Source organism: Oxyura jamaicensis, chromosome 4 (genome assembly GCF_011077185.1).
Source record: "Oxyura jamaicensis isolate SHBP4307 breed ruddy duck chromosome 4, BPBGC_Ojam_1.0, whole genome shotgun sequence".
NCBI lineage: Eukaryota > Metazoa > Chordata > Aves > Anseriformes > Anatidae > Oxyura > Oxyura jamaicensis.
In genome coordinates, this window is record NC_048896.1 from 73,256,652 (window position 1) to 73,400,830 (window position 144,179).

The following is a 144,179-nucleotide window of genomic DNA, read 5'->3' on the forward strand; positions in this document are numbered from 1 at the left end:
GGGCCAAAGCAGCGCAAACAGAAGTAGCCTACTTGGTAACACTTTGGAAATGTTCTGCTAAATCCTCTGTTTGTCTGTGGTTATGTGAGGCTACGGCAGTGGTTATATGAAGTTTGGCTGCTGTACTGGTAGGTGTGCTGTTCTCACCCCAAATAAGTGTGGACTTAGGGCTGCCCCTCCTGCCAGGCGGCGCTTGGAAATGTGCTGGAGTCCTGCTTGCCTTCCTCATGCAAAGTATGCTCCTAAAATCCCGCTTTGTCTGTGAGCAGGGATTGCCTTGTGTTTCCCCTCCTATGCCCCGCAGTGAGCTGAATGTGAGTGTTTGCCAAACTCCTCTCCGGAGCAGGATGGGATCCTCAGGCCCATGCCGGGGCAGCAGGAGCACTGACTGCACCTCCCAGCCCCGCGTGGAGCCAGGTGCGGGCAACAAATGCATAAAGGCTGCTCTGGGTACGCTCGTTTTAAGCAGAGCTGTGCGAGAACATAAAGCCAAACAGCATCCACAGGCTGGGCGTTAGTGAGCTCCAGCAAAGCTCTGCAGCAGCTCTTTGGGGGATTTTTTTTTTTTTTTTTTTTTTTTTTTTTTTTTTGACATTCTTGTTTGAGATAGCCATCTACCTAGAAAAATGACAGCCCAAGAGGTTAACTTTGTAAGTTCAGATACCATCAGCAAGTCTATCTTACAGTGGGAAGTGCTGGGCACTTTCCAAACAGGCAGTAGAATAATGGAGACAAACAGCAGCAAACCATCCTATTGCTTTTGGGATCTTCTGCTTTCATCTGTGCTACAGGGTGCCTGGATTTTTGTTTCATCCCTCACCTTGTGAGTGTTATGTATTTCACTTAAGTCTGTTGACTAAAACCCAAAATGCACGTGGGATCAGAGCGGTGGCATGAAAACAGGGAGATGACTTATTTATCTCTGTTGCATACTTCTGTAAAAGTAAGAGCTGCGTTGGTGTGGTGGTGCTGTGTGGTGAAGGCTGTGCTGGCAGGAACACGTGGACGTGTATATTCCTTTGTATATTCCTTTGTATGTTCCCTGCTCGGGCTGGCGATGGGACCACTGCACTGCCACAAGGGCAGGCACTGTAGGTGGGGGCTGTGCCATGGCTGGGCGTAATTTGGGGACTTTGCAAATGGGACAGGAGCATCCCCACCCAGGCAAGCAGGAGCAGTGTGGGCCTGGGACAACAGGGCAGTGGAGGCAGGGAGAAGAGCTTGCTAGGAGCAGATTGTAACAGTTGGCTTGGGAACCACTTGTGATTTTAAGAGGATATTCTGCTGGAGTGGATGTCCTGGGAGAAGGTTCTCTCACACTCTTCTAGTTATTGCCCTATGTTGTCAAGTAAGTTTACTGTTGCCAAGATGAAAATTTAGTGTTTCATAGTGAAAGTCTCTTTTTCCAGAGAGGGCTGGTGGTGCAAACTGCCCCTCCTGGAGAAGCATCTGGTAAATGCCTCATCCTGCCCTGGGAAAGATCATAGAGTCACAGAATATCCTGAGTTGGAGGGGACCCACAAGGGTCATGGAGTCCAACTCCTGGCTCCACACATGACCACCCACAGATCAGACCATGTGTCTGAGAGCACTGTCCAAACACTTCTTGAACTCCAACAGGCTCAGTGCCATGACCACTGCCCTGGGCAGCCTGTCCCAGTGCCCGACCACCCTCTGGGTGCAGAACCTTTCCCTAACCCCCAGCCTGACCCTCCCCTGTCCCAGCTCCATGCTGTTCCCTCGGGTCCTGTCGCTGTCCCCAGAGAGCAGAGCTCAGCGCCTGCCCCTCCGCTCCCCTCGTGAGGGAGCTGCAGGCCGCCATGAGGCCTCCCCTCAGCCTGCTCTGCTCTGGGCTGAGCAAACCAAGGGACCTCCTCGTATCACTTCCCATTCAGGCCCTTCACCTTCTTTGTTGTCCTCTCTCACCCTTTGACCTCTCTGTAGAAACTGAGAACTGAGATTGTGATTTAGACCCATGCTGAGACCATCAGTGGCTTTGTTATAGTCACAAGACTACCTCCAAAATGCAAAGAATGGTGTTCAGTGACCAGGCTGGGAAGGTAAACCGAGGGAAAAAATGCAGCTCTGTTGCTTTCCCTGCAGCCAGGTGGTGCTCCAAAAAGGAGTGTTGAGTAACATCCTTAACAGGGTGTAACAACTTCAAAGTAGGTCATATTTGTAGCATAAATATGTGATAATGATTCTTAATAACATGTCCTTGATAACCCAAACTATCTAGAGGCCATAATCCAGATTATGATCATTACATGATCATTTTTGTGAAAACAACAATAATGTGTGAAAAAGCAAGATGCCTTAATGTACAAAAATACTTTTCCAAATTCTGTCCTTTTACATTCTTAATATTTTTGTTAAAATGTTGTATTAGGTTTATGTGACAAGGTTTTGGTATTGGGGGGCTGCAGGTGTGGCCCCTGTGAGAAGATGCCAGGAGCTGCCCCATGCTAGGTAAGAGCTGTTTCCAGCCTGGGTGGATTTGGTGTGTATTTTTTTAATTCTTAATTAACAAAATAAAACAATGTAGATTGTTGCTCCTGGCCTAATGGTATTGACCCAAAGGACCAATTTTATGACATATCACACAGACACATATGAAGCGTCACATCATTTGACTTGCCCTGAACTTTCAGTAATTTTTATAGAGTCAGGGTGAAATCTTGGGATTTTAAGCTGATGTGGGGCTGAAATAGTGCACACACACACACAGAGTAAGACTGCTCTTATAGTGATGGTTATTTGTTGGATACTTGTTTTAAGATCCCTTTGCCAAATGGCTAAAATTTCTGTTACCAGAGGGTTCTGTATTGAACTCGCATATGCAGCATGAAGAAATGAGGGCTGAGGAACTGCTGGAACCTGAATGCCTCCTGAATGCCTCCTGAATGCCTTTTCCAGGCTACCTGTTAACTCACATTTTGATGTTATCTGACAGTAACGTGAAAAAAGCTAAATGGCCACAGGCCGTATGAAATGAAGTCACGGGCCGTGCATTCCCCAGCTGTGGTGCAAAGGAAATGACTGATAAAAATATTTTTTCTAGCTGACCTCCGGCTTACCTTTGTCTGCCAAAGAATTTCCGGCTAATTCTCCACTAAAGCTTTCTTGCAGCTACAGCCTATTCCTAGTCTTGCGTGTCAGAAATATGGACCCCATCTGAGCCCGTTTATTGAGGCACTTTAGATAAAGAATGAATGAAAGCTTTGTTCTAGATATGCAAATATTGCTCCGTAAGAGAAAGTAAGTAAATTGCTCTGTTCCTATGAAGCAATAGAACAGCACATAGTGTTTGGGTCGCTCACTCTTAGGGAAATTATTTTCTCTGTGTGCAACAGCATGGAGGTACTGGAGTCTAATTTAGACTAAGGTCTAATTTAGGGAAGAACTAGGAAAAGCACTATAAAAATAAGCAGGTTAAGAATTCCCTTTGTATTCCCTCCATGGATTTGCAAGGGGACTGTGGGGAACTCGGTCTTGCAGCAGCAAGTATTTGGCTACCAAGCAGGTGAACGGCATTCAGAAACCCATCTGCTGCTGATGCTCAGTGCATGTGAGGAGTCTGACACCTGAGAGGGAGGTTCAGAAAGCTGGAAAACTGAGTGAGGTACAGATGTACACAGATAAATTATAAAGCAGTATATGTATGAGAAAACAGCATTCTCAATGAGATTACGAACCCAATCCTGGGCAAAAGGGTTTAACTGGAGTAGGAGTCACATTAATCTTTCTCACTGGTTTACAACAAAGAGAAATAGTGGTGTTGCCCCGCGCCTGCTGTCCTTGCTCAGAACATGTGAGACTAAGGTTCAAAACCTGACGAGAGCACCTGTGCCTTCTTATATATAGCATTAACACTTTCTTGTGGAGCCTATTGTTTTGACAGAGGCCTAAAATCTATTTGCTCTTTGGCCCGAGATGAAGGGAAGACTGCTCTCACTGGTGGGGACCACTGCTCTCTTCTTTGCTGGGGACTCCTGCCCCAAGAAGCCGTCCCACTGGCAGTGAGGGAGAAAACAGAGGAACAAATCTGTGTTCTCCAGCAATAAACCACTCAGCTGAAGTGGGCTGGGCAGGGTTCTGGTACTGATTCCCAACCAGGAAGACTGTTTCTCTCTGTCTGTGTTTTGCTCTGTTTCTGAGCAACTTTTCTCAGTTGCTACCCAGTGTTAGCCACAGTCCTGGAAGGTAGGAGACCATGTATTTTAACTCCTTCAAGATTGACATGAGTGCATTATACCTGGTTTTCGAAAGAAGTTGGAAGTTGCTTACCTTCAGGACAGAATCCTGGGAGGAGCAGATCCCTGAGCCACTTCTTTGCATCTCTATGGCTCCGCAGGGGAGCGGGATTTCAGGTGCCCCCCTCTCTTCTGTGCTTTCTAACGGACAGGTTACACAAGTTTTGTCTGTTGACTTGCACACTGCCAGTGTGCAATCTAGTCATAAGCAGTATTAGTATTTTTTTTTGTGTGTGTGTGAATTTCAGTGGCTTTTGAATGTTTGATTTAGTTAACTGTAGAGTGAAAAATACTGGAATTTTCCTTACAAACATAGCCCTTAAAAACGCTTAAATACAGGCTAATGGGAGCTGCAAATGTGTGCAGCTGTGTCTCTCTGACAGCATGAAATGTGCTGTTGTGGAGATAGCCAATATAAATTCTACACACCATTCATTTAAAGTCTCAAGAAGAGCAGAAAAAGCCACACTAAAACGCAGTCTCCTACTGGGCTGGCCCTAAAATTAAAACTCTGCAAACGCACGCAGGGGTCTGTTTCCTTAGTTTATTAGTACAAACAATGCATACACAAGACTGTATATTGTTTGAAGACTGCAATAGATTTCTAATTTAACAACTCTGTAACAAAATTTAACTAAATTTGACATTTATGAAAATATAAATCTCTGATTGGGTAGGTTTTCCCAACATTACAAAGTTTACATAAAAACATTCAATATGATCTATTAGTTGCAAACAAGTTAGGAAAAGTCATTAAAGTCACTTAATATACTATATTGGCTTGTACATAGAACATTCACACACTACATTAAGTTCTAGCTTAGCATTCATTTCTTGGAAATTTGTGGCATGGAGTTCTCATTTGAAAAATAAAATTGGTTTGTTTACATCGTTTGAAAAATTTTCCACAGATATGCCATCGTTAAGGTATGCAAGGAGAGAAAAAAATTATCCTTTCAGATGTTGTCCAGCATTTCTTTTACTTGGGCAAATTAGATTTTTTTTTTTAAGCATTTGTCATTATTTCATGTAATTATTTCACAATTTCTGCCTTCAAACTGACAAAACTGTACAAAAGGCTCAGAACAGTTCTAAAGCAGAAAGTGAAGGTAGTAAGTAAGAAAAACCCATTACAAATTGGAACAATAAAGAACCTTTGGACAGCCTTTGCATTTAGTGGAGAATTTTAGCACATATACAAGCAGTCCCAGAGTGTTTGGTCATCTGCATCTGCATTTATCATGGGAAAGAACAGAAATGATAGTAAGGCAAATGTTATCAAGATTAAAACATGGCATGTCTGAAAGCTTTCTATTAAGATTACTTTGGGGACATAGTTTAGACTTCTTTACAAGAAAGTGGATAGCCACCTTTTAGCATTAAGAAATTCATATGTTTATCTGCAATGCCCTTTCTCTTTGAAAAAGTTTTCTTTACGACCTGTACTAATAAACACTGCGAAGACAAAAAAAAATCCCCAAACCAAAAAACAAAAACCCAAGCCATATATTCCTTTTATGACCTAGTATTTTTTAAATCATTTTTTATCACAATACAGAAACCTGAAATCCCTGCATGCAATTAAAAAAAATAATCTTTCAGTCCTTTCACTGAGGTGAAGAATTATCACCTCACATGCTGACATGTTTGCAGCTGACTGATGCCTACTCCTTGCAACCCAATGATTAATCCCAATTAAAAAAAAAAAAAAAAAAAAAAAAAAAAAGGTATATTTTAAATGATGATGGAATGTATCAAGTGTTCCAGGTTGGCAGGTGACATCTTGTCATTGCACCATCAAGCAAGAAAAACGCATTTTTGCAAGTGGGTATAAAGTTGGCTGTTAGCTATAGACCCAGCCCTGACCACCTCTAGGCGACTTGGTTTATAAAACAGTGGTCTGCCTTTCTCACCTCTCAGGCAGAGCTTCAGCTCTAGTTGAAACAGTTTGTCAATTCCACGTAAGATCACCTAACTTCTGCAATAGCATAACAATTTTGATAGTATTGCTAGAAATTTTTAATCAAGGCCCTGGTGAAATCTTGGACTGAACCTTGTATCCCGAAATTTAAAAAAAAACCCTGCAGCCGATTGCTGATATATTTGCTTTTTGTGTGTGTGTGTACGTAAATCTTAGAATATTTGTCGAGGAAAAAACAGCTGGTCTGCCCTCTGCTGTTTCTGTCTGTCTTCCAAGAAATGCACTGATTTTTACTTGAATTCAGAAGACAAATCTATGCTTTTATACTATTACTCAGGTAAACTAGTCCAGACGGGTACTCAGTTGTCAGCAGCAAAACTGTGTCCTCTGCAGTCTATGGCTGAGCACACTTTCTCGTAGCAATAGTTGTGTTTTTTGGTTGGTGTTGCTTCACTCACCTCCGGCTCTGTAACTGTAATGGGGCTATCCCTTGCAAATACTTCAGTTGATTCCCTCCAAATGCAGTCTGCAGTCACTTTGAAGCTATAATTGTGACATTTTGGCCTAATCACTTGTGTTGTGTTGTTGAAAATCTGACGGCTATTTGAAGTAGCAATTTTAATTTTCAGTGCAGCGTCAACTCGATCCACTACCGTGTAAGTGCCTATACTTCCGTCATCAAATCCAATAATAATATTTAAATGTCTCTGTGAGAGTGCGAGGAAAGTGGGAGTTTTATAAAGAGAACAGGCACCGATGTTTTTGCCATCCGCCAGCCTCATTACAATTAAACTGGAGATCGCACCGTTGTCATCATCTTCCTCGCCGCGAAAACAAATGTACACGAGATAGCGGCCATCACGAGACAGCCTTTGCCTCCAGATGATACCGGGAGCGTGAACCACACGAAGTTTTCCGCTGTGTAGATCAAGCACATTGATGTTCTCATCACCACGAGTTATAATTCCTAGCTTGCCGTTTGGGGACATTTCAAAGTCTTCCAGATTTTTTAAGAAATTGTTAGGCAGTTGTACACGCCTGCAGATGACTTCCTCTGTTAGGCTCCAGACGTTCACCGTTTCAGTAGATGTTATAAATACTATAATATCTGGGCAATCTGGTATCAGTTTGATGTCCACAATGCTCGCACCATCATCGCAGCAAAACTTCTTGGTTATACTGCCTGTCCAGAGGCTCACTGCCAACACTTTGTTCTTCGCCATTCCGACTACAAAAGTGTTTGCGGTTGTTATAAATGCGTTCTGTAAGGCAACTAAAATATTGCAAACCCGATGTCCTGTGGCCAGTCGCCAAACTCTGGATGCATTTTGCTCACAGAGGGAGACTACAAACTGGTCATTATGAGTGATCATTAGCTCTGAGATTTTTTGCCCGTTGATTCGAAAGATGTTTTCGCCGCTAACAGTGTGCCATACATACTGGCTGCATTTATCATCCGATGTAACCATTATCTCTCCAGAAGAGGTCAGCACACAGTTTTCAACAATTCCTTCGTGCTTGAACACAGCTTCAATAAATCCAGTGCTGAAGTTCCACTTGTGGACAGAATCCGATCCGTCCAATGTGTATATTAATTCCCCTCTGGCCGGCAGCACCAGTCTTTGGATAGGTTTGCCGGATTTGTCGATGTTGGACATAGCAGTTATGATGTCTATATCCCAGATAGAAAGGACACCACTGGTGGATAAGGATAGCAGCATGTTATGATGATTTGATTTAATTAGCCTGACTATAGTTCCTGAGATTTCCTGTAAGCTTGCCATGCACTGTCCTGTATCTCTTCTCCAAACAAAAATGGCTGAGGTATTTTCCATTGAAGCAATTATGCAGTTGCCATTTTTGGACAATACGGCAGATATAAAGCGCTCATTGTGTTTAGCTCTAAACTTTTCGGCCACCTTCCACACACGAGTGTCAAGAAGCTCAATGCTGAGAGCCTTACAAATTAAAATTGCACTTTGGTCTTCAGAAAGCTCTATGCTGACAACCTCGCTGTCTTCTCTCCTGCAGTCAAAGTCATCCGTAAGCTGGGGATTTGCGATCTCCTCTGTATTCCAAACAGAGAGGCTACCCTCACTGTCCACCATCACCATTTCTTGGGCTGTGTCCAGAATGAGAAGGAATTTCACAAATCCACCAGAAAATTCGGAGGTCACGGTGGCCAGCTTCTCTCCGCTGCCTAAGTGAAAAATGGTTGTGGTGTTCAAATACTGCCCGCAGAAGGCATAAATTCCGTCCGGAGAGCACTGCACGCAGGTCACTTCGTACCAGCAGTGGAAGTGATAGAGAGGCCAGCCGTAAAGCAGGTCTATGACGGTGACATCTTTGCTGGCCTCCAGCCATGCGAGTGCGTGGTTGACCGATAACGTAAATCCATTTATAAAACTGGAGCCCCCCCCTATTCCACAATGTTTTGACCCCTTGATTTCCATTTCAGACAAAAGACAGGAATTTATGTTATCGTATATCAAAAGGGTGTTTTTTGTTGTAGCCACTACAAGGTACTTTTCGTCACTAGTAAGTTTCATCCCTAAGATGACAGATGGAGCGGTTGTAATCTGCCTCAGGAGCTGGCGAGTCTCTACGTCCCAGGTGCTGATGGAGCCGTTTTCCAAAGCAGCGATGATTGTGCTGGGATTAAAAGTGGGCAGGATTTCCGTGACGTGCATGCAGCTGGATGACAGCGGCAGGCGCTCGGGGCTGTAAGTCACGTCCATGGATGAATGCAAAGGGACGATAGAGCAGTACTTGGGCCCGTCCTTGTCACATTCTAAGAGGAGATGTCTGAGTTTGGGCAATGAGCTTACTACTGGCAGGAGCCTTTGCTGCAGCTCAGCGGAGAGTGACCCTGGGTATTTTACTACTTTGAACTTTATACTGCGGAGGGTACTGGCCAGAAACTTCAGCTCCTTTTCTTGCGAGCAGGTGTATGCTAGTTCTATGTCGGAGAGCGCTTTATCAAACTGCCCTATCCTAATCATGGTGTACAGCCAGCTGAAGTTCATAATGACTCCGTACAGAAGATCATCTGTTCTTCCACATCTCGTCAAGTGATGAATAAGCTCCGTCATTTTTCTGTGATTGATAAAAAAGATATCGGGCTCTAAGGGATTACACTGAAAAACCCACGGCTGATCAGGTGCCTGCCTGTCAAAAGCAATCTGATCCATGCAGTGCTTTTCGTCTTCATTCAGGCCTCTGCTGTCATGGTCGGGACAGCCATTCAGATACTGGTCGTTGCTGTAAAAAGGTTTTCTTCGTCCACCTGACCAAACACCAAGGAAATACTCTGCCATGACTGTGTGCATCTCCTGCAAATCTTCTTCGTTGTTCAGGTACAGCTTCTGGGCAATTAGTTGCAGGTGCCTATTTGCCCAAAGCAGCAGCGTTACATTTTTCACTTGTCGCTCTATTAAGTATCCCTGTAAACCCTCCTTAAGCCTTGCAATGTATATGTAGGGAATTCTCAATGGGTTACTTTCTCGGATGCTCTCGCTGAGTTCATACATAACGCTGTTGTCAAGGGCTAAAATATCTTCCAGTTCCATTTCACTCAGGCCAGACTTGGACATAGTGATGTAGCCAAGTGCTCTTGACAGTAGTCGTGATCCACACTTACTTTCCAGCGACCAAAACAACTGTTCTATGCTTTCATGTACAGTGACACAGAGGGAGGACTCATCCACATCTTTGTGAGATCTCCAGTTCCTGACCTCCCTGAAGGTTAAGTTCACAAACATAGGCAGTGTGCACTTGGAGAATGCTTCATTGACGTAGATTTGTTGCCCTGATGTTACTTTTCGTTTAACTCGCAGCAGCTGATGTTTCAGCACTTGGCTACACATCTTTCTGTCCCTGGCAGTCAGTTCAATGTAGTTGTCTTCTTCATGAATAAGGCACCTCAGTTTTTGCAGGATCCCATGCTTGTTTGGCAGTGTTGACAAAATTATCCGCACTGAGCGGGGGAGGTGAATGGGAAGCCACCAAAGCTTCCTAGCATCATCGCTATCTGTTAGCTGTTCTAGGGCATCAAAAATTATCACCAGTGGCCTATGGAATGAAGATTCATTCAAGAGATTTATGAACAAGTCCCGCAGGTCATGAATCTTTTTTGGGTAACTTTGTACGAGGCAACGGTAGTTGACTGCTAATTGCTCACAAACGCTTTGAAGTATGTTCTTCAGATCGGTACTTGTCTCGGTGGATCCCAAAAATCTTATAACTACCACAGGGTCAGAATCAGGTCCCATCTCTTCCTGCAGCCAGGAATAGGCCTAGAATGTAGAGCATGATTTAGTTAGTATCTAAATGAAGCACAGTAACAGAGTTATAAATAGTAATTGCCTATATATATATATAAAACTTTTTTAAATGTTACCAGTTGAGTGGAAGTGCTCTCACTAGCAGTTTGAGGTTGCTTTGATTTAGTGCACTGGGTGAAATTTAAATTATATGTCATCTTTGTTTAGCCCAGGTTGTATCCCAAAACACTAAGACACAGATCCACAAAGAGGATCTTACGTCTATGGGGACCTGAGCAGAATTTAGTCTGTAAATCCCAGGGTACTCTTTGCAAAATCTGTGTCTCACTTCTGAAAGTCAGTAAGGCAGATGCTCTTATTAATAACCTTCCTTAGACACTGAGCAATCATCCTTGGCCAGGCAGACCTGCTTGGCACCGAAGCTTGCTTAATATTAATTTGCAACAGAGTTATAAATACATGCCCTGATGATTTTGGTGGACAGGGATGGGAATATAGGATTGCCCACTGCTAACTGGTTATGTTAATTCCTGGACCACTGAAGTATGTTTTCTCTTGGTGCGCTTGCACTGCCATAATGGGTAAAATGTATTTTTTGCCCTTTTTTTTTTTTTGGTTAGCATACCCTAAGCAAGTGAGGAATGTGGCTCTAAATCCTCTCAGTCTGTGCAGGCTAACTCACTCAGTTCTCTCACGTGCTAAGTCTTTTTCCCTCACTTAAGACATTACGGAATATTTTAAAAGAAAAATATAACCAGAGCCTCAAGGTTAACTTATGTACTGGGAGCTGAAATGAGATTTTGAACTGTAAATCCCAATTTCATGTAGGCAACCGATGTGAATCTAGGAAGTCACGTTTGGAAAGAGAGAGGATTTTAAACATTATTGTCCCCTTCTCTATTTCCTTCTGGCTGATATGGCTGATATTTCCCAGCCTACTACTGTGCCAAATTCTCTGAGCACACTGCAGGGAACTCGAAGTTGTGACTTCCAGCTAGAGAATTAGGCTTTTTTTTTTTTTTTTTTTCCCCCACATCTGGTCCTGCGTTGCACAGTGGTTCCCTCATGTCCCTGTAGTACTCAGCCCAGTGGCCGAAGCAGCATATGTCAGCTAAACACAGGTATTTTTGCTGGTTATTGCAGATAGATTTCTGGCAAGCGTATTTGTAGCAAGTGTATCAGTCTAATTCTGGAGTAATTTCTGATGAGAACATAAAACAAGATAGCATGACTTGGAAAGACATGCTGTATTTGTGAATAAGACTAAAAACAGCATATGATGTTTAAATGGTTCCAGATTCATAGGACCTCTGTGGAACAAAAAGGAAAAAGATCACTCTGAAATACAGGTTGATAATTCAAAAATATGTTGATCCCTACTAGTTTTTTGAAAGCTCTATAAGCTTTTCTTTCAGTTGGGCATTATGTATACATGTTGCTAGTCAAAGGAAGAATCTTTTTCTCAACATGTATAAAACAATAAACAGTATGTCAGTTTTATAATCTTTATTTAATGTATTAAAGTCTGATATATTGTCAAGAGGAAGAATGAAAAGGAAGCCTATATGCACAAATGCTCTTGGCATCACCAAACTATGTAAGGTATTTATTTACCTTCTTTGCCACTTCGGCTAATAGAAGAGTTTTCCCTGTGCATGGTCCTCCGTATATGATAAGAGGGTTAATGTGTCCTATTTTGCTAGGTAGAACGTATTTGTGAACTATATGCAATGCCTCACATCTGTATTCATAAAAAGTGGAGTATGTTTTACATAGTGATGAATGCTGAAGAACTTCATCATACAACAAGTCTGTCTCTGTGTCAAAATTCTGCTGCACTGTTGCCTGGATAATATCGATCATGTCTTCATAGAATTGTTTACCGAGTCCTTCAATGTAATGATTCTCCACTTCTTGGGAGTAGCCCAGTTTCATGTCACAGTGAGTGACGGACGTGTACACTCTCAGATTGGAGGATGCGACGATGGTAGGAATGAATTCATCCCTGAGCTTGATCAGCTTCTCATGGGCTTCAGGATCTCGTAGAAACTTCCCAGCTGTATGTACCACATCCATGTATTTTCCCATCTCTGGGATTTTAACAAAACGCTCGATATTGGCAATTTTCCGAATGTAGCAAACACACTTCTTTAGGAAAGCTGGTGTTTGTTTACCCAAGGCAAAATCAAGTTCATCTTCAATAGCTGAGGATGAAAAGAGAAAGCAGAATCTGTTATCTTTTCTTTATAGACAGTTCAAGACCCCACCCCCCAAAACATGCAGACTCTTAAATGATTGCATCTGTTTTCTGTGAAAAGAAGAAAAAGCACAGAAAAATTGCTTGTCTCAAGCAAGAGCAACAAGCATGTTTTCCTCTTCGGTTAGGTGAGAAATACCAACAGAAATATATTTTCATGTTTGTGGAAAGGTTGATAGAAAAGATAGTAAGTGTACATACAGAAATAGTCTGAACTTTACCAGAGGAAAGATATCTCTTTGCTTGGCTGTGTTTCATTTTTCCTTTCTCATACAGCAATTTCACAGCAGTCTTAAAAATCTTCTTAATCTCTTCTGATATATCTTGCCATTTGTTCTCATTCACAGAGTTTGAAGAAGATTCCATCTTTTAAAAATATCCATAGTTAAACAGTAGCTGTAATACATCTACAACTTCAAAAACTGAAGGTCTAATATGTAAGGTCATAAATAACAGTAACAGAGGAACACACACAAAATAAATACGTTCAACTTCTTATACTGCAGATAATCATAATGTATTCTTTTATAGAATTATAAAGACTATCTACTTTGAATATTTTTTCAGTTCCTCCTGTAGGTAGCTGATGCAATGATGCAATATTCCTCATGAATAAGACTGAGAAAACCTTAATAGCAGAAGGGTTTTGAGAACCAGAGAACCGAGCCTGAAATAATGATAATAAAGAAGCAGTCTTATTTCTCCTCTTAAAGAGAAGTAATAACAATGATAATTAAAACTTGGATTTCCAAACTGAGGTTCCTGGTAGTGGTAAATAAGCACCTTATATTTGAAAAATACAAGTTTTCCTTAAGGCAGCTGGTAGTCACTGCTGCATGACCTACTGCAGGTGACGTGTTTAAGGGGTCTCCACTTTTCCTGGCAGTGGGAGGGTGCCATAATAAAAAGAGTGGCCTTGAGGGTTACGTTCCTTAGCAACTCTTTCTCGCCGTGTTCAGAGCGGTATGTCTTTTATTATTTCCAGTGAGTTTATAAGATGTAACTGTGTTAGCTTTAAGTTATGAATATCCTTTTGACTACTCCTGTTGTGTCAGTAGCTTGAGGAAAGGTACAAAGTTTTAATAACAAAAAAAAAGTCAAGCTTTATTCATAGGACATTGTGGACATATTAGCAAAATAACGCATAAAGTTTCAAAACTTGCTTCCTGCCTAGAGGTAAGTAAGTCAGAATTAGCCACATTATTACTGCATTCAGCTCATTAAACATTTCTGTGTCAACGTGTTGCATGTTTTCAATGTATTTTCATGCAACAAATACTACATTCTGCTACATGATGGGTGAATGCAGTATAACAGTTTAATTTCATTTTCTTCTACACTGCAGTAAGTGCTCAAAATGAATGTTTGCTCTGTTAAGGACCTCTCTTCTGTATGCTGAAATCTCTCCTTGGATATATAGGATGTGTAGGAAGGCAGAACTGAGCCCTGGGTGATACATAGTCTTTACTGTCACCAGTTAACGACAAATGCATGTTTTAAAGATGATAATTAATGGTGTTTGAAAATCTTCTGTTAGTATACGGTTAGGAAGTTAATAGTATGGGATCTGCCCAGGGATAACATTAGGCACTTCAAGACTCTTGAAGGGCTGTTTTTTAACTGATAGGATTTTTTTAGGAGGTGAATGTGACTTACCGTATTCTGGTAGCTCTTCAGCATTTCAGATTTTGGCCTGAGGTAATACGCTGGTGGCACTGCATTCTCGTCCCTGCAGTACCACTCCTCTAAAATCCTTGTTTCTAGCTTAGCCTCTACGGCAGCATCCAGGATCATTTCAAATTCGGCTGACTCGACTTCCCCTGGTATTCGGATGTTGCCATACTTCTCTCCCAGTAAGCCCTGTGTATTTGCAGGAAAGTAGGGATTACATTTTTCTTTTTACTGATGCCAAGACCCTCCTCAGGATCTGAATTTCTTAAAAACCAGTGTGGTAACTAGTTTCATGACTTTGAAATTACTAGAAAGGCAAACAGATATAGTATAAGATGAATTACTGTTGAGCTACATCCTACTATGATGACTTGGTAGAATTTCAAGTAGGTGCATTAGATTCCTTAACATTAACTGGTAATAAAAATACAAAGGCATTCAAAAGATGTAATTAAAAACACCCAACATATTTTCTTATCACAGTATTGACTCGTGTATGATTGATTCCTATTAGTTGGCATTAATCACACATGTAAAAGTGAATGTAGGAATACTTCTCTGTGGACTACAGGATAAGGATGCATCTCTGAATTCTTTACCTCTTGGTTTTATTCTTGGTTTCCACTGTAATGGAACATAAGATTTTATGTTCTGTTTGGTGAAAATTCACATGAAATTGTGTACAATTCCCATTAGTATTGTTAAAAATGTGGCTTCTAGCAGAAATGCCAAGATCGATGTTGTAGAACCACAAACTGCTTTGCTGTCTCATATTCCCTTACTGCAAACAATGTTCAATGTCTTTGCCCCAGTAGCTGTCCAGGGAACGAACAGTGAGGCAAGGGAAAAGAGTTTTGACCAAATAACAAATAGAAATGGATCAAAGCTCATTTTAGTACTTACCTGCATATATTTGGTATAAATGTAAACATCTGTGGATGTTAGACCACTTCTTTTTCTTAAGCTGTGGCAGATAAGATTTGTTACCTAAGTAACTGAAGTTTAAAATATTGGTTATGATGCTATGAATACATTTTATAACTTAGTTATGTAGTTTGCTGCCTATAAATACTAAATAAAAAAGGGTTGGGAAAAACTTTTTGGAAGATAGAGCTGTAAGACATTTCTGCATTCTTTCTACATTCTTTTTCACATTTGTGACTATCAGATTACTTCTGCATTCAGATCTTGGTCCACAGAAGTAAGTGAGAATTCTCACTTCATTTAAAATAGAATTCCATTTTTAAATTTCTTTCCTCTTTTAGATGTATTCAGTAAAGATTGAGTTAATGAGAAGTAGTACTTAATGTGGAGAGGAACCAACGGTATCAGCATCATGATTTGAACTGGAAAGATCTTTTAGCAAATTAATGCTAATGCAAATACAGTAGTACCCTAAAAATGTAAATGACCTTGTTTGTAAATAATAAAAGTCTAAATATTAATTTTTAAACCACTCATCATAATGAGAAGCTGTTTTAAACTTTTTCAGCTGTAACTAAACCCTGAAAATCAATAACTGATGGTGATGAAGCTTGCTGCATAGATTATAAAAGCGTGATGCTGCAGATACCCTTTTCTGAAGCCAGCTGTGTTGGCAGAAGGTACTCATGCGGCTCATCCTGCTAGATGCTGCAGCCCCAGAGCACAGACATCCGTGCAGTTTACATAAACACTTAACCTTTTTCAGGCAAAAGCACCTGGGTAGCTTAGACCACAGCTCACATTGTAACCTGGCTGTTTTTTGCCTGGAGCTGACTGGGGAGAGCTCACACACTACAGTGCTAGCTCTGATGGCGAGTGGTTGGCCTGACAGCCCAATAATTTTGGAATTCTAGAGCTGCAGAGGTTCAACAAAATATAATATTATTTTCTTTCTTTTTTTCAAGTGAGATTAATAACTCTATCACGCTGAACTGCAAGCCCTAGCACATTCAGAGTGATGTAGAAATCTCCTAAATTTCTCTCAGTGGAGCTTTGCTATGCAAAATTTGCAATTACCTCTTGTAGTAATTGTTATTTAAAATTCATTAGGCTACACTTTTTCTGAATTTAAGTCCAATGGATTCATTGTTGCCTGAGCAGAGATCAGTAGCTGGGCCTTTCACTAACAATATGAAAATGTCAACATTAAAATATCTTGTTTTAATGTACTGCATTTAATCAACTAAATTTGTTTTGGAATTATTCTGTGTACTTTTTGGCTTCTCTGGTACAGTTCATGCTGTTCTCTCTCCACTGAATAAGAGATAAGAAAAGCATTACTTTAAAATTGAAAGACAGTTTTTTTTTGCTCTATTTTATCTGTCATTGCAGCAGACATTATGTAAATAATCTTGCACTAGGGAACATCTTCCTGACCAGTTGAGCAAAACACATTGAAAGGGTTTTTTTAACACAAGCAGAATACTAGAATCACTGCAAATGATTTTATCATGAGCTTTTAAATGAAACTGAGGCCTACACAAAAATATTATTTGAAAGCCTTTACATTTTGTAATCAAATGGTTTCCGTAATTGTGCCCACTACATGCCAGAAAACCATTGTGGGGATTTTGGCAGAAGTGCTTCATGAGTTGAGCTGCATGAGAAGAGCTGCATGAGTTAGCCATGCTCAGAGCACACCTCTGAAACTTGGCTTTCTTTAATGAAGGAATACTGCTTCATGTGGCTGGTCTGAGCAAGGTAGGACTCCATTTTTTAACCAAAACACATGCATTTTTGTAATTAAAACAAACTTAAGGAGCAGCAGAACAGAGATTTTGAGGACACTTGGGGCACCTACTTGGTGAATGTGCATTTAGAAAGGCAAGTAAATGCATTCATAACTTGGAGGTTCTTATACTGTAAGATTAACAAGCAAATAACAAGGAATAGAAATACAAACATGATAGGAACAACAACAACAACAACAAAAACACACACACAAAAAAGAAAAAAAAACACAGAACTGGAATGAAAGGAATTGATTATGCAGGCAGAAACAGCAAACCATGAGTTGGTCTACCATTTAGAGCAGGGCAATCCAAGGCACTTCACTGCGCTGTGTTCCTCCTAGAACCCCAACAGAGGTTAGCTAAGGTTCTGGTATTAGTATCCAATTCTGTGTAATCATTCAAAAACGTCTTTGGTACAAAACTCTTCATGGAGTCATTCCTGTACTGCTTGATAACTCCAGGCTAGCCTGAATTTGTGGCCCGGTTTCATTGGCCATCTAGCTGAGGTATCGAAACACAACTTCTTTTCATTTTTCTGGAGAGGACAAAAGTAACTCACACTTTTTCTGAAGGACTCTCATACCACATCCCATGACTGCAGCAACGAATTCTGAGCCAACCCCAAACTTGTGTGGGATTTCCTGCTCCAACTAGATACATTTAAGCATATGGGACCCCATGGGTTTCATCCTGGGGTACTCAGAGAGCTGGCTGATATCATTGTGAGACTTCTCTCGATTGTTTTTCAATAGTCTTGGGGTTCTGGAGAGGTCCCAGTTGCCTGGAAGCCAGCAAATGCGTCAATTTTCAAGAAGGGCAAGAAAGAAGACCCTGGTAATTTTAGGCCGGTCAGTCTCACTTCAGTGCCTGGCAAAATTACGGGGAAGATTATTCTGGTAGTTACTGAAAAACACCTGAAGGAAAATGCAGTCATTGGTCACAACCAACATAGGTTCATGAGGGGAAAGTCTTGTTTAATGATCTTAATTTCCTTTTATGACAAGGTTACCTACCTGGCTGACTATTGGAAGCCAGAATATGCAAAATTTTTGGATTTCAGCAAAGCTTTTGATGCTGCTTCCCACAGTATCCTTCTGGACAAAATGATGAGCATACAGATAGACAAAAACATAATGCAGTGGGTTGACTGGCTGCTGGGTCAGGCTCAGAGGGTTATAGGAAATGGGATGCATCAGGCTGTTGGTCAGTCACTAGTGAGGCTCCATTTTAAGGCCCATTTTAGCAGCCATTTTTAGCTCCATTTTAGGGCTCCATTTTAGAGCCTGTTTTCTTTAATGTTTTCCTAAATGACTTGGGTGGAGGACTTGAAGGTATACTAAGTAAGTTTGCAGATTAACAGTAAATTGGGAGGACGTGTTGACTCCCCTAAGGGTAGACAGACCTTGCAGAGAGATTTTGACAAACTAAAGGGCTAGGCAATTACTAACAATATGAAGCTTAACAAGAGCAGGCGCCAAACGCTGCATCTGGGATGGGACACCCTGGCTATACCTACCGACCGGGGGATGGGAGGCTGGAGAGCAGCCCCATGGAAAGGGATCTGAGAGTTCTGGATGACAGCAAGTTGAATGTGAGTCAACCTGCCCTGGCAGCCAAAAGGGCCAACTATGTCCTGGGGTGCATGAGGCATGGCATTGCTAGCCAGTCAACTGAAGGGATTGTCCAGCTCTTGCTCTGTGCTGCTGCGGCCTCATCTCAAGAACTGCACAACATAAGAAAGGCATAAAACTATTAAAGAGCATCCAAAGGAGGGCAGCAAAGATGGTGAAGGGTCAAGAGGACAAGACGTATGAGGAGCAGCAGAGGTCCCTTGGTTTGTCCAGCCCAGAGCAGAGCAGGTTGAGGGGAGGCCTCATGGCGGCCTGCAGCTCCCTCACGAGGGGAGCGGAGGGGCAGGCGCTGAGCTCTGCTCTCTGGGGACAGCGACAGGACCCAAGGGAACGGCATGGAGCTGGGACAGGGGAGGGTCGGGCTGGGGTTAGGGAAAGGTTCTGCACCCAGAGGGTGGTCGGGCACTGGGACAGGCTCCCCAGGGCAGTGGTAACAGCACTGAGCCTGCCAGAGATCAAGGAGCAGTTGGACAGTGCTCTCAGACACATGGTCTGATTTTTGGGTGGTCCTGTGTGGAGCCAGGAGTTGGACTCAGTAGTCCTTGAGTGTCTCTTCCAGCCCCAGATATTCTATGATTTTTGATACTATGATTTGTATGTACAGGCTGTGAAAACTCTATCTTCCTGTGCTTGGACATGGTGATGAGGCATGGATGTATCTCCTTCTAGCTGTTACCAGGGACTTGCCATTTCCCCTCTACTCCTTTTGATTTTTATCTAAGTGTATCCTATTAGGATACCATAAAACCACCCAGAACTTCAGGCGCCTAAATGAGAAGCTCAGAATCACACATCTTTCTCCAGGGGCTTCTGTGTCCAAGCTGCACGTACACAGGAGGCTTGCAGCAGCCCCTGGAGATCTCTGCCCCTCTCTCTGTATTCCCTATACATTCAAGTAGGAAAAACAGAACAAACGAGTTTGAAGAAAATATAGTTTCTCACAGCCTTCATGTTACTTCATGCTAAATGCAAATAAGAATATTATCATCTACAGCTTTTATGAAAAATACCATGGTACTCTACAGTAATAACCTAAAACTTCAATTTGCGGTAACAACATTGGAACATTTTGATGATTATTACAGGAAATTATTTTTAAAGGGAACAGTAATGTTTACACTACATTCAGTATCAAGAAACATTTTTATACGCAGACTTATGAATCCAATGTCCCACCTGATGAGTCATTTTCCTTTAATAGTAAAACAACAAATTAAAGATTCATTAGATTGCAGGTGATAGAGCTGTTTAAAGCGATCAGGCTGGCAAACATGTATAAAAGCAATGAATTGTGTCTGACAAAACTTCATAGAATTAACACGGAGCAACCTCAGCAATAGTCCTGCTAGCTTTGTTGCGCCTGAGGCTGAAGTTAAAGGAAGATTATTAAAGGCAGATTAAAAAATTACAGGCAGTCACAATAATGACCAAAAGGAGGAAACTAATGAGGTTTGGATTTGATCTTGAGATATGATGGATGCATAGTGCATGCCATGTTTTAAGTTCAGACATCATTACTGAAACATTCATGAACCCTAATACCATACCTTGTATCAATAAAGAACAAATTGAAATTTTAGATATATTTAATTTTAACTAAGATATTTAATTTCTCTAGTATATTTAGTGGTAGATAAAAACAAGCCATCAAATTATCATAGAATCATAGAATTGTAAAGGTTGGAAAAGACCTCCAAGATCATCTGGTCCAACCATCTCCCTATTCCCAATGTCACCCACTAAATCATGTACCTAAGCACCAGATCAAGTTATTATAGCAAGCTGGACTCATTACTGATTGGTTTCATTCATCTTTTTTTTTTTTTTTTTTTTTTTTTTAAATAAGAAATTATGCATTAACATCTGAAAATGTCACTTTGACAGTCAGATATGCAATGATTTGTGATTTCAGATACTTTCCACCTTAGCATTTTTTTTGCCTATTTGCCAACAGAGAAAGCATTTTTTTGCCTATTTGCCAACAGAGAAAGCTACAGATTCATTGAAAACACAGTTTGGTAGCTGATGAATGATCTGATCCAATGATCTTTTGCTGGGCTTCATGGGATCTGTCCTACCACTTTTACTGCTTCATCTCTGTAAAGTTGCACTTGTAACACTAAAACATATCTATGTCCTCTCTGCCTCATCTCAGACAAGTCCTTGATTGCCAACTTTTTGATGAATAATTATTCAAGAAATCACCTTTGAAGGAATTAAACTGTAATTAATTTTTTAACCTAAGATACCTCTTTTTGTCCAGATGTAAGCACTTAAGCAATTTGTTTTGGCAACAGCCAAGAGAGATTCAGAAGCATATTGTCCCCATTTCACCTAGGAATTAGGTGCAGGGAATTAAGTCTGGGCAGGGATTCAGAGCTGTGACAGGGCTGCAGTGTTTAGTTGTAATGGGATAGCAGAAGCTATTGTTCCTAATTGTCAGCCCTGTCCTCTTCACAGGAGCTGTTCACTGCTGAAGTAGGAAATCCTTGCCCACTTGTGAGTTAGGTCCTGAGTGACTCACCTTTCAGCCTGCTAAATTCATGTAAGCTCAAACTGAGATCAATCAATCAAAGTGGAGCAGCTTGTTTAGGAGAAAGCGGTGGGGATGCAGTGAATGGATGCAGTGAATACTTCATCCTCTGGGCTGGAAATTGCCTGCAGGCACCCAGCATCAGCATTCAGGTGTCACTGAGACACACTAAGTGGTTCCTCAGGCAGATGCCAGACTTGTAGGGATTTAAGTGCTGTTAAAGTGCCTTAGGGCATTACATTGTTCATCTGTTGCTAGGGGTTTGGCTGCTCCCAGTGATGTCCCAGAGGTGTCCTTCCACTCACCTCTAAGGGAACTGTGGCTGTCAGGCTGATAGAAACTCACACCATGCCTCACCTCATGCAAGGCTGGTAATGAGGCAGCTCACTGTGGATAGAGAGGTTTGTTTCAAAATCTCTCCTGAACTGAAAGAAGGTGCAAGTTTGTGGTCAGTAGGTACGTCAGGCTTCTTGGAAGCTGGACAGCTGCCTGAGTCTGCTCTTCTAGGCTTCCTTCCCCTGGTGAATACGTCTTTCTATGAAGTAAAACTTTTTTTCCCCTTTAAAGCCACACATTTCAGTCAAATAGCCATTTTGCTCAGTGAAATGACCTTATTGCACTAATGCTTGCTGTGATGTCAATCTATTAACTGATAAAAAGCATGTTACAGCTATAGATAGAAAAGACATAACAAAAAATGTAAGTAGAAGATTAACGTTTCTATTTAACTTCAATTTAAAAAGACCTTAGACATTCTAAATGTTCTGTCTAAAAAGCATACTTATTACAATCAAATGCTGATACCCATCATTTTTGTTAAATTGGTACGTACACATCTATGTGTGTGTATGTGCAAACTGAAGATGAAATCACCAGTGTAACTACAAGAAATACTCTCATTTTCAAACCTTACTTTTTATATTTATACTGGCTACATTCTATGTCCCATCTTTCATCCTGAATTTCCACGAGATAACACAGTGCATTCCCATGTCCATCCTGCCTAGAAGACTGGTTCCAAGTCAGGAAAGGACCTCAGAATTGGTAACATACAGGCCTACTTACCCCCTTGGTCTGCAGAAATGTGGGCTTTACTGATATAAGCAAATAGGTAAATAATGACTTCAAAATCTGGAACAAAATGGCCAGTATACCTATTTATAAGGGCCTTTTATTTAACGTCCTATTGAAAGAAATTTAGTACAACTAGAGGTCTTTTTGGTTTGCTGCCAGTGTATTGTAACCCTATTGTAGCAGTACCCTATAGAAATTACATATGCAATATAAGGTGATTAAAATATCTCAGGCACAGCCAGAGATATTTTGGGAAAAAAAAATAATCAAAAAAGAACAAATATAACAGGCTTAGATGGACCTTGTTTCTGAGAAATAAATATTATTTGAATACTAATGGCTAAACAACAGTGAATCATCTGAACTGAAACAAGAAAAGTGTATTTAGTTAAATTTATTTTCACTGCACTAATGATTTCAACAATAAGAAAAATAAACATATGAATCCACTGAAAATCTCAATAGAGCATACATGTTAACTGCTTGTTAGGCTAAGCTGCAAGGAATTAAATTTAACTGAACTGAATCAAAGTGAACAACTGAAAGCAAGATGGAGAAGGCTTTAACAAGGCACTTTATCCAAACCAAGCTTTAGGAAGCTGGAATTCCAGGGTACCTGGCAGATAAAAGATGTCCTGAAAATAGTTGCCTCTACTTTTGTTCCTGCTACCTGTAATGCGGTGCAGTGTCAGTGCCTTTGGATGCTCTCACACTGCTGTGCACTGACAGAATATTCTTTAAAATCAAAAATATGAAGGAAAAAACAAAAAGACAAAAAAGTTGTAACCTGTGATTTCCAAGATGTAACTGCATTCAGAACTACTTTCTTGTTGTTGTTGTTAAGTAGAACAGTTCAGTTGGAAGGGATCTTCTAGTCCAACTGCCTTACTGCCTGCAGTTGTAAGGCCATGCAGCTTAGGAGACAGAACATCAGAGTTGGTGCAGACCTCTTAAATTTCAGTCCTTCATTCCTATTTTGCATCATTTCAGTGTTGATGCTGGTAAATTCCTAAGGCTTTTGCCACTAACTCAGATTGCCTATCTATAAAATGAGGATAATGACAGCTTGCAAAAAACAAACACCACAAAACCCACAAATAAACAAAAAACATTTTCTGTTTTGACTGCTAATAGCAAAGGATGTTGTGTATCAGCTGGGATGGGGCTGTCACTTTACATTTGTCTTGTTTGTTTTTAAGAGAAAAATGATACATTCAGATCAGTAGCAAACATTTTAATTTGGCTTTTCCCTATACCTGGTGATAATAATAGTGTCCATATCCCGATCCTTTGGTTGAAGCTTGCAAGTAAATATATTTATTTTAGAACTTCACCTGACTGCACAAAACATAAAAGAATAATTTTTTTTTTCTTATTGAAATTATGATAGTGAATGGAAAACTGAAAGTATAATAAAGATATTTGTGCACTGAGAAATAGATCTTTTTCTGCCCTGCCTAGATATGCATTTACATTCCCTGGCTTGAGAAATATTGCTGAGTGCTGGGTTGCAGAGGTATGCCTTAATTTCTCTATTTTTCTTTCCCTGGAAGCACTGCAGAAGTACATGGAGGTGGTGGTAGCAGTGGCACAGCTATAGGTACTTCAGGAAGTTCAGAAGGATATTGCCTTCAGTTCCATGAAAAACAAGAAGGGCTTGTTGAACTACCTTGTAAGAAAACCGACTGTAATTGGGGCTGGAAGTATGGGGTGCAAGTGCTTATGTCTTTTGCTGTGAGAAATGTACCTGGCATGAGGTGTGAGAATGATGGTGGAGTTACTTGATCCTTAGCCTTTCAGGAAATTAAAGAGAACAGCTGAAGCTGAGTAAACCAATTCCCTCAGCTCTGAACTTCACCCACAGTGCAGTATTTTTAAATCTCAGAGCTTCTCCCTAGCGGTAGGGAGATATGAAATAATGGTGAAAGACTTCTCAGGGTGTGGTGGGTAGGAGCTAACAGTCCATCATGCAGGGAGATGTGTTTCCTCAGAAGAAATTCATGACCTACTTCCCTGACACACTTTGCTTCATCAGAACACTCCTTTCTTCTGGATGTGAAAATATCAATGGTGCCCTTCCTCCACACTCTTCCGTCTCCTGTGTGGTCACAGAACACCAGTGTAGTTCATTTTGTAGCCTCTTCTTTCACTGTCATTGCTGGGTCTTCAGTCTCCCTGAGCGTGGGTACAGGTGAGAAAATCAGTCAAAAAGCATAAAATAATATAAGGTCTGTGAATAAAGATGGGGAAAGGACTGAAGAAGATTTTTACCTCTGGCTGTACTCTTGAGCTCGCACTCGCTCTGATTTGCCTTCAGACAAATGAATCATTTTTGCTTTGCTCTTTTTTTGAAAATGGCTGGGAATCTTCATAATGGGCATGCACATTTTTCCTCTCACATAAAGCGTGGGATCTTGCAGATGACTTCTACTGCAAGCCCATATTCCTGTAAATTCTCTGACAGGTCCCATAGCAGTTTGTAATAGTGGAGCTGGATAGAAAAACAAACTACAAGGGCTAGATCTAATAGAAGATTTCAGCAACCAGCCCCAGTCAGTAACCTTGCCTGTGGAAATCCCTACCCTTCCTGCAGTGGGTGGGAAGAGCACCTTTCCTGGAAGATCAACCCTGTATTCTAGGCGACAGCATGGCGGTGTAACTTCGCTTTGTAAAATAATCACAACACTCACCCAAGCAGGGAGGAAACAAGAAAGGGTCTGAAATCCTGCCCTGCATCTCTTAGGTGAAGACTGGCTAATGGAGAAATGCTTCTCCTGCCACTGCTGCGTGATGTGCCTCACTGGGCAGCCAGGGATACAGGCATCATGCAGCCAGAGAGGAAGAAGACACCCTGAGCCTAGGGCTGGGAGGACAGGACACCAGCCCCAAGGAATTAAAATCTAGGAGTTTTACTGCCCTCTTTGGTATGTTTCATATGAAAGAAAGGATGCTGCCTCCTGCTGAACTCATATACCTTCTAGAAGGAAGGGGCCACATTTTTATACTCTGGGAAATATGACTATGCTAATGTCCATAGGAAGGGTTGCTTAGTTTCTGAATTCCCATTCTGAGATGATATTTAAGATAAGTGATGAGCCAAAGAGCTTAGACTGAGGTGATTTTGCGCATGGCAAGACGAGATGAATTAGATACCTAAAGGATTAACACAGAGGCCTCTTGTCCGTAGTCACCTCTGAAGCTGCAGCAGCCGACGAGAAGTTTCTGGGACTGCGAAATCTACTCATGTTGGGCACATGCACTCTACTGGAAGTGGACCTCTATCTTTCTGTTCAGTAACATAATTATGCTGTCTTTCTCAGTAACATATATAGCCACTATAAAGGTATTAGAAAGTGTTAATTAATGAGCATCATCTGAGGCAGAGATCACTGATGGGATCACATTTTTAGTAACATCCCCCCCCCCAACATTAGGAAACCTAAAACTAATTTTAATATGATGTGACGTTTCACTGCAAATTTCTTTTTGCAGTGTTTTTTTTTCTTCCCTTCTTATTAGAGCTAAACAGATTGGTATTCATTGAGAGTGCAAATGAAAACCTAATTTTGTAATTAAATGTCAAGAAAATGTTTTCACAAGTTGCATAGAATAATAGAGTCCCCATGAGCCTGATACGACCCATGACCGTGTAGTGCGTTGTCAAGCAGCTAAACACCATTAATAAACATGTTTTGCAGGGATATAAAACAAATGAAGGCCCAAAGGCAAGCTTTTAGTGTAGGGGACATTAGTTCTAGCAGACAATAATGCTACCTCTCCGCAGCACCCAGAATGCAGTGTTTATCACAGTATGCAAAACAACGTAATATAGTGAAATGACCTCTCTGATAACTTGAGTTTTTTTTTTTTTTTAATGCACAATTTCCTTCTTTTTTTCAGAGAAGAAAGCTAAAGTTAAAATTAGTATTTTTCAGCTTTCTTGTCAGAGGCAAGGAGGTGTACTGTGCCCTATGATCTAAGTCAGTCAAGGACTTCTAGCAAGTGGTACTTGTTGTGTCTGCTGCATGTATGTTTTGACAGGTAACTTCAAACACCCAAGTAACATGCTGTTGTAAAACTTCTCAACACTGTGAATAGTGACTCAGTAAATAGCTTTGATAAAAATCTGCTTCTATTTTATCTTAAGTCTGATGTTTCTTACATGTGAGACTCCTAACTCTGTCCCAGCATCTCTATCTCCCTCCCAGCCAGAACCAGGACACCCATAAAGGCAAAAGCCGTGACAAGGAGTGAGACTGTTTCCAGATAGGACTGTAAAGGAAATCTTTTCCTTCTGAAGGGAAACAGAAAACAATGGTAAAAATCTAGATGTTCTTTCATGGAGGAATAGGATCACAAAGAGAAATGACTGCTCTTTTGGGACATGAGAAGACCAAACCAAAGTTTACATAAGAAATCACATGGATTTCACAAAAGCAGCTAAAATTGAAGCAGCAGGGTTAAATGATTATTTTGATGTACTTCATCCTATGCACTGCATCTTTTATGTGACTTGGCAGACACAGGAAATCATCCTCTAATTTGAATTTAGAATAGACTGAAGCAAAAAAAGAATAATGCTCTTGTCGTTTAATATTTTTTAAGAGGGAGATGATGTAACTTCAGAGAATTGATTTAACGCAGAAGAACTCTTGGGAAGACACGGAGCCTGAAACCATTTTTTTTCAAAGGGATATCATCTCAGGACATTATTCCCTGCCTCCAATAAGACCAACTGGAAATTTTATCACTGCTGTTTTGGGAATGTAAGAGGTTGTAGAACAACTGCCTGCCTCTCTTCATTGCAGATGCTACTCGTGACATGGTGGTACTTTGTTGTTCACACAAAAAGTGATTCTACCACTAAGTTAAAAAGGAAAAAAAAAAAAAAAAAGAGGAGTTAATAGAATTGCGATGCACTTTTTTTCTGAAATTGTTATATTACAGTAAATTTATCCTGCCACCCCCAATGTAATGTTTCACAGCTGTAGCGTCAGTTAGGTATGATCCCAGCAGATCCTTTCAGCAGCAGAAAAACACTCTAAATGTCTTTAGAAGTCACTGACTTTAGAACATCAAATGTCCTAAAATTTTGCTGTGAAAATCTACGACTGATGACAGAGTAAGCATTTCTTGTTATTGATTACATTATTGATATTTGAAGTAAGAAGGTGATGAATATTTGGCACGATGTTAACAACCTTGCTTAGAACTTACCTGGCCTAAGTGATTTCTTTAGATGGTTCTGCTATTGAATCTTTTAGATGGTTCTGCTATTGAATCTTTAGATTCAAAAATGGTTTGGGGATATGATTCCTCCTGATATGTAGTGTCAGCAGATGAGAAATGGGGTTCAAAGGGATAGCGTTCTATCCCTTCAGCAAAAGAGAAACAGGACTTCTTTGGGACAACTGAAGAGGAGTCCATGCAGAGAAACAGACTGGCTATCACCCAGTCCAACTGATAGCAGGGATCCAAGAGCCAAAGCTGGGCAAACCAGGAACTCTCATATGGGCAAGCCTTAGCCAAGCCTCTTTAGTTATTGAGGATGGTACAGTATAATCACTATTTGATCAGTCTTTCTGAGCATGAGCCTTGCTATGTATACCAGGCCTGAGACACATCCTGGGTAGGGGGCCACTCTTATTTCTGTGGGTTTTTATGAACTGATGTAACACCAAATCTAATTTGCAAGTACATGTGGAATGGCCTAGATTATTAATTTTGACTAGTTTCTGGATTTTGATGACTTTTATTTATGATTTTTTTTTAAATCCTTATTTGCCATTTGTAATGAAACATTCTCTTTTCCAAGCCAGCTGGCAGTGGCCTTGTTTGGACAGTTGGTGGCTGGTACTCTCTGAACAGATACTTCATCAGTCGTCTTCAAAGATGAAAAGAAACGATTAGATAATTCCTTGCACAAGAAGAGGTGTATATAGAAAGACTATAATTTTCCTTCCACAAGAATGATAGTATGGTGGCCCAGTAAACACAAGACTGATATAGAAGTATCAGTCAGTTCTGCATGGTCTTACATGACTTGCATCTGTGTTCCCTAACTTTCACATGCCTGGAGGGGAAGAACTGTTTTTCTGGTTTATTAAAATGCAATATATTTGAAGGAGGCTAGACAGGACATTAGCATAGCTGCAGGGTCTATGGAAGGAGCTAACAATTTAAACTGCAGTAATAATTAAGGAGAAACAGTAAAAATATGGAAGGGTTCTCCAAAGAAACTGACCTGAAGCAAAAAGAGGATAAAAGGCTCTATCATTTCATGGCTGGAGGAACAAAACTGGGTAATGACAGCAAGTGTGATGAGTGGGAAATTGCTGGAGAACTATAGGAGCTGGCAGTTCATGTAAGTGCATTGGCTCAAGTTCTGACACCCAAAGGCCTCTACCATTCTCTGCGCAGACTAACAAAGAGCACTCAGGTCTAGTTTGAGAGCACCAGTCAGGGACCAATAAAAATAATAGTGTGATACTCTTTGAAAATGCCTGCCCACATACATGCATCTCATCTGTGTCTGCACAGAGCTAGCATGTTTCCTCTGGCACGGTATGGTCTTCAGATATTCCTCCTCAGTTCATGCTCACTAATCATGTTTAAATTGGACCCTGAACAACCCACTGGAAGTGCCTGGAAGGCTGGATTTCCAGTCACCTGGGTATTGCATCACTGGCCATCTGACAACATTTTTTGTTGTTGTTCTGAAGATTTATTTACTTTTTTAATCGCAAAAATTAAAATCTTTTTAATTTTAAAAGATTTTTTTTAATTTTAATTTTTAATTAAAATCTTTTTAAAAGACAGCAAATATTTTCTCAATAATCTAAAATCACCAATGGTCACAGACTAACCACAGAAATTGTTAGTTACTTGGAATGTTACTTATTGCATGAAAACATTTTAGTTGCATGAAAACTTTTAGTTGAAGTGTCTTACAACTTCTGTTGTGACTGCCGTCATGACTTGGAAAAATCATGGATCAATGATGTAATTAGGGATTTTGGATGATAAAACAATTTCATCCCATTTGAACAATCTAAAACAGCATCTAAGGAAAACAGAAATACACACATCTTATTTTGTAGCTTAAAAAAAGCCACATCAAATAGACAAGCATCTTAAAATGTGTTTCCACATTATTCTTTATTTAACCATGTCTAGCAAAAGCAGACTAAAGCAAGCACTGTGAGAACAGAGATTAAAACTTTCCTTGCCTTCATAAATCACATCCTTTAGACACCTGACAAAGATTATGACTTATGAAAACAATATTATTTGAAGTATTCAGAGTGCCAGCAATCTTTAGTCAATTCATATTACCAACTATTAAGAGAATGCTAAGCCTAATAATTTAGTTTATACAAAATATAAACCCATTCTTTCATAAAGTCAGCTTCACAATTGCTACATTTCAAAATCTGCCGTTTTTCAATACTACCCAATATTAGTTTTCCAGTTACAACATAGTTTAAAAAATCACCTTTACAAATGCTCTTGCCTTGCACTTGCTATACTTCAAGAGTGAAATAGGCCAAAATAAAACTGTAGCTGTAGTAACTTTCTAGTAGGTTATCTTTATGCCTTCTCTAACACTAATTTAAAACTAAAATACACGTTGTACAAGCACTAAATGCTAATACTGAATGCAAGTAACAGATCAATTCATTAGCCAAATGTTTAAAAGTTCTGTAGCATGGAAATGAATACAAGATAGCAAAGGACTTTAGGTCATGACACTTCCCTCTGTCACAATACTACTTTGCCCATGCCATGCAATAGCATGACAGAGAGGCAGAGTACAGGTTCTGCTAAACGATGTGGGCAGGTGATGTGCTGTTGTTCCAGCCATGAGTAGCACAAGTACTCTTTTTAAATTTTTTTAAGTATTAAAATAGTTTATATACTTTGTGAAATAGTTGACAAAGAATATGTAGTTTACTCATAATAATTGTGGTCTCTGTAGCATTCTAATCAAGTGTTCTCTGCTTTATTTTTTCCAGGTTGAACAGAATAAAAATCTAGTGTTAAATTTTCCAGCTGTGAAAGAAATAAGCATATAATACTTAGCTGCTACGTGGCACACTAAGAGAATAGTAACTTCAAAATAAGCACCTTGCACTGAAAGCAGATACTTTAAGAGAAAAGAGGAAATATTGTATGGATGAATAGCAGCATCACCATGACCATCACTGATACTTTCTCTTATTTTACTTTTGTACATTATCTTTCCTCGAAGGAAAAGTATCTTTGAAGAAAAAAATATGCACTCTGATTATCTTTAAAGTAAGACCCTGCTGCTGATAACAGCATTTTAGAATATTCAGACTGAAAAGTGAACTTGTTACCTGCTGGGTAGGTGTTTGTGGGTATGTTATTGGAGAACGAAAGAATTCCTGAAGTAACCTCTGGATTTTAGACAATGGAAGGTGCTAAGTGCTAGGTGCAAGCAAGAGTAATAAGAACTCTCTTTGAACTTATCAACTACATAGTTGACAGTAGTATGCCTGCTACATACTGTAAAGTACACCGTTTCTTTACATAGAAGTGAGATTGTAAAGTTTAGGATTTTTTTCCCTCTCTCACTCGTGCGGAATAGCTGGTGTTGGCTTTCTGATATAGTTTCATTTACAGAGTAGAACATTACATCTAGTTGATTAGAATACTACCTCAGAAGATGGTTTGGTACAGCTCTTGAGGCTCCAGAGAAAAATAGATCTCATAAATCTCAGGCAGCCTATTTCTTCCTCTGCACATTATGAACAGAATGAAGCAAATTTGAGTTTATGCAAATCTCATTCTCACTAATATGGTCATTCATATTAAACATCATACTTAACCTTTCTGGAAGGCAGCACCAAAAATTCCAATTACGTCTCAAAAAAAGAAACACAGTGACTTAGTACAAATCACATACAATCTTCTGCAGGCTTAAAATGCAAGCTATTTAAAGACTACATCAAGAAACAAATGAAAAACATGCAGTTGTGATGTTGCATGCAAAAGCTGCCTGATGAATCTTGTAGCTATTTTCAATGGGTTATGGTTGAAAAATTGATAACAATTTTTAGACCCTAAAATTTAGATTTAGAGAATCAGAGATGATTCACAGGAAAATACATTCACAGACCTAAAGAAGATCATGGAACTCACTAACAATAGCTTAATCATATAACGTTATCCCTGCGCTCAGTTCCACTTTGTGTGTATATGTGTTGTTCAGAGACAAACGCCATGGAAAGGGTTATCCACTGTTGGCCTGTTAGTCTGAATGAAGACCAAGGCTTGCCAAGAGGAAAGTCACCTTCTGTGCCTTTAAAATGTAATTACTGGTTCCATTTGGAAGGGTTTTAAAAAATACAGAGCTCTCCTTTGACGTTCACGAAAAAGTCTTTCCTGTCAGTTATCCCAAAACAGGATTAGTGTCCCCAGACCTCTACTTAATGCCAACATTAATGCCAGCAAGTCAAACATAGCAGTTCCTGATATGATGTATGACTCCAAACCCACTTATATTAGTAGGAATTCTTATTTGGATGGCTTTCAAATCAGATTGTGAATGAAAAGAAAATTCATGGTTTGATATTTCTTCCTTTGAGTATACTTTACTGGGAGAAGTGGGCTGTTGTGCTTACATCTGGTTTCAGCTCATTTCTTCTCATTCATTTAAAAACTATAATCTAGATCTGCTTCCCTGAGGAAACTTAAATTCTGAAATGCACTAGGCTTTTCTAACTTCTGCTGAATTCCTTGGTGCTTAGCATTCCCCCTGACCCGGCTGTTTTAATATAGACACATTTTCCTGACTTCAGTCTTCCTAACTTTAAATACGAGGCTGTTTTCCCCAGAGAGCAAAAGCAAAATGTAAATCAAGTGTTCCAGAGCCTGTATGTATGAAGCTTTCATATCAGGAATAAATCCTAAGGTAATACCAGAACTGATTTGGAAGTGGAATATTTTCAGAAGAATTGGGAGTATAAAAATTTGGATTTTTCTCTGAGCTGGAATGCGCTTGGAATTAATTATCAAGCACTAGCACCAAGCAAAGAAAACCACATAGCAGTGTGCTTCATAGAATGATTCAAGCATGTATTATACTGTAGGAACAAAAAGATCTGGAAATGTAAAAACTATTTTGCTTCTTGATTTTGCCATATTTCATTTTCAATTTCACTTCAGGGTTATTTAAGGACATGCCAAATATTGTAAATTGCTAATATTCATTTAAAATCCTACTGGAATCTCTATTTTACAATGCTATGACTTTCTTAACAGCTCATTAATGCTGAAATTAACAACAAGCTGTCAATAATTTCAGAGGGATAATGTAAATTACAATGTCTGTTTCTACAGAGCAGGTAGAAAATTAAAAAGTAGAAGGTCTGGTTTTCTTTGGACCAGATGATCTGAATGATGGCTGGGGAGAATCTCTTACATTTGTACCTGTCAAAGCTGAAAGATCAGTCTGGATTCATTTAAGTATTTATTTGCTTCATTTCTAGACAGTTGCCAAATCGACTCAGTGTTTTCTGTTATTTGATTTAGTTATTGTGCTTAAGCAATAGCAGTCATACATCTGCTTCATAAATCTGCCCCTCATCCTTACTGCTGGTCAACTTCAAATTGTATTGAAGTTGTGATTTTGTTTTTCCAGTATAAATGTGTCCAAATGAAACACATTGGAATGAGAACCTGTCCAGAACCAACTTTATACAAATAACTTATCATGTGTCTAAGTTGCAGCCCTCCTTATGCTATTGTAAGTATGCTGACCTTAAGGGACAGAAAGTAAAGTTGAACATTTAGCATTAATATATGATAGAAGAGAAAAAAAATCTCAGGAGTAAATAATTTTTTTTTTATTATTTATTAATTTGAGATCTTGTTTTACCTACATGATTTTGCTAAACAGTAGCTGGCCTTTTATCTGACCATAAAAATGAACTGAATTTCTAAGCAAAAAGATGATATTCGTATGACACGAAAATCCTGGACACTTCTTTTGACTAAATATTTAATTGAAGAAAAAAAACCAAACACATGCTTAGGCTGGCTAAAATTTGGTATTGGTCTTTGTACAGTGTTGACTGTAATTCTACTAAGACAGAGTCCAAAGGACAAAGAGTCCTTTGCTGTATATCCTCTTACGAATAAGGAAGCAACTTTGAGTTTTTGCCATGTCTTGGGAGACTATCGTAAGTAATGCAAAACACGAATCATAAGCAAAGATTATCAAAAGCTCATTAAGTATTCACTTTAGACAATTAATGGGAACACCTGCTAAACTTTTAATCTGGCTGCTCTTTTTAACAAGCAGATTACAACCTACCCTATAACCAAAAAGCCTGTATTTTGGCCTAGGACTTCAGTGAATGCATCAGGTGAAGAGGAATAAGAAGTTAAGTGATCTCCCTTTCTACAATGTGTTCAGGTTTTAAAGACAGAGTAAGTGCCTTTATTAGTATTGCATTAGTAGTATTCTTTCAGAGCTATGATTCAGTGCTGCATTTTCCAATGACTTTTGAAATGCAAGGCTTTTGTGTCTGATATGCTACAATTCAATCTGAAAGTGCTGGTGTAACCAGCAGCTAAGCACAGATTCGAACATGTTGAGCTGAGCAAACTGTTACAGGCGACAAACTCACACTTCACTGCTATTTCTCCCTTTCATTTTACAACTGCTCAGGACGTGCTCACACAAGAAGAGGAGCTCAGGCAGAGCCTGCATGGTGCTGCACAGCTGGACAAGAGCACCCGCATGTTGCAGCTTGCAGGGTGCGTTCAAAGAGGAGGGCAGAGGAGTCCGCCAGTTCTTTCATCTGTACCAAGGCCGAACAACAGCAGGTTAGTACTGGCTACTAACTAGGCTAGGGAAACCCAGGAAAAGGGCAGTGAACTCTTTCTGCAAATATTCACTATAGATTAACAACACTCTAAATATCCAGCACTGCACAACCTTGATACCAAACACTGCACTTCTGTTCCTCAATTAGCAACTAATGTCTCTTTGTCGCCACTGGAGAATTAGGTGCACCTCAAGAAGATGACTCAGATATTACTAGAGGTAACTACACATTTCTACTGGTTGTTAAAGGTGTGTAGTCTAGATTGAGACGAGATACAAAACGGGTGAATCCTGTTCATGATCAGTACTAACAATGGGATGATAACATAACTGTTATTGTCACTCTAATGCCTTGACTGTATTGCCATCTCTTACCAATTTACTGGGAAACACGACCTAACAAAATGTAAAGGCTCCAGGGATGCACTGGAGACATATTTATTTGATCTTGGTTATCATTATGTACTGCACAGTTTAGTAGGTCACAATGTAATAAATACACTGCATTTCAAACTCCCTATCTAAAGTGCAGAGACAACCAGCATGATTTCTGTACAAAACTTATATGGAAAATATTTTTCCTATAGAAATAGTACTTTTTTCCCTCGTAAATCTTGATAACTTTGTAGTTCAAAAATAGCATGGTATGTATGTACATAGAAAACAAAACAAAACAACAAACAAACAAAAACAACAACAAATGAAAGCCCCAACAATTCCCTTCTCCCTTAACTGGATCTAGTGTTGATAGAGCTTGGGTACCAGGTAAGTTGGGGACTATACATTCCCAAAGAAAATGCCACAGGAAACAAATTACCCACTTTTTTCAGAGCTGCTTCCTCCTTTTTGTTTATGAATACATTTTTCTTTTTTTGTGTGTCTTTTGTTTTCTATCTGAAGGAGTGCTTAAGACTTCTAACTTCCGCACTTTAATTACATTTTCTCTTCATCTGATATTACATACAATACAGGTACACTTGCTATAATCATTCCATATCTGTTAGTTAATTCTGAACATTCAGATTTAATCCCAGATCTGAGTTTGAATTAAGGAAGCAGCAACTGAAAAGTAAGAAAACACCCAGCTGAATGGAAGTGGCAAGCTTTTCAGAACTTTCTCAAGAAATGGTAAGTTGCTCAAAGTCTGCATTGCCAAAGTCAGTTTTTAATTTTGTTACCATAAATTAGAACTAATTATGCTTTCTGGAATGGAATCATCTTCAATTTGTGTTGTAAATGAAATAAAACCCATCCCACAAAGGTATAGCAGAGGAACAAACAAATGTGCATAAAGAGATTTCTGTAATTTTGCCAGTCTAGACACTGGGAGAGCTATTATGCCAGTACATAGCTGGAAAAATTGGACTAAATATTGAGGTCTTTGGCTCATTGCAACCTCTTTGCTGACTGTTTTATTTTGTTTAAAATTTCTGGTTTGGCTTGATTGCTCTTCTTTCTTTAGAAACGTCATGCAGGCAGTTCTTAATAATTTCAGAATTCTGAACTGCTAAATTATTTAGCAATTTAGACACTTCTTTCACTGAGAATTCAGAACATGCATGTTTAAGAGCGTACATGGGTAATTGCAGGTGTTGCTAAAAGAAAAATGCTGTGCCTTTCTGCTCTAAGTCAGTAGTATGCTAAACTGAAGCAACATTGTTTTTTACTTTCAGACCAATCCTTGAAAGTTGGTACAAAGGTTTGTAATAACAAAATGCTTGCATTTTTAGTAAAACTTCTGCTAATGATCAGTATAATAACTGACAAAATCAGTTGAGCAGGATTAGGCATGATTACTTGAAAACATCTGGTCTGATTACAACAGTTAAAATAATGTTGGTTGTCTTCTTAGATGCAAATGAAGAGTTTTGATAGAGGACAATTTAACTGGAAACTTACCCTAATGTCTCCACAGTCCTACAACTATGCACAGAAAAAAATGTCATAACCCTCCCATGTATTTCTCTCAAAGATGGAGACTCAAGGCAGCTGATAAAGAATTAAATAAGTTTGGGAATAATAGAAATATTTATCTTTTATAGAAGTATCCCTGATCATAGCAAATCCTACTCATTGTAGTAATTTTTGTACATTCTCTGAGTCTCCCTTTCACATAGTACCTCTCATATAAAAAATAAGCCAACATTCTTCCTAAATCATCTCTCTTTTGCTTTGATACTTTAGTAGATGCTGTTACGTGTACAGTTCATACCACTGAATTGCCAAACTCATTAGAGAGACTCTCTCTCTAGAACCACCCAGAAAGTTCAAGAAAAACATCCTTACTCTTTGCAAATAATGAGGATATGCAGCTCTCCAAACAGCTGGGAAAATGCATTTATCAAAAGCCAGTATACTTCTTGTCTATGCATTGAAAATTAATACAGCCTGTATAACATGCTGTAACAAACTATTCTTAAAATATTTTTCAAGTGACCTTTGTTCATCTTAAAACATGGCACAAATCTTTCTAAGCAGAGCAGAGATAACAATTCACCCTATTCTGAATTGTATAGTTAATACAAAATCAGTGACAGCAAAATCTATTGTATATGATTCACTGGGAGGGAGAAAAGCATACCTACCAGGATTATATACAGTCTACTGTCAGTGCCTTTCAGTTATTCAGCCCTATGTGGTGTTTGGCATGACTTCATAAATTCAAATTGCTTCAGCTGAAGAAGCTGTGAGGAATAGCTGAAAACTGTCTGTTGAGCTTGATATAAAACAACAGGTTCATCTATGGAAAGATACCTCTGATATTAAAAGAGATAGGTAAGGCTTTATAATGCACTTCTGTAAAAGTGTTTTGGCTTCTCCTTTATGCCTAATAAAAACAGCCACTGAAAATATATCCTTTTTGTCAGTTTTACTGACTCTTAAGAATCTAAAAGCAGTAGTCTGGCAACAACGAAGAGAAGGCAGTGAGCAGGAAAAATCAAAGAATCAGATTCTCCTCAGGTTGTCTCTGACCTCCAGTCTTTTCACACACTAATACATGGCATCCTAACTTGTCCTGGGCTTACCACACAAAACAGCAAAACCCAGATGAGAGCAGATAGCTCTTGCCTGCTGCTGCGCTTCTACAGCTAAGTCCTTCTACACCAGCCAATAATGCATGTCTGAGAAGTGCCAAGAATTAATTAGCAGTGGCCTCCTTACACAAGCAGTCTGTCTTCTGCTGCTGTGGTGGTAGTAAAATCACATCTGGTGGTTTTTAAACACATCTTGCTATAGGGACTGCTCATGAAAGATCCTTCCCAGTTCTGTATAGGGAAACTGGTGGTTGCAGTATAGCAAATGTACAGTGAGGAATATCAAATATTCAGCAAGCAGAAAAGAATGCATTTGATACTGAATCGCGCATGTTAGGATAGCTAATAAGCTGCTATTGTTGTAAAGGAAAACATTATTTTTATACCCACAACAAAACATGGACCTGCAGAACTTTTCAGGCAATCTTCTAACAACTTCATGCGAGTCTTCTGCAGCTCAGGACTGTCCCATTCGTCTGCTTCAACTCCCCAGTATAAGTCTATGACCTGGAAAATAATAATATGTACCATTGTTAATGTATCATATGCTCTTTCTACTTAACAGATTAAAAATTAACTTAGACAGCATGTTGTGTACTGCTAGCCATTGCTCTGCAGTGCTGTGAAAGGCAATGAGATCTATATCCAGTCCTCATGTAGGCTGGCAGGGTTTCCTTAAGTAGTAACAATTTGAGACTCTATTTTCCCTCACAGATTTTTTTTCTGTTTAGATTGTAAGTACACTCTAGGACTGGGACAGGCTCTCATTTTACATTCATATTTGTGTGAAGAGATTAGCATGACAAGATCGTGATTTGATGTAGTCTCTATTTGCTACTAGATTGCATATAATGGATAGGTAAGAATAATGACAAAAGCACTGATAAAATCCTGGCTTCACGGAAATTGATGGGAGTTTTGCTGTAGATCACATTCAAGACTAGGACTTGATGCCCCATGTCACTTGTAGCCACAGGATATAAAACCATCCTGTGCGCATGGCTCAAAAGAAAGAATATGTGCAGTTCTGTAATATCGTGCTTCCTTTGTTGGCTGGTCTTTGTTACTTTGGAAGCAAAGATTGTACAGATAGGCAATGGCAGACAGCTTGCTGTTCAGCCTTTCATTTATAGCTGCAGACTCAGCTTTGTGATGGTAATGGGATGCAAACAAACTCCTGACAGAAACTGGAATAGGGATGTTAAACTTATTTAAAGGAATTAAGTGATGAAGTGTGATTTTACTACACATTTTAACTAAGAGGCTGAATTATTATTGTGGACAAATGAATTTAAAAGAATAGGGATCATAGGTATGCATTTATAAATTTTGAAATAAAACTTATGGTACATGCTACTATGCCCTAGTTTAAGCTGCTGTTGATAGTTTACATTATGTATGTACCTTGTACAAGGAAGTCCAAACTGTCAGTTTTAAAAAATAAATTCAAAATTGTACTGAGACATGAATACATCACAATATTACTTATTATAATATTATTTGTACTGTGGGAGCACCCTGCTCTTGCTGTGAGAAACACAAACACAACACTGATTGTTGGCTAAACAGATCAAAAAATCAGCCCAAAGATCTAATGTAAGAGCTAACAGTGGGTTGATGTAAAATTCACCAGTGTATAGCTGGTTAATCTCCTTGGAAAATTTCTCATAACAATAAATGACAAGGTTTAAGACCTAAATCCTAGAACTATTTATGCCCGTGTTTAATTTTACTACCAACAGCCTTGTTGGTTATTTCAGGCAGCAAAGTTTGGGACCTGTGTCAGCATTTGCTGGAGTAGGAGCTCTGTTGCCAAACACACTAGGTGATATACTACTGATCATGAGTGAAACAGCACTAAGTATAAATGCATTGTAGCTTACACTGCCAAGAAAATACACTTAGCATCTTTATTTTTTACAGACACTCTGTTCCAAAATTTTGTTGGAACAAGAGTCTTCTGCTTTATAAAATCACATCTCAAACAGCCTTCCTATCTCCCTCATTTTCACTGCTTTCTTCTCTGCGCTTTCGCTTTTAATCTGATTAGGAAAAAAAAGTGTTCTCTGCTTTCTCTCTCCTGTCTGTTATTTATCTACATGACTTCATTCCTGAACTTCATATTGTATTCAGCTGTCTGATTACTTGAATGATGTACGATAGAGCTTAAGTATTCTAGTCATAAAATTAGAGCGTCTTAGCATACAGTCAAAAACATTTGAATCAGTGGTTGAAGAAATTTATTGTGCTGCTTAAGTTCATCTGAAACATAAAGGCAATTTATATTTTAATTAACTGTTCAGAAATCTGATAACACTGTAAATGTGAAGAGGAAATTCTCCGGGATATTGTATATTGTAGGGGCTCGGCACCTGCCTTCCAAGTGTTATAAGGTTATAGATTATTTTTATTGGGTAACATTAATTTTGGTGCATAATATCTTAATGTCTTATAATTTTGTCCTGCAAAAAGAAATGTTTTAGCCATCAAACCTCTGAAGGCACCACCAATTTCAAATGAAGGAGCTTATCAGTTATTCTTTGTGCCAACTAAAATAAATAGGATTTACTAAATTATAGAAATGAAACAGGAAGACAGCTGTGTCTGATGTTGAAGTATATTTTTACTTACACTTGGAAGAACTTGACCCCACTCTTACATTCAGTAAGGCTGTCACGGTGAGATGACAACCAGTGCTCTGTGCAAAAGCCAGTGCAACAAGATGGGCTGACACTGCTCGAGGTTAGTTCCACACAAGTCACCTAATGGAGACTTCTCATTCACAATTCAGTGCTTCCCCTTGTTTGTTTTAGCTTTTGTCCTACAAATCTGATAGTTTCATAGATTTCTCTAATTAAATAGAATAATTTTATCTATCACATCTGACTGCTTACAGACACTAGAAGTTTTAATTCATGCAAAGACTACTTTCTTCACACATGCATCACACAGTGAAAACGATTTGAAACAGCCCATTGTTCCCAAGAAGAAAAGAATAATACGCTGTTAATTAACTACTGTTAGTTATCCTCAAAATGTTTCTATTACAACTACTTTCTTTAACCACTCTGTATTCCCCCATGCCCCCAAAATACCACATTCCAGGTACAAAATACCATGCATTCTGGAAGCATGTTTCTCTGCTAACTTTCTGTCTTAACCAATACCTGTTTTTCAGCAGTATTTGCTGATTCAATAGAAAAGGAAGTGCACTGAGCAATCAAATCCATAGAGGAATTTAACACATTCTGTTCTGCTTCTACACACAGGCGGCTATCTTCCCCAACAGCTCCCACCAACTTTAGGATGCCTGACAGATCTCATGCCTTGCACCACCTGCAGCACTTATCAGTGGAGCCAGATGACTCAGTGGTAGGTGGAGCAATGAACGTCTTGGAATGCATTTCACTTAGGTCATGACTTATCATGCAGAAGGTGTTTTCGGAACAGCCTATATTGTAATGCCTTTGTGGTAGTCACCCCTGAGGTTGCTCATGTTCATTCAGTACAGGATCGTGTAACAGGATGCAAAGTTATGTGTTCTGGTCTGCAAGGAGAAATATAAATGCATCTCTGTAACTGAAAAGTACTTGGTACTTTCTGGACACCACTGCACTAAAATCTGCAGTGTTTATTTTGCATGCTAACACAAGAAACGCAATCCATCAGGAATAGGAAAGGCAGAAAAACATGTTTTGATAAAGCCTACCTCAGCGCCTCCTGCAGAATACTTTGCTATTTTCCCTTGGTAATTTTGGGTTCAAGTTTTCCTACTTCGCTCCCTCAGTAATGTGATAACTTTCTAGTTGTTTCCAGATATGTGTCAGTGGAGCTGTCTCTCAGACCTCATATCACATATGGATTCTCCTGGTGTTGAAACTATATGATAAAATAATTTGCTTCCATGAATATCAACTAGAGTAAACTTAATTATTCCTCCCCTAGAGACTACATTACAATTCAGCTGAAGACAGACATGCTTTCTCCCACTAAGAATTCCTGGGATTATGATCTGTTCAGAAGAGACATTTCCCTCCTCTCCCTGACAGGTCTTCTCAAAGATGACTGAGAAATTAAGATGCTGAGAGAGTTTATATTGGCATTTTCCATGAATATCACGTGGTAGTAACAGGAGAGAAATGTTTTATTATTTCAGTATCTTTTGATATTCCTTGCATGTCCCACTGCACCTGGGGCTCCCCAATCAGCTGATGAGCTAGGACCTTCAGAGGAAGTTCTTTTATAGCCATAATCAGAAATCACTCTGGAATTTACCACCATGCAGACTCAGCAACTCCATTGTGACTCGGGGAATTAAGACCAAATATCCTAATTCAAGAACTTGTTATTTTGATTAAAAGCCAGCTGCATGTACATCAGGAATAACACACTGTGAGGAACAGGATGCTATCTAAAAGGCAATAGTCATTGTCAAGTATGCTATACTCGGGAGAGCTGAGTTTCTGGGGTCAGTGAGGTTGGATGCTAACATTAACATGTGAAGAAGGCTTGAAGATTTATAACCATATTTTTTGAAAAAAAAAACAAACTTTTTACAACATTGCATGCTGCATTTGTTTCTCTTAACAGAGAAAGTTCAAGGCACACTGATATAAATGGGTCTGACAGACCTTACTGGACTGTGAATGAGAATATACCTGACTTAAAACCATCAGTAATGTAACTGCGATGCCAAACTCGTGCATTTTAAATCAAATGTAACCGTATTTTTTTTTTTACTAATTAGCTCTTACCAAATTTGTGTATGTGTCTTCCACAGTACAAAGGAAAATTTGAATCGAATGAAGCAATGGGAATGTTATGATTGACACTAAAGAAAGCAAATTCCATAGTATATAAACACAATAGGAATTCTGTTGAAATATTCCACATTCAATTAATTTTTTAAAATTAGATTTTCAATACTCACCTGGTTAAATCATTTTCACATTAGAGTAGAAGACAAACTGGTAAGTAGCTAAAACAATTAGGGGACTATGCAGATGGTGAAATATAATGCTGATGACATGAAATTAAAAATATATTGCAGGGATGACATTAACTTTAGTATGGTTTCTAGAATCAGAGCACAGCATTTCAGCTCTGATATTATTTATCCTTAAATAGTTAAAATGAAGGTTGGTTGATTAAGTTTCTAATGTGAAAGTTGTCACTTGGTTGCTGCATTGCTTGTACCAACAGTGAGATATTATGCTGTAAAACTGTGCAGTTTTTTCAGCTGTTCTGGATTTACCTCAAATCTGCCTGTAAGATAGTTTGAGTACATCAATACAGTACAATTCATATATATGAAATACACATCTTGTAATTTTCTATTTTAACACTGATAAGACAACAATTACAATATTCAGAAATGTTATACATTCTAAACAGAGTTAATTGCAAGAAATAGTATTTATCATAATGCAAGATTCAATAAAACCTACCTGAAACTCCAGGCCATAGTTTTCCCTGCAGAATTCTCTCAGCTTAGGATACACGTGCTCTCTCAGGGCATTCCTTTCTGCTATTGTATCTGTGTTGGGAAAAAGATGTTACTAACAATATTTATATGAATTATCTTCTTTCAGTCAGAGATATTGATTTATCCACATAAAAAGAGTACTTTGTACTTTGTTCTGTTTCACATAAATGCATTTATGTGTGCAACATCAGGTTTAACACCTACCTTCATATGCAGTGTATATTTCAGTAAAGTGCAGCTGATTCATTTAATAAAAATTTATCAGTTTGAATTCAATTTAATTTTTAGGAAGTTGGATTTTACTAATTAGAAACATAAAACAAAGAGATACACCAAAGATGAAACCAACTATTGCACTTAGAAATTAGCTAATAACATTTGTTAATGGCATTGTGTAAAATGCTATCACTTTCCTCAACAACTTCAACCTGATAGTACCTTAAAAGGCAGAAGGAAATAATAGCATCTTACTTATGGTATTTTTTGTTCCAGGTGATTCCTGATAGCATACTAAATGTGCAGTTCTGACATCATGTTATTCTCAGCATGCAAAATGACGGATTTTGATAATAAAGTACAATATCGTAATAGGGTGCCAAAAATATTACTACATTCTGTCTGTCCAAGTTAGTCTGAACAGATTCTTATAAAACATGCCACTCAAGAAACAGCCAGTCGGATTTGAGGTAGATTTGTTTTGTAATTAGACATTGTATAGATAATAAATTTTATTGTCTCTCCAGATAAGATTAAGGTATGTGATGGATTTTACTAGGCCAAGCTTGTGGCCAGTGTTGCCTGCGTTAAGACACAGAGGGCTGACACTGTTGCTAAGTTATTTTCACAAATAAAACACAACTGTTGTAAACCACTAGTTCCAAGTGCTGCATGATACAAAAAAAATGGCAAACTTAAAAATGATGGAGAACATCTACTGCAGTTAAAGCAATGTTTCTATAACTACACTGAAACAAACTAATAGGTTAAAACTAATTTAACAAGTCCCATATTGTTGTAAACCAAAGACATGTTCAAGTCTAATAATGTTTTATTTATCACAGCCACAGTCGATACATTTAAAGTCACGGGTCTGTTCACAAACCCAAGGCCACAGATTTATATTCTTTTTTATTTTGACAGTTCTAGAAGATTGTGTAATATTTCAGAGGTATACTAAAATACCGAGAAGATTAAGAATTTAGTGTACTGAATTAGATTATGGATTTCACAAATGTGTGGTAAAAATACCATTGTTCTTTATAAACAGAAAATAATACAGAACACCTCCAGAGAAATTATTTCTTGTGAAATCTGCATTCATGTAAAAAGGCTATACCACAAAGGCTCAAAAGTACAACCGCAAGCTTAATCCACTCAATCTGATTTACCACAACACTTCCTCCACAAACCTTTGATGTGGAAAAAAGCCAGAGGTGTGGCAGTTTTCATAAAGCATCCTCTCTAATTACGATGTTACGTATTTATGATTTCTAGCTTTAAAATCTACTAAACATGCTAAGGTTTTCTGAAGACAAAGAATGGTCCAGAAGTATGTCATGTTGCTCCATTGCGCACCGCGCAAGGGAAGATCCTAATCTGCAGTGCAGTTTCTTTTATGTCCGAAGTGAACACTGGAAACGGGGCAGACCCTGTTCTGGGCTGCCATGAGAAGCGTGGTCTCCTTGTTTCCCCTCTCTCCTTGTTTCCCTTTTGGGAAGTTATTACCCTCTCCTTGGCACGGGAGAGGCCACACCAGGGGTGCTGCAGCCAGTTCTGGGCACCCCAAAGCAGGAGGATGTGAAGGAAATTGGAGAGGCTACTGAGGTGGTTGGGGCCAAACGCACGGCCTACAAGGGGAGACTGAGGGATCCAGCCTTGTTCAGGCAAAGGAGGAACTAGTCCCAGCCTACAGCTGCTTCTAGGGCCGCTACAAAGATGTGGAGCCAAGCTTTTTTGGCAGTGTCAGCACAACAAAAGCAACAACGATGTACTACAGCTTGGGAAGTTCAAGTGGACATTAAGAGAAGCTGCAGCTGGCTGTCCAGGAGGCTGTGACTCTCTGTCCTTGGAGCTTTTGAAAACTCAACTGGACAAGCCCATGGCTGACTGAGCTGATGCTGGCAGCACTTTTCAAGAGGGAAGTTAGCCAAGATGACCTCCTGAGCTCCTCTTGCAACCAGCAATCCAGTCTCTCAGAAAAACCCATGGGTTTGGCTTAGTCATCTGGGCTCCCTGTTTCAGGGGATTTCAACCCCATTCGAGTTTAACCCCCACAAGTACTTGGAGTACTTCAGACCTGTACGTCTTTTTCATCCAAAAAAAATGAGTTCACATGCACCAAGACTGCTCTATGATGTGAGTCGAAGTGTATTAGATGGTGATGACCTCAGAAATGTGCTCCAGATCTGGATGAACACGGATGCATCCTGCAAATGTTTAGGAAAAGAGTGCAAAAACCAACGCTTACAGCCCAGAGCTGCGTAAATGAGCACGAGGGATGGATGAGTTGCTCCCTCCTTGGCATCCACAGTCATTAATTCTCTCTCATACCCTAGTGCCTAAGTCAACCTTTTCTTACAGGATGTAGTACACAGCTAACAAGGCTAATTAGCCTGAGGGTTGCAGTGTGCCGACGCAGCAGTGCTATTTCTGCTCCAAAGCAACTTCTCTCAGTACTTGGCTGGAGTCATTGTACTGCACAGTGTTGCTTGTAACTTATCATAAAAGCTACCCGTGTACTTCTCTTCATTTCACATACTTCATGTTTTTTCTTCTTCCCCTCACAGCTACTGAGGCCCTTAGATCAACCATTGATACAAGATGATATATTCTGTGTTCTTTGCCTTAACACAGGCACTTTTTCTCACCCAAGTCTACCAAAACACAGTGCGTCATACCTTCACAAATGAGGAGAATAAACTTTGTTGAAAACCGGCTTACTACTCAGCTACTGAGCAAAACCAAAAATGATTCTTGCCCCATTGTAAGGAGAAATTAATCACAACTATAGCTTATTGTTAAGAAAGCACCAATTCACCATCACTATATGCACTTAAATGAGGAGCATGACAGAAGACAGTCTTACTAGGGAAATAATATCAGCTAAGCTGCAGGAACAAAAAAAATATGTTACTGAGAAAAGGCAGAAATTAAGAGATGTGACTGAATGATAGATGGAAAATACACTGTTATAGGTATACAACAGATAAGCCTGCATTCTGCTGCTTTCCATTTCCATCCCCAGGACCCTCCCTGCAGAACCCCACCGGCTCCAGTCTCAGAACGTGGTACTGTTCCCCGCAGCATCACTTGTAGAGGCTTGCTCGGAAAATGAAACAGCACCCTGTAAGAGCAGTGCTACATTTCTAATACCCTAAAATCACATAAAGAGAGATAAAACATTCCTTCAACTAGAAATGTCTTCTGGATAAGACACTCAGCATAGCCATCCTGTGTTTTAATCCCAACCTCCAACTCTTAATGGAATGTGCTTATTTAATTGGAGTTTTGAGTCGGGTGACTACATTAATGAAACCGAAGAATTGCTGTATTCATAATTTGTGAAACTTTAAGGAAACAGAATTGCATCTAGTTAAGAGAAGCTACAGTAATTAGTATGGATGGCAGATAAGCCGGTTTAATTAAATAAAATCTAACCTGATTTACAGTGACAGCAAATCTGTGAAGCTGGCAGTTCCCAACAACAAGAATGTCACACAGGCAAATTCCAGCTTCCAGGCTGCTGCTACAAATGAACGGATTAGCTGAATGACATCCTTCTAGCAGACAACATGAGACAGGAGCTGCGAGACAAGCTTTATGCACCTTCTAATGGTAATGCGGATGCTCTGAAATCCAAATGATAGCCCACAACAAACTGTGGTAATGAAATTGTATCTGCAAAATCGTAAACCAAGACGTAAAAATAATAACCCTAAGCTCATCTCCAGTGTTCTATCAAACACAAAAATGGCACTGTCCCAAGTAAGACAGTGTCTTGGTGAACCCACACCTTTCCTACAGGTGCTAGCTCTTGCTGACTGCTGCCTCATGAGCCAGTCCACCGCCACGCTGTCCTGCCCACCTGTCCTGCACTTTGCCTCAGCTGCAGAGTTAACCTTTTGTCAGTGCTCGTGATTAGAAAGCTGATCTGAAATCTGTTTTATTTTTTTCTTGACTATTTTTAAGTAGAAGACAGGCTCTTTCTGACATGCTATATAGGCAATGAGAAACGACAGCTGGCTCCAGTGAGTTTAGACCTACTGGAGACCCTTATAAACCAGATGCTTTGACAAAGCTGAATGCTGAGCTGAGACCACCGTCAGGGCCCTCCTGCTCTTGATGCATCCCCATTACAGTTTGGAGGACAGCAACGAATTAGCCACATACACATTTATAGCCTTTCTGCTAAATAATAGGCAATCACTGTTTAAGCAGGACTGTTTGTATGAGGTGTGATTTCTGAAGGCTTGCAGCTCAGTCAAATCACTGCCAATTTTCATTACAGTACTCCAGGGTGCTGCTTCTCAGTGTGAACTATTTCCATGCTGAAGTCTGACCTTCAAACACAAGCTGTTTTCCTATTGAAGTCACTTCACTTTTATTTTTAATAGGGAAAGTACATATTACATTCTCATGTTAGTAAACAGATGATGTGTATGTACAAACAGTTGCCGAACATTAATCTCTGGGATAAAATATGTCATGGAAAATAGCCCAGCTGAAGGAAATTCCAAAACATATATGCAAGTGAACAGGAGTTAACACTGAAGCCCTGTGAAAGTGTGTCTTTGCAAGCACCAGTTATTCTGCCCTCAGACTGCAAGCTGCCCAGCCTCTCTTCTCACTGATGGTTGTACTGGTCAGAGTCAAGCCACAGCAATGGAAAGGCTGCTTCATGTGCATGGGCTGCAGTCCCACCACGACTTCCCTCCAACCAAGGCTTGACACAGCTCCGTAGGGAGCCCCTACGTTCAGCCCCATCCTGTTCAGCCCCATCCTGTTACTGTGTGTTTGCATGGTATTGTTACACCTCTGGTCACCCAGGGAAGAGCTGCTTGCTCCTTGTATACACCCAAGAAACAATCCCCGTGTCATTTCTCTGTGCTCGGTGTCCCAGCACTTTGCAGTGCATTGGTACCAAAGCTTGCATGGAGATCCTGACCTCATTTCTTTCAAAGCCTACTTCTTTGCTAGCTTAGTTGCTGGTGTAAATGCACACAAATTTGTTTATTTTAACACAGTGTTGGGATCTGTTGTGCATCCACAGAGGTCTGAAACCCTGGATGAGCAGAGGACATCTTGTAAGCAGTCCTGAATGCATATCCACTAAGAAACCTTCTATTCTCTTCCTTGAAGCATTCTAAATGCTTAGATTTGCTGGGTGGGTAGGATGGATTCTTGCCATGGGAATTTTTAAATGCATTACACTATTAAAAATGTGTGTTTTATAACCTTTGTCTACTAACTGCAGTGAGAATTTCTGTACAAGAATTATCTAAGGATATGATGCAAATAACGTTAAAAATTACTTAGCAGCCATACCAAGCAAGGAAGTGGCTGCCAAACCTCTTAATGCTAGTGTGCTCTTGTCACATACAACTATTCAACTGAATTATTCCTTTTAAACTGCCTTTTTTTATTTTTTTATTTTTACTAATACTGCACAATAGCATTGTGTATTACCCCTGTAACTAACAGCTTTGAATAGCAATAGGTAACAAATGTCCCTAAATATTATGGAAACCTTGTCTCTGAAAATAATACCATAATAATAAGTCATTTGCATTTCTATAGTGCCTTTCATCTGAGAATCTCAGAGCACTTTGCAAACAATGAGTTTGAATCATGTAGCTGCTAAGAGAGAGAAAAATGACTTGAGTTTCCCAGCACCTTAACTTCATAGAAAATTAACTCTAAACACTGTTGACATTTGCTTCCCGTGGGATTTCTGTGTGTAGAGAACATTACAATAGGCATGCAAAGCTCCCCAGGACTCTGTTTAGGTAGACTGGGAAGGGAACAGATTGGTCTAGGTTATTTCTTCCAGCGTCCCCTTCCCAAACACCACCACCAAGCTTCAGGTCTCTACCTCCAGGTCTCCAAAGAGGGAAATGGACAGACTGAAGGCCATTCATTAACCAAACTAAAAACCACAACGGATTGCAACTCTCCAAATTCTGACTAGCGAAACACTGCAACACTACAGCAGTGTTGCACACAGCTGCTTGTCCTAACATGGCCTGATGGGGGGTGTAGAATGGGTTAGCGCTCTAGCCACCTGGCTATTGTATAATAACATTGGTGGCATCTCCCTCTCCTCAACCTTCACAGTTCTTAAAAAATAAATCGAAATACAACAGTAGGCTGAGCATTTGAGCCCAAAGGAATGGCTACTTGGTTTCACGTCAGTAGAAGTAATGGAAAACAACATTAAACTAGCAAGTAATACTGAAATGTGTCTCTCAATTGTTAAGAAATGACAGGGTTGAGCCTACAAATTTGTGATCAACATCAGATTTTATTAGCTCTTCTTTTTTAGCCCCACATCAAACAATGGCCCATTTTACTGACATCAGTTTTTAAACATATTTGTTTGAAATTTTCCTTTCTATCAGTTCTGTGAGATGACAAATTTAAAACATATATAGAACATTTATTTATTAATTTTTAAAATATGCACTTTAATAGTTGGCTACACTTCACAGTGACATCTTAGAGAATACCCTGCATCTTGACTGTTAATGTGATTAACCAGTGCCACCTATTGGCTTAGCAATAACACCCAGCTGTCAGTTAATATATATTAAAAAAGGAGGCAATTAGTAAAATAAAAGAGGTCAAGACCCATGTTAAAATACAGAATTTAGGGGAAATATCAGTATGGAACTCACATGACAGAAGGGAAAAGTTGTTCCTACATTCAAATACCAGTAGCCTTTCAACACGAGTATACTGATAATTCACACAGGATAATGTTCCAATGTAAAACAAATGTTAGTTTCAGAGAGTTCTGAGTGTAATATGCTTAAACGCAATAAATTTGGAGCCTGATCCAAAGGTCAGTGAAGTTAATGGAAAGATCTGTTAGTCTCAGTGAATCCTAAATGAGTTTCTAGACTTGTGGCACAAGTTGGAATCCTGCACCTTTTGATGTCTTACTGACTCCCGTAGAGTTTGGATTAAACCCTTTGATTCATTAAAAAAAAAAAGAAAAAAGTAAATAAACATGAAATCTAGTGGGTATGGTATTGGTGCAGACTCTGAAGCTGAATTTTAACCTTACAACCAACCTCACATTACCCCTGGGGGACAGAGCTGCCCTTCCTTGTTCTTAAAGTAAAGAAAAAAAAAAGAAAGAAGTTGCCCAGCAATCCTTTCCAGACTGTGCAAACAGTTCCTGGATTGTAGCTTGGGTGCCTTACATCCTTACATCCCTCAGAAATGACGTGTAGCAAACCGTGCAAATGCAAATATTTGCATGCAGATGCCAAAGCACAGTGGGAGCTTTAGCAGCACCATGGGCTGAAGGCAGAATCTCTCCAGGAGGGAGAATGCTGCATTCTGCAAACTGCACAAGTGGAAGAATTCAACAAAACCTCATTCTTTCATTTAATAATGCAAACTAGGAAAGGCTCTTGAAAACATGACAATTTACAAGCAATTATTGTCATACAATTAAATGATGTGACAGGAGAAACTGAAGACACAGCACATTTAGAGACACCAAAATTAAGTCTGAAAATTACCTCTGCAGAACACCAAAGCTTATTACAACTAAGCAGTGGAAAACAGCAAAGCCTGCAAGGACAGGAATTTGCAACTATAATCAAAATTAATGTCAAAGAAAAACTTCTGAAATCTAAAAGAGGAACTCTGAGTGAGCTGCGCAAAGCTGCGTAACAGAACACATCCAAAGGACCAGTGCAGTCACAAAGATATATGCAAAAATCCTACTCATTCATCATAACAAAAAAAAAGTTATGGAATTACCTACAAAACAGGAAAAAAAGACAACTGTACAATAGTGGAAAATATTTTTAACAATTAAATTGTGTGCGCAGTGATAGCTGTACTGTTTCCTTCTGCCATCACTAGACCCTAGAGAAACTGATCAGGGTATGTTACCGAAGTGCTTGAGGGAAGGATGCGGTGGCGATCGATAGGACCGCGGGATCTCACAGACATTTAGTCTCCTACCCACCCTGCAGATTTGAGTGTTGGAGGCAAACAAAATACTACTTTGCAGCGTTTGAGAAGGCATGAAACAGGAGAGCCATAAAACCAACAAAACCAAAACCAAGTGAAAGCAAGTGCCACACATATATTCATGGCACAGACCAGTACAGGCCCATTAAGCACATCTCGTTTTGAAGAAATTCCAATAAACGTTCCTGTGTGGCTTTACACCTGGCACCATAAGGCTATGGACGAGCCCTACAAGGCCTTTGGTAAAGCTGCTCCCTCTATTCTCTGAACTTGCTGTTGAAGTTCCCCAGGCTGGAGAAAATGGCCGTGCCCTGGGTCACTGCAACGTGGCTGTAGTCTGGTGGGCCGGCTGGGAAAGCCTGGCGGACAAACCTGGCCGACTGCGTGGCTTCGAGAGTGAGGGGCGCTGACATACCCACAGAAGTGAGACTCACTGCTGGGGAGCTAAGCCTACATCAGTAAAGCAGGAGTTTTTTCTCTGCAGCAGTTCTCAGAAGTACGCAGAGAGGACTATCAAGTAACATCACAGCACATCAAGAGCAGTACGTGGCTGCGGCAGAAGCAGTTACTGAAGAAGAAACTATCCCACACTGCCAGCAAGGGGGAGCAGCTGCAAGAGAACAGGCCTGGGCGAGAGGGGGGTGCCAAAATTCAGCTACGCCTTGTCTAGAAGAGAGCATCTTGGTTCGTTTCTCCTGCCCTTGTCCCATGCACACAGCCAGGTTCTGCCATGCCACAGCCACTCCTGTGCCGGTGCCGTACGACAGCACCCAGCGTTGCGGCTGAGAGCTCCAGGCAGGGCCTGCAGCAGCGGCCACCAAGACCCAGGACGGGGGGTGCAAGCCCCAGAAGGCACCCAGCGACTGATAGACACAGCAGGATGGACTGACTCCGTTCCCCCTTCCCAATTCTCATGATTCATCTAGGCATGATCTTTTGCAAAGATTATATAATCTAGCTGGAAGGGTAGTTTTTAATATTTTTCGAATGCATCTGTTTTTAGGATGCCACTATTTTTGTGACTCGATTTTGTTTTCTCCCTGATTTTATTAATTTTTCTTGCTACCCACAGTTAGTTGATGACATATTAAGATAAGAGCAAATTTGTACTTTAATAATCTTGAGTTAGCAACTGAAAAAGAACAGTACGTGTACCAATCACTTGCTCCTTTTGAGAAGAGGTAATCAAAACAACTAAGTTCAACTTCTCTCAAACACCTCCCAGAGGTATTTATTTACCTTTCACAAGTACGATTAGGAAAATAACAACTGAAGAACATCCAGAGGTGGCATACCAAGTTAATTACTCAGTGACCAAACTCCAGGCTGCCTTCCAAACTAGTGCTTTGGAATGACTTGAGCTGTCTTTCCCAGCTTTTTGTTTTTATTTTGAAAATAATGATATGAATATTAACTATTATTCTTACAGAGGGGAACGTGAAAGTACTCCGAGTGTATTTTTCACAATGATCCTGTTTGCAGTAAGTCAAGGGGACGTAAAGAAGGCACACAGATGGTTATGCCTCTGCACACAGGTTGGCGCATTCAGTCCCTCTGCTGCTATGGGGATTTTGTGCCCCTCCCCCCCCCAACATCGTAACTGCACTGCAGCAGGAATGTCATGCAGCACATTCATTGCTCCACATAACACCAATTCAAGTTTTCTACTAAGCCCCTTTGTGTCAAAATGATGTGAGCATAAATGTTATGTCTGCCATACAGAAAACAATCCCATTAACTCACAATCTGTGCAGAAGCGTAAGACAAGCGGAGGCATTGTAATCCTAAAGTTCTTTGAAACAGACAGGAAAACCATTACAAACAGAAGGAGTTCTGAAAGAAACACAGCAGTTAGCACTGAGATGCACACCGACCTATTCACACGGAATATTTTGACTGGAGAACTTTGATGGATACCACCCCATGAGCCACAATGACCTTTAAAGGAGGATAAAGATCTTTTATGATGCTATACTCTCAATAGCTGTGTGGAAGATGGTTGAAAGGATGGACTCGACTTCATTTCCATTTCTAGCACCGCCAGACACTAACAGTCTTCAATACGACCTGTGAAGGTATTTGTACCTTGGCCACAGAATAGATAAAAAGACAATGTGCAAGTCGTATTTTCCTTCTGCACCCACATATGGTTAACCACAATTGAGCCCACAACTTGGGATCTCATATATTTTATTTGAAATGATTCTGAATTTGCATAATGACTATGAGGAGCTGACTGTGGTATTAATGCTAGAATAATACACCAGCGGTGGAAGTGCTCAATGGAATTACGTAGTATTATGCACAGTTGATTATAGAAAGCATAAAACAGAATATCTATAATTAAAACAGGTGGTGTGTAGGAGATCATTTTTACCTGTTTTCTAAAGGAAGGAAGAACACATGATGATCTCTTTTCTACACACATCTTCCATTATCTTTTGAAAAAATGTTTTGAACTCACTGACTGATTACAGACCTGACAAAATGATATGAATCCCAAATATTATGAAGATCCTAGGTAAGAACAGATCATCAGCTAAATAGGAGAAATCCTGTAAATGAGTCTTCTATTCCCATTCGTAAATGAACCCATCAAAGGAAAAGCTGTAACAGGAGCTATTAGGTACTTCAAAAATGCCTCAACTGAGGGAAAGCTTCACCTGAAACATGCAGTCCACTCCAAGACATATACCTGTGGTAAAATAACCTTTATGGCAGATTACTGCTTTATATTATTATCTATATTTTGCTCGGATGCATAGACCAGCTTTCTGACACGGTAAAATAATGAACAGGCAGGAACTGGATTTGAAAAATTTATGAATAATGACATTCACTAGTGAAAGCTAATGAAATTCATTCTAAGCAAGGAAATTTTCAGGGATTTTTTTTTTAATCTTTGGTAGTTTTTACTGACTAATGAGCCTATTTTGTGCCTGTACATGTTGCTATAAGCACTACCAGTACTACTCTGGAAGAAACAGTGCAGCTGCATAGTCCATTTTCCTGTGTATTTCCTTAACTCGTGTGGAGACAGTGGAGCTGTCATGAAAAGTTAAGACCATCTTCTGTGAGAAATGGCACAGGTATATTTGAGCCTGCCGCAGGCTGGAGGAGAAATCCAAAGGCCACAAGAGGTCCCTTCCAGCCTCCTCTTCTAGGATTTGCAAAACAATAAATAGCTGCATAACAAAAGAACTGCCTGGAGTCCTCTGTCCTCTGCCTGGGGTCCTCTGTCCTCACAACTGAGATCCTTTGACCTCTGTTGTGGTGCGGTGGTCATATTTCTGGTTAAAATGTCATGTCATGTAACTCAATTGAGTTCATTTTGCTCACCACAGAATGCTTAATTCTTTATAATCCCATGCTGTAAGTAACTTGTATTTCAAAGTAAATCATCATACAGACTTTGCTACTGCCTTGATATGCCAAATACAGGATCACATAAATAGAAATGCTTCAACAACACTGCATAAATCTTCATCACTTTCAAATGTAATCCAATAAATATATAAGTAAATCAAGACCATTACCAAACAGTAACGGGATCTCATCATTCTCCTAACATTTACCAGTAACTAAAAACGAATCTGAGAACTGAAAAGAAAGCCACTGCTTACTGTTCACTGGTCTGGGTGTCTCAGCTATTGCAAATACGATGGGGTGGAAAATGAAGAAGAAAAATAGCTGTTTTCTTCAGAAAAAATAACTTAGTCTTGCCACAACAGTATAGACTATTCTTTAGGATGCTAACCACCAGAATTTTTTATCAAGGAAGAAAATATTTTTCCTCTGATTTCTAGAATTCACGCGGCCTTTATTAAAACACAGCAGGTATGAAAAAATAAAAAGATGAATCCTTCATTTTAAGGAAAGCATTTATAAAGCAGTCAACACATGATTCACGTTATGTTTGATGATCATGGTAAGGCAAGATTGTCCAGATGTCTCATGCTGGCACAGAAAGGTGAGGAAAACTGTTAGTAATAAAATAACCCTTAGACTTGATTCTTAAAGGACACAAAGGACTCCTTTAGATTAGACTCTGTACCTTAGACTCCTGACATTATTGAACACCGTCATTTCCTTGTTTATTTCTTAGTATGGCTCCATTTTCATATATGGAAATAAGAACATTCACAATTAACCTTGCTCCCTGTGTAAAGATAGACAAAAATGGATCATTTACAATGATGCTTGTGGAAAGAATTTCTCTCTTAGGGAGATTTGTTTTTAGGTACGCCTACTCCACAGATATTTCCACTTCTGTATTTTGAGATCTCTTCTTTGGCTGAATATGCACTGTCATGCTCGTACAAAATTCCCACTGCAGTGAGTAGGGTAAGGCATTTCAGTGAGCAACAGACTGTTTCGAAACTTCCAACATTTCAAAGGTTGTTGCTAACACCAAGACTATTGACTAATTAGTGAAGCAATTAGACAAACTCATGGAAGCAAAGGATCTCACGGATTATTAAACACAAAGATCTTTGTCATTTTGTCCCTGTGATCTCATTTTCTTCTGTTGTGCATCTGAAACTGTCAGGAAGAATACCAGGCTCCATTGGGCTCACTATGTCTGATCTTACTGCATTTGCTTCTTGTTTATCTTAGAATAGCTGATGTGCATAACTACAACCATGGGTAAACTGTCTCATCTATGAGTATTAAACCCACATGGTTATTTAATAGCTCTCCATCTTAAAAGTAATCTCAACCTAACAAAACCCAGTCAGTGATACCACCTGTGAATACATGTGCAAACTGAGGCAGTGTCAGGGCTTCTGTTACGTTCACCCTGAAGTGCCTCTGTTGCAGGGTCAGACATCAGCCTTGTACAACACAAACAAACAATACTAACTAGCAGATAATATATATTGGAACCACCATCCTAAAGAGGGGGTTTGGAGGGTTTGCCCAAGCCATTTAATTTGTCATTGATTTTTGAATTTGTGCTTCTTTATGCTTCCGAATGCCTATTTGGTACTTTTATAAAGTGTGTGCTGTGGCTCCTCAGAAATGCAACTGCTCTGTAATAAATAACATGACCACATCGAAGGGTCTAGGCATCAGCACTGCCTGGCCGAGAGGCAACACTGCAGCTGGGGAGTTGCTTGAAATGAAGGCTGTCCAGACAGGGCTCTCAGTCATTAATTCTCATTTCATCTTAATGTTTTGTAAAATGTTACTCATTATACACTCTAAATATTCATCTTATAAATAACACTGCTGTGCATCATACATGCACTGCACTGAGGACGTGTCTCAATACCTGCTTCAGGAAGAGTAACAGAGGGTTGGTGGACGAAGCTGGAGATTTACAATGCAGAGATGAGCCTCTGAAGGTACATAATTGCTGTTAAGAGTGAGATGGACTCTATTAATAAACATTTTTGACTATTTAACCATACCACAGGTGCATGTTACTATACTGAAGACTGCAGCTATGCGACCCAAGCAAACGCTACGAGCAGGTTGTACAATCCCATTTTCCAGTTTCTGACGATTTGAAATCTCGTCTCCAGCTATGCGATCAGTCCCAATGGCTGACACGCAACAGCATGGCTCTAGATTATTCCTGTGTGGAAGTCCTGCCATTTCTTCATCTTTCTTGCTTGCTAAATCTAGTCTGTAAAGAAGACTCTTTTTTCAAGATCTGGATTCCGCACAGAAATGGCTGTAGATGGCCAGGCACAACATCTGCACAGCACAGCATCTCGTCTTTGCGAATGGGCCTCAGGGGGTCCTCACAGAGGCAGTTTAAGAGCAGGTGGATGCGGGACAGATGATCATGGTGGTGTCGGGGTGTTAAAGAGGGGCGTGTGGCACGTCGCGTTGCCTGATACCACGGCACACACACCACAACCTGCACAGACTCAGGGCTCCCTCCACGTTACCCTGCTGCACTCCCAGCTTTCCACTGCCACTGATTTAGCCCTACTCTGCTTTTGGCTAAAGATTTTGGAAGTAAGAGCCTCTCTCTGATACAAGACCTAAATTAATAAGATTAGCATCAGGCCAGTGGAGTTATTTTAGAGTTGCACTGGTACAACCATGATTAAATTGGGTTTTCTAATTCTATCTGTTATTATCCTTCTTTAATTAAAATTCCAGTAAGGGGATAAAGCAGCTGTCTTGAACCCCACTGCCTGCATTAAAAACTGCCAGAACTTTCTGTATTCCTTACACACGACTGTCTACAACTACATTATATCTACCACATTCATTATATAAAAACCTTAAATCATTGGTGGCGAAATATTGGTAGTGAGTTATGACTGCAGCCTGAAAGGATATTCTATCTCAAAACACAGATGAAAAAGTCAAAGAAATTTCCATTGTTTCACATGAACAAACCTACTGTCATGGCTTGAGTTAGAAGCTCAGTAACTTCTTGATCTGAAGTTTTCTTTCTGTAGTATGTGTTTTAAAGTCTAGTGTAGGATTTTATCCTGTGTGTTCACACTTTGTGAACACGCATGTGCCCACGCAGACATGTATGTAGGTTTACCAACCGGAGTTATTTCAGTGCATGGCTTCAGGGAGAGGACACCAAACGCCGTACCTGTTGCAATACATTGTTCTCATCTTGGTGGGGCATAAATCCCACCACAGAATACACGTGGTCTCCTTAAAAGCCAGCTGTAGAAATCCCCGCTGGCCTGCTGCACAGCAGGCTGCTGCTCAGCTGAAGGCCACCCCTGGCCAGGCAGCAGAGGAGCTGCTCGGTGCAGACTAGGAAAGGTGGCACGATGCTGCTTGCGCATCGCTGCCTCTGATCTGCCAGGTCTTGCACCATGCTGGGGGAGAGGCTCACAGCAACAGCTCCACTCCGTACTGCTGTCGTCCCTCACCTAACCTAGTAGCTGAGGTATTAGTATCACACAGAACTTGTGCCCGTGTTTCATATTCCCTCTCTCTACTTACAAACTGTGTCAAGAATACATGGGCCTCAAGCTCTTCATCACCTGTCATGGCAAGGGTGACCATTCTGCCCAAGAGCAGAGCAGGCTCCAGTGCCCTACAGGCATCTTGACTGCGCTGCATTCTTGTTTAATAAAAGGATGTATTGTTTAATAAATACAATATATAGAACCAATCATGCAAAGATATCTGAAGAAATAAAACAGTATTAGTAAAGTTACAAAGTAAGAAAAGAAATGGTAGGTTCTGCTCTGTTTTAATATGATTTCTTCAATGGCACACAAAATGGTTATAGATCCTAAGCTGCAAATGCATACAGACCCAGAAGTTTACAAGTGTACTTCTGGATAAAATCTAAACTCCTCTGTAAGGCTCTTACTTCTACCACAGCACCGAACAAAACCCAGTCTGTTCTTCAGTATTGCTAGTATTACAGCTGGGAGTGTTGCCTTTTGAACGTAAATACCCAGTTCTCATGTGCTAGCAGCAAGTCTGAAAACTGCCCACAACAGTGAGGTTTGTGGTTTTGTACATACATTCATTCCATTTTATACAGTTTATATGATTCCATAGAAAATGAAATGTTACGCTTTTTTTTTAATGTATTTAAATAATTGTTATGCGGTTAAAAATGTTAAGTCCTGATTTTTTTTTTGCCTAAGTAGGGTAAATATGTAAACTTTTGGAGCTTACAATATCAGATGCTGCTTAGCAAGAAAATGACTGGTTTTCTGGTAGTCTTGCTCAGCAAAAGATTGTCTAGTACTGTGTCTGGCTCAGATCTACCTGCCCTGCTTCGCAAAAGGAGTTACAGCTGATGTGAGACTTGGTCCTACAACCAGAAGGCGAGTCAGACTTTGCTTTCTGCTCAACCATGCTGACAACAAAGGTGGTTCTGCGGCATAAGAGGAAAGAGACAAAGGCTTACATAGAAGTAGAAATACTGAAAATGGTCAGCTCTTTTCCAAGCTTATTGAACTTCAGGTGTCTGACCACATGGCCCCTTAAGTGAGGCATATTTCAGTCAGGGCCCGTACCAAAACCAGACACTTGAATCATGTTGCTCTCCTGAACACTGAGATATCTACTCAAGTTTGCCTTTAGAAGTGTTGATTTTTTTTTCCAAGTGTAACTTGGTTTGTAGCTCTCAAACACTGCAGTGATGTGTGTCACGTAAAACCATAAATAGGTACAAAGTTAGGTAACCAGAACTAACACTCTGCGTAAAAAAAGTCCTGGAGTTATTTGTCTCCACATCTCCGCAACACCTCCCTTGCAATTTCATACACTTGAACATCTGTGTTTTAATTTAGCTAAGGAATAAATTCCACCCAGATTATATAAAATTGTCTTTATAAAAAGATCTTCATGCAACATATCCAAGCAGGGATACCATATGGTATTTTGGGGCTGGACAAAATGGACCATCATTAATGGTATTATTCTGGCTTTGGAGTATTAACATCACCATTGCCTTAATTATATTTTTATTAAGAGAAGCACAAGATTTCAGGTAAAAATATCATAATGTGCCTGGAATATGCTAAGAATCAAAAGTTATACCTTTCTCTTATCACATATGGCAATCACATAGCAACTAAAGCACGCACAATTCTTCATCTGTTATGAGTTATCCACCCTTATGTTCATTAACAGTGAACCACAAATGCACACAACATTTTAGTTTTCCTTTCCTGTGTACATCAACATGCATAAAAATACATGTAATTCCTGCAAAGCAGCATAGGTCCAAACAAAAACACTAGTAAGACTCATTTCTGCAGGCATCAGTTATAGGAATGATCCTCGTCCAGTCAACAAAGCTATCTGCAGGTGAGAATTTTGCCTCATGTATCATGAGAAAATATGTAAATTTGTGCTTTACTCCAACTAGGTATTTTTTGAATTAATACAATGTCCTGGATTAAGTATATCACTGGAAAATAAGCCAAGTTGAACAACTCATAATAACTCAAGAAACTCAAACTCATTCAATGGTCTAACAAGGAAATCTCACTCAGACAGTCTAAGAGGAAACTGGTGAAGTTCAAGCTGTACAGGTTAGTTTTATAGTGTGTTTGTACAATGGAGCCATTAAAGAACTACAGCAATCTATTATTACCCCTCCAACTTTATAAATAGTTTTAATATTTGAAACTTTAAATAGCCATGGGAGGAACAGAACCCATGAGCATAGTCTTTCTGTATTAGAAGGGCTTATAAAACATAGTTTGTTCATGATCTCAACACAACTGCTTCTGTTGCTACAGGCGATATGTTTTGAAAAAGCAGCCTTGTCAAGACCCAGATGTTAATTTGACTCAGAAAAAAAGAAATTCTGCGCTGGGACTTAAGAAGTATTTGGAGGCCCTGCATGGAGAAGAGCACTGTGTTCAGCTGGAACAATGGATGGAAAAGTCAACATCCTTCCCACGTGAAGTGCTGGGTGTGGGTCAAGCCCTACATACACTTTCAGGTAAGGGTGGCTGACACCACCTATGTCAGGACATACTCAGGACATACATTAAGGCATTATCAATCTGTCGTCCATGAAACCACCTGTGTGTAGCATTTGGCTTTACACACATCCCTCTTTAATGTATTCATTTCTCTACTACATTACAGTCTTCCCAGACATGAAAGGCTCCTTCCCAACTAAAACATAAAGAGCTTGAAGTGAAAAATGACTGATGTCTTAACTAATTGAAGCAATAACTAGACCCTAACTAGAACTAGCAAAGGGCTAACTTCCCTGCTGCCAAAGAGCCACGAGGAGTTAAAATGGTCTGAATTTGACTGTATGTCCCAATTCACAGGACTTCATTTCCAAAAGGGAAATCCCTAACTCTGCTGAAGGTGTCAGTTTCAAACAGGATTTGCATTACCTTCTACCCTCACATTATATCTCAAAACAGCAAACTTTGCAACTTGATTTTTTGCTTCAAGTAGTAACAAGTCACTGGGATGGTCCGAATCCATATAGCACTGCTGTCACCGCTCAGTGTAAGGAGGGGGCTGTCTGGAAGTTTGCACCTGTCAGATTAAACATGAGCTGTATGTACATCAGTGGAAGGCATCGCATAGGCACTGCTGAGCAGTAAATAAGCTGACATTATCTGATTGCCGTGACAGTCCACAGATTCCGACAGGAAACAGTGAAAGCACTTATTACAATCAGACGAATGTAACTCACTTCCCCTCTCAGCTTCAAGCAAACAAAATATCTTACGACAAGCGATAGATTATTTAAAGCAAAATCTTCAATGTCTCTTAGCCCAAATATGTATTTAAAATATGCCTGATTGCTTATACCTACTGAAACAAGAAAACAGACCTATTTATATTCAAATAATAAAGGAGCCTTAATGTTTCCAAGGATCCAATCATCTTCAGTGACATGGAGAATGATTAATTAATGCCAACAATTTGAGCAAGAAAATACTGCTAATTGCTAGAGAAAAACACAGTTTGACTTATCCACAGAATTTGGTCTAGAAGACAAGAGGCTGTAAAATGAAGTAATTCTGTTCCTATTAGTCATGCTCACTGTTGCTTTTTGTTTTTAAGGATTTCTGATCTATTTTCTATGGATCTCTGTTCTATTTAACAATAACCACTTTCCTAGTTGCATTATAAAAATATATTTAAGTCATACTAAAGTCTGCCCTTAAAGAATGGACCAAGCCCTGATTCATCGGAGTTCTCCTATATCCACTTATTAAAAGGATACAATTCAAGAGAAGCATTATTGTAAGTCTGTGCAAAGTTGGAAGTCTTCCTGCGAGCGGCAGCAGTATTAGTCCCCGAGCTCCTCCGGCACCGCCGCGCACAGCTGCGGATGGAGGTGGGGGGCTGCCAGCCCCCTCCTTCTGTCCTGCCACACTCAGCGCCACGAGGAACAGGCACCAAGGCACCGAGGGCTGAAAATCAACAAGGAAGGCTTCGGAAGCGTTTGCTGTAGCTCGAGCATGTGAGATGCTTTACTGAGTAGGAAGAATTTAACCTTTTTCTTTCCCCCAGCACTCTTGCATTTTGAACTCTTCACGATTTTTTGCAAGGAGCACTTCTGCTGCCAAACAGTTTACTAGGTGATATCTAATTCCTGCTGTAGATCACTTTTGCTTGTTTATCAATACAGTCTTTTCATAAGGTCAGATGCAGTTAGTAATACTTCTGCCTCAGTGCTATCACTGATAATAAATAGTCATGGCTGCTCCTCATGCCTTGCAGCCCTAATTCCTCGCCCAAGTGTCTCACTTCGGTAATCAAAATCCGTACCCACTCTGAAATTTCTATCCCACACTATCATTTCTAAAAGCAGGAGGAATGCTGCAGATAAATTTTTGGAAATGAGGGTGTTGATTGCTGTGACCATGCAAGCTTACAAAGAAGCCGGTACAACTAATTCTGGGGCAACTGAGTTATTTCCTGCCTCTCAGGGTGTTTTCAGGTTAAAATTTGGAAATTACACCACCAGGGTAAAAACCTGCAAATTGATATACAAGGCTTCAAAACTCCACTTTCAGAACGAGTTCAATGTTTTTTTAGCTTAGCAAGGATGCAGCCAACATCCCAAGCTAACCTGATGATAAATGCCATTCACATCAAATACGGAGGCATCGGCACCGTGGAGGGAATGCTGGCAGAAATCCCACCTCCAATGAGTAACATCCCTTCTAAAAATTCACACAAATTTTCTTTCGGAGTCAATTAAACATTTTTTTTTTTTCCCTGATTATCACTAGTTACATCTTTGCTTAGCTTGCAACAATGAGCTGCAAGCATTTTAATGCCCTCCTTAAAGGAAGGGTTCTTAAAGCACGCAGGGATCTCGGATGCGAGAGCAACTCGGGAGAGCTGGAGGTGCGGGATTAACTCAAGCCAGTGCAATGCCCACTTTTTTTGCTCATTTAAGTATTCGTGCCAAGGCAATTTTCACTTTGGAAATCAAACGTTTTTGTCATTGCAGGCATGATTTTCAGATCTGCGGTGTTTGCTCCAAGGGTGACAGTGCTGTTCAATTAGAAGCGCTGGGGGGGACGGTGGTGGGTGGTGGTGTGAGAGAGAATTGTGAACACAGCCGGCTTATCTTCAGAGGCTAGAAATGTCAGAGGTGCCACCGCCTGATTTACGGTTTCCTCGCGCCGGGTGGCAATGCGCTCTGGCAACTTCATCCTTACGGGTGGGACAACACCTCCGGACCGCATGCAAACAGCCGGTACCAAGGCAAGCCTTAAAAAAAGGCTTTCAGCAGCTAATTAGTTCTAATATATGACCCTGACTTTATGGCACTGGAACTGCTCTGACCAAAAGAGCCTCCCCACCACCGCAACCAGTAGCACCACCACATCCAGTACCACCACGACCACGACCACCACCACCACCACGACCACCACAACCAGTACCAGTACCACCACCACCCCCGCGGGCCCAGGCTGGGACCCTTGATCCTCCCGGCTCCTGCGGGGACGGGATGTGAGGACCCCCCCCGGGGCCGGGGCACGGGGGCCGAGGGGCCTGCTGGCGGCAGGGGGAGCTGCGGCGGGGCCGAGCCGAGCCGTGCCGAGCCGGGCGGCCGGGTTACCTTCGGGGTTGGCGCTGATGAAGACGCGGACGCTCCTGCCGCTCGGCACCAGGTGGGCCGGCAGCGCCGCCAGGTTGCCGGCGAAGGCCGCCCGCCGCAGCGCGGCGTCCCGCGGGCAGGGCAGCCTGCCGCCCGCCCCGGCCGCCCACATGGCGCCGCGCCGCAGGGCTCACGGCAGTCCCCGGCCCGCGCTGCTGCTGCTGCTGCCGGCGGCCGGCGGCTGGGCGGCGGCGGCCATGCGGCCCCTGCGCTGCCTCCTCGGCGGCGGGGAGAAAGTTTGGCGGCCGAGCCCGGCGGCGGCGTGTCTGGTCCCGGCGGGGTGGGCTGCGGGCAGCCCCGTGGCTCCCGCCTTCCTCCGAGCGCTTCAGGGCCCCCGGGCCGGATTTTTATAGGGAAAGTGCCGGCGGCGCATCCTCCGGGCTCGCAAGAGTTCAGCGCCCTCCTTGCGTCTTTTGGAGCCGCCCGCGCAGGAGTCCCAGCTGCGGAGGTACAACGGCAGGATGCCCGTGCTGCTCCCCCCTTCCTTTTGTTCTTTGCCTTTTTAATCAGTTATTTATCGGCACGAATGCTCTGAAGAATGAAAGGGGCCGGTCGCAGCGAGCGGCGCCGGGCGGCCCCCGTGCAGCAGCAGCGGGCGGCGGGGCGTCCCGTCGGGCGGTGCCCAGGGGCGGGCGGCGGGGGGGGGGGGCGGCGGGCCCGGGCCGGGCTGCACAGCGCAGGGACCGCCCGGGGAGGGGCCCGGCCGGGCTGGGGCAGGGTTAGGGTCGGGGATGGGTTTGGGATGGGTTGGGGTTGGGTTGGGCTCGGGGGGATGCGGGGGTCCCGGTCGCAGCAGTGCCGCCTTGGCAGGCGGGTGTGGTGGCGCCTGAGCGCTCTGGAAGGGCTGGAGGGAGAAGTGTGTGAGGCGGGCGCTGCTGCCTATATAGCCCATAGCCCATCGCACGTGGGCAGCGCCGCACGGAGCTTGTGCACGGACAGCCACGCGTGTCGCAGAGCGGGCACGGTGCGTGTCGTGGTACGGACCGAGCGTGGAGGGTGCCCGGCTGAGCGCTGCCTCAGGGCACGGCTCCTGCCCCAAGCCCCCTGCCCCGCTGGGAACCCCCGGGCAACCCTCGGGCTCCCCGGGACCGGGGGAGCAGAGCGCTCGGCTCCCCTTGGGGAATGGAAGAGGGGGCCGGGGGGTGCCCGGGGCGCTGAGCACAACCCTCTTGCCCCCTGGTTTCCGCAGGGCGTGCGAAGTTGCACACCATGCATGTCTGCATGTGCATGCAATTGAGAAGTGTTGCTGCCGTTCGCTTGCTGCTGCTTTATCAGTTCCACACCCCGTAAATTTGGGGCCAATTTCAACCAAGGGGCAAATGTTAAGATAACTCTCAGGTAACGTTCCTGCGAGCTTGGCTGGGCAGGGGAGAGTGCGTTTATGTGCAAAAAGTAGAAGTATACAGCGTACATCTCAGCCATTAGTATTGCAGTGTCACCAGACAGAAAGCTTGTGGCGGTGTCTTGGAACAATTTCAGAGTGCCTAGGAATTGGAAAATCCCCCTTTCAATCAAAAGGCCTATTCCTGTAGGATTCTGGGGTGTCCAATAAGGATCAAATCTCACTTGAAGCCTTTCGGGGTAGGCGTGCGTATTTCCCTCCTCAGTGGATCGCCTGATGCTCCATATAAGACAAGCCTGAAGCTTTGGTATAATTCAGTTAAAAAATCTGACAGTCATGAGATGCAATTCCCTAGGAAATGAGGCTTCATATATGTCACTGCTTACACAACTATCGGGCTTATCTGCGCTTCGCTTACCCATTGTGTAGCCACTGTGCTTGGATGTGCCTTTTTCTGGCTTGTGTCACTAACAGGTAATTTCTTTAATACAGAGCTGAAAAGCAGCTCCTTGAGGCTGCAGACAGTTAATGAATGCACGAAGGAAATGATTTATAGCGTAGGCTGAATTACATCTTACATACTTTGCTGGGACTGACTGTCAGCTGGGCTATCTGCCTTGCTCCTCTGGCACAACGTACCAGGCAGTCCCTAAATACAAATTTGCTGGGGGAAGCAGCCCCAGCATGCAGACTCTCACTTCATATTGCTGCTGCCGTAGAGGTATTACCAACAAATTTCTCAGACAGCTTCTTTGGGCTCCTTGTGCTGCCCCTTTACCATGCCAGCCCTAACACAGTGGGTTTTGGGGACGCTTTGGCAGTCATTTTTACTAAGTTGAAAACTTGAGCTTGTATCATTTGGATTCCTTTGGAATTTTGTCTTTGACATCACTGCCAGTAGCATTGGCTCTTAACTGAATGCATCGTCCCACAAGCCCAGGTTGGATGAAGAGGGACCAGGCTCATCATTTCCAACCAGTCGCCAGCTCCCGTGGCAGGGACAGCCGCACTGCACATGAAGCAACCAGTCCTCACAGCCTGCAGGCTCCTGCCGTGCGGCTCCGAACCTGTGCTAATCCCAAAATTGCCATTTTGAGCTGTAAACTGTAAACTGGGTTGCCTTTATGCATGACTCAGCTTCCTGCCGTGGTAGCTGCCACCGCTGCGAAGGCTGAAGTGGGCAGGTGCCTCAGGGTGGTCATCTCCTCAGCTGCCCAGCCTCGGTCTGCCTGCCACTGGGGCTCTGCATCCTGCGATTCGGCCCCTTGGAGTATTTATAATGCTGGGAAGGAAGCGCTGTGAGGCTGAAACGGAGAGGGCAAAGAAATGACTACAGAGAAACTAATTTACTGCTTCACCTGAGACTTTGTCAGTATGTAGGCACTCCAGGCTAACACAGTTTGGAGATCAGTTGGTAGCTTCTCTTAAAAACAAAAAAAACTTTTCAGTTCAACAAAAATAATATCAAGGAATGTCATTCACATTAAAGTACAAATCATAAAGAGGATACTGCTATGTTTGCTATAAAAGCATACATCACAAATATTATTAAATTTCATATTGAATAACAGATTTTCTAAATTTAATTGTTTAGCAAAATATACTACTTTACAAGCCAGATTTTAGGAGCAGTGTTTGTGTTTGAGTCCCGAAGTAGTTAAGAGGAAGCTGCCCGAGCACAGATTTGCATCCTTTAGGAACATTGCCTGGAGGCTTGGTCCCCAGACTTCCCCACTGACCTTATTGGCATGGATCAGGTCTTCAGAGTCAGACATTAAGGCTGATGGCTTACCATTGTGCCGAACGGGAGTAAAACCAGACCTGTAATTCTGTAAGAGCCTTTGTGTAAACACCCGTGACTACTGGCTTGATCCTGAAAAAACATAGATCAGCCAAGTGGCAGAGGATCTCTACTGGTGTGCATTCAGAATGCATCTTCCCCTTTTACCAGAATGTTTCTCGGTTATCATTCTGGCCTTATTTCCTCCAATTTCAGTTGCATCTGAACAAAGCTACAGAGAGCCTCCCCTGGTAAAATACATGAGAACAATTGAGTTATTTTGTTTCCTGATGGCCTGATCCTGCATTAATTCACACTGAGCAGCGCTTTACCTCTTGAGAAGTCCCACAGGCAAGTGTAGCTCAGTAGTACTGATCCACAGAGATCAATACAAAATGCACCAAGTTGTTTGGCTTAAACCCAGCATGAATAAGGGTTCACGGCTTACAGACGCCTGCCTGAGGTGGCGTGGCATTCTGAGTTCAGTTTTGTGTCAAAATGAGCGCTACAGGGCCAGCTCTTGTAGTCTGAAGAGCTTGGGCAGTAACCCGGGCGATACGCTGTGGGCAGGGTTGTGAGGAACTGATTTATTTTGTCTGTAAGCTAAATTTATGTTCTTGTGCATATGTACTGCAGTGCGCGGTGTGGGGTGGTGAAAAGTGCTCAGCAATGGTCTGGTTCCTCTCTCACAGGAGTCAGCGGAGACATGCTCAGCAGTTCGCTGAGGGGAAGGCAGACCTACGGTCACCACCTTTGTATGTAACGGGGACATAGTAGCCAAGTTTTTTATGGTATCTTTCAAGTGGAGCGCTTTGCCCTGCGCTAAAATACAACCGCTGAGCTAAGACCTCGGCACTTAAAATGCCCCCTCAGGTGTTTAGAGCCCGGATCTGCCCGGGGCAGCATGTTCAGCCTTCCTATTGCCTTCTTTCCCAAACTCTAGTTATTTGCATTGCTTGGCAGGGCAAAGTTTGAGGTCAAGTGAAAGATCCAAGTGTAGGAGTCAGCACATTGACCACTTTCACGCCGAAGCTGAGGGACTCCTGCGCAGAATTGCATCCTCTTAGTGCATGCTAACTTAAAGCCGAGCGGTTTTTGCAGCTCCCTAGCAAGCTGGCCCAGTTTTAGGAGCAGGCAGTTGCCTAGAGCGACAGACAAAAGGAGGCAATAAAATCACATTTTAAGCAAGAAAGAGACCCTGTGACTCTGCGCCTGTTCCTGCCTGTTTAATGAGGGCTCGGTGCATCCCCCAGGCATCATTCTCCCCAAGCTGCCGAGGTGCCAAGGCTGAGCAAGCTCCTCACCACAGGAACCGTGGCCACGGTCGTGTTGTTTGAACATCCCAGCTATTTGTTCTCCTCTCTGCTGTAGTTTGCTGCTGCTGAAACTGAGGGGAGAAACTTTCTGTGTTACTTCTCTGTGCCTTCTTCTTGACAGGGCTGTGTTGCTTTTGCAAGGGTGGTTGGATTGGCAGGAGAGCAGGGGCAGATGTGCTGAGACGAGAGCTCATAGAATTCATGCTTCACTAAAAAAAACCCTGTTATTATTATCCTTGCAAATTAGGAATGACAGGCTGCCTAAGCTTACTGGGTTTATATTTATGTCAAGAAGCTGATGGCAAGAAATAAGATACGTCCTAGCAGATCTTACATGGTACTGGGTTCCCATAAGGACCTTTTATAGTCATTTCAGGGCTCAGTTAACTCTACTTGATTTATACTTCCCATTTCTATGCAGTTCTGAGTGCTGAAAATATGTGTATGTTCGATTTTGTTAGATTTTGCAACTTTAGTCAGTCGCTGCGTCACATCATGAGGAGAGCTGTGAGAGGCAAATTGGCCCACATCGGCCCACTGCAGTGTCGGCCCACTTGAGCTTTCTCTGAAACAGCTGGTTGACAACATCCAAAAAAAGATGCTAAACTACATAGGCTTTGGTCTCATAAAATGAGAATGAGTTTGAGTTTGTGAGTTTTTAGCCCACAAATACATTTTTCCTCTAAGTGAGTCTGTAATGAAATCCTGATAACTGCTCCCTCCATGTTCTCTGCACAGTTTAATAATAATTAAAAAAATGTTTTCCTTTTCCATTTTGCTCTTTTGTATTGCTGAATATACAATACAGAATATGTGTCATAAAATAATTTCTGGATTTTACAAGTAATGTAGCTCCAGTGTTGGTTCCTCTGAGTCTATTTTACTGCCAGTAAATTTGGATTTTGGAAGTAGGTGCATAAGGTTTCATCTGCTTGAAGTTTTAAGGATACAAAACTTCGTGATGGTGGTGGCTACTCAAATAAGGATATGGAACATGTAATACCAGGATGTAGCATCCAGCATTTGGTTTCTTCTAGAAAGTCTGCATACATGCACGTATCTAGGTACAAAAGTAGCTACCCTGAACTTAAGTAGAAACTGGGCACGAGCTCCTGATTTTGTTGAAGGCAGTGGGAGTTTTGCCACTGACTCAACTGAATGGTTATACAATCTGAAAACCTACAGGATTCGGGGTGAATATTTTCTTCCAATCTTTCTTAAAAGGTGGAGTAGAAGAAGCCATTTTTTAAAGTATTGTAATAGATGGTGGACTGAAGTTTCCTGCATGATAGTAAGCATTAAAAGGAATTAGGAGGAGGTCAGAGACTGGCAGCTCTCAAAGTAGGAAGGGCATGGAGTGTGGAGAATCAGAAACAGACTTTTTGATCACTGTAGTGCAAAATACTCTTCCTTTACTGGCCTCAGATGAGACTGCATTTCCAATTGCAGGGAGGAGGCTGGATGTCCCACAATTAAGAGACAAATACCCTTCCTTTTTTTTTTTTTTTTTTTTTTTTTTTTTTTTTTTTCCCATAGCAGAGTTTCCTTTATGTTTCCTTGTATGCCATTGTTACACCATTGGTAGGTCTGTCTGTGTTCTTACCAGTATGCTGTTTAAGCCTTCAAACCACATCATTTCCATAAGTGGGGAGGAGGGAGCTCTAACCTGGAGTAAGAATTTCCAAACAGAGAGGCATAAGAACAGTCCTGGTTTTCAGGAGCTGCCATGTGGTGTAATTATGCGCTTGTACAGTATAAAGAGTAATTTATATTTCAAGGAAAAGGGGAAGATAATACCTCCAAGCTGGTTAGTTTTGTGTCTTTGTAAGCACAGGAGTACTTCATTCTCACCTCCACGTCCCAGTCTGACTTGCCAGCTGGCATCGGCAAAAGGACTTCTACTTTATCCTAAAAACAGTGCGCCACCAGGAGCCTGGCTTAACCCCTGCAACGACAATGGTCTGGGTATGAGAGGTTTGCTTTTCTTTCATTTTCTTCCTTTTGAGGATCTGTAGAAATTCTCTGCAACCTAGCAAAGCAAACATAGCCTTTTCTATTAAAATGTTACAAGTGGCTGCACCACACCACATCTTTATTTTTATCTCTTATGTCACACTTGATTGAAGGGTTCTTTGCAGCTAAAATAACATGATGAAGGCATGGAAATTATTTTTGTCTTACTTTCTCCTGGAAGCTTAAAAGAAACCCGTTTTCTCACACAGAATTCTCATATGTAGATGTATGCTCCCCAGGGATACATACGTGCACACATGCCCACACACACTCAGCCACAAAAGGATGTATGTGTTGCTAAATTCACACAGGGAATATGCAATGTTAAGGTTGCAAAAATAGTCATTCCACTTTGTTCATATAACTTTAAATTTTACCTTGTTGCACACATACATTATAGCAGTCCTTAACTAGCTGGCCCAGTACTCTGTTTTAGCACCCTTTGATATAACTCAGTGCAAAAGAGGGGCTCCTTACGGAACAGTGCTCAGCTCTCGGTCAGTGTGTGCTCAGTGGCATGCTTGCTGCTCACTGTTCAGACCCTGCCTGCAGACAGTTACAGCCTTTTTCTCTTCAGCTCTTCCGTGTCTTTTCCCAAGATAGTAAAGATAGTAAGTACGTCAGCCCTTCCAAAATCTGAACTCATTTTCATAACACCCAAGCCAGAGAAAGTTTCATTACTGAAACATACTCATTAATACCAAAAATATCTGCTAATTTTGGATGCCTTTTCTGACTGCTTTTTTTTTTTTTTTTTTTTTTTTTTCAAAGTGACTGGTATTAGATACCAAGTGCAAGTAGCAATTTTTGTCCCCATCAGCTAGCTGTAGCTGAGAGTGTTTGGGTTATTAGTCTTCTAAGCTTCAGACTTTCAAGTCAGGTGCTCAGAAAACGAAGAGCCTACAATTAGTGATCACCCATGAAAAATTTAAAAGATGTAATTAGCATCCTAGGAAATCCTTGGTGGAAGCCAGGATGGAAGGTAATTCCCTCCTCTCTCGGGAGCAACATTCGCTTTCTTAGCCATGAAATGATTTTTTCCTTTCCTGTAATTCCTTGCCTCATTGCTGTACCTCCTAACCTCAGCTAAAAATAAATCATGGTCCTTTGACAGCAATCTGCTTAGTTTTACAGTCCTGCCTCATCCTTAAAGGTTATCCATAGTTACAACAGAACAGGCAAAATATCCTCCCATGCATTTTTAACTTCTTACTCAATAAACTGTAATTTCCCTCCTCAGCCCACCATCACAGATCTTCCCACATTTCCCCCAGAAGGAGGGAACCTTCTGTGTTCCAGGTTGTGTCCATTGCCTCTTGCCCTGCCTCTTGTCCTCATCTTTTTGGCCAGCCACTCACTCTTGGCTTTTTTGTCCTTGTGTTTTCTATTGGTCATTGCTTTGCTTGGCCATTTTGAGCTCCCCTTCTCACCAGGTCCCCATCAGCCTTCCCCTTCCCCTCCGCCTGCTCTGCTCCCTGGCAGGGGCGTGGTGGAATAGCTCTGCTCATGCTGCTCCCTGGTAGATGCTTCTAGGACAGTAAAGATGAGCTTTGGTCTTCCAAAAATCTGTACTGGTGGTGGTGACAGGCATGCTAAAGTTCCACATGGTGAGAACTTTCAAGATAAACTAATGGCTTCTAGGTCTAGAAAATGCTTATGGCAGCAAATAGCATGCACATTACACTCCCTCTGAGGAAATGAAATCCAAAGAAAAGCCAGAACGTAAAGGAGGAGGAGGGACAGAAGGCTGAGATGTTTCTCTGAGAGTCGGTCCAAATTTCTGTGCCACTGCTTTGCAGAGATTGTTGTGGTAAGTAATCTTGGACTCGTGTTCAAAGCAGCAATTAGGGGGAGGCTGAATCGAGTGAGCATGTACATGTCTGCAGCAGAGTTAAGAGAGGGCCATCTGCTGTGCAGCATTTTGTGAGTGTTTTCTAAGTGAACTACACCTGCTGCACGTGGTAATTAAATTTGAAATAGAAGAGTCAAAATATTCCTGCTGCAAGGTTGTTGATGAGTAAGGCTTAACAATCTGATTATAGACATTTATATATTTATTTGTGCACATTACATGACAAATAAAATCACCACTCTGATTTGTTTGTGCTAATAGAAAGTAGACCCATTTACACTCCATTGTTAATGTGATTTTATGGGATTTATTGACATGGCAAGTTTATTTTAGACATATGAAGACATATGAAGACCCAGGAGAGTGGGATTGCAGTAGTAACGTTAATTTGTCATCTCAGTGCTAGGAAGGAAGGGAAAAAAAAGCTTGAAAAGCTTTGTTTTACCTGCAGGGGTTCTGAAGGAGCAGCTGTCAATTTTTTTAGTCTTATTTAATATATGCCATCGTTTTTCATTGTGCTCCCGAATTGATACTGCAGCTATGCTGGGGGAAAAGGAAGCTCTCCACCTGCTCCAAGTCCAGAACAAAGTGCTTAATCTTGGAGACAAGCACTGGGAGCAAAAGGGAGTTTCTCTGTATGAATCTAGTTGCTCTGCCGCAGAAATAATGGCAGTGGATTTTTGTCTCTAGTCTACTGTAGCTAATACTGATTTCTGTAAGCTGATGGAGCATGCAGTACCCTATTACCAAATGCCATCACAGACATGTTTTGCAACCACTGCCATGCCACAGTTGCACAGTGCTGTGCTCTGAAGTGTTATGAAGGCCCTCAGGCAGCCCGAATGTAAAAACATTTGGTGAAGAATCGTGAAGACAACTATCATCATCTGGGGGGGAGTTTTAATTTGAAATAGGCTTTATCCCCAAATAAAATCTGTCATTTGGGTCACTGCTGCTGTAGAACAATTATTTTTTTCCTACAGAAGCAGGAATAGTTGAGACTTAATGTTAGCAGTTAATCATTTTTGGTAAGTCATTCAAATGACTCAGTAAGCCTGTTTCTTGAGTTCTGTGTGCCTCGTTATAAGGAATGGCTCCAGAATCTGCCCTTTCACCAACGTGCAAAACTGCACATCCAAAAAGGCTTCAGAGCCCCCAGCTGCATGCTCCTGGTTGTATCAAAGGTTGCTGTCAGTGTGGGGTCCCCTCTTCTGCTTTTCTCATGAAGAAAATCTTCATGTTTGGGGCTAGATGGGAGCAGCAGCGGACACCAGATGGGGATGAGTGCTCCGACACTCTAGGCACATGCTTCCTCCAGGCACAAGCATCTGGATCTTGCTTTTTTAAGTGTCTTCTGAGCAGGTAAGTGTGCTGAGCATGTGATTTGATAGTATCTTATTCTCTTGGCTGGGCTGCCTGGTGGGTGCAGTCACTCCTTTCTGAGGTTTCCTGCATGAGACGGTTGGCAGCTGGTTTTCCAAGAGGCGCTGCTTTCTTCTGTTTGTCTGGGTGCCAGCTTAAACCGTTTGGACAGCTTTAAATCTTTCATAAAGTGCTTCTTGAAGTAAAAGCTTTGTTTTAAGGTGTCCGACTACCTACAAAAAATAGGAATACCAACTTGCTTTACTGGCTTTTCTGTGGCCCTCTTCTGTTGGCAGGAGGGGGGCCTGGGGATGCTGAGCGATCATTCAGGGATGTTTGGGGCACGTCTGGGAGGCAAGCCCCACATTTGTGAATCTTAATGGAAGTGACTGAAACTCAAGTTCAGTTCTTACCCTTTTTCTGTTAAAAAGAAAAAAAAAAGAATGAAAGGAGCTCACAGCCTTTTATCACACCGCCTAAATTCCTTTATTCGTGAAAGCACATAAAAATCATGCAGGCTTAGGAAAAGTGCCTTCCTCAGAGGCCATGAACAGTCCCGTTGATTTCTTTAGGAGACGGAGCACAGCTAGAGCTGGGATGAAGCCCTCAGCCTCCTGCTAGGTTGTATCTTGCTTGTGCACATTCAGTTAAACAAATTGCTAAATCTGCGTCAGTTTTTATGGCTTTGTAGTTTTGTACAAAGTATTCAGGTTGCAGATTGTTACTGGAGTTGAAAAAAATATGTTATTGTGTGTAATAATAAAGTAGACAGTAAAATGGATTTCCTTTTAGGTTTTCTTTGCTCCAAATATATACTATGTATTTTCTTCAGCTCACTGAGAGAACAGTCTACTGAATGAGGCATGGTCAGGGTGTCAGGAGCCTTGGATTTAATTTCCAGGCCTGTTAAAGTTTTCCTGTGCAATGACTAAGCAAGCCCATTAGGACTAGATCTGCAGAGAAATTTAAGGCTGTAACTCCAGGTGACCACGATCCTTCTTCAGCTGCTGCTTAATCCTTTATTCCATAATTGCTAATTTAGGTCACTCAGCTGTATGATTTCCGAGAGTAAAATTCCTAAGAAAATAATTCTTCCCATGAATTTTCAGGAGCTGGGGAGTCAAAGGTGGGACTGAGTAGCTTTAGGAGTAAGCTTATATACATAATTCCCTTATTTGTGAGCTGTGAGGGAACTAACATACAAGCTGTAGTACTTCCTCACCCCACAGGTGCTAGAAGAGATTAGAGATCATGAGTCCATTTCTGGGCAGAAATGTGTTACCTCTGGACACTTCTGTATGTCCGTACAGAGTTCAATGACTGTGATCTATAAAAAAGAAAAAAATATCTAAAACTGAAATAATCTAAGTTACCAAGGCAGAGTTTAGCCAAGACAGTGGATTTAGATCTACTACTTTCAAGATGATTGCTTTTGATACTCTAGTAATACAAGTACATAAGATGTCATTTATGTTTTCACCTGGAAAATAGCATTTCAATCCATACACTGTGCTAAATTCCTCCTGTGGCGTTACATCAGCGAGAGCAGATAGGCACTACAGGTTACCGTGGCACCTCCTGGGCGATCTACCTCATGGTTCCCTTGAGGAGCGGTGTCTCTCATGTGAGTACGCACACCGCTTCCTGGGACAGCGTGTTTGTATTAATGGTGTTCCTTTTTCATTTGTTTGTGTTGTTTTCAGATATAACACCAAAACCAAGCTTTTCAGATCAGCCCTTTTTCTCTGAAGACACAAGCTTCCTGTGTGAGCGTGTGGGCCCGACCCAGGTGCTGAGGCTATCGGCATTGCTGCTTCTGTCGGCCTCTGTGGAGCTGCTTGGCAAGTAACGTGGGCACAGTCTGATGGTATTTCGGGAAGCCAGTAGCTCCCCAAAGGGCTTTCCTGTATTTAGGAATGAATGAAAGTTTCACTCTTCATATTAAGGATATCACAAAGGTTGCTTGCTGATCTCCAGAGGAGATGGGCAGTTGAACTGTGCAGGAGATAAAAGCTCTCTGCCAAATAATCCATTGAGCAAATAATTGGCTGTGCCTTCAGACTGCCATGATGCCATGACTTGTAGGAGAAAACATCACTGGAAATGTCTGAGAGTGGTAAAATCTCACAAAATTAAATCTCAGAAGTTAGAAGCTCAGCTATGACAGTCAAATGCATGAAGCTGCTTAATTCTGTACCCTTTACTTAAGAGCTTTTGTAGCATTTTGCACCAATACAGAAATAGGTGGCACCTCATTGCTACTACATTTTGCTGAGCGTTTCCAGGAAGCACTCAAATGATCAATGGAGACTTTTTTTTTCTCTTAGTCATATACATTTAATTTTATGTGTATTCCATATAAACAGGATTAGGTTTAATCAACTGTAGTTTTCTTAAGTGTGAGTTATTTTGCTCTCATACCTGTGCTATAATTTAATTAATGACTCAATGGATACTTAAATGAATATCTCTTGGTCCCACCTGCCCTGCATTCTCTTGCAAATAAACAGGCATGCTATAGTTAACAAATCAGTGGATGCTTAGGAACAGAGATGCCTTTTCTTCTGTGGTGTGGATTAACTTTGCAATCTGGAAGTGGCAGCAGCAGAAGTGCAGGCACCCCTGTGTTATGGTGGGCTCACCCATGTTCTTGCTTCAGTCTGAACTCAACTGCAGTTTTGAGATATCTCTCCCAGTTGTCTCCGCTTCCTGGGTTTGGGCTGGCATCATCAGTAGTCTCGAGGTGCAGGAACTGGAATCCTTTCAGGTGATTCTGAACTGAACAGCAAGCTGTGGCATTCAGCCCATGGGGCCATACTGGAGATAGTGTGAAGAAAAGTACCAAAATCTAAAATATGTGTCTGCTGTTGTATCAAATCCTCTGCATCAAAAGTTTTACTCTACAGACCTACTGCTTTTGGTCCATGCTGCTTGCTAATGTAGCAAAAAGTACAAGCTTTTTTATTGATGATTTCCAGATAGCAGGGAACAAAAAGTATCCCTCATCTATAGAGTGACACAGAGACTTCAAGTTCTATATTTTTTCAGCAGTCAGAACAGAAATAGCATTCTTATGCATTATTGCTGATTTATTTAAGTTGCACTATTTGAATTCTTGTGCAATTAAAAGATCAGAAATAAGAATGCCAGGAAATAGTTTAATCTCCTGCTCCAGTTTCTCTCTACTGCTAGATAATCAGTTTTTGATTGAAAATGTGACCATTGTGTTGTCAGCACCTTTGATTTGTTTAATTTTAGTTTCTTCTGTGTCACTGTAGATGACAAATGAAATCACCTATAATGAAACTTATATAACGATGCTTCTGTGCAGCCCAGTTATGTGCATTGCCTGCTTACAGCTGTGATAAACATAGGTGATAAACTAGGTGATGAGGACTAGGTAATACACAACTGCATGCACACACTTGTATATACATGTTGGTGATATACACACAGGCCTAATCCACAGTGATTGATCACATCAATCCAATATATTGCAGAGAATAAAGTCAATATTAGGCCTTATAAATAGCAAATGGATTTTTTTTCATAAAACTTTCATCTCTTACACTCAGTAACAGGGTGTCCATAGAATAAAATGCAGAGAAGGTATAGTCTGTATGTTTAATTTAATCCTCATGAGACAAGAAAAATCATGTTCACAGGTCCAAATCAATCACTGTTTCATTGACTTCAAATCAATTTGGCCATATAGGATCAGCTCCTTTGAGTCCTAGCATCTGCTTTACTGGGTCTGGCTTCCATGTCTGGCAGGATGCAATGCATCTCAAGGAGTATTTTCATTACGATTACTCAAAAGACCATTTCTTCACAGGACGTGTTATTTTTTCTGAAACCCTCCTTTCTTGGACCCCACAGGAAAGCATCAGAGTGAGATATATCATGAATTATTTTTTGGAGTGACTGGGTCAGGCATGTGGCAATAGTTTATTCTTAGTGCAAAACGGTGTGCAATGAATAGAAGCAGTTTGATACGATTTTCTGCTTGTAGTGGCTTTTCAGTCTCTAAAAAGCAAAACTGAGAGTATATATTGAAGTAGAAGCTCAAGTGTTTTCCTATTTTCTGAGTTGATAGGAGCTTTATGTGTCTTTAAAGCACAAGGCTTAGGAAATACTCTTGTTATGAGGTGTCTGTCTCAGTACAGCCAGGCATTCTGCTGTGCCTGCAGTTTTCAGAAGATGAGCGCATGACTGAGGAAGAGGAAGACCTGTCAGGAAATCAAGCTGGGGGAAATGCAAGTTTTCAGGAAAAGAGACTCTGGACCTGGGACCTCCTTATGGACTCCTCAGAGAGAAGGCCACCTGGGAGGACTTGGAGAAGAAGATCCTGACTGTCTAAAAGAGGTCTGTTTTGGCAAGGACAAGAGAGATGGCTTAAGAATGCATACAGCTGGAAGGGTTCCTGGGAAACAGTAAAGCAAGTCACGTTTACTGCTGGTATCCTATTGATTTAGGAGGCTAAGTCTCCAGTACTACGCTGTGAACATAGTCCTCTTCCCCTGATACTCATGTGGTGGTTGCAGAGAAGGACTCCAAAGCTTTAACAGAGGCTACCAAACCTTGATATGACAGGAGAAAGGCAGCCCTGAAATATGGGCTTACTGGGAACAGCCAGTTTGCTGTGTGTGCCTAGAATGCTAATTTTTCCTTGGAAAACAGGAAAGCATATGTGAAGACACTGTAAAGCCAGGTAGCATATAGCTGTCATTTATTTGTCAGGAAAAAAAAAAAAAAAAGGAAAAATCTATTTTTGTTCTTGAGCAATCTTTTCACTTTCCTTCTTTTAAAACACAATGACAGTTAATGATTAATAGACACAGTCCACAGAGCTGCCAGCAGGAAGCTAGCCTGAGTGGGGGGGAAGTCTAAATAATTGAAGGGAAAAGGTGACAGAGGCATCCATTAGTTCTTCTGGATAAGAAAGGCTTCATTGCATGGCTATTTGCCCAAATAAAAGGCAAAATTTACCATTTGAGTAGTGTGATCTGTAGATTTCATGGTGGACTTTTCTTGGGGGCAAAGAAAACAACAGGGCTCAATGTTTCTAAATTTGTAGAAATTAATGCAAAACCTCCTCATTTTTAGTTGCATTACAGCACTTACAACATAACCAGCTTGTCAGAAATAACTGGGCAGGATTCCAGAAACAAAACTGAGCACCCTATAACAGCATACTGAACGCCCTATAGCAGCATGAATCATGTAGCACTGGCTAGCTGCCTTCACAGAGTGACTCTTCTCCATGGGCATCCTGGTGGTTGTGGGAGACCCTGCATACTTGCAAAATCAGGCCTGTAATTTTAAAGGGCTCAGCAAATCGGAGTGGCAAATGTCAAGCAGAAAACCAACTCCAGTCTTCTCAAGCTGGGCAATGAAAAACAGGTACCCAAAATAAATAAGCACTTTTCAAAGAGTAGGTTTCAGTTTGTTTGCTGAACTGCACATTCTGCAGCTCTGTGTCATGGAGATAAGTGGAGGGAGGATATTGTTTCAGATTCTCTTCAGGAGAATACAAGAGGAATCTTTCCTTCAGTTTTGTGGACTACTGTCTCATATGACACTTTGCATAATGTAGTTTCCTTTAATTTCTAGGCAGAACTTGAGAAGTGCCGGGAAAAAAGCTGTCCTGTCTTCTACAGGAAAAGTTTCCTAGAGCCTAATTAGTCTTTTTGCACAGGCAATAACAATAAGGCAATTGTTAAATGGTGGCATTTAACTGGTGATGTAAAATGAGATGGTGGTGAAATGAGAAGCCATGTTGGTTCCATGTAGTTGTTAGAACTTAGAGCAGTGACCATGAAAGGATGCAGGGGCCACGTGCTGCAGCACGTGAACTGCATGAACCATTTCTGGGACATTTGGACATCGAGCTCAGTCTTTGCTAACTTCAGGGCTTTCCACATGGCCCATGACTGTGCTAGGTACTGTTCAGCTGTGCAAGGCCAGAAGATCATCATATTGGAATATAAACTTCTGAGTTGGAACATGACAAGAATTTGTGCCAAGTTGATGATGAAGAAGAACACAGCTTAGATTTCTTGAAGAATTTGTGTCTGCTAATATCCCTCCTGAAAAGGTCATTATAGCTGCATCTTTTTGCTCCTTACACTAACTGATTGGCCCACTTCTATGTAACTTTTATGAGAAGGGGCTGGTGTTTCCCAGAGTCTTGTTCTGGCTTACATTTGAAGGAATGTGTGGAATCTGTTTAACTAGACCCCGTTGTGCAAGCCAGTTAGGTGACTGCCTTACACCCTGGTCACAGAGGTGACTGTTAAATGCTGGAAAGATTTCAGAATATTTTTTTCTACACATATACTTTACCATAATTCAAAGGAGCTTCCTAAAAAAAAATCATTTTCCTCTAACATTTTTCATTGTGTCTGTCACTTGCAGGTGGCAATGAGCTAGCACCTTTTCATGTTGAGATTCTCAGTCTCGAGCCATTTAATTAGGATAGTGATGTTGTGTGGAGAATAAGAATTGGAATTAATTTTTAATACTTTTGCATCCAGGAACTCCTGAATGTTTTGGAAAAAAAATCTATAAAAATGCAAGGAGATCTGCCAAATGTCAGCTTGTACTTAATATCCTGCTATTGTTATTGCAACACTTATTTCTACATCAGCATTCAACTATTTACAGACATTCACTGTTCTTTCATTACGTGTAACATTAAGTGGCTCTCCACAACCAATGTCAGGTGTGTGCTGGTTTCAATACCAGAAAGGTATTGAAACAATATAAAGGAGTGTAATAGAGGCTAATGACCTTTTCAAGTTTTGTTTTGTTTTGTTTTTTAACACGAAGGGGAACCACAAATGTATTTTGGATTTGTTTCCTAAAGACGTCACACTCAGTCCAAGTGATGAGAATTGTAGGAACAAAGAGAGACTGAAGAGAGAAATTGGAGTCAAGGAGCTTCGTATGAGAGCAGAAAGTACTAATGATTCCTTGGATGTCAATGAGAAGGAAAGATGTCAAAAGAGAAAAAGAATTAATTTAACAAGCAAAGTCAAGCAAGAGAAGGTCATGGAGAAGAAAAGAGGCCGTGGCTGTGGCAGGACAAAGATAGCTGAATGCACAGGAATATGAGGAGCTTCATGATTGAGACTCAGAAGCATTCAGCTGAGTTACAAACAACAGCTATGTATGAATGGAAGTCAAGGATCTATTCTGTCTACTATATCCATAATAGTATTGCCTAGAGGCATTCTGCCTGCAGAGACTCGGGAGGTAGCAGCTACCTTCCCACAGTGTAAAAACTGCAGGGAGGTCATGTCCTGATCCCACAACTACTTCCCATCTGGTAACGTTGAAATGATTTTCCTTTCCCTGCTTAACAGCCTTGCAGTAAAAGGTGGCTGCTGTCAGATACCGGAGCGGTGCCTAACGGAAGGCCCCCGAGGGACTTTACAAGGAGATGTGAGGGAGGAGCCGGGCTCCTGCAAAAAAGCAGCTTGAGTGTGAAGGAGGCACCAGAGACAAAGGCTCAATCTGAGGCCATCCAGGTATTAAAGAGGAAGGGGGCACACCTAGCCCTAACGGAGGGTGAGCTGGAGACTGGTTGCTTTTGGTTGTCTGAAGCAAAACTCATGTGTCTCCTGCGGTTTTTAGAGGAAGACGCATAGAATTATTTCTTTTGAGCAACAGTTTTTATTCAGAGATTTTGTATATTTAAGCCCTTGACAGTAGTTCTAATGTTCTTGCTAATAGAGCTAAATTACAGAATAGAGGTTTCATTTTTATTATATAACGTATTGTAAATCTGCAGCAGTTCTGAGTGAGACTGGGGGAAAAAAACAATGTTTTGTTAAGTGTGTGACCTGTTTTGATTGCTACATCTGTCACGTTTCTCTTCCAATCCTGATTTTTCTTTCCACTATCTTAATATCTTTGAGTTTGATAAATTATTTCTAAACACAGGAATGATGAAAACTACAAGAATTGTCTCTAAGACTGCTTAGTTATTGCACTGTGTGAGGATAGTTTTCATTAATACACCATCTATTTACAAAATACTCAGAAGCTGATTTATTACACCTCATGAGCACTCTGCATTTCTCCATGGATATTTTCCTTAGCTCCTGTGACTTCTGGATGTCTGCTGTCATTTTGGACTGTGAGAATCTGATGTACCAACCAGCTTGCTTCAGCTGATGAAAAAGTCTGTGTTAGAGGTAGGTACTACCACATCTCAACTCCCAGACTAATCTTTTAAATCTGCATTAAGAACTGGACTTGAGCCATTATAGTTTTGAATTTTTCCATCCAATTTCTTAAAAACATTTATGTATTTTCAGAATTAAATATGCTTGTTATACTTTGGAGCTATTATGTGAAACCAAAACTCTTGCCAAATTTGTGGTGGCCAATAAAAAGAATGCTGAATTCAATGAGCTACTGTCTAAAATCCCAGGGTTTGTGTTTTTGGCTAGAGGTAGGGATTTGAGATTCCAGAGCTAGAGTCCTGGGCTTATTCATGCAAAGATCCACCCTGAAGGTGTGGACAGCACAAAAAAAGAAAAAGAAAAAGAAAAAAAAAAAAAAAAAAGCTCCTGACTTGGGGAATGTCCCGGGGATAGGAACATCTGGGCCATCAAGGACTCTTCTCTTGGTTCCACTGGGTTTCATGTCTTAGAGCACTTGTTCAGCGTTTGGCAAAAACTCATCAATCCATAGGTATTTTTGCTAAAACAGTTTGTGTTCCACATTTTCTGACAAGTTTTCATCTGAATGTATCCAGCAAGTTTAATTGCTGAGTAACAGTAGCCATAATATTTCACCAAGCATTTGTACAACAATAGGTAGATTTGGGTCAAACTACAGCATGCATCTTCAGTGCTAAATTAATATCCTCTCTGCTATTGTTAGTTCAGGAAGCTTATAGCTAGCTGAAGTACAAGAGAAGCTAATATTAAAAATTACTGAGCAGTGGCTAAAATGGCCAGTGAATTGGTAATATGTCATGTAATTATCCCGAATATAGATATATATTTTTTGTGGAGGCACTTTTACTATCTATTCAAGTTACATATTTTACATATATATAGAAAACCACTGCACTATGACTTTGGACTGATTTACATGGCTTTGTCTTGTTGGAATTGAATGCAAGTTTTATGAGAAAAGTGACCTTGAAATGTTCAATAAAAATTATTCAGAATGTTCCAGTATTCAGAACACAGCTTATGAACAAGGATAATTCTTTGTTGAATTAATTATAAATGATGTAGACAGTAATTCAAATATATATTTCCTTGAGGCACCTAAAATCAGATTTTTTAATACTTTTATAGTAGATAGCTGTAGGTTTTCTAGGGAATTAAGCTTAAGTTCCATATTGTGTTATCACTGCCATATGGATTATCTTTGCTTCACCCACCTAGACACCACAAATTGTTGGTGACAACATCCCTAGCTCCCGCTCTGATTCCATGCTAGATTATTTTAAAATAGAGATAGCGATGTTTCAGAATTGCCTCTTGTAGATGTGATTCTGCTGTGGGAGCACAGCCTGACATAATAGCATAGCTACTTTACTATATTGCTCGGAGGATAAGATTTTAAACACCTGTTCAGATATGAATGATACATTTACTTCTCATATCTCTACACTGAAAACTCATTTTGCTCTGAAGATAGAAGTAGTTCCTCCTGCCAAATCCCTGAACACCCTCATTTCCATCCAGGAACCTGTTGACCTCTCACAAGCAATCTGTTCCTCCCAAACTCAAATCAGCTGGTTCCAGATGGAATGGGTCCATGCGTTGGAGCAAGTTTTTGAAGAAGGTGATTGAACTAAAACTACGTGCATGCCCTCGTTGTTACTCTTTAAAATTGCCCCTAATATATCAATCTGTTTAGAACAGATAGCTACTGAGTAGTTACAGCCTGCCTGTGTGGCAAAAAATTACTTAGACCTTTAACGGGAAGTATGTTAGCCTTGTCAAGAAGTTATGAAACAGAATGGAAAAGATTTATTACGTACCTGGAAGGCAAGTCACAGATATGCTGGAGGCCAAATGCTGGATGAAGAACAAGCTGCTTTGATCTCAACAAAGTTTTCATACTACATCATATTTTTCACTGTGTGCTCTGGTGACCCCAAGTCCAGTGTGTGATAGCACCATTAACTCTGGTAAGTACATATGATTTTGGAGTTGTGATATAATTAATGGCGCGAGGCCAGTTGTGAGGAAGAACATACAAGTGAAAGTGTGTTTCATGAACTTGCGTTGGAGTAAGCTCTGCATGTACTAGGCCAGACCTATACATACAGGTATAAATCTAGAAATAATATGAAAATGCCATCTAAGGGGTATGCTCTATATAGTTTATGTCTGTGGAAGTAATTCACACTCTATTACAGAAAACAGAATTTAAGAAGCTACAAGAATGTTTCAATCTCCTAGGAATATCTTTGCTGTTACGAAACCAGTCTCCATGTTGACACTCAAGTTTCTTTTCTGTACATGAAATGTAATTTTGAGTGCAAACTTTCTTTAGAAGTCAGAAAGCTCTTCAGAAGAAAAAAATGTTGTTGAGTTGGATATTGTTAAGCTAAATCATACTGCGCAGACCTTCTGTGAAAAATTAGCTCCAGAACTTACTGTACTGCTTAAATGAGGTCTGTAGTTAAAAGCAAAAATATTTGCACTATGAGCAGATTAATCCTATTCTGCAGGACATGCCTATAGTGGGAATAATTCTTCAATGTCAGTTTAGCAACAATTTTTTTGTATCTGTCTGTACACCTCTTCTGAGATAGAGCTGGTAATCCATCCCATTAAAGACTTAAATACTTCTTTTATACTAAAACATTTTTCTTTATTCCATAAATATCTGGTGGTGCTTATTCTGAACTGAAGGGGGATATACTGCTTAATGTGACATTGTGAGCTCTGAACTTAGAGCCGATGAGTGACGTCAAAGTGTGCCTTTTCCAAAGCAATTATTTTGATAAAATTTTCTTTAATACATTGTGTAGGCCTATTAAAAGACCTGTCAACACTGCAGAGGCCCAGCATAAATTTTTCATTTCCACAGATGGATTTATCAGAGATAATGGATAATTTTTTAAATTTTGTTTCAGAGACTTCTAGCGGCGCTAATCCCAGTAGAACAGTGAGCATAGTGCTGTGTAGTTCTAGCACTTACCTGAGCATTTAGCCACCATTTCTGTCTCGACTCAAATCCCCAACTGCACTGACCTCTGCAAGGGCTGGGCCTTTAGGATTAACTGAAAGGGCATTGTAGATAAAGCAGGAACTGAGTTTCCACTTTAGCCAACATGTAGGACTCAGCTGACATTCTTTTGAGAGGTTCTCATTAATTTCAGTGGATGTTGAAGTACAGCATTTCTTTCTCCTCCCCAAACTAGACTAAACCTTCTTCCCCGCCCTGTTCCAGTATCCCAAAATCAGGGGAAGAAGTGCACATGGGGAATCTGTCCTACTTCAGGTTTCTTGGAATGGGATTTGTCCAGTCACCAGGCACAACTTACGTCTCAGGCTTCTTAAGATAAAATACAATGTCAGCAGAAGCAGTATCATTGTGGTAATTGTATTTATATGCTAATAAATGCATAGTGCTCTTGCTTTACAATAAAATAGAAGCTGCATTTTAATTTGATCTTCGTGTTGGTCAGATGAATAAATGTATCAGTTCTACATCAAGCAGAAATATTACAGAAATGAAGTTAAATCGCATCTGGATGCACTGACTTCATATTTATATGAATTTACCTGAAGAAAAGGTACATGGATTATGTTGCTGTCAGATTGCTGTCCATGGTAAGGTGTGAAGACAAACTGGATTAAGGTAATATAAGTAAAATACAAGACAAATGTTATTTCAAATGCATGCTGATATTTATTGAGATACTGCAGAGTCATCATTAGATTTAATTCAATATAAAGGACGTTATAGAAGCAGCAGCAGCAACTCTTGCAGTGCTGCTATTGCTGACTTGGGGATTTTATGAATGTTACAGAACTTCTAGGAAAGCTCCAGAACTTTTGCCAAAGAAAATAAAAGGCTGGAGCAGTCAACTCAGGGTGTTGAGATAGATAAAAATAAACCAAAATAAACAGGAATTGTCAACTTTTTACAAATCAATCTTACACTTCAGTTAGAGAAATAAAAAAATGCTAACATGCTTGAGTATGTGCTAAGCATGCTAAAGTCATTTATTGTCACCTACTAAATGTTATTTTTACAGAGAACATATTGAAGGGGAGTTTACCAATGACTTCACGTTAGATATTAGATCCGATAAAGGGAGTATTTCAGACTTAGGCATTTGACATGCTTTATATACAAAATTTATGTGGACTATTTTAATATTGTTCACTGTGTATCATCTGTTTAGAACACAAGACATCACCACAACAAGTGCTACCATTTGACAGTACTAGATATGCTTCAGGATGGAAATTCGTGAAGCTCATATCTTTTGGGAATTCTGTAATCTTGACTTTCATTGGAATTTCTAGATAATGTTAGATAATTTTTAATAACAATTAAACCTACAGTGGTATGATACAAAGGATTTGTTACTGAATGCATACTTTCAGATGAATAAATGCCAATTCAATACATGCAGTGTGTCATTTTCCAATAAATGACATAAACCAATTTTTGTGCTATTTAATTCACCAAGAGGTGGCAGCCTTCACTTGATTCCCTCTGCACTTGTCCTCTGATTTAGGTTGACCAGATGTGTGTCATTGACACACACTGAGGCATTGATATGCTTGTACAATGGTTGGTGGATGTCTAGAGATGTATTTTCAGGCTGTGCCAATACCTTTGGTATTCTGTATTATTGATTTGATAATAAAATAGCTGGAAGAAGACAAAATGTATAAGAAATTAAGTTGTGAGCTTTGTTATGAATTGAAATAATCACCCAAAGGAGGCCTTGTTTTGAAAATCGAGCCCTACTTCACTTCAAGCCCTTTGCTACCAGTCCCAGTCCCTGCTGAAATCTGGATCAGAAGATTTGTTCTGTTCTCCCTGAGGAGAATGGGAATGTTCCTCCTCTGCCTCTGGCTTGAAGTTCTGGACAATGGTAGGTACTGGATGCATTCATAAGAACACATATACAAAACATTAAAAACTGATTTACTTGTTCGTTTGTTGTTAAATATTCATTATTTTTAATTGCAATTAAAGCTATCAAAAAACACGTCATGCAATGATTTTCTATCAGTTTTCTTTTTTTTTCTTTTCTTTTTTTTTTTTTCTGGAGGAGTGGTGGTCGCTCTGTGCAGTTGTAATGGATGTGTCAGCATGGTGTCTGAATGCCAGCCAGCTAACAAAACTATCCGAATATATACCTCTATGATGACACACTGACAAAGTATTGGTGATTACATGTATTTGCTAATTATTTCTTCCCTCTTGGAAGTTTATGGAAAATCTAAGATGAAGAGTTTAGGTAGGCTTTTTGTAGGCTTAGTTTTCTCAGAGTGAGATACCTAACTTCAATGAATTATTTGGGCTGTTGTTTATGAAGAAATAAAGTATCTCCACAGACTGTATGTCACAACCCGAGAGAGTTTAGGTTAGGTGAACTGAATAGCTGGTTTAACATACCCATGTCTCCCCGCAGACAATCAGAGGAAAATTAGATCTGAATTTGAAGAATTAAAGTGAGACAACATGAATCTTTGTCTTTAAAATCTAATTGAAGGCAGGCATTAATTTTCACAATTCTTCTAAGATCTTGTGGGAAATGTGTGTGAACGAATTACACAGAAACAAAATATTCTTGCTGATCTTTGTTGCCTCTTTGTTGTCTCTGCTATCAGGAAGAGGTGGTGGAAAAAAAAAACACATCTGATTTTTGGGGGGTGTTTTGAACCACTGAGATGACAATGTTTAGTTATTTCATGAAGAGTCTTTAAACTTTATAGCTAACAGATGTTTCTAACACATGATTAAGGCCAAAGAGTATTTGAGGCAGAACTATATCTTGTGAGATTTTGATTCCTTATCTTTTGCCTTCACATTTGTGAAGAATGTCACAATTTGATTTTAAATTTCCCAGCGTCTGAGGAGGAATACTGATAGGAAACAGAGTGAGATAACAGCGCTGTGTTTGTGTTTTAATCTCCCATATGCCTTTTGAAGTCAGATCAGTAATTTCCATGATCATTTGCATTAGCAGAAACCTGGAAAAACATGTTAATGATTTATTTGTTGGTAATAACAGTCCTCGACATCCTTTGGTAACTGTAGGAGAAAAATCACAGAGGAAACAATAGAAGGGCAGAGAAGTTGGCACAGATAGACAAGATGCAGTGACTGTAGGAATAATGCAGCTGTATGTGTGTGCTGCAAGTGTCTTGTTCGATCATAGCACTCATCCCCTCTTTCTGTTACTGCCAGTGGCACTGCTTACAGCACATACTAGTTTTTATGTTATCGCGGTGACATGGAGGTTCTTAGAAAGGTGATTTAAACACAGCATGTGTTTTTCAGTTTTTAAACTATTTCATCATTCTTTGTTTTGAACACTTGCAGTGTTAAGGGAAGAAGACATATTTTATTTGTGACGGGGATGTTTTATTTCTAAGATGTATGTAGTATCTGCAGTATGTATTTATACTAAGATACTCTGAAGTATGTTCACAATGTTCTTGATCTTATTTGTGTACTTCAGAGGCTTCTTATTCTGACTGGAGCCAACATACACGTCTTAGGCTATTCAAATAAATGAATGTCTGGGCTGGAATAATCTGCACATGGATGAAAAAGAGAGGAAGGTTAAAAGCTAAATGAGACTGTTCGGAAGATTTACAATCAGCTGTGAAAGATGTTTCCCTGCACTAAAGCTAATCAAGACAATGAATTTTCATGTTTGTCTTGTACTACCGAGGAAATTGAATCAGACATCTCTGGGGGATTCCTTTATTATTTGGTATTTGCACACTGGCACCCACACTTTTTTAGCTTCTGGCAATAAGATAACGTCAATGCACATATGGTAACTAGGCTTCTCGCAAGGAAGTGAAGAAGCAACATTTCCCAACAACCCCAAACGTATGTTATGTAACGGAAAGAGATCCGGCACTTCCACATGGAATGTGTTCCTTTCCTATCTGTAGGGTGGTCCAATTTTGTCAGCTGTGAGGGACAGATTGGGTTTTAGGATGCCTTGTGGGCTGTGTTTGGTTCTCACTGCTGGGAGTGGCACAACTAATGCAAGGAGCTGGTTTGCCTTGCCGGCTTGTAGAGGGAGCTGGGCTGGTGCCTAGGGGCACAAGGCGAGGGTTTACTGCCCACAGCAGCTGTCTCTCTGCTCCCCATGGCTAACTGTGGCTGGTGGAGAACCAGGAGGAGGCACAGCTCAGGCTGAGTTCACTGGACAAGATGCTTTCCTTCTCCCTGGGTAGGAGGAAGCAAGCTGGGGCTGCCAGTTGGACCATGGTGTATAAAAATTGTGTATTTTTAAGTCAAGGAGAACTAAAACACATTCACAACTACAATATGCTTTTTTATTATTATTATTTTGTTTTGAGAGGTACACAAAATGAAATGACCCTTGTAAGTGCCTTGCTTTGGCTGAAGGAAGAGACCACAAAGCCATAGTTCAGCTGAAACTACAACACACAGGTCCAATTACATTTAGAACTGGCTCAGGCCATCTGTTTAGATGGTTAGACTTGTTTTGGGTTAACTTGCCCTGGTGCTAGCACATCATGTTTTCATAGCTAAGTCTTATTCCTACAATTCCTTTCTGATATCTCAAGTTTCATAAACTATTTACAAATCTTCAAAATTTTCAGGATCTACAAAAGGTTTAAATCAGTAAAAGAAGACTATTCAGCCCTCCCCGGCACATGGGAACTCCACAGATTAACTCTTTGGTCCAGAATTCATATTATCATATCATATATTCATATATATATTCATATATATATATATTCATATATATTCATATATATAATTCATATATATATATATATTAAATACATTCAATACAAGCATTTTTTTTAAAAAAAGAATGCCATTAGCTTCCTCCATTGTAAGTGAAATACCTATGGAAACAAGGCAGGATTTTATTAAAATGATTATGACTGACATTCCAGATCTTTCTTAGACACTCACAAAATTGACACTGCTGTGGACTTATTGCCTGAATAGAAAAATAGAGGCAACCCCTCCCAGCTGCCCCATGGGGCAGGTGTTCCCCATCTCGCCCTGATGAGGTGGGTGGGTGAGGTGGCACCTAGAAACAAGAAGAAAGGCCTGGTGGCACTTGTGTGGTTTCCTGAGGGTTGCCTTATGCTTTTTGGTTCTCCTGCAGTTACAAAGGTAAGTTTTGTTGGCTTTGTTTTTTTTTGATGGGGTGGAAATTTCTGTCTGCTTCTTAGGTGTTCCTTGAAGAAGTAAAGGATGAGTAGGAGCTCCCTTACTGATCTTTCCATCACCTGGGCAAGTTAAAGAAGCAGACAGAAGTTTCTGGGTAGGGGCTGTGGATTTCTTGCTGAGAAAAGCTCTAGGAGAGAGGCTTAGAAAACATAATTAAAAGGATAGGGGATCCTAAAGTTATAGGGATGTTTATGTTGCTGTTGTATGTTATTGGAATATTCTGATATATGCCTCTGAATGAGGGAGAGGTACCTCATAGATGTCCGTGCTACTTCAGAGGCTTACAGGAATGTGGGGAATGAGCCAGCAGTATGTCAATGATAAAATAATGCATGATTCTCCTCTTCAGATAAATTAAGAGGTAGTACCTGACTCCATTAAGAGAAGTCAGGGAGCTATGTAATTAAGTATGCAGCTATGCAGGAAAAGAAACAGTAGCTCATTTGTGATAAAGTAGGTGTCAGCTGCTGGGCTCTAACAAGGAGCTTTCTGTGGAAGTAGAGGAAGTAGGCCAGAGTGGGGGCCTATAAAGGTATTCCTGGACAAAGTTTTCATTATTTCCAGTTGGAGGTAAGATCACTTGGTAATAATGGCCTTTTACAGGAATAAATTACGAGGCTGTTCTAAAAAATGGAATACCTGGTTTGTGGGCTGTGTAAAATAGTTACTCTTTAATAAAAAGGGTTATACAGCTGTGTATTAGCCATCTTTAAATGGCACTGCCAGAAGTATTGTCCTGATTTAGACAGATGAGTCTATGCAAGTAGTCAATTCAGTCCAAGCAATCTGCTTTTTGTTTGGCTCTTCTTTTTATTTAAACAACAACTATAGCTATAATACCTTAGTCATATGTGAGCAGCCTCTGGTGGAGTTGTTTTTTGCTAACATGCCTACTATTGTCCCTTAATCTCAGTAAACTGTGGAGTGTTGAACAACATCTTCCTCTTGTGCATGTGTTGTGTTTTGTTGGAAGTGTGGTGCGATGACCTTGGAATTCCCTAATCCTGCCAGCAAGAACACTTTTTATTTAAGTGAATTTGGCTCTGTGGTATGATCGCAGTTTCTTTGTGTGCTGTGGGAAACTCCTCCTTCATCAGGAGGAGACAGTGAGGGAGAGGGGAGAGGAGGACTTGCTTGGTTTTAAACTAGTGTTTAATGTATACTGAATTATGCTGACTAGCCAGTTATCCTCACATGACTTTGAAATGAAATCTTTGTTTACTTTTCTTTGGCGGCTGTCTTAATTCAGCATGTCTTACTTTATATTTAAGTCCAGACTTCCTCTGTCCAGGGCTACTAAGGTGGTGAAGGGTCTAGAGGGGAAGACATACGAGGAGCGGCTGAGGTCACTTGCTCTGTTCAGCTTGGAAAAGAGGAGGCTGAGGGGAGACCTCGTTACGGTGTATGGCTTCCTCACGAGGGGGAGAGGGGCAGATGCCAATCTATTCTCCTTAGTCACCAGTGATAGGACCCATGGGAATGGTGTCAAGCTGTGACAGGAGGTTCAGGCTGGGTATCAGGAAGAGGCTCTTCACTGAGAGGGTGGTCGCACACTGGAACAGGCTCCACAGGGAAGCAGTCATGGCATCAAGCCTGCCGGAGTTTAAGAAGCATTTGGACTGTTCTTTTAGACATATGGTCTGAATTTTCAGGTAGACCTGTATGGTGCCTGGAGTTGGACTCAATGATCCTTATGGATCCCTTCTAGCTCAGGATATTCTTATTTCCTAAGCAGACATGGTAAGTGCTTTGCTTGTCCTGTGTGCCTGCCATATATCTGACTTATTGAATCTAGAGGTTGGATCTTGGAAGAATGAATAGAGATAATACTTTAAGTCATACAGAATGAGGTTGCAGCAATTTGCTGAGGATTGCCCCCCCCCCCCCCGTTTTTTTTTTTTTTTAGAAGGTACTTTGCAAGCAGAACTTCCAGATCCAGGAAACAAACCCTTGGTTGCATATATTGTCTATGAATGTCCATCCATTTCCTGCATCTCTTCTATATCTGCAAAATAGCTTTGTGTGGTCCACAGGTGTCTGAACTGAGGAATAACTAGTTTTCTTGCTGTAATAGCTTTCCTGTGTCTACCATATGTTGTTGATGTAACAGAAGGGTGTGGGGAACTGTTTTGCAACAAGTGTGTTAAAATTAGCCAGGTAGTGATGCAAAGAGGTGCTGTCCCCAAATGAACTGAAGGTACTTGATTGGAAGACAGAAAAAACAATTCCCCAGTGAGAGGTGGAGACCTGTTACTGTTTAGATCTATAGTTTAACTCTAACAGACAGTGATTAAAGCTGTCTTGTATTAAATTGTACTCTGCAATTCTACCAATAATACAAATATTTATGTCAATGTTTTCTGTGAAGTTGCAAAGCATTCAAATGCCACTTTTGAAAGCTTGTTATGGTATAAATAGTATATTCTTTTTTAGAATAAGGGGTAAACTATATTCAATACATCAGGGAGTATGGTGACCATGAACTTTAGTGTCTTATTTGAGGTGTGTATTAGGGCTAAAGAGCTTCATCCATCAATTTTCAGAGGAGTTGTATACTTTCTGAAGGTAATTAATACAAAAAGATGGTAGTATATCACATTGTCTTCCCTTTTTTCAATATAAGTCTTATTTGTATAATTTTTAAACTTCAGAACAAAGCACAGAACGTGAGGCCTATCTGGAGACGCCTGACATAATTTTTTATTTTTGTCAGGGTGAACAAATGCATTACTTAGACTTATTTATTAAGGTAGGTGAAGTGGAAGCTCTCTAACTTGCATCTGTGACTGCTCCAGTAGCTTTATCACGCTTCCAAGATGCCTGACTGGGTAGGAATGCGAACTGTTTTAGATCCCTTCCTAAATAGGTTTACAGAAGGGGGAAAATCATTAGACTCACTTCTTGGTTAATTGGTTTCTAGGGAAGGGCTTAGTCCTTTCATGAGTGCCTGCTGCATCTTTCCACCTCTTTCTGTTATTTCAAGGGAATCAATGATTTTTAGAGTGCTTTTAATGCAATATGGAATAATTGAAATAAAAGTAGTTTGAAGACTTCAACTTTAATGAGAGGCTCCTGAGATCTAAAATGAACTCTGCAGTTACTTACAACATGAAAGAGAAATTAGCTTCATACCGAAACAGATTTTTCATAACTTCCTCATAAATATTTGATATACTCACTCCATGCTCCAGTGGAGGAAACAGACTTCCAGCTGGACTTGGCTGGAGAAGTGGCTGTTCTGCTGCATCCACCATATGAGCTGTTGAGAGTCAAGGTCTTCATGCAGATTATTGTATTCAGACAAACAGGCTTAGTAAGCTCAAAAGTCCAGATAGACTTTCCCTTTTCAATTTTTCCTCCCCTCCAATGGACTCACTGACGGTTAACTCGTGATTAAGTGTGCTTCTTCCCTCCACAACGTAAAGTGTGACTACTCAAGGTAGTCAGGCTGAAGCACCAGGCTCTTCTGATGTGGCATGAACTTTATTATTTGTACTAAAATAACTTATTCTTTTAGTGAGATTTTTCATTTTTTATTTAAAAAAGTCTTTTCAGACTAGCATGCTATATCTATTTATTTTGACCTACAATGGCTGTATGTAAAGGATGCTGCAATTTTAAACCTGAAATGTAAGTATCTTCCACTTAAGCTAATTTCCAAGGTAAAGGTACAGACATGTCATCTAAGCAGGCACCCTCATATGAAGGACAGTGTAGATGGTTAATGAAGTATGTAGGAACCGTGGTTTAGCCCACTCAATATTTCCTTCTGACTTTCCTTTCATGTCACTTAAGTGACTGTCAGTCTTGTACCTTTCCTGACCCCCTGCGGAATCCTTATGGGGTACTATCAGCTTTGGCAGTAGGACTTGCTAAGTCCTGGGGGTGGGGGATACATACATATATTGACCATGCTGTAGCTCCTGGTGTTACTATTGGAAAGTGACACTTGCAAAGGACAGGTCCTAGCCCTGCTTCCCAATTCTGGAAAGATTGGACTGCTTGTGGTAATGTGGGTATGTTGCTGCTTTTTCTCCCCTGTGCTTCAGAGATAACCTGTGAGATACCTCCCAATGCAATTTGTCAAAAGCAGTGTTGCATTTTTACTACCACCTAAGATTCAAATGGTATTGCCCAGGCCTGTGCTGTGTAAGAACGCTTCAGGAAAACATCTCTTATTTAGAAAGTATCTTGCAATTTCTGGTATGATGGCCATGCATTCAGCTTAGGAAATCCAATCACTTGGTCTTGAATGTTGACTTTGGCAGAAAAACCTCTTCCTGGTGGCTGGCTGAAATGTACCCCTGTGAAGTCTTCATGCTGATCATACTTTGTGATAGCTGACTGTCAGTGTATTTGAAGTAGGCATCTAAGAACAAGGAAATGAGTGATCACAAAGTACTACTATCTTGTCAAGCTGTTGTTGTAAGCTACCAGTTGACTTCTGTTTCTATTATCCAGACTTCTGACTAATCTGATATTGAATCAGTGTAGTTCTTCCTAAACTGACACAAATTTGAGTGTTTTTTTTTTCTTTTTTTTCTTTTTTTTTAAAGCCTTTGATACAGATGTATCTTGTTATTCTTTGGAAATGACTCGTTGCTACCTTAAGTTGATAGCTATAGATCTCGCCTGTGATGGCAGTCGTCATACTAGACTTGAACAGGCAGGGTGCCATCTTAGCAGGATGTTTGAAGAAGCCTCTTAGGAAAAAAGAAAAGCAGTCAAAAATAGAAGTAGCATCCTGATTTCTCTTGTGAGTGCTGTAATGACCGTTGATTGGTGTATTCTGGGAGTGTAAGAATTGTTGGCTTATTTCATAACCAAAAAATACTGGAGTACTTGGAATGCTGATTGTAAAAGTCTTGCATCATATTTGGAGTGTTCATTAAACTGGGCATATTTATACGGTATTTCTCGAAACATTCAGACACTTTCTAAGTTTTTGCACATAGATGTATCATATAGAAAAGACTCTGATCTCAGGAGCTGACATGTTATGGAGGCTGTGTTGTGTTGGTGATGCAACGATAAATTTTCATTTCTTCTAAGGATTTCCTCAAATGCTTAGAGCAATAATATTTCAAAGTGTTCCTGAGGCCTATTAATGAAGAAAATTGAAATAGTTCACAGTGACAGTGACCTTTGTAGAAAACTCAAACCTGATTTGAAGAGGAGCCCCAAGGCTTTTTCTAGCCTGTCAAGATTGACCTTTTAATCATAGTCTGTCTTGTTTTGAGCACGGTTTTTTTCACATATCTAAATATTCATGTCAAATGCTCCCAGTGTCAGTTATCAAGTCAGGTATTCAGAATGGAATAACAACCACTCTCTGGTAGCTGGAGAACATTTTGTCACAAGATGCCATCACCTAATAGAGAGTAAAATCTCATTTTAGCGTAATGCCTGTTGGGTATCATATAAATGAGTAATGTCCATGTTGGGGTAAGTAGGTTTAAAAATAGCTTCAAGAGTAGAATAAGCAGTTTTAACTTTAATTCTTGCAATGGGTCTAAGTCATGAAATAGAGCTTTACTTCCATATCTTTGTATTTCTGTGAGGCTGCTTTAACAGGGCCAGATGGGTAGCCTATGAAATACAGTTTGGCTATGAAGAATATAAGCACTCATCACAAGCAGCTAGTCATAAAAAATGAAGGGCCACATTAGTCTTGATATATATGTGTAAATAAATCTAGAGTCACCAACCACAGTTGATAGGTGTGTGCTTGGCTAGCTCCTGTATATTAACTTTTACTCTACAGTAAATTAACTAGGGGTAAAGCTAGTTCTTGTGTTTAAAAATGTTTTTTTAAATTATTTTTTTTTTTGCTAGCTGGAGTAATAAAGCAGGTGTGCTTGCTTTCTAGCAACTGAAGTCATGACTTTGTGCAGCTGGTGTTGTGGCAAGATCAGTGGAGGAAATTGAGTGACTTTTGAATACTCTTGCACCTGAAGAACTATAGGTGGTAAGACAGCACTCCTGAGTGGATAAAAGGGTGCTTACTGTGTATGTAAGCACCTGGAGACTATAAATCAAAAATGAAGTTAACGTGGTACAGTTGGGTCAGACAGCAATAATCTGTTAATATTCATGTTATACTTAGATTTTTATGCTAAACTGTTCAGAGTTTTGCAAGAAGGCAGCATGTGTTTCATCTGGTCTTCTCTCTTTTATGTTCTTTTGTTTCCACACAAGCTCTGTGCTCTGTTGATTTCACTAATTCAAACACTATTGCCCTTGCAGTGACTTGCTGTGCAGTCTTGTGCTATAAATCTGGTGTTTGTGTTGAGTTTTTTCCCTCACTGGTGAGGGAAAAATGGAATTGTGGATTCTTTATACATGTTTATAGGGATATGCTCTTTCCTGCTGTTTCTTGCTGAATTACTTTCTGATGTAATTAAAGGTTCCTTCTATGCTCTTGTAAAGAGTCTGTGGAAGTCCTCTGAGAAGTGTGACTACCAAAAGCTAACATCAAGTTCCCTGCTGCCCTTCTCTCTGGTGGGTGAAGAGACCCTCACTGAAGTTTCCCAAGTGCTCTGCACTTCCTTCTTGTATCCAGTTCCTTCTGCTGCAACAAAAAGATCCTTTAACCCTACAGTGCAATCTGCAAGCCCATGAAGGCTATGCTTTCCATGTTCTCGTTTTTGTGTGTTTCTAGCAGTCCCCATAAGTTCTGTGCTCACCCCAGCAATGTCTTCTGCATCCCATTTGGTCTGCCTTCTACCCAAAGGGTGACATGCCCAACAACTATTTTAAGTCTAGGGCTTGTTGGTTCTGTCGGAAGCCCTAAAAAAGGACATTTCTGGGGGCAGAAGGCTCAGCAGAGAATTAGACTTACCTTTCTGTTGACTTTCCTGAAATCTGAAGGGACTTAAGGTTGCTGAGGCAGCTCTCCTTTGCCATTGGTTAGGGCTCTGAAGTTTACACTTTTTTTTTTTTTTCCTTTTAAGCACTGACAACAGATGTTGAGAGTAATGTTTTCTTAAGCACTGTTTAATTTTTCTGTCTCTTGGAAAATGTGCTGATTTTAGTCAAGGATGCATTATGAACGAAATAGCCAGCTTCATGCTGTGTGATAGTCCCTTAATTCTAGGGGAGCAGATCCTGAATTTTAAAGCCATACACTGAAAGCTGCTTGTATCTGCCAGGGAATCAGGCTGCTGCCTGACAGGTACACAAGCAGGTTATTTCTTTAATGTCCTGAAGCCACTAGAAGATTAATAGAGGTTATTCCTGTCTGCAGGGAAGCCTATGAGCTTGTACGAGGCAGCTTTTGAACTGAAGGATTACTGCATTTGATTCACTTTTAGGATTAGGACTGAAGACAGGCAAGTACCAAAGCATGTATGGTTTGTCAATTGCAAACACTTCTGTGAGAGAAACTGTAAACAAGAACAGATCGGAGACAACAGGTCTAATGTGCAGTGCTACCAGCCCTCCAGGTAAATTAAGGGAGATCTCTGTAGGTAGAACTTTAACAAAATAAGCTTTGAGATGTCTTAGAGTCATATAATCTAAACTGGAGCTGAAGTAGAATTTCAGAGTCCTCTCAGATGTTGCATGGATTATTTTTTAAGTACCTGAACTCATGATCCTGGCTAGCTGGAACAGCTAAAGTTAATAACTAAACTTGAAATATTATGCTTATGACCAGATGAAGAATCAGTTGGCAGAGTAGTCCTTGTTAATACATGTCCAAAGCTACGGTAAAGCTTCCATATTAATCTTCCATTTTGCAGTAAAAAAATAACCTTATAGGCATTAAACAGAATGTGTGGGGAAAAATGCAAGATTTCTTCCACTAGTGCATTTTTATTAGAGTAGTATTTGAATAATAAGGGAATTTAATCTCCAGGTTGGATGAGGCAGCACTTGAATTCTGTATTTAAAATGGCTTTCAGCTGACTGAACTTTCAGATGTAATCTGCAGTTGTGGAAAGGATATAGGAAAAACCTGAAGTAGTGATGCCATTTTTCTAGGGAACAAAACTGTTTCAGGACAAACTCCACTGGCTACTGAGTTATTTCCCAGGAAGGGCGTTCAAAGAGCATGGGGGTATTTTAGCCTTTTTTCTGTATAATAAATTCTCACATTGAAATCTAAGTGATCATGTGAAAGATTTACACAGCCTACTGAAAAGTATGCAGGGGATGACAGTTTATGTTCCTTCACTGCAAGCAATGTAACCCCTTACATATTTCCAAAAGTACAGTTCTGTTAGGATGCATGGTCTTTTCTGACCAAATAACTTAATGTTTACTTCAAATTTGGCTCATATATCATATGCTCAAAGCACTGGGAAATATCTGCTCTGAAGTGTTTCTGATAAAACTGAAGAAAATTTTCCTAGGACTGCAGAATGATATCCATGCTGTATGCGTATTCATGCTAATGTTAGCTGCTAAGGAGTTAATTTGTCACAGGAGCTGTTGACAGCTCTCACTTAAGAGGCTAGTTCTCATGGATTGTGTTATCTGCTGAAGTGACCATCTTCACAAAGGGAGTGGTGAAGAGAGCTGGCTTGAAGATGTATCCCTGCTTTTTTCATCATGCAGAAAAAGGAAGAACCACAACTCTGTAGTGCTACCGAATAAAGAAGGTACCACTAGAGATCGTGAGCCTAGTTATTCATCAGGTGGCACCTGGTACTCATCTAAATAGAAGTTAAAGATTCATATTTGCCCCTGTTGCTTTAACTTTACAGCCCAGTCCATCTGCACAGGTAGAAGTGGTATCTGAGTTCATGTAAATTGACTTGAACTTCACATGAGGAAATCTAATTGCACCAAGCAAAGCTGAGTGGCAGCTTGCTGCCACAATTACTACCAAATTCTTCTTAATGGTTAAAATTTCCCTTAATTGTGGGTTTTGCATGGTGAATTTAATTCTGCTTGTATAGTGCCTAACAGATGTCCTGAATCATGTCTAGGACTAAAAATTAAGTGGCTGTGACTAGCTGCTTTAGGGAGGCATTAGTTGTCTTTGATACTTCTACCTGTGGCATTATGCAATATTTTTGTAAGAACTTATGATCTTGTCACAGCTGAGTCAGAAATTACCTAATTCTAGATATGGCTAGCTCCTGTCACTTCCTATCATTAGTATAACTCCAGCTGCTATTGTCTGAATAAATGGCTAGTTTTTGAAGAAGTCTCTTAGCCCCCTGGGAGGTCAGGACTTTCACAAAAACTAGAAAATCATGCAAGTGTGTATAAGGAAAAACAACAAATACTCAGATATTTCAAGATGGCCTGTTTTTCTTGTTGCTGTGAATAAATTAAGTTAATGCAATGACAGTGGACTTGGAGGTGTTTTTAATTAAAAAAAAGTTTAACTATTCAGTAGGTCAATGGGACTGTGCTGCGAAAGCCCTGGAGCAAATAACAGCGAATGGATCAATAGTACAAAGCATAGTAAGGGAAATGATCAAATGTTTGTCCCTTGTACCACCTTTTTGTTGTATTCCTTAGGTCTCAAGATTATTATTATGGTTTTCATCTATGTAATTGGTGCCTACAACCAAGTTGAGTTTGTAGAGAATTTGAAAAGCAAAATTCCCACTTCAAGAAAAGGAAAACTCTCACTTTGAAGGCTTTCATGTATCTGTGTTTAACAAAAATGTGATAGAAACTCATCAGTGTCAGAACAAACAATTATTCTCAGAAATGCGTGAGCAAAATCCAAGCATCGAGGTTCTTATACATAATGATATCATGGCTGGGTTGTCCCAGTAGTTGTAAATGCTGCTTGTTGTGGAGGGGGAAGAAGGTAGAAACCTTAGCCTTGTGAAAGTCAAGTCAGAGGCAACTGGACAAGCAAACTTTTAGAGGCAATAAAAATTCAATTACCCAGCAGGAGTAGAGTTGCCAGTTCCTATTAGTTTTTAACTGTAGGAAATGCAGCACTGCTGTGCTTCAGTCAGGAGTGTGAACTGCTTATAAGATTCAACTCCAGTCTAGTGAAGGGGTATTATGGTACAATGCAGTCCAAGCGGGAGGAGCTGTGCCTGTTTTCAGTCATCTCTCAGATATACTGCAATAAGCCTTGTTCATAAATGGCTGTGTAAAGAAGGGGTGTGAGGCAATCCACTCTTTCCCTTGACTTTTTGACTCTTGTATCTGCATAAATTTTAGGGTTGGACACTTGTAATTTTTTTAAAAAAAAAAAAAAACAATAACAAAAAAGTAACCAAACAAAGCATGAAATAACACACAAGAGCCCACAGAAGCTTTTCTGTCCAAAATGTTCTTACCTTCTGCTGTGGATGATTTCCACCCTGGAGTGGAACCGTGGATGGAAGTGGAAGGGATATACCATGGCAAAGGAGTTGGGGTGGGGGGAATGCGGGATACAAACTTTTAAGTCTCTGGAATTGCCTTTTTTTTTTTTTTTTTTTTTAAAAAAAAAAGGTGCAAATATCCCTGCAATTCTGAGTTATTTTGCCCTGCATGCTAACAGAAAAGCAGGATAGGTGCCAGAGGTCAGGGACGTGATGCAGCAGCTACAGGCCAGCTGTATCTCCTTGTTGGTGTGCAGGTGCTGAGCAGTGTGCATGCAGGATTCAGTAACTGTGGTCCTTGCTGCCTTCTTTGTTGTGAAATTCTTAAGCTATGAGGAAACAAACAATAAAGGGCAGAGGTATATTTCAACTGAATACTAGATTACCCAAGCTTCAATTTCTTTCAACACTGTATTAAGGAGGAGTTCAGCGTAAAAATAGATCAGCTATATAGATATATTCTAGCTCAAGTAGCCCAGTGGAACTTGGTTTACAGGAACATATTTACATATTAAATCAAACTTTATTATCTATAATCAGAATTTATTTACAGCGACATCAGTTGTCCATTTTTTATTCTCATGTTGCCAGCAATACCATTTCCAGAACACACCGAGTAATTTTGATAACATCTCAATGGTACTAAGCTCGCTCACAATTTGATATGGATTGCTTTGATTGAAAAATATTGTAAATGCATATACAACATTTTGCTGGGAAGAGGTGACCTTAGTAAATCTATTTGCTCACAGAACTGATCCATTTAGTGCAAGTAGAAACAAGGATTTATAATTGTCTCATGTCGGGTATGAATGAAAAAATTTATCACTTATGTAAAACATAACCAGAAGTAAAGGTTTGCTCATTGATAGAAAACACATCCCTGGCACTCGCACTGCCTTTCTCAAAAGCACAAGAGGGCCTTGGTTCACAGCAGGAAAAACAAACAACCAAAATATTCTTTTTTTTTTTTTTCTTTTTCTAAGAAAGTGGCACCAAAGGTGCTCTTAAAGTTGATCTTCTAAGTTGAAGCTGGATATAATTACTTTGTTAGATTGGATTTTCAATGAAAAACTTGTGGAAACTGCTAGCAAAGTGTTAGCTTCATGGCTGTTAAGGAAAAGCAATGTATTTTAAATATTAGCCAGGCTGAGGGCATATCTGCTGAACGAGGAGCCAACACTCCTCTGAATTATACCTTCTGCTTTTCAGCAGGGCTATTTATCCCCAGTGCTATGCTCCTGTGATGCATCTGTAATTGTGTGATAATCTAAGCACCCTCACACAGACTTACAGAGGCACTGCATCATATTGTGTGGATATGCTCTCAGATACAGCCTAAATGTCAGTGTCTGGGAAAAGATAACACATCACAGGTGTTACTAAAAAAGCAGAACAGCAGCTTCACCCACTGTGTTTCTTCTTTTAAATCAGTGAAGACTCTTGTGCTGGGTTTAGGCTGGAACCTACTTCTTTTTCGGGAGGTGCCAAGTGCTAAGCATGTCTGTGTTCTCTGTTCTTAGCCATAGCCACAGTAATTAGCAATTTCTATCATTATGCATGACATAGTAAATAGGAAGCTGTCCCTATCCTGGCAGCTCCACTGAGGAATAATACATACATGGCAGTACCAAATAATTGTTGATGGATTTGAAGTTAGACTTGGAAGCCTTGTATTTGTTAGGTATGTACTGAAGTGCAGGCTTCAACATAATGGCAGTGAAAGTTGCGGGGGGTGGAATTAATTCAGTGCTTTGGTATCAGCTGATGTAAAACTGATTAGTGAGGCTGCTATGTTCATTTAGTGCATTTGATCCTGGGCCCTGCCTGTAAGTTAAATATCTGTAAAATAAACTAATCTATATTTGTATATAGATGTCCTTGCTTAGAAGATTAAAAAAAAAATGCTGAAAAAAGCTGCCATTTGATGCAGGTTGCTTTAGAACTTTATTTTTTCAGAAATGGTGGAGGGTGACAGGGGAAAAGGTTTTTTTTTTTTTTTTTTTTTCTCAAAAAATCTGGACCTAAATATAGAGTGAAATTAATGGTTGCTGTAATGGTCTAAAGATTTGAATGCACTCAGATTTGGAGATGCTCAAAATAACCCCCCTATGATTGGGATCAGCATCATTAGGATTATAGTTCTACTTTCATAATTATCTCATAAGCAAAAAAAGTTCACTTCCAAATGAGAAATGAGTTAAGATATTACCTAAGCTTCCTGAAGCGCAGGCATGAGTCACTTACAGTAAATTCTTTTTATGTTTGAGCATTTAATCCTTCCAAAGGTTTTCTGTTAACATTCCCAAAGTTAGTAAATTTGGTCCCCCATATGGAAGTGGGGATTTTAATCGTGATCCTAAAGGGAAAAATGAAATAGTATTTTTGGCTTTGTGCTGGTTTGCAATCAGTGATTTATTCATTTCTTGCCTTTTTGTGTGTGTTACTTTTGCTGATAATGATTTTGGTTACATATGACAGTTGTCTGCTTTTTTGTGTTGTAACTAAATGTGCATCACAACACTTCAGTCACTGGGAGTACAGAATGTTTATCTGCTGGTGGCCTTAACAATGGTCAACAATTACCAAAAATACTGTGGACTTGAAGGTACAAAGTATAAATGCCTGAACACAGAGTCCAGATAACTCTATGGAAGGGCTGTGAGAAAGTGGCAACCAGTAAGCAACAGGAGGATGGGGAGGTCTGCTGTCTGAAGTTACTTTCTGAAGGTTACTGGAGCTGACAGGAACCCGTGGAGCTGTCACAATCCCTGTCTCCCCCTCCCTATTCAAGGGGAACGCACTCTCCTCACTGATTTGCTTTGCAAAGATTACAGGAGGACAGATTCCTGCTCATCATTTCTCTCCTCATGATGTGGATTTAACTTCATCTTCTGAGTTTGACATACAGCAACTCGATAAGGTGAGATCTAGCTCATCCAATGTCAGGTTTTGAAGAACTAGGAGTTAAGCCACCCCTTCTAAAGTCAGAGGTTGAGTAGTTTATTTCTCCTCTTTCATCACTCCTCTTTTTTTTAAAAAAAAGAGATTCACTTCATTATTTTGGGGGGTACAGAGGGGAACACGTAAGCTTACAGCAGAAGCATCTCTTAGTCTGAAAGTTAGCTGAAGTGAATCTCAGTCAACAAGAGAACATTATTGTGCTTTGGTTCGTAGTATTTTTTTAAATATTGACTTAGAAATTTTGCCACTTGAATGGTAACAATACAGCATTTAAATAACATCCCCAAATTCAACTAACAGAAGGAATAGAATTTTGGTGTGCATTCAGCCTGTGTTTGTTCTGGCCTATATCTTTCAGGCAGATTGAAACTGTTTTAAAAACAAAAATCTCTTCAGAAGAAAGAGGAATCTCTAGTGGTCCAGGAGGAAAGACTGATGAAAAGAGGGTTTGAAGTTGGTTTAAAGAAGCTGCTCTTTGAGCATAAGATTTGAGGAGAAGTAGCTGTGTACATAAGCATTAATTAGAAAATTCTAATTCATCATCTTTTTTGTCCTAAGAAACACTTTGCTTTAGGAATTTTGTTTAGCTACTGGATGTCACTTTGTCTTAGGAAGTGTTAGTGGCTGGTTGTTGTTGTCAGCCCTCCCGGAGGGATGGAGGAGATGCGAATTTGGAAGTGTGGGCTGTTGGGCTGTCTCTCTGCTCAGGCTGACCAGGACCATTGTGTTCAGAAAAATGAGTTGAAGTGTAAGGGGAACAGATTCAAATACTTCTTTTGTCTTACTACATAACCCAAGTTACATTGAATCTGTATTATCTGTACGTTGGCCTTCAGCTTTAACTTTGAGCCAACTGGCTGCCTTAGCAGTATTGCTCAGCAAAAACAAGTGGGGGGACTGGCGTGCTCTCAAGCTCAATTCCTCTGGCAGTGTGAAAGAAAAAGGCTCAGCCAGTTGGCAAGTGTCACTAAAAGTATGTAAGTCTCGTGAGTTCTAATCAAGTAATCAAATTTATGTATCCAGAAGAGGACTAAAATTTGATTCACTGTATAAGGGAACAAAGTAAGCATTCTTAATATCCTGGCTTGTTTTCATGTGACTTAGTTATGACGGCTGCTCAGAAGGCTCTTCTGAAAACACCAGGTCAATGAATTACCTTGAAATTCCAAATTTAAGTTCACTATTTCTTTTTGTTATACTTGGCTTATGCTGGTTTTCATAGCATACATAGGTGTAAGTAGGCTACTCTTCTTGTGAGAAGTAATTAATATTTTAATCTACAACAGCAACATCTTAAAATCATTAGATATCTCTGAATATACTGGCAGTGCTTTAACAATTTTGTCTTGCCTGTTGTGACTCAGTTTTTTTTGCTATACCACAAGTGAACTGAGTTACTGTAAGATTACAGAACTGCTCTAAGAAGTCTTAGGTTGAGTCAAAAAGGTATTTTTGGCATCTGCATTTCTCCCAGCTGTTGCCTGATGTGCAGCTGCAGGTTGGTGTGTGTGGATCTTAAGCTACTGGATTTCTGGAGTGCAGGTGCTCACCCTCTGGTCCCAGGTGTGTGCTTGAGGATTTGTTTCTGGTCGTACCTCTTCTGGGCATTGTACTTGCACAGTTTTTCTAAACTTCGGACAAAATTGTGGTACAACTGACTTTTTCTGGCTGCCTAAATGCTTTGTGGTAAAAACAGCTTCGCCACTTGCAAAACAATAGTATTAGGAATTATGTAGGTGCTATGTACTTAAGACCTTGTATCTTTACAGGGATCATCACTGCAAACTGCTGAGGAATTACCAATGTCTGTCCCATAGAAAGCAAACATGAATTAAAATAGCCAACAGTATCTGCAAGGCATTGGGAACTTATGCTTTTAAAAAGCTGTAAAATACTTAAATATATCACTATCAATAAGAACATCATAAAAGCTTAAATGGAAGGTAATTGTTAAAGGAAACAAGCTTTGTGGCCTTATTTCAGATTGTGACAATGTCTTGAATGTGCTACTCCTTGAAAGATTATGAAAAAGATGCAGCATGTTTTCAGGAGTACCAAACATAAAAAAAATTGGTAACTTGTAGCCTGCTCATTGCTTAGGTTGTAGCCGTTTGATATCTTTATGGGCTAAAATGGTCCTTTGACTTAGCTGTCAGCTATTGAGTCAGATTAATTTAGATTGAAACAGCTGTGGAGGTCACTTTGGGTGTCGTTCAAGTGGGAGGTGGGAGATGCTCAAAACTCTCCCCTGAACAATCTGGTGTTTGCACAGGTGAATTCTGACTTTCCAGGAACAGTTTCCACAGCCATTGTGAGCAACCAATTCCAGTATTTGACCACTGTCATGGTAAAGTTTTTATATATAAACAGAATTTCCCTTGTTGCAATTTGCCTGTTTCTGTACGCTTTGCAAAAGAGTCTGGATCAGTCTTCTCTATACCTTCCACTTACTTAACTGTTATATAATTGCATCTTAAAAAAAAATAAATCCAACTTATAGGAAGCAGGAGAACAGAAACATGCAGAGTAAAACATGCACACAATAGAAAACTAAAGAAACAGCATTTTAGGTTTTGGGTAGCTGTGCTTTGTCATGACCATACTGATTTTGCAACCAAAGGTACATATTGGTTCTGCTGCTAAGTGTATCTGTAAATAGATATCATACTCTTTTAGCATTTTCCCTGCTAACTATCTAAACGCAACTAAATTCATATCTATGTTTACATAAGATAGAACAGTCACCAAGTCTTCGGTATGGAAGAATGTACAAGTATTTCTTCATGTTTGGTGTGGGCCCAGGCAAGTTTAATGACTTATTAGTTTTAAAAAGTATGAAAACCTCACTCCTCATCAAAAATCACTATCTGCTACATCATGTAGTACTATGGCTTTGCATTGGTAGTGAAGCTGGTAGTAGGGTTTCTGTCTATTAACAGCTCTAATCCCTTGAAAAATTGACTGGAATTTGCAATACTGGTGAGCATAGGCTTTCTTTGAAAAATACAAAGCTTTATTGCTTTTCAGAATAAAAATATAAAGAATGTTTGAACTAATATGAAACTATAGGTGTAATGAATGTGTACTGTATTTCAATACTATGAACTCTAGTCTACTACTCTTCCAGTCTGCACTTGGAATAACCTCAACTCAAAGAACAGACAATTTATGTCAGGCCAAATTTTCATCTTGCCCTAGAGTCCTCAGGACTTCAGGGACTTCAGCTCTTATAATCTTCTTTCTGTTCTCTTTTTTTAAACTTGAATTCTTGATTCATGTTATGGTCACTGCTATACTTACTACAGGTTGAACAGTTTAATCAGGTCATGTTCTTAATAGACAATATTCCCCTTGCACAATTTTCTTAAGCCAAAGTGACTAAGATTTGTTTACAAATTTTCTAGCTTTTCTAGTTTTTAGTCTTATTAAAATGTGTCACATGTTTTATAACAAATGTAAAAAACCATCTCAGTCTATTATGTTGTATGAACAGACTGCCTGAAAAGGCACAAAATACATGCCTTGCAGATAGGGCATAGAAATAAGGTGAGGAATGGGAGGGGAAGGACTGCAGCTGGAAAATAAAGTATCTGCTGAACCTAAAATGTTAAGGTGGAACTTCCACAGATTGAAAAAGCAAAAAGGAAGAGCAGCTCCCAGGAGCAGAATGGTGGAACATAAAATTAGTTCTTGGAATGTTTGTAGCTATGATCACAAATACAGGGTGGTTTGAAGCATCTGACAGAAAGGTCAGGCCGATGTATGCTGTAATCAGTATATCTGTCATTATATTGCTTTTCCCAGTGTCAATGGAAAGATAACTTGATTCTGATTATAAAGATTTTAAAGATCTTTGGAATGCAATAATATTGCTAAACTGGAAAATGCTATAGGAAGGAGTAAGGTGAAGTGCTGAATACAGAATATGGGGGAGATGGAGAAAGATGTGGATGCATTCATTCAAGTTGCAACTTTCATAGAGACATTTCTAAAAATGTGTTGGTTTAGGAGATTGGTAGCTGGGCCGCACAATACAAGCAGGCAAGAGACATTAGTGTTCCTCTTGAAGTCATTGCCCGTTCTACCCTGTGTATGCTTTGCAGCTCTTAATTCAGACCTGCATAGGATATGAACCTCCTGTGGGTTTACATCAGCTGGGGAGAGCAAGTCCTGTCTATTCTCTTACTGAACTTATGCAGTATGAGGTGAGTTGTGAGGATGGGAATAGATATGAAATTGAAGCTGAAAATAGAAGTTCCTGGGTAGGAAAAACTATATTGCTAGTACTCTGCAGACCTTTTCACAGTGATGCACAAGGCAATAGAGAAGCAGTATTGGCCGATGCCAGGTGCTCTTGCTGCGACAGCTAAAAAGCCAATAAAAAGGTTTTTTGAAGTCCTGGTTTAAAACTCCTATTTACACATAATGAAGCTGAAGAAAAGCTACTTTTCCAGTAGCTTTTGAGTTGAGGCCGATACATTTGCTGTGAGAGATGAAAGCCATTAGAATTTACACTGTAGGGATAATCTTCCTCGTACAAGAGATCCACAGACATCAGGCAGCATTTGTTTGTGTGATGTGAGCTGTGGCAGTAGCCGTCTGACAACTTCTTTTTTTTTTTTTTTTTTTTTCTTATATTCTAGTGGTTACAGGATGTGACTCCAGGCATGTGATATAGATTTTGCTGTCTGTTGCCAGGAGCGATGTTACACAATGTCTTTATACAAGTGTGCAGTCTGCAACATCGGTGGAGTTACTGTGGCATGTCACTGCTGAGCCTTGTCCTCCAACAGGTGTCTCGGGCATTGCAGAGAAAATTTACATTTAACATTATTAATAATTTTGAATATTCCAAGTAACAATTACTGCGGAAGTTTGGTCCATCTTTTATGGACCTCACATCAAGATCACATTATGCTGTCTGGAGAAATGTTCAGCAGTTGTTCATCGATGTGCTGGTAGCTCCACGCACCGCAGCCAAAGGCAATTAAACCACCTCACGTGGCTCAGGCCGCATGCAGTAATTTTCTTAGCCCATGGTAAATGGTCACAAGTCCTAGCCTGGAAGAGAAAGCACTGCTAACTTGTGCTCTTGCTTGTTTATGTTGCCTTCTCTGGTTGAACCTGCAACCTTGCATGCAACTTCCAAGAATGATAGTGGAAAAAGGCTGTGGCTCCATCTTCACTGCTGTCTTCCGCAGCATCACTGAAGTCAGAGCACCGGAGGAGCTGCAGAACCGCTCTTGTTTGAAGTTGCCTGGCTTTGATTGCCATAACAGATTTGTTGTTCTAATGTTGTAGGTTGGACACTAGTGTTTGGCTCTTTTTTTTTTTTCCATTTAATGTTCTTGCATGCTGGTGGTGGTGGGGGGGTTCAGGTCACTTTGACCTTACTGCCTGCTGCTTTCATGTCCTGTTAAGAGCCACTCACCTCAGAAAAGCTTTCATGCAAAGTCTTCAAAATAAATAAAAAGCAACTTCTAGCACTTAATTAAAAAATGAATTAAACCCTGTTTTCTGTAAATGGATTTGAGCAAGAAGGTGTGTGTATATATACATATTTTTCAGTGAGCTGTTGAAGTTCCTGTGTTTATTTATAATGGTGTGTTTATCCCACTCATGGAGCTGTATGCTCTCCCTCTGTGGATAATGACTTATTCTACTAGAAAATCTCTTCAGGATTATGGCCCTTCCACTTAACTTTCTTGACCAGATCTGAGGCACCTCAGAAGAGGGTCAATGGGTCATCACTCTGACAGCTTGCCTGCTACCTTGTGCAAATAGTATTTTTAAGAGTGAAGGGAAATAAGTAGAAACTACTTCTCTGAGGACAGGTGATGTACAATATAGATTTTTTTTTTTTTTAGTCCTTGCATTATACTTTTTTCTACTGCAAAGTTCTTGTGGTACATAAGAACAGATCCTGCTGAGACTAAATAAGGACTCAGCAGCTCTTCTGAGCTAAAAATCCAGGAGTACTGAGTTAATAGCATTTATTTATACACAGGTTAAAAAAAAAAAAGCAAAGCTCTTCTGAAGTCACCATGTAATCAAGTATTTATGAAATTCTTTCTTTGGAACACCATGCTTGGTCTGTATTTTTCATTCAGTACCTGGCTGTCCATCCAGGAAGGAGAAGTAGTCATATGTGCTTGTGGGGCAGTCCCTCTTCTACCTCTCTAGAGGTCAACTTGCTGGTGTTAAACAGGTAGGCATTTTCTATTTAGTCTGAATTTTAAATCATAAAGACGTGTTGGATCTTCCAGAAACAATGAACTACTGGACTTTAACTTCAGTGTAGTAAGACTTCCTGTATTAAAATGGATTCGAAGTTGTCATTTGAGTAACGCTTCTAACTTGTTTCTCTGAAGTGCTGCAGTGACAGCAGGCACTGAATTTGCTGTGGCAAGGAAATCTGTTCGGGATTGCTATATAAGGTTTGCTCTTGGTGTTCGCTGTGGGAGTAGGCTACGTGCATTTACAATGCAAATGGGAAGGGACTTCTTTCACATATCTCTGAGTAGACATATGTAGCCTTCACATTGGAAGGCTAAGAAAACAAAACTTACTGTCTGCACATGTAGTACAATAGAAGATCTCATTGATCATTTTCCCACATACTGAAATATTTTATCCTGGTTTAAAATTAAATGCGTAGTTACTAAACCCATCATCTACCCTTTATTGAAGGAGCATTGTTTCTGTTAATTTTTTTTTTGCAATACTCATGGGTCTGAGTTTTAAAAGGCATCTACCTCTGCATCTAGGGAATCTCATTTCTCTAGGTTTGTGTATGTAATAAATATTTAACTATTATTAAACTTTCTTAGAAGTACAGTGTAAAAATGAAAAGTAGGCCTGAATGACTTGGAATGAATGTTTCCTCTATCTGATGTCGACAGATGTAGGGAATTGTCTCTGCTTTGAGACCTTCCAGTACCGATGCTGCGAATGAGCTCTATAATGATTTGTAACTAAATCACAAATCACTTTTGAGATGGAATAAGCAGCTTGACAGAAGTATGTTTTTTTTAAGACAGATTTATGCATTGGCAGAGTAGTGACTTCACAGAAGCAAGAAATGTATCCTTCACAGAGGGCAGGAAGAAGCAGTCATTTTGGGAAGCTGACTACAGGGAGGAACTCTGTTAGAGGAGAAATAAGAACATAATTGTGGCTAGATTTTCATGTCAATCTTCAGCATTTGCTCAGCTAAATATTAGGCTTGAAGCAATGTGACTTATTTAAGGTTGACCAAAAATAGCTCTCAGGAGGAATTTGAATGAGAATGTGTGTGGGAGGGGGATGGCATACTGGAGTGGAAGGCTTTCTCTTTGCAGAGTGGGCAGTGTGGAGGAAGTGTGAAAATAGCAGGAGAAGGAGGCAAAGAGGCATTTCTGAGTAAGCTGTTGTGACAGAAGGCGAGGTCCAAGAAATAATTTAGGATAGTAAGCCTTTAAGACCAACCCTAACCTGATATGGTAATGCAGAGAAAAGTATTGTAGAGGGTTAAAAAAAAAAAGGATGTGGTTTGAACGAAGACTGGTTGAACAGCTGCTTACTAGAGGTATCAGAAAGCAATGATACTGAGATTAAGTTATGATGTTTAGAATATGAATGGTTATGTCCTTGGGACAAAGAAAAAGTGTTAGATAGCCTTTATGTTGGCGCAAATTTACTAAATGTGATAGAAAACACAAGGCTCTGTTTTGCTGTAGGAGTGAATAATGAAGAAAAAGGGTTTGCCAAAAAGTAACATGGGGGAAAAATGTAGAAGGTGCTGCTGGGAGAGGAATAGGGCTATTTTGTCTGTACTGAAATTTAGCTGGCTATCACTCATTCAGGATACATGCCAGTTGACAAAGGAGAGAAGGCTGAACTGACAGGTGTGAGAGCATCAAGAATCAGAGGTGTAAAGCAGATAGGAAAATCTCACATGAAAACACAAGAAGTGAGAAACATCAGACTTGTGAGGACAGAGCTATAACAAAAGCTGACTCATATTTTGCTGCCCAGCAGCCATTGTCACCTACCTCACCCTTTTAATTGCTCAGTTGTCTCTTCTTTCCTTGATTTTTTTTTTTCCCTTTTTGTTTTGTCTTCTTCATTCTCACATACAGGACAGATCAATATCTCGTATTAAAACAAATACTGTGTTGTTGATGCAGTTTAGCTTTCAATTATTATAATTAAACTCCTATAGCTTTTGAAATATTGAAGACCTGAAAAGTGTGCTCTGGTTTATTATGAAGTCTGTAGGCAACTTCAGGCCTGTAGTTCTCATAGGCTCAGATTTCTGTGGGGTGATGGAAAAAATCTGCTCTGACTTCTTTTTGCAGGGTTAGGACAGTGAGTCCATATAAACACCTTTGGTCTGCAAGAGTTGCATGGAGATCCTGCTTAAGCATCTAGGTCCTCCTAAGGCATCTGCACCAGAACTGGGCTGCCCTGGATCCTTGGTTCTTGTGACCAGGCATGTGGGATATGCACAGGCTGTCTGTGGCCCTACATCAGACTGCCTGGTATTTAACTGTGGATTCTTCTTTCTAAGGCCGACAGTTCAAGTTAAGGACAAGAAAATAAGTATTCTTGCTATCTGGGCCTTCCCTTTCTGCACTTGAAGGATGCTATCTATTAAAGCTTTGTATCAGAAATATCAGCTGGGTGATTTACCTCAGTCTCAAACTGTAAAGCAGCTCAAAGTACATCTAAAGATCTGCATGTAGGATGATACAGAAGTGCTATTTATCAAAGTTCTGTGTGTTCTATAGTGGTTATGTGGTACTTCCTTAAAGCAGATCTGGCTCTGAATTGCCCAGAAGTCAAAACAAAAGGTTTCCTGGAAGAAGAGTCGTATACTTTAAGATGGAAGACCCTGAACACGCTGCAGCTGAGGCAATACTTACCTCAGATATTGTTTCCTTTTTTTTTTTTTTTGTACCCAATCAGTGTTTTTACAACTCAGGTCTTACATACTTTTCTCTGTTTCCTTTTTAAAGATCTTCAAAGTTAAGAAGAGCCTACCATTCTAACTACTTCCTTGCATTAGATGCTTCTCCTATTTAATTTGAATACACATAGCTGTTGGCTTATCTGATTCCATTGTTGACATAAACCTGATGCAATTTAAAATATGGTTTAAATGGAAAGTGACTGAAGACAGCCAAATAAACTTGGAAAATGTATCTATCCCCTTTTCTGGGAAAACAACCAAAGGCTTTTAGCAAACCTTAAGAGGTGCCTTTTATGTGATTACATACTGTAATATTCCATTACGGAAACATTTTAAAATAGTGTTAGGAAACCATTGAATCTTACTAGGTGATTTCATTCTGACTTCGTGTATATAGTTTTTAAAGTGAACTTGGAGATATTCAAAAGGGTTGCAGGGTACTACATTGAGTCCTGCTTAAAGCCAGATGAGGGCCAGGAAAGGCCTGACACTGTGTACCCCCTTGAACATAAGAATGAAGGCTGGAACAACCCCCTTGCCTGAATTCTTGGACACCACACAGGTAACAGTGATGAATTTGATTTTTTTTTTGGCTTTATATTCCTCTGAAACCAAAGAAAATTGGACATCCACTGTACCAGCTTTGCATGCATATTTCAGTTTTATATACCCTTTCTTATTTGTAAGAGTTAGTGAAGGAAAAGAGGAACCTGAAATGGCATCTGAGTGTGCTGTGACACAGACACATCAGCTTTGAATTCAGTAGAGATCACTGACATGCTTCAGGAAAGCCACTCAACAGATGGTAAATTAAAACTACTTCTGTCCCCTAGCTGGGATGGTTTTGAATCACTGGCCTGAGGTTATAAAAAAAAAAAAAAAAAAAAGAAAAAAAAAAGATTGTCAATTATTCAGACTGAATTTACATTTCTTATTACCACATACTGCATTTCTGGGCAGAACCTGTTAGCTCTGAGGTGACCAACTCACAGAACAGCTTCTAAAGCTTGCCTGGGCTGTGTGCAAGAAAAACGAATCATTTGCAATGTTTCTTATTTGCCTTAGGTTTTTAATACTTTCTTGCTTGTGTGTTCCTATGTCTTCAGTTTTCATTTAGAAGACAGTGAAAACTTTTTTTTTGCAGATGATAGAAACAGATAATCCTGGATGTTCAAAATACCCCTTATAAATATCTAACATTGGACAGAAGGGAGCCTCTTCCTCTGTTTGAAAATCATTCTTCTTATGCCTGACTTGAATTTTTGTGCATGTTTACAGCTTACTGTAATCAATGGATTACCTGAATAGCCTTTGCTGTGGGTTGTAGAGGGTTAATGTTCTTCACTGGTGTTCAAGTGCTTGCCTGTAAACAAAAAGGTTGGGGAGGTAGGTGTATGTGTCCCACTCTTAATCATCCACTGTCATTGTGCCATGAAAAGGCAATAAGAAATCAAATCTGAGAGGAGTGTTAAATCACTTGTGGGAGACAGCATCTGGATGCTGTAGGACAGGGACAGGAGACATGCCTATCACAGCTCCTGTGTTTCTCTTTTGAGACTTGACCCTCCACAGCCCTGGTACTGAAATGCATCATTTAAAAAACAGTTGTTGTCAATCAGTTCTAATTAATACTACTAGATAGCTACTGGTTGAGGCTGAGACTGTGTATATGTACACACACTTGGAATATCACTGGGTAAGGCACCAAATGTTATAACCTTGGTTTACAGTCTGAATGCTGCTTGCAAGGTGATACCTCTATTAGTAGTCTAACTTAACTTTTTCTCCCAACATATTTTGCACATAATTTTTATTTTGTACTCCCTTACAGCAAGGGTTTTCAACTTCTTCCTTCAAGATTCCACATAGTACCTAGATTTCCATAGGCCTGCATTTTTTTCTGAAATGTTGCATTGTGAAAATTCAGGTTTAAAAAAGAAATAAATCCAAGCACATTAAGCATGCTTTATTTGTCTACCTTAATTATATCCTTATATGAAGGAAAAACTTGGAAAGGCAAAGGTTTCTACCTGGAATACCAGATCTCAGGCACTGCTGAACAGCTGTTGTGAGACACCAAGGGGGCTCTGGTACCATGCAGTGACCTATGAGAAGGGAGATGTTGTGAATAAAAATGAGTATAAACATCAATGCTGATCAGTAGAATTAAGGCTTGTTTGCAGACCATGTGGAAGTAATATTTTAAGTATATAAAATAGCTTGCATATATATGTAAACAGGAGCATGTTCAGTGCAGAAGGGAATGCGAAGAGTTGTGTGAAGAAGTGTTAAGAACAGTACAAAATTGATCACGGAGCAAATAAAAAAATGCCATAAATAAGTAGCTATTAAGTATACTATGAAATGTTGAGATTATTGAGCTAAATGAAGAAGCTAAATAAAAGAAGCTGTTACTAACCAGGAATTCATTAGTTGGAAATAACATGACATAGTGGTCTCTTATAGGCACATAGATACGTTAGTATGATGTGAGCAAACCCCAAAGGCTGCTAAGTGTTTACAGACCATCTTTGATATAAATAATGCTAAAAGAGGGAAGATTGATATTTCAACTGAGAGCTATGCATCCACAGAGATTTATAGTTTATAGAAAAAGCTATCTTGAAGATTCCTTGTCTTGTAAGCACAGATTGAAAGAGTGATTAACTCCTAAATACCTCAGTCATACTTTTAACTGCTGAAAACTGACATGGCTCTGCTAGCAGTGAAGTGTTGTTCCCTTAAAACAGCCAAGAATTTTGAACTTTAATTTGCAATAACCTTTAGCACATCTGTTTCACTGTGCTTCAGGGAGTAAAGGCCTTTATTTACACTCACAGGCTATAACCAGGAGAATGAATGGAATAACAGAGTGCTTTATTTATACTTGTTTATTTTTCCTAGTCCTTTCCCATGAAATGGCTCATCTATGGAGTTGCAGAAAGCAGTGCAAAGTACTGATTTTTTTTTTTTCCTATAAGCAAAACACATAATGTTTTGGTGACAGCTTAAATCAGTTTTCAGAGATGGTGAGGAATGATTACGTTGTTCCATGTACTACAAACTATTGTGAGTTTCAGTGAATGATAAACAATACACTTGGTGGAAAAAAGAAATTGTATTTTTTGGTTAAAATGCCTCTTTTTGAATAGAAAAATTTGTTTGTGCAAACCAGTAGGAGTAACTTGAAGTTTATCACCCAGTCTCTCTGGGATTATACCTTTAAACCTATATATCTTCTAAACTCTCATAAAGTCATGAGTTTTTGTTTGAATTATTGGAAGAGATAAACGGAAGAGATAAACTTTACAGAATATAAACTGTTCTAAACTTTTTTTCTGAAGTGATATCCCATTTCATGTCTTTGAACTGTATTTTAGGAAAGTGTATTGTTAAAAGACAACTACACGTGCACTTAAAACATGGTCATATTTCTTCTAAGATCCCCAACACTTCCTGTCTACAACCTCAATAAGGAATTACTGAAAATAAAAATGACCTTGGATAGTAAATATTCATTATTTTGAACACATCCCGTTATATCTGATCTAAATCCTGATCTCTGTAGGAGAGGCAGAAAAGTAAAATTGCTGGGTGGTGTGGGGATGAGGCCATGCAAAAAAGGGTGAGGTTATTCTAAAAAGTAAACAGATATTTGAATTGTTATACCATGGGTTCTAGGATGACCCAGTAATGCTCATCTGAAAAAAATGGAACTTCAGAGAAATGATTTTTTTTTTCATGTCACTGTTCTTTTACCTAATCTATATTTTGCCAGCTGAGAAAATGAAACCCAGGGGAAGATCGAGATCCCTCTGGTTCCTTTCCTTGGTTTTTGTGTATAATTACATTAATCAACTCTGATTACTGGAAAAAAATATTTCTCATATCTGTGTTTATTGTTCTGCAGGGAGTACTGTTAAAGATCCCCTGGATATTTCGACATTGTCATTATTAGGAACAGATGTTATTTATTGTCATTAATGCTAACTGTAGGCAGAAGTACTGCATGAAGTCTGCAATTTTACAAAACTCTTTAGAATGTTTGCAGAAATATTGAAAATCAATATTTCCTTTTTACTGTAACTTAAAAATCTGTTTAACTCCCCCTTCGGGGTATTTCATGTTTGTTTTGCAGCTTAGAAAATCTTTGTGTAGAGGCAATGTCTAATAAAAGTGAGAACTTTAGCTACCTCATTCACCATACCTTTATTGGATGTTTAATATGAACTTTTGTGTGTGCTTCAGAGTATAAACTCCTCCAGTATAAAGAAATTCTTAAATAGTTACAAGCAAAAAACTAGACTTTGAATATGTACTCCCAACATAGGGAGAATGAAAGAAACATTGGTAGTGCTAGGTTAATTGTTGGACTAGATGTTCATAAAGGTCTTTTCCAAACTACGTGATTCTATGGTTCTATGTCAGATAACAGAAGTGGGGCAGCTGGTGGGAAAACATCTGTCTAGGAATAAATTTGAACATCTGGGATCTTTAACTCATCGGTATGAGGCATTGTGTTCAAATCTTAGGTATTTTGCCTATTAATTTCACTTTCATTGTGTTGGGCTGAAGATATTACAATTCATTCAGTTCACTGTCTTGCTCATGTATGGGTTTTTCAGATGGCTGATCACATTATTCATCTACTCATCTATGCCCTTAGGGGAAGAGCTGAATGGGAAGCACTGAGGATTCCATGCTCCTGTGTTTTGGACAGTGGTTCTGGTTTACATTTAATCAGGCTTTTTTAATCCAGCTATCTGCAGGTGCCTGGACAGAAATGACTTGATGGCTAAATTTCCTAGTAAGCATAAGTGTGAAGTCTCAAAAAACAAGTTTTATAGAAATGCACTTTCCCTATGAAAAAGACAAAATATTCAAGACTGCACTTCCATATCTATTTCTATATGACTAAACTTGAAGATATACTTGGAATCGTATCTAACTATAACAGCTAGGCTTTTTTTGGCACTGCATCTTGATTCTACTTATAATCACAGGATGGCTGGGGTTGAAAGGGACAGCTGAATGTCATCTGGTCTAACCCACTAGAATGACTTAGAGTAGGTTTCCGCATCAAGATGGCTTTTGAAGATTTCCAGGAAGGTGGGCTTTACAACATCTTAGGGCAACTTGTGCTGGTGCTCAGTCACCCACACAGTACAGAAGTGCTTCCTGATGTTCGGAGGGAACATCTAGTGTTTCAGTATGTGCCCACTGCCTCTTGTCCTGTCACTGTTAATGAAGAATTTGAAACAGATTGGACCATTGGTATGCTGCTGTTGTTGGTCTCCAGCTATACTTTGTATATCTTTGTTCACCCTGCTCTGGGACTGTCCATTCAGATAGACAGTGAGGTAGACAGAAAACTACTTACCCAGCCCAAATTTCATCATCTTTTCCATGATTATTTTATGGGAGACAGTGAAAAGCCTTACAGAAGTCCAGGTAGACTATATGTGCTACTCTGCCCTCATCTACCAAGCGAGCTATTTCATTGTAGAAGGCTATCAAGTTGATCAAGCATGACTTCCCCTTGGTGAATTTATGCTAACTACTCTCAATCACTTCCTTGCCCTTTGCATGCCTAGAAATGGTTTCCAGGAAGAGTTGCTTTATCTTCCCAAATGCTGAGGTGAGGTTGACTGGTGTGTAGTTTCCTGTGTCCTTCTTGAAGATGGGAGTGATATTTGCTTTCCTCTAGTCCCAAGATACCTCAGTTGCCGCAGTCAAAGATTGAGACTGGTATCAAAATATCTGCCAGCTTCCTCAGCAGTAATGGGTATGTCCTGTCAGGGCCCATAGGCTTATGTATGTCCAACTTGCTTGCTGTAGAATCCCTAACCTGATCTTCTTCAACCATGGATAGTTTTTCCCTCCTCCAGACTCTTCCCACAATCTTTGGGCCTGGATTTCCTTCTCAGAATAAGGTGAAAAAGGCATTCAGTACCTCCTATGCTGTTCTGTGGCACTGGTGTACTTATGTGCTTACAGGAGCCTTTCTTGTTGCTTTTGATATTCCATATCAGAGTCAACTTGAAGTGGGCTTTCATTTCATTCAGTGAGTGAACTTCTGACCCTCTTAAATGAAGGACCTCTATTGCTTGTATCACTTGCAAGAAAACATAATTAATGAAATATGTAGATTACTTTCTTGTACCTCTGTTAAAGCTAACCCTTGCTTTATTGCTCCCTGTAGACACACGAGCTGTGATTATGAAGAAAAAGTGTATTAAGAGCTTTTAGTCAAATGAATGCCTTTGACAGATATTGATTTAACATAATGCACTTGAGAATCCCATATGCTATTAAGAGGATGTCTTCAAAGAGGTGAAAAAAGATAAATCTGGAGAAATATCATTTATGAAACTGAAAAGAATCATAATGACTTGCTGGTCAGGAGCATTAAATAATGTAAGTCACTGAATAAGAAATTGTTGACAGCTATTTGTGATACTGTTCTTATCAGATTCCTGAAATTCTGAAACAAATGTCCTCTTCAGTGGTATAAAAATGGTATCTACGGTTAATTCCTCCAAAAGGAGGTCTATTTATCACAGCAGCTCTAAAACTTATCAGGAACTGTTGTCTACAGTAATGAAAGTTTTAGTGTTCACTCTAGTCATACTCTGGAAAAGACCGTTCTATCTCTATAGAAGAGACGTGAAGATACCTCCAGGTAGAAGGTCAGAAGACTTGCCCATCTGCTTCTCATACTGACTCAAGGAAGGATTTGGAAAAATGCTATGACAGAACATAACTCTCCACAGAACTGATCATCTTTTAATGCACACATAAAATGAGAAAAGCTGAGTATATTTGCTACAAAATTCCTCTTATAATGCAGCCCTGCATCTACTTCTCAGGTGGAAAAGCATACTGTAGTGTTTGAGAAATCAGTATCCCTAGAACAAACATTGGAGCTCTGCTTCATGAGATTCAACTTTTGGTCTTTTTGGAGGGTTGCTGATCAGTGGTAAAGGAGGGAAGCAAGTTATCTCCTCTGTTTGCTGTGTGTGTCACTTGTTGCAGCTTTTACTTTTGTTATTGAACAGTGGCTATTAGGATAAAGTTCAGAATATTGCATTTAGATTGTTAGTGAGTCTTTATGGTTTAATCCAGTATACTGCTAAATACCACGCAGCTGTTTGCTTATGTCCCTCCACCCTGACAGCCTAGCCGTAGCTAGACAATTAGCCTTCCCCCCCCTAGGATGGGAAGAAAAGTGAAAAGTACAAGAAATCATGGGTTGAGATAACAACAACATAATAAGGAAGAAGAGGAGGAGAAAGAAACAAGATAAACAAGAGTGATGCACAATGCCATTACTTACCACCAACTGAGTGATGCTCATCAAGTCTGTGAGCAATGCCTTCCCCCTGGCCTAGAATGACTCCTGCAGTTTTTGTTTTTCAGCATGACCTTGTATGGTAAGCAATATCCCTTTGGATGGTCTGAATCCCCTGTTCCAGCTCTGTCCCTTCCCAGATCTTTGTGTACCCCCAGCCTCCTGTCTTGTAGGGCAGCACAAGAAGCTGAGAAGTCCTTGATTCAATTTAAGTACTGCTGTTCATCACCAACTAAAACATTAGAGTGTTATCAATGCTATTTTCCTCTTAAATGAAAAACACGGCACCATACCAACTACTAGGAAGAGAACTATCCATCCCCCCTGAAACTATGGTGCTTGAATTTTATCCTATCCACAAAAGAAAGGATGTATGGAAAACAATGGTATTCCAGAAAAACTGCAGCATAGAGTTATTGAATAAATCCATAATTAAATGAAAAGTTTATAGGTACAGAACTCTCTCTACCACACTAATTTATAAACTGCATAGTCTCTGATATTTGGAACTTTTATGATTTAATTTCTTTAATAGTGCCGTATACAAGAATAGTACGTTTACTGTTCTTCAAGACAGAATAATTGTTAGCACAAACTAGCATCAATGTTGTCTGAAAAATCATATTTCTCTTTTTTTTGTTAGCTGAGGATCTAGGATTGATTTTGTGCTCGGTGATCTATCATCCCTGAGACAACGTGCAAAGCGGGTACATGTGCATTTAGAGCTCTGATACATAAGCTTGATGAGAAAAGACAGGTATGAATTAGGAAAAGGTCAAATCCAAGAGGGACCAAAATGCTGTAATAGTGTGTGTACACACCGAATACAGGGGAAACTGTGTATCATTGATATATACACATATATTCATACCTATAAAACTGAAGCACTCCGGCAGATGCTTGCTCCATCATGAGCTTTAATATAAGGTCATTCTGGGTGACTGAGTATCACTGAAGAGGGACAAATGTGAAAAGGTGAGGAAAAACTTAGGAAGTAACTGTTATAAACTTCCATCGTGTCCAGATAGAGAGGGTTTTGGTAGTGTTTGTGAGATAAATTTCTGTGTCTTTGAGCACCTAAATTTTTGTTTATATGCATGGAAGTAATTGAGGAAAATGTATGTACCAAGACACAAAATCTCCAAAAAGGATAGTATTTGCTGTCAAATTAGCTTGTAATTTCACAGTACTGCAATATTTTCTTGTTTTATAATTGGAAGCACAATCTGAATTTCAATAGAACAAGACAAGATACACGTTGCTGCACAGCTGCTGCCTTTAAAGTTACTAAAACTTCAAAAATTAGTAATAGGACTAGTATTTCTGATCTAAAAATCACTACTAAAGATTCAGGACCTTCATCAATGTATATTGAAATCTTCAGTTACTTCATTAATAGTAATAGCGTATCTTTTGTTTTCACGTCCTTCTTCCTATCCTAATCCTAGAAATAACACTTTATTTAGAGGACTTAGTCTGTGGAAAGCAAAGGTGAAATATTTTCTAGATTAAAATGACAAAACATTAAAAAAAAGTTTGCAGTGCTGGGAATCTATTGCAAGACAAAATTTTTGCAGGCAGCCTAACACAGGAGCATACTGAAGATGCAATGCCTGCATTAAGGTCCTGGACATATATCTAACATAACGATTGCTCCCTGAGCTGCTCTCCTTATTGCTGCTCTGACCTGGTTACTACGCAAAGGAAGCAGATACATGTGAGGGTATCATAGGCCCCTAAAACACATCCCAGTTTACCTGGAGGCGTTGAAGGCTTCACTCCATGAAATTAATCTACAATATATATAAACAGAGTCCTAAAGCCCAAGAGATGCTCAGAGATGGTTGAACTTTTATGCAGCACCTGCCTTCACTGTAGTTTTCTGATAACGTGTTTTGAGCTTGGTGTCTGTGTGCTAGGAAAATTTGGCGTAAAAGCAACATTTTTATTTGGATACACTTGGTCTGTTTTTTTGTGAGCAAGCATAATGTGTTAATCATTACATATGCATGTTTGTATGCATGGTCTCAACAGCAAGCACACCAAACTATGTTTGACTTCTAAGTGTTTACAGAAAACAATGCTGATAAAGGGCAGGAAAAAATATTTTGACTAGCTATATTAATGTGGATGTGGGAAGCTTCTAATCCTTAAGTTAAAGGGCTGCCTATAGTCAAACAAAAACCAGTAACAACAGCTCTGATTAATGTTGGCAGTGTCAAATTTTACTGGCTGTGGGATCAGCAGGTTTCGGGATACAGCTATTAACTACAGAATCATAAATCATAGAATGGTTTGGGTTGGAAGGGACCATAAAGATGTAGTTCCAACCCCCTACCATGGGCAGGGACACCTTCCACTAGACCATGTTGCCTAAAGCTCCATAGAACTGGGCCTTGAATGCTTCCAGGGATGGGGGGGGATGGGGTATCCACATAATTTCTTCCTAATATCTGATCTAAATCTACCTTTTTATAGTTTAAAGCAATTATCCCTTGTCCTATCACTACACTTCCTGAGAGTCTCTCCTCCCTTGTTTCTTGTAGGAGCCCTTTGAGTACTGGAAGTACTGGAAGTCGACTTGGACTCCTCTCTACAGTAAAGAACCACAGTTCTCTCAGCCCCTCTTCACAGGAGAGGTGCTCCAGCCCTCTGATTGTCTTTGTGGCCATCCTCTAGACCTTTCCTAACAGGTCTGTGCTCTTGTTCTGGGAGCTCCAGAGCTGGATCTCTTATTCTACATGGGGCTTCATGAGAGTAGACGGGAAGGCTCACCTCCCTCGACCTGCTAGCTACGCTTCATGTGATACAGCCCAGGACAGGAATGGCAAATCAAAGGTAGGATTTATTTCTAGGATGTTATAAAAATGACACAAATATGAATTTTCTTAACTATTTCCTCTTACTATTGCAATGTTTTGGTGATATTACTGGTTACTTTCATGGTAGAATAATAAAGTGATGTTTTGTGCTTTGACGGTTCTTCATAACAAGGCAGGGAGCTTGGGTTGAATTGAGTTGGTCTAGGGTTACTGCTGGTAGTATGGAGTCATGTTATCCTGAGGCTAGGAAAGCCTCAGCTGAGGTATTTCTCACTAATTTCCATGGTAGAAATCTAATGGATATCAATGAATTCAAAGTAGTTTTCTAGTGTCCTTGAAAAAACATCCACTAGCCCTTTCATTCTAATGTATCTCTTTGAGACAACATGCATACAGGGTTTATTTGGCTGAGCCAGCTTGCGTATTGTGTGTAATTATTCCTTTAAGTCCACAAACCCATTAGAATATAGTGAAAGAACAAATTCATTTACTAATATCTATGTAGAGAGATTTTATGCTTGAGTTGAGGCCATTCAAAAATATGTTGCGGATATCAAGCAGCTAATTGTGAGCTGAAGAAATTGGTGTCACTAATCTTGGAGTAAGTCACTACTGATTATCAAAGCATCTAGATTAAAAATGGGGCAATCATTGAGAGGTACTTAGGTCCCAAAATACTTTCATAAGTACTCACAATGTATAAGAAGTTTTTGCAGTACTTCACATAGATATTTTTGGATCTGTTTTGGAAATGGGTGAATAGAAAATAAAATAGAATAGTAATTATAATTCTAGTAGAAGTAGAAAAAGAATTGGGCCCTGAATTCCTTTTTGTCTAGTTTTAAACCTTATGGCAGTGTCCTAAATTACTCTTTGGATTGATATCAAGAATATTCTGCCACTGAATACTGGAAGATGTCTACTTGGTCAAATGGATGATTTCCAAACTCTTTGGGTAATGCTTCATGTAGCTTTTAAACTGATACTTACTGAACCAACACTAATGCTTCCAGAAGTGTTTATTTTGTCCACACCCTGAACTGTCTAACAACAAATCTTTTTCAGTGTGATTGCAAAGGGAAATCTGCATAACTGTTCCTCAGTTAAAAAGCCCTCTTTTCTTCTTTTTTTTTTTTTTTTAAATGATGGACACAACTCCCCTATGAGAAATTCATCTAGTTAGGTGGAAGTGGGGAACATGGACACATGAAAGCTTGCACAGGTACACACCTTCCTGTTGTTGTATCAGGATTGCCCTCGTGTGGTGAACGTACAAATGCTACCAGCTCATTATAATTACATTCTGCTACAAATCCTTTCTATTTACTTATTTTTATGTTTAGGTTGAGAATTGGCTTGCAAATGGTGTTTGTTGGGTCATTGTGCAAGTCAAATGTTATAAAGTAGATGAATGCTTTCAGGCTATGAGTAGATGCAATGAACTAGAAGAATAGAACCATTCTCTTGGGACTAAAGAATTGTGGATGCTTTTCTGTTGTTTGCACTTGAAATGTCTCCATGTGCAAATTGTGCAATACTTCCATGTATAATCTGAAAACAGACTTTATTTCTAGAATGATTCAAAGAAACATAATGCAGTTGTTTGATAAGGTGGAATTTCTAATGACCTTATAACATGGGATCATTTTTTCAAGAGACTATGACAAAGTTATGCATCAGTTGGATAGTGTTCTGGGAACTTTAAGTAGCTTATTTCATAGGTATTAAAAAGCTAGGAAGAAGTGCTGAGCTCTCCAGCTTAATGCAATTTTTTATGTTGCTGTAACAGAATTTGCAGTTCCACTTGCGATTTATGATACAATGGTTTCTTTTTTAATCTCTATGCTGCTCTCATTAGCTCCACCTGTTTCTCCCAACATAAGCATATGTTGATATTAAGGATTGTAATCTGTTTTGCTGTATTGAAAGGATTTCAAATTAAAAAAATATGTAAATGAGTTAGAGCTAAAGGAAAAAGAGCATACCAAACCTCAAAATAATGGTAATTATCATTGCCACCTACATTACCATCAAAATAATGATCATATAACCTTATTTGGCACTGAGAAGTTGACTAGCCACTAGTTAGAGTTGAGCAAAGCGAATAGGTAGATCATTTTTTGATCTTTTCTAGAAACAAAAAAGTCCAAATGTTTTATACTGAAAGGGTTGTTAGGCATTGGAATAGGCTGCCCAGGGAAGTGGCTGAGTCACCATCCCTGGAGGTCTTTAAAAGACGTTTAGATGTAGAGCTTAGGGATATAGTTTAGTGGAGGACTTGTTAGTGTTAGGTCAGAGGTTGGACTAGATGATCTTGGAGGTCTCTTCCAACCTAGATGATTCTGTGATACTGAAGTTTGACCAAAAAGGCAGACCCTTGCTTGTGATTCTTGTTATATTGCTACATGTTCATGGCCAACTATCTTAATTGCACATATGTGGGTGTGTTTGTACTTGTGTGCCCCATAACCAGTCACTCAATTTTGAAAGAAAAGACAGTGAGATAGGTAGAAAAAGAACAGATGGTAAGACTTTCAAGATGTGAGAGTAATTGTTTGTCAATTGCTTGTACACGTAATGTCTGTTATCTTGTTTTAGTGTATTGCTAGACCAAATTATTCTTTTCTGTCAATGTCCTCAGCATATCAATAACTTTTACAGTATAGCTCTTACAGTCTAGCTTAGCTGCACGCAAGTCCAGTGCAGAAAATGATTGATGGGGAGCTCAGCATTCGGTGGTTGTTGTTGTTGTTGAATCGATAATATTAGAAAACGTTTATGGTAAATGCCAAGTGTTCTGTAGGATCCATGTGGGTATACAAAGCTGATAGTTGATCTTTAGAAAGCAGACATTGGAACAGTTGGGATCTTGATCTCGTTCTGGGTTGATTGAGTGTTCTGGGTTGATTGAACAATCTGAGTTCTTAAAATTCCAGGTAGTCTTGAATGTTTCTATATTAGAAAAGTATTTCATCGTTAAGTTCTGGCATTAATGTTTTAAATAGACAGTTTTAACCTGAAATTGACAGTATTTCTATTTTATTTTTCTATCTTACAATTTGGCTTCCTACAATTGTATTAAAAGCTATCATTCATTTAATTTTTCAAAAACTGCATGAGAAACAAAATCTGACTTTTTAAAGCCATGAATGATTAGCTACTGATAAATACTGCCTTTATAATCACGTTTAACTGCAAGTCATTTTGAGCTTTGAAGAGGGGTAAACATTCATACTCAATCATCCTGACAGTTTTTTCACAGTCTTTCCTGTAACATCATAACCTCATCTAAGTCACAATAAAGACATAATAGGTAAGACAGAGGAAGACCACAGATATATTCATTGTTGTTTCTTCTCTTAGTTTTCTTTGACTTTGGTGATTTTTATTCACCAGTGCTGAGTATTGGGGATGTGGCAGAGATACAAACAAATATATTACATCAAGGTTGCATGTCTTTCTTGAACTTGGCTAATTGGAAACTTTTTCTGAGGTTTGTCTAGGTACTGCTTCTATATGTGTTGGACAGAATGTCCAAGGTGAGGGAATATATATCTTAATTTAAGAATACAAGGTAGAACCACCACACTGGATTTTATGAGGTACTAGAAAATTTCACTAAGAAATTTCAAGCAAAGAACTACTAATAAATACAATTTCCTTGAAAATAACAGAACCTGGGGACCTCTGTTTGTGAGTTCTCAGTTAACACTGAACTAGAACATTACTCTTGTTTTTAATCTTCACTGATTTGTAGAAAGGTGTGTTAGAAGGGTCTTATAGCAAAACAAAAAAAAATTCTACAGGAAAATCTACCTCTAGAGTTGTGAAAACAAGCTAATGATAGATATTCTTTGAAGTACTATTTCCAGAAATTCTTGCTAAAATGTTGTAGCATACTAATGATAAAACACTTTTGAAGATATTTATTTCAAAGTTCCTTAGAATCTGTCCTGTGGGAATAGAGATGGAAAATGAATGAGTTCTGTATCTTTAGCATAGGGCAAAAGGTTTAGAATATTAAATATATATTTTTCTCCTGGAGTTTTCTGAGATGAGAGCAGCTGGGACTTAGATTTCAAGCATCAGCCCAAAGATAAAAGGTTGGAAATCACATCATTAAAAAATTATAAGCAGTAGGTTATAAATTTTTATCACTCGCTATTGTTAATTAACCTTTAAAAGCTGATCATGTAGAGAGAGCCTGGGGTTTGGTTTCTGTGGGAACACTTTTTAGTAGTAATGAGCACCTGAGGATTCTTTTCTCTCCCAGAGTGAACATGACATTTCAATTCTCAAAGATGTGTGTGTGATGCCAGCTCCTTTCAGCTTTCAGCATGGCAAGAAAGCATGGTATTTTCCATATAGATGCAGAAAGGGCAGTGATTTTCTTCTACAGTCCTTACTTCCTGCTTAGGCTGGATGTGATCCCAAACTTTCCACTCTCACATTCAAGAACTAGTCCCATGAATAGCACTCATTTTCAGAAGTGTTGCTGGGAACCTTTTGATGACATTTTGCTATCAGTAAGAGTAACAATGAAGGCTCATAACAATTACTTCACCTTTACTTGCATCTATTTAACTCCATATGCTTGCATTATTTAAGCCATTTTAAAATTCTATTTTCTTCTTTCAGGTAAATTTAATTGCACTAGAATAAACACTAAAAATAATGGCAAAAGAATACTATTTTTAGGATTTGGATTCAATTTGCTTCAGATGGTGCAGGAAGATCATTGGACTATTGCAGTTGTATATGTAGTATCATCTGGATCCTGCAAATGCTTTTCATGAGCTTGACCTATACCCCCAAAAAAGAGTCTTTGGACTGAAAGGATAGAGGGACAACATCAATAACTTTTTTTTTTTTTTTAAAAAATATATATATATAGACTCATGTCTATATTGTGCATGTGAGAAGACCCTTTGCTAATCTCCCATGCCACACACATTCCCAGATTTGAGTGGGACCATGAGTGAGAGGAATAGTTTGAATCTGAGACTTGGGGTTCTTTTTCAAGCACTTCTTCATGATTCTCTTCATTGTGTGAGGCTTTCTTTCAAAATGCTGAAGTGTAGTTGAAGTTTAAGGAATTTAATTATAGTAGCAGCTACTGAGTACCAGCCAAAATTTTCCCTGTAGTCAAAGGAGGTTTTTGATACATCTTGCTTCTTCACTGTTTAAGAACACCTACTCTTTCTCAGCTTTTAAATTAACAGTAGCAAATGCTGAAGCAAAGTTTGAGAGGTTGGAGAGGCTGCTTCTTGTGTCTGAATAAACATCTCTAATGCTTATTGCTACATTTCTTTTCTGATAACTTCCTCTAGGAGATACTGTTGAAAAAGGGTAAGCTTGTGGTAAATCACTGAGGAATGTCCCTTAAAGAAGACCAAGATGAAATTTATTCTGAAGTGTAAACAAAACAAAAAGTTAATGATGGAGAGTATAAACCTCTCTTCTCACTTTTTCTGGAAATACCCTGAAAGAATAGGGGAGAGTTACTACTATAGGTAGCAGTAGTAGGGACAGATATCCTAGCAGCAGGGCATTTTAACAGACTTGCCACGCTCTGCAGATGTCGTTGCCAGTGCCATAAGAGTTGAGCTAATGACAGTGCTATGAATACTGACAGCAGCCCATTGAAGATACCTGCAGAAGTCATTTTGGTCACAAAGGCAACTTTCTGTGCAACATCTCTGTCAGTGTTACATGCCTCTGAAGCAGCTTTTTTTAGCATGCTGGCAGGAATGACTTTTTGCATTTGGGGAATTGATTCATGTGATATAGATTACTTAAGTTTACATGAAATAAAATGCATGTCTTCTCAGGTGTGGGCTTGCACTCTTGGCACACTGAAACACTTTTTCTTCAGATTTCCAAGGGCATTTCTATGCTGAAGTACAAAGATATTATCTCTGATAAATGCAGAAGATAATAAATTTATCTGACAAAATTTTTGCATGGTTCTTGAGTGGAAAATGCTAGAAAATAAACACACCTGACAAGGATCAAAGACTTCCCTTCAGAAGCCCTTGAAGACCTTCACAGCACCAGGGGATACCATCAATTGTAACCTTTTTGATATTGATTTTATCAGTCACTGGTTGGAGGCCAATAAAAACACTCATTAGTTTCTCATCTGTGTGTCTGTGCATCCATCTGTGACTTGCAGCGTATGTGTTTTCTTCACTTTATGCATTTCCATTCCAGACACTATTGTGTTTTTCAGATCCTACTTAAGGAGAATCTTAAGCTGGTGCCTGAAGTTGCCTTGTATGTGCTATTGAAAAAGTGATAGTGATTAAGCAATGTGCTTTTTTTCTTGGGCTCTTTTATGTTAATATCACCTGTAAACATTTAGCTGCTTATGGTATCAAGGGATTCTTGCAAAGCTACTGAATTAGTGAGAATTTTGTGGTCCCCCTCTGCAGCTGCAGACCTCAAAGCCGTTCAAAAAGGTTTCTTAATGTCTCATGTCTGTAGACAATAATCTTTCCCCAGCTCTAACTTATATGCAGACTTGGGTTTTTACACTTACTATCACTTTCAGTTGGCAGTTGGGTATGGGAACTAGCTGGAAAACCAGAAATAAAGCAAATCCCCTTATTGCTTTTTTTTTTTTTTTTTGTCAGAGTGAATTTCCTGCTAGCTGCCTCAAAAGTGATTAGCTAAGATTTTTTTAAACTTACTCTATTGAGTTTTTTTCACAGGCTCATATGTAGGATTTCCAGGGAATCTTTATGTATGGAACAAGAAGGAAAGACTGTCCTCCAAAACAAAACAAGATCAGATGTATTTGATCCAGTATGGTCTGTTCTTCTATCGACAATATATATGCAACTATAAGACTATTAGTTTATTTATCCTCATATTCCAGAGTTGGCATGCACTCCTGGAAACATCAGAGGTGAATGATCTCAAATTTTGCTCCAGTGTCTGTTTTGGGGTGTATATAAAACTGTGTAAGCAAAGATGGAAGAAGGTGATCTCTGGCCACCACCATCTTTTCTCTTCTGCTTCATGCAAAAAGTGAAATACAGATGGAGGTATTCTTTTTGTGACTTGCTAATATTTGTTTCTCTAACTGTAAATGTATCAAGGACCTGCTTCACTTTTTTCCCATTGCTTTATCTGTAAACAAAAGAATAAATGAAAAGACTCAGCTTCTCTTTGAATGAGAGAAGTCTTGCTTATTTCTCTCCTCACAGTAAGAATTTTTCTTCCAAGTGCATCTCACCTGTCTGCTACCTAGTGTTGTGACATGATGGTACATGGGTTTTCAGCTTTTCCTTGATGGCCATATGCAACTTTAATTTATGGTGCTTTCTTTATTTTAAGGTCTTAGCTCTTTACATGTAATATTCATAAAGACTATTTAAATGGTGTTCATAAAGACTATTTTTGTGAAAGTCAGTTTTCTTTTCCAAAACTTTTTTTCTTACATAGCTCAAGACCTTTGTAATAACTACAGTAGAAGCTTTAAAATAGTTGCATGAAAGCAACCATCTGTGCTTCTTAAAGCTTCATCTCCCAGTACATGTGTGAAGGTGCACTTGTTTCATGCTAACCTTTGCTTTAATTCAACTAGAAAACAGAACTGTATTTAAAAGTAGTATTTGCTAAATACCATTTTCCTCTTAATTAGAGGTCACAGACATCTGAATTTGGCCTCTGTTTTACTGCTGGCTGTAGGAACATAAACAGCCTTATACTCCAAGACGTTAGTCCTACTATAGTCCACGGCAGTGGAGGAAGGAAAAAAAAAAAACACCTACCTGAGCCATGAGCTCTTGAGGTTGGTCTCAAGTTGGGTATGTACAACATGACTAATATTACAACGTATACCAAAAGTTAGTAAAAATAGTCTGATTCTTTTCTGTTTCATGAATGAATTCAGTGGGAAAATGTATTTGTATTCTACTCCAAAACAGACAATGCATGCATGTACAAGTGTAGAAAAGCTCTAGGCAGATCTCCTCTGAGGTTTTCTAATATGTAACACATTAGTGGAAATCAGTTCTAGAGAAAATTAGTTATACTTTTAAGATTAGAAATTAAGGCTGCTCAGGTTCCCTCAGCAATATAGCCTTTTTTTGAATTGTTGATGAAAAACAGCAGTACTACAATACTTAGTAGTGTCTTCCTTAAGACATCTGAGAGCTGATGAAAGAACTGACTTTCAGTTCTGTAACATTTCAAGCCCATTTTTAGAATTCCACAGAGCTTGGAATTCCTCTCAATTACATTAAAGTAGTTCAGCTCAAGTCAACAGAACTGCTGCTGCAACTGTGGTGCAAAATGAATGAGAGAAGAAAGTTCTGTGTTCATAAATCGATATTCTGGATTTTTAAGGTTGTGCTTGAATAGTGAAGAGCTAGCCATTTCTACTGAAAACACAACCCATTTGGAAAAAGATGAAACTGAGTTAATCAACTTAATAGCAGAAATATTTTGACATTCAATCTGAAAGTAATTGAAAATGATCACTCTCTTACTGGACTGATTATCATAATGGTTATAAAATGGGCTTAACATTGAATAGTCTTGATTGGCTTGCAATAGTTTCAAACAGTGACATTAATCTGACATAACTACCAATTTTCATTCTGTACAGCCAGTTAGCCCCATCAGATTATTGTAGTAAGCCCAAGGTAGAAAAGAACATCTTTGCTTGCATATTTGTATGATTTTGAAGGCTAGTATCAGGGAATTTACAATATCTGAAATAGGTGGGAGTCATCCTTGAAAATATTCTAGGACATACTAGCCCCAGATAATTTTTGTTCTATATTTTTCCATAAAATAAGGGATGAAAAAGACTATACTGAAGATCAGATATCAAAAGCAATAGAAATCAAGTGACCCCAAAATCAAGACAACAAAGATTTCACTTTGTTTGGTCTTAAACATTGTAGCTTGGCTAGGTTTTCTCTCTGAAGATTCACCTTGCATTTCTATCTGTTTTATATGAGCAGCTTATAAGATCTTTAACTAGTGACATCTTTCGTCAATTTTAGTGGAAATGGAAAAGATGGGGTCTGTGTTACATTAGGAAAGGAAGAGAATAATCACAACTGACTAGAGAAAAGCTTAAGGGATTCTGAAGATCCAATTAACCTTTAAGTGACGATCTGGCCTTAGGAGTAGGCCCCTTTGTCAAGGGGAGTGTCATCCATCTGACCCCAATAAGGGAATGTGAAGCAAGCGCTGAAAGGGCCAGCTGAAACTATATTTGATCAAGGTGGAAAAAAATTAGGATAGTGAAATTTTAGTTGTTTATCTAGGGCCATTGAAGACAAAAAAAAATTTGGATTTGCCTTACAAGAATGACACCTATCAAATGATCCCTGATTAAAAGAGGTTATTGAATTTTCGGTTACTGGGTTTTACAGTGGCCATTCGATAACTGAAATACAGATGTACTCGACTGTTCTATAGCAACAAAACTTGAAATTATTTCTGCTCAAGACAATCACTACTTGAGTCTAATATCTTAAGGTTTAAAGATTTCTAAAAGACTTCAAAATAGAAGTTTTATTACTTAAAATTATTGTGTAGTCAACCCTGGAAATAATACAGAGGGTGCTATTATTGGGGGAACTTATATGGGAAGCTAGGACCTGAGGATTTTTACCCTTCTGAAGGTTGAAATACAGTGAGATTTACTTGTTTTACCTGTATTCACATGACCTGTTTCAGTATTACAGTCTCTTTATTAGCCAAGTCCATTAAATGCACTTTTCCCAATGGCAATAAGCAGACTTTCCAATAAACTTGTGTAACCTAGTTTAATTCATAGCTCAGAGTGTGATGCTGAGATCTCATGAGGAGAGATGTGCCACTTTCTTGCTATTTTGGGAAGCACTAACTGGAGCATTTTACCAGTTTGTAACACACACATGCTAACATTATGCTGTTACCTAAAATCATTCACTTATCCACATTAACAATGTGGGCGGCCTACTTAGATGGGCTTTTACCTTTTTTTTTTTTCTTAATATTTCTTTTTCCATTCTACATTTTTTTTCTTCATCTGTTATACTTGGTTTGCCTTCGCTTAAGATATGCTTCAGATTACATTCTGCTGTATGTCTCTGATCATGTAGGAAATTGAATGAACAGCAGAGAGAGACTATGTGGGTGAAAAGACTGTATTCAAAGGTCCCAAGGGATTATTAGGGTTTGACTACTTCTATTAGCACTAGAATAAGTATTAAATACTGAACAGTTGAGTAAATGAGAATTCCATGACTTATCTAGGATGACTCATTGTTTGACTGTAGCCTAAACCTCATTTTTCTGAAGATAAGTAAATGTTTTCTCTATTCACAAACAGTCTTTGCACATGCATAAACAGAGTTTTCAGATGTATAGCACTGAGTATATGACAAAGCATTGAATTCTGAGTGTTCTTCTCAATGTGCTCATACACTGTACTTCAGAGAACAAAACATAAACAGAACACCACAGGAGGCTTAGTTGTCCAATTTGCCAAAGCTTCAGAATTATTCAATGCATTTATATAGAGATGACGCAAGTACAAGTGTTAAAGATCTAAATGAACTGATCAGTGCCATTCAACTGAGTACTGAGAAAGTGTATAAGGATGTTATTGGTCTTTTATTTGCCTGATGTCATGTGACTTTTTAGTGACTTTTTTTAAGCATTCAGAGTGGGGCATGTCGTGATGTTGACCTACTCAGAATGCTGTTGCTATATTTTGTTGTAACAAAACTGCCATTTGAACATAATGAGTGGGTCAGAGCCAAGAACAGCAAGCCAGAGCATAAGCAGTGATTATTCATGAAAACTATTAAAAGGTAATTCCCTAGCTCAATCATTTTTCATAAATATTCTGAATGTTGCATTTACCATCATAACAGTTGTGTAAATTAACGCTTTGGCAGAGCTAGGTTCTGTATATGGGGCCAGTTTTCCTGTCCCCACTTTCTTCTTATTCTTTAAGCTTTCTTTGTGATTCATCCCAGCCAATTTTAACTGCCTAAAAGTTAGGAGACTCATGTAGCTAGCTTCAAGACGTTTATTTCTCCTTGGGGTTGAGGGGATGAATAACTGGGAAGTTTTCTAATGACCGTTTAGGCTGTATGCTAGATTATAGGCACCTAAATTTTAGATGATTAAGCTTAATTAAATTTATGTGAGGAGGGTTCTACTGTTACTATTTTCATGTATTTCTTAAGAACAATGCTTTAGTAACACTGGAGAAATAATTTCCAGAAATTGAGTTGCTGGTGATGAGTTTATTCTATTAGTTAAGGAATTGTTGCTTATTTTGCACCCTTTGTCCTGTAGGTTTTTCCTGCTGTAAGATGGAGCTTGCCTATTATCTTTCCAGAAATGCTGAAAGGGAGGATAGACAAGTCACTAGAGGTAAATTATGATGGAAAGATAATATGTTTTGTCCAATCTAAAGTCTTATGTGCGTTTTGGGCATTCATGTAAGATGATGTCACTCTGCTGGTACCATTTTGCTCACATTTCAAACCTTGAAAATCTGTTTTGTCCTTCTTGTAGCCAAGGGGGTTTACTACTTTTCTTCTGTCTCTGCAATAGCTCTTTTGGGGCGTGGGGGAGAACTGGTTGGAATGAAACTTTCGAGGCATGGGGAAAGAAGTTCCTCTTAAACTATGGTTATTGGATGGCCACAGGAAACTTTGAAATAAGCTTTCCTGTTCAACTCAAAAGCTTCATCCTTTATAGCTGTGAGAAATCATGGGATTTGCTTTTTAGCACCGTAAAGCACACAAATTAATAGATCATCAAACTACAACATGTGTAACTTCTAGATTATGTAGCATAAAGATAATGAGTTTCTGTAGTTTTGTTATTTTAGTTCATAGCGTGGTTTCTGTTTTTCCCCCAGAACTTTTATATCATATAACAGTCAGTTTATAATCTCTTTCCTGAGGGACTTGCCGAAAATATTCTTATTATATTACTGAGTTAATAGCCTTCTTGAGATTTTGTTGTTGTTTCTCTCAAATGCATGCCCAAGAAATATTGTATATTCCTGAAATAGGCTGGTATCTTTATAAATCTGAGGGACAGTTGAAAAATCTTCAATAAAAAGTGGTTACAGATGTTGGTCTTCCAAGTAGAAGAATCTTCAGTGGAATGTGTGTCAAATGGGTATAAGAAAGGTTAAAAAAAACCAACCAAACAAAAAGTCAAAGGGAGGAATTGTTAGGTAAATAGAATACTTTTTGATTGTGCATTGGAAAAAAAAAAAAAAAAAAAAAAGAAAAAAAGAAAAGAAATAGAGATGATCTAGTTATGCTCAATTGCAGCAGCACTGAGACAGGAATGCAACATGTTACTCCCTGTAGCCAGACTTAAATAGCTTGGATGCCCTCCAATAATTTAAATGAATCTTTAGCATGACTCATGGCCAGGCTGAGCTTTGCCAGTTTCACTGCAGGGAATTCCTCCTATGTGAAGGTGACATTTTGTGGCCTGTATATTTTTTGATGTTGTGTGTCTTCTTGCCAATTAATCATTTAAATAGAAAGATGGTAGTAGTTTAATATTACTTTCTATGCTTTATGTAAGGTTATTGCCTGACTGTGCTTGCAAAATGATTACAGGATAAAATGGAAAAATATTGAATGATTTAACTTTTCCTATTGTTACTACTAAATCAGTGCTGTATGCTTGGAAGTGTGCAGGGGAGTAAGTTGTGAAATTTGAGCTTCTACTCAGAAGAGAATTATCTAATTACTATTATTCCACATCGGTATTACTTTTTTTTTGGTGCATTTTTGCCTTAATTAGTTAAGAATTTTGAGATGAGAGTTGTTTCCATATTTATTCTATTTCAAATTAAATCTTCATCTAGAATTCTGTTTTATAACTTCATTAAACAAATTAGATGGGTGGTTTTGGGCCAGCTCTGACAAAAACTTTGAATCACTTGGTCCAGTTTGAAACATTTATCTTTCACAAACTGCTCCAAAAAAGTATTTATTTTTTTTTTTTAAGTACACTCCTACATGCTACTCCCTTTTAAATATCTTGAATATATTTTAGTTATCACGGTGAATTAGATTTTGTCTGGGATGAATGCATAGCCAGAAATTAATTTCTCTCTCTTATATTGCCTAGTTTGCAAAGTGAGAGCTCTTTTAATACAATTACGATGGCATCAGCTCCTGGCCCAGAAGAACGTAGATCCACCACTAATGGGGCCGGAATGGGGACTGAAGCTGGGAGCACCTCACTACTGCTGTGATCTCTCCATGGTGCTGGAAGTCTCAAGACTACAAGGCCCACAAGGGAAAAATGTTTCCAATTTCTGTTTCCTGCCTGTTTGAATTAGGTTAAAGAAAACATCAAGAAAACAATGCTTCAGATTATTGTTAATAAGTATAAATTGGTGTAGTTCCCTTACTTTCAGGTATTGCTACCAGTAGTGTATTATTGGTTGATATTCATGCCAGAAAACCAACCACAAGCTTTTTCCATGGTCTAAGCCAGTGGGACAGATCAACTGCAATCTGCTAGCTATGCTACTTAATAAACTCTTTTTCGTACCTTAGCTAATAAGGCTCTCCAAAAGCATTACTTTGGGGACTACTATAGTTTCAATCAGTTTGAAAAACAGAAAATCATCTCCCAAATACCACAAAGGTATATATAAACAGAGTGAGTTAATCTTCTGTTTATGAAGCTACATCTTTACCCTTCTTCTTCAGACAGAATTAAATTTACAGCTCAGGCAGGTAATCATAAATCTTCCCTCACTTTTGATATGGAATATTGTAGCTATTTTATAATAATGTTTAGCTGAACTGATCAACACTTCTGACAGTGAGTGTTGTTCACTCAAAATATCACCGTCAAGTAGTTACACTGCTTCTATCCTGGAAGTGGTTGCCACTGACAACGTTGTTTGTAGCCAGGATGTGTGGATCCATCTGCAAAGCACTGTAAAGGAAACTTAGGACTTGGAAATGGAGGCTTTTCTTGGTCTGATGTTAGATCGTTTGATGCTAATCCATTTACTCTATGTCAATATGATTGGCTGCCAGGTTACCATTCTGTATGTTTAAGTAGGTCTGAATTACTTGAAGTTATGTCATCACAATATATTCTCCATGGAATTAAGCTTGGTGACCACTCAAACTGATGCTGTCCATGAGTTCTGAGAGCTTTCTAACTTTAATTGTAGAAAATTCAACCGTTATTTTGAAGTTTTGTGGTTCTCTATGGCTGAATGTTAATTTTCAGCTGAACTTTGGAGTAGAAACAAGTAGAATATTCTGGTTACTTGGAAGACTACTTTTGCATCAGTGCCTGTGATTACCTAAGCTAGATTTTGATGTGTGTATGTGTGTTTGTTTGTTTGTTTTTAAGCATCAGCTTTGCATAAAGGTAAATTGGTTAGAACTTCTCGTGCTTGGTAATAGATCTTCAGTTCAGGAATTTGCTTGAATTTGTATATGTAGAGAACATTTAAATCTATGAACTCAAGTATTTGTCAAATGAGAGAGACTCATGTGGACAGGTTAAATGGTATACTTGCAGAAAATGCAGACTTTCTATCAAGATACTTGGATTTAACTGTAAGTTTAGGCTTCATGTGATCTCTTTAAAGGGTCTTTCTAAATATTCTTTGGGAGCTAATTTAGTGATTATATACAGAAGCTTGTTATGGTTGCTCAGTAGGTTAACCTAATACATATGTAATAGCTGAAAATACAGCAAATGTGTCATGCATCATACTTGGTCTTTAATACTTCTTATTGGGCTGTTTTTTCTTCCCATTGGATAAAATCTTTTAGTGATCACCCAGCCATTTATCAAGTCATCTAAGAGGGTGACTTGCCCTTTAGAAAGTCCTCTCTCTTGATAATGGAGGTAGGCCAAACTATTTTCTTGATTAACTGTTCCCTTCAGCCGCTGAGGGGACAGTTGATTCTTTCTTTCACGTCTGGGAGATGCTGTCCTATATTAAGGCATTTTGATATGTCACAGTAGTATTCAACAGATGGAAGGGGTAAATCATAGAGAAATACAGTACAGAGACTAAATTTCTGATGAATGTGTCCCTAATTAAACTCCCACAGTCTTCATTTGGGGCTATACTTTTAAATATACTATTAAAATGTATTCTGGTTACTCACAAAAATATTTGGTATATTTATGAATATTTTGAATCAGGCTTTACACAAAACGTCTGTTTCTGAAACAAGCTGTTCAGAAATAGGGGAGTTATTTAATATTGTTAGAGAAAGCAAAACGCCTTGTTAGAGAATTACACTGAAAGCAATTTAAAAACAGTCTTATAGACTATTACATAAGAAGCAAGTCTTCTAAATATCTCATTTTTTACAACACAAGATGCCTGTTTATTATACTGATGGACACAGTACAAGTAAAATTCTTGACAGTCTATCTGGAAGTGTCACTCACTTAAAGCATCAAAATTTCAAAGGCTGCTAAATAGTAGGATAATATTCATTGTACAATGGACATTTATGTGCTCACGGTGAAGGTCAGTGCAAACCAAGGGGGAAGCTTAAAAGACTGGGGGAAACAAAACAAACATTTAAATCCATTTGTAGGAATGGATGTGTACAGTCATCTTCCAGAAGAAAAAAAAAATATATAATAAAATGATGCCAAACAGCCTTAAAGGTAAAGTGATGCATTTAGCTGTCTAGATGTGGATCTGTGTGCCCAAGTTTTAGGGTTCAGAGTGTGTAACTATTGGTCTATATGTACTGTGGGAAGTGAAGCTCTTGACTGCTTGAGGGAAGCTGTTCTCAGCATTCTGTTCAAGACGTCTGTATTTTTCTTCTCAGTTTGCTATAATATTTTTCTTCATTTTTCAAACTGTTCTGTATAAATGTCTACTATAAAACAGATGGCTGCACTTCAGTGGTAGATGAAGTGCTGCCTTATATATCTAATTTGTAACCCCAAATGAACAGAAGCTATTTATTTGAATTACTGATTTTTGTAAAAGCAGCTCAAATCAGTTCAGTAACAGACTTTATATAATGGTACATAGCCTGAAGTAAAATGGAAAATCCTTTTTTTTTATTGTTGTTTTGCCTTTTTTTTTTTTTTTTGGTGGGGAGGTGATACCCACTAAAATACAAATACTGTACCCTTTACATAACCTTCTGTTAGAGTCAAGGGATGAGATTACCATTCTTATAACTTCTTGTCCTGGTTTTTAGTTGCTATACTTCCACTTTCTTCAGAATAGAATCCCAAACTTCGTCCCATTGTTGACATGAAAAAATCACATTACATGCATGGCTTACCAGCATAATGCCTTCAATGAAGTATCTCCTACTTCTTAAAAGTTATTCAAATTAGTCATGGCTCATGTAGTACTGAAAAATCATGGCTGAGAAAAAGGTTAGTACGCTTGTAGGTTAAACATTTTTTTTTTTTTTTTGGCTCAAGTAGCTCAGTTTAGCTCAACTTCTTGGCTGAGTGAGGTAGACTGTAACACTGTGAGACTGCAGGTTAATTATATAACACCCGTGGCTTCAGGATTCCTTACACAGAACAAAATGTTGTAAAGAACACCAATGGATTAGCTTCATACTAGCCCCTATAAAACACTACCCAACAAAAAGACTCTGATATGAGCACAGATGTAAAAAATTTTGATTGTAAAATCACTATAGCATAGCCTTAGTGGTTAGAAATGTAGTATATGTTTGCCTGGCATAGGTCAAATTCACATTATAACAGTGCATAAAGCTGGTGTCAAACTGCAAAATTGCAGCTTGAACCCTTCTATATCTGTCCTTTTTGCTTAAGTAATGAAAGTGATTATTCACTAATTTTTTCCAATTTAAAAGCTTTTAGCTGTGTACTGGAGCTGCTACTCACTTACTTGCAGACCAGAATACTGAAAAACACTGACAGTTGAGACTAAGAAAGGTTGTACATTCTCATTTCATGGACAGCCTACCCCTTCCTTAGCAAGCTGAGACTTTCTTAAATCTTTCCTGTGTTCACAATCAAACAGCTTGTAGTTTATAGCTTATACATATATACAGCGATATGTATTTGTGTATATGCATGTTGCTCCTATATTATTTCTGCCTTTTAGGAGAAAGGTTTTTTTTTTTTTTTTTTTAATATACACATTACTTTTGGAAAAAAGAAATCCATAAGGAGAATAAGAAAATTTCAGTAGTTAGCTAAGAACAAGAGTTGAATAAGGAAAAATATTACCTCAGAATGGCAGATCCTGTGTAATGTCATTATGTCAATGACAAATCAAATTTAAAATACCCTATCATGGAAGTAAATGGGAAAAAATGGAGCACAGGAAGAACAGGAATTCCTCAGATACTTTTAATGAATTTAAACATAGATGCATACATCTAGAGTTTGGTGGAAATGCAGAAATGACATTTTAAAGTATCATTCAGCTCCTTTTATTCTTGCTTGCCTTTTGAGTTGAGATGGGATAGGAAAAAGCAATGCATTTGCCTTCATTTGAGGAAGAGAAACAGGTTTGCATGTTTGACCTTAAAGACGTCAATATTTTGCATAAGGGTTTAGTCAAAGTGGATCTTAATCAAAGTTTTTGAAGTGTGCTAAAATTTTGGTGATTTTTAGATTCTGCAAACACTACTGCCAGGTGTAGAAAAGCAGGTTCTTGCAGTGCTCTGATAAGTCACAGTCTTTATATCATTAAAAAAACGAATGTATCAGTGTAGCTCATAACTTCTTTTATCCCTGAGGGAAGAATATTTCCAGTATTGTGGTTATGGACAACAGTTACAAAAACCATAGTTACCACAGAATGCTTGTCAATTTAAAAACTTCCTAACTCTTTGTATTTTGAAGAAACCCATGTTACTTTAAATAATTGCTTGGATCAGGTTTAGGATTGCTTCTAACTGTGTGTCTCAAAATTACATGAGACTTTAGAAACCTATATAGAGTGGTGTATACAGTGGGATTAGGCTGAAGTCTTGGGAATTCAATTTTAGACTTAAACATTTTGTATTTTATCATCCTGATAGATTTTCATCTGCTCATCTTAATAAAGCCTGGAGTAAAAATTGAAAGATCATTTCTTGATTTCTTCTTTTGATGTGGATTATTAGATATGTTCCTTAACTTCTCATTCCTTCTGCGTTCCACAACCAGTAGCGCATTCCTACCAAGAATGAAAAGAGGATTTCAAAGTTTTTCCAAAATGTAAATGAACTTTTTCTCTCAAGCTGATGCAAGAAGCAAAGGCAAGTAGGTAGGAACAGGAATATAGATGCAGTCAGAAATAGAGGTGGGGAGAGAATTGTACTCTCCTTGGTTGTTTTGGAGCCTCACAGTAGAGGAGATGGAATTTCTTTACCCCCATCCACCCCCTTTTTTTTCCACTTGAAGTAATTATTGATGTAGTATTTTTCTTCTTAAAGTCTTGGAAAGTTTGTGTGTGTGTTTACAGCTGTGTGGAAAAAGAGAGAAAGAGATTGTATTGACTTTTTTATTTTAGTTATCATACATTTACCATTCCTTTCTAATGGACCATCCATTCAAAATGAGCAATGCTTGCTACATAGCAGCACCAAAGTCAAGTCTCACCAATTTATTTCATCTTCATTGCTCTGATTTTTCTGTAACTTTAAGAGTCTAAAAGGATGTAAAATTGCAGCAGACAAAAGAATGGGTCTTGTATTGATTATCATGATTTGATAATCAAGGAACTGGCTGGATGAAGTTGAGTGGCACCTGATGTGTCATAGTGCAATTTCAATTATTACATGCTATTGTGGGAAGCATATTACCATGTCTGCTGCTGCTTATACAGCGTCAAATCTCTGCTCCTGACATGGTTATACATCGTTTCTTGGAGGTAACATCACTTTAAAGATGAAAGCAAATCATAACATTCAAAACTTAAATAGCATGTAACTAGGGAGTATGTTCATGATAAGAAGAATACAGCTATCTTTGAGGTACCAGTTGAGGACTTCGGAATGACATTTTATCACACCAGAATGTCTCACAATCCCATGCACAATGAGACGGTGAACATGATCACTCAAGCATGTTTTTGCCCAGTACATAGAGCATGGTGATGAATGAATAAGTGTCTCTGAAGTCTTGGACCTAAAGACTCCCATTTCTGTAAGCTGTGTATACCATCTGTGTATTTGATCTGTCTTTGTAATAACTCCATGCTCAATCCCCAACAACTAAGCTGCTGATCCTCGAGATGAGACCATTGAAATCCATAAGGGTATGGCCCTGTTTGAATTGAGCATAGTGGAAACCTAGGAGTCTGATCCTTTTCAGGACAAGGTGATGGTGGCTACCTACCTTAGATAAGACTTATCTACCCTTCACTGTTTTTTTTTTAAAAGGGGTGTGGGCAAGAGGGAGCCACAAGTTTCCCAGTCCAATTGAGTAAGGGATAATGACTAAAAATCATTGTATAGTGGAAAACTTATATTCAAGTTTTAGAAATCTATCTGTTCTCATTTAATGAAGTTACATCTGATTTAATGAATTTAAATGTTTCTTCAAGTTGAAGAAGTTGTCCCTGTCTTGTGCATTCTTCCTTCTCTCTTACATTTAGTCTGATTTCTTGCTCTTATCCTTCAGCTCGATCTATTTTTCTAGTGAATACTCCTCTGGCTCCCTTGCTTCTTCCCTTTTGTTTGCTTTACTTCTGCTAAGATGTGTTTTATTTCTGGCTTTTGTGAAATTCTCAGTGTTTGAAGATACAAGAATTTGAAATACTGAATTTGGTTAAAGTCAAATGTGCATGCTAAGCTGTTTGGAATACACTGTCTTTTGTGCAAAGCCAACAGATAATAATAGTAAATATTACAGAGGAGATAACATTCAATCTTAACTGTGTTTTCCTGGCTTGGTTTTAAAATAGTATGTAGGTATTTTAGTGAACAACATTTGGAAAATTTTAGAGGAAGTGGTGTACAAGAGCAATTCTCTTCAGTGAAAATGGAATGTGTCTTAGTTTTTCAGGTAAATCCTACTGCCAGGTATTAGCTGAGTTGCCTCCAAGATCCAGACATCAGGAATTAAACACCTAGAGAGAAAAGATCAAGGCTTCTAGAAGTCTCCTAACTGAAATGTAAATATATAAACCAAACTGGAAAATAAAAGACTAGTGATCTGCACATGAGATTAGGGATAGCCTTGGTGACATGTAGGAATATGATATGGCTCTAGTATTTTCTAAGTATAAAAGAGAATTATTTTTAACAGTTTAGGTCAAGAGAAAAAAAAAAAGAATAATTCCAAAAGATTCTAATAAGGCAAATTCACTCAGCAAAAACAATTGCAACCTATAATCTTACCTACGTTTTCTGTTTGCTTGAGATTTCTTTCTCTTCCCAGTTTATGGTTTTCTATCTTAAGAACTTTTAAGGATTAGTATTTCAGATATTATGGGGAAAAAATAGGGATATCTATACTGAAGCATTCGCATATTTTTCTCATATTTGTTAACACTATCATATTTTCCTGTTTTGATCTGTTTCCTCCTTATGATGTGATGAAACAATTGTTCTTGGAAGTGTTTGATTTCAGAGCAGTTGAAATCAATAATGGGCATATAATGATGCAATTGTGAGACTTCTGGGAAAGAAGTGAAGCATTGCTGGATATTAACAGAAAGGAAGAACATTAGCACTTCTCAGTAGTTGGTAATTACCTTTTTAAAGAGTTGATTTTCAGTTTGAATTAGAGATTTTCTTTGGCGTAAGGCCTCTTGGCTGTCACAGTTGTTCCTACCCTAGTATAAAAATGATTGAAATTTGGAGAAGCTGGGAGAAGTTAAGCTGGAATCATTTTCGACAAGTTAGACAAACGTGGAAAGATTTTATAAGGTAGAGCTGGTTTGCGAACTTGGTCATGTTTCTCAACGTGTATGTTATAGCACGTTGGCAGTCATAGGCTATTGAACATGGTCAATGAAGTGACCACACCTGGCATGCTGCTGCTTGCAAGGAGCTCCTGGACACAATAAAATTAGTCCAGAGGAGGGTCAGGAAGATGGTCATGGGGCTGGAGCATGTGTCCTATGAAGACAGGCTGAGAAGTGGGGTGTTCAAAGCCAAATTGGATGGGGCTTTGAGTAACTTGGTCTAGTGGCAGGTGTCCCTGCCCATGGGGGGGGAGAGGGGAATGGAGGTGGGACTAGGTGATATTTAAGGTCCCTTCCAATCAAAACCATTCTATGAAATTACCTGTGATCTTGGGAAAATTTTAGTCATCAATCCCATCTATTCGAGAATAGATAAAAATGGAAAAAATGTGTCAAAAAACTAATTATACCAAAAGTCCTAGTAATTGGCAGCTTATCAGTTCACATGGGTATGAAACAGTATGCAACATGAACTGATATATTAACGTGTAAGCTGCCACCACGTTAGGGGCAGTAAGTAAATTAACTCTTTCCAAATTAGTTCATGAAGTTAATAGAATATTCACAGAAAAGCGGTATTATTGCTCTATATCGAGAGAGGAATGCTCCACGTGGTTGACAAAAGGTGTTGTTTTCCTTCATAGAAGGCGACAAAATTGTTCTCGTACAATTTGATATGGATAATGTTTCACAGTCAGGTGTTAATGAGAAGCTGTGTAGAAACAGGCATATTTTACAGAAACACAAGGATAATTTTATCTTAAATGGGTAAATGGATAATGGATAGTGTTTTTGATATCACATCTAAAACAGGCATGTATAAAATTTAAGTGAATTTCATCTATCTACTTTGGGAAAATGAGGCTGATTTTTTCTAATTTGTACTAAATTCTCTAGTAACTCCTTGCTTTCAAGATCTTGCATAGTAAATGTTAAACTACTGTCTATTTCTTTGTTTCATTTTCATTACCTATCATGTTCTAGGACTGAATAGAATTTATTCTGGCAAATCAGTTGGGTACCCATCAATGGAGGTGCCCAAGAGCTGCCCAGACGTAGTCCTGAGCAACCTGCCCTAGGTGGCCCTTCTAGGGCAAGGGAATTGGATCAGAAGACATCCAGAGGTCCCTTCCAACCTCAGCCATTCTATGATGATTCTGTGATCTGGCTTTTAAATACATTCCTTTTGAAACTGTAACTGCCAGTAACTTTAGCACACAACATCCTCCCCAAGCTTAAAAGTGTGCAGTCTGAAGCATTATTGTGTGATTGTTGTGTTCAGTCCTAATCAAAATTTGTACTGCCTTCATCACTAGTTATCCAGGCAACTTTCAGAAATGTCTTGCTTACTATTCTTTCTGAGGGG

The 144,179-nt window shown here is 39.4% G+C and overlaps 1 protein-coding gene and 2 long non-coding RNA genes across 4 annotated transcripts; 1 reads left to right on the top strand and 2 right to left on the bottom strand.

Annotated features, from left to right (window-relative positions):
• Nucleotides 1–4,782: 4,782 nt before the first annotated feature.
• Nucleotides 4,783–64,213, bottom strand: NWD2 (NACHT and WD repeat domain containing 2). 2 transcript variants are annotated; one of them, XM_035325196.1, is made up of 7 exons: nt 63,437–64,213; nt 42,680–42,768; nt 37,623–37,739; nt 14,371–14,574; nt 12,936–13,080; nt 12,072–12,661; nt 4,783–10,469 (listed from the first exon to the last, which is right to left on the bottom strand). In XM_035325196.1, the coding sequence occupies exons 1-7, from the start codon at nt 63,585–63,587 to the stop codon at nt 6,534–6,536; spliced, it is 5,232 nt and encodes a 1,743-aa protein (XP_035181087.1). In that variant the 5' UTR covers nt 63,588–64,213; the 3' UTR covers nt 4,783–6,533. The 2 variants fall into 2 exon arrangements, with proteins under 2 accessions (XP_035181087.1, XP_035181088.1); XM_035325197.1 differs by lacking the exon at nt 63,437–64,213 and having other exon boundaries at nt 37,637–37,739; nt 42,680–42,694.
• A 14,988-nt stretch (nt 64,214–79,201) lies between these two features.
• LOC118166346 lies at nt 79,202–86,344 on the top strand. Its single transcript, XR_004750459.1, has 2 exons — nt 79,202–84,984; nt 85,535–86,344. It is a non-coding gene; the product is annotated as an uncharacterized LOC118166346 (long non-coding RNA).
• Nucleotides 81,106–91,873, bottom strand: LOC118166347. Its single transcript, XR_004750460.1, has 3 exons — nt 91,862–91,873; nt 84,338–84,342; nt 81,106–81,240 (listed from the first exon to the last, which is right to left on the bottom strand). It is a non-coding gene; the product is annotated as an uncharacterized LOC118166347 (long non-coding RNA).
• Between the last annotated feature and the right edge of the window lie 52,306 nt (nt 91,874–144,179).

Bases quoted from the DNA above. Each gene is read 5' to 3' on its own strand.
- NWD2 (XM_035325196.1), bottom strand. From the start codon at position 63,587: ATGTGGGCGGCCGGGGCGGGCGGCAGGCTGCCCTGCCCGCGGGACGCC. The intron at 14,575-37,622 runs GTGGGTATAAAA...GCAAATACACAG, and splicing joins CTGCAGGTCCATGTTTTGTT to GGCTTACTGGGAGAGAAGTA. The intron at 12,662-12,935 runs GTAAAGTTCAGA...TTTCATCCTCAG, and splicing joins AAAGAGATATCTTTCCTCTG to CTATTGAAGATGAACTTGAT.